Consider the following 144,179-nt stretch of genomic DNA (forward strand, 5'->3'; position numbering starts at 1 on the left):
TCGTCTTCCAAGGTCTCCCAGCCCCGACGAGGAGGAGAACTGTCTAGCGAATCCATGGGAGCAGCGATGAACTGCCTTCTCTTTGGGGGGAGGGGAACTGGAGAGGAGGAGATAAGAACGTAGTAACCGTAGGGCCTCATCCCTTCCAACTGTAGATCGTTCCTCAGCGAAGGGGTGAGGCTATTATTTACTACTAGTACTCCCTCCGATTCTTTTTACTCTGCGCATAAGAGCAAACCCGGATACCAAGGCAGGGGCTCGCTGCATGCTTTCTGGACGGAAATACCCCTGGTGCATGGACGGGAGGAGCTAGCAGCTATAAATGCCCCATGCAGCCCATTGGATGTCCGCCCGCGTTCTCCTCTCTCTGCATGCTGCATGGATGTCTCGCTCTCTCTCACATGACTGCATGCGGTGGTGCTGACCTATGAGAAGCTCGCATGGAGATAGCAATCTTCTCTCCAGAAGAGATTTTTTTGAAAGAAAGGGATTATGGAACGTTATGGGATTGCATTATACTGTAAATAATAGCACTAGTAAGAAATTTTTGGCACTAGGTAGTAGTTTTTGGCATGGATTAAGAAATTTTGTGTATGCTTTTGCCATTTTTTGTACACGCCAACTAGTGTCAAAAAACGTCTTACATTATGTGACGGAGGAGTACGTACTCGTACTGTAGCAGTACTAGTACTACTTTTCTCAACTAGTAGTGCGATGTACTGTACTTCTAGTCTAGTCTAGTATAGTGCACCAGTTTTGAACTCTTGAATCTCAGGGCCAAGGAGCTAGAGTTGGAAGTGGAGGGTACTACTGTTCTCTAGAACCATCACTGTACTATCAATGCAGGGGAAGTACACCTGCGTAGTGGCCTAGTGGGTACTCTCGGTGCTCTATTCAGCCGCTCCTCTCACGTAGCTGGCCTACTCAGCCGCTCCTCTCACGCACACACTAGCAGCCTGTTTATCAGCGACGGTTACTACGGGGGCAGAACATTTGAGTTATTTGATACAACAAGACTAGGCTTTTTGCTTCCATTTGTGGAGGTACAATGGATCTCGTCGAACTTTGTTAGTAGTTCCTTCTTTATGAATGAGATGAAGCAAAGCTTTTGCCTTTGTTTCAAAAAAAACACGTCAAGAGGAATTTCTTTTATAGTAGAGCCGATAATGGAGTGAAGTCCATGCGTGCATTGCCACAAGCTACAGATTAGTAGTACTTCCTCCGTCTAGGTGTGTAAGTCATCTTACGTTGTGCATCGCGACCAAGGCGGAGAGGAAAACGAGAAAACTTAATGTCTTTTTGCTAATTAATAGCATTGCATGCAATGAACTAACCACTGCATGTTATGTTTGGTAGTCTCAAGTCATTGAAAGCATGCACCTCCCACATATCTTATTGGTTGATATGCCACAAAACAAAAAACGAGAAGGGAGTTAATGTACGGTGCCTAAGTGTTTTGGGATTATTTGGTTTTCGTAAGGTGACTTAGGGGCCGTTTGGTTCCCAGCCACACCTTGCCACACTTTGCCACACCTAACTTTAGGCAAATTTGATCAAGTTATGTAGGTGTTTGGTTTTAGCCACACCTAAGGTAATGATTTTTTTATGAGAAGTGAACCCCACATGTCATAGACACAAAAAGTGTGGCAAGATTCTCTTAGGCAAGCCAAAGTGTGGCTAATAATTTGAGCAACTCAACTAAGGCAAGTGTGGCAAAAATCATGTGGCAATATATGGCAAAGATAGTCACAATCCAAACAACCCCTTACACACCTAGACGAAGGGAGTAGAGCACTTTACGTACAGAGCCATATTGCACAGTTCCCAATGCCCCGCCAGGCTTTTCTGGCTCCTCGGGCTTAATTGGGAGGCGCTAGTTTAAATATGCTACTAGCTGATGAGGAAGCTGCAAGCGAGGTGCGGCTAGGGCGAGCCACAGGATGCTGGGAAGGAAAACTCGTTCACGTGGCTAGGCTGTCCAGTGCACCCAGATTGTGGGGCCGCACGTCCGTTTGAGTTCAAAACTCAAACTACCCGTGTAAAATATTGGCTCGCAGCGAAGTGTAGTAGTACTATTTTTTTTAAAAGGCCTCCGTGCGTTCGGCCGGGATTGAACCCACAAAACGAGGTATACACTCCCGCGACAACTAGTAGTACTCGTTGGAGTACAACACAACCTAGAATCGCCTTTTGTCGCTAGTAGTACGTACATTTTTCCTTACAAGAAACCCCTATCATCTGCTGCTGGCTATAAGCCAGTGCCATGTCATCTACAGCCCATCTTATAGCCAACATGTACAATAATAGATCAAAAGAGTGTACTACTTTTTTATTATGTGGCCCACTTCTCATTCTCACAAAGGGCCTAGGAGCACATGCTAGAGTTGGCTCTTCACGAAGAGCCCGCTTACCTTCTCTCTCCTCTTCTCTTTCCTCCAACTAAGAAGAAATATACTAGTTTATTTCTTATAGCCCGCTGACTCAGCTCTATTGTACTTGCTCTAATAATGCAAGAAACCACTAAAATGCCAAGAAACTACTACCACTTGCATACGTGGCAGACTTAAGATAAGACTACCTTATCAACCATTGTACATGCTCTTACCAACAAAAATCCTCGAGTGACCTCCTACCTCCGGCCCGTCCACCTAGTCATCCTCGGCCATGGGACGCAGCTACCGCCGCCGGCAGAAGGCGAGGTCAAAACCGCCGGCGGTGCGGAGCCCATGTTGCGGCAGCCCGGATGCCAGCTCCGTCCGGCACTCGCGGCCGCTAGCTAGCCAAGATAGCTCCGTCCAGCTGCTTGTTTGCAAGGTTTGCTAGCTAGATTGGCACGGCAGCGCGGCGGCTTGCTCGCGCGTGCCACGCTAAGGCCAGTCATCTGGCTCGAGCGAAGGCCAGCGCGGCGGCTTGCTTGCTCGTGATTCATGCTCAGGCCAGCCTGCCAACCCGTGCGGAGGCCAGCACGGCGTCCGGCCCGTCTGGCGGAGCGGCGGCCAACTCGCTCATCACCGGCGCCACGGACGAACACGCATCAGTACTGTTTGAAGTAATGTTCAGGAAAAATAATGATTTGAGGGGGAATAACAGGATAGAAGGTCATATGTGGATCCCTCGTGTCAACGATCAAACAAAATGTGTTGGTTTAAGCTGCCTCGTCAGCACAGATGTGTGGGCCAACTCTGTCATAAATGGGTTTAAACGAACCTAATCGGTAGGAGTACTAGGTAGTTTTTGGCATGGATTAAGAAATTTTGGGTATGTTTTTGCTATTTTTTGTACAATAAATTCTTCCTAGGGCTGGTTGAAAGTGGTAGTTTTTTGTTAAATACTCTACATATTGTAAGTAGGAGTGAAAGTTAAGCTTTCGAAGCCAATAAGCAAGGCTAGTTACATAGTGCATATGTGTACATGATTGAAAGTAAATATCAACCATGAGTGACTAATATCTTGATGGAAAACTCGAAACTATGGAATACTAGAAAATAATGCATGGTTGGAAATACTAGCAATGTTCATGTCCGTTGCAACGAATCATAATTAGAATAATACTTATTCACAAACTTGGTACACAACACTCTAATTTTGATATACATATGTGAAGGAAATATGCCCTAGAGGCAATAATAAAGTTATTATTTATTTCGTTATTACATGATAAATGTTTATTATTCATGCTAGGGTTGTATTAACCGGAAACATAATACATGTGTGAATACATAGACAAACAGAGTGTCACTAGTATGCCTCTACTTGACTAGCTCGTTGATCAAAGATGGTTATGTTTCCTAACCATAGACATGAGTTGTCATTTGATTAACGGGATCACATCATTAAGTGAATGATCTGATTGACATGACCCATTCCATTAGCTTAGCACCCGATCGTTTAAGTATGTTGCTATTGCTTTCTTCATGACTTATACATGTTCCTATGACTATGAGATTATGCAACTCCTGTTTGCCGGGGGAACACTTTGTGTGCTACCAAACGTCACAACGTAACTGGGTGATTATAAAGGTGCTCTACAGGTGTCTCCAAAGGTACATGTTGGGTTGGCGTATTTCGAGATTAGGATTTGTCACTCCGATTGTCGGAGAGGTATCTCTGGGCCCTCTCGGTAATGCACATCACTTAAGCCTTGCAAGCATTGCAACTAATGAGTTAGTTGCGAGATGATGTATTACGGAACGAGTAAAGAGACTTGCCGGTAACGAGATTGAACTAGGTATTGGATACCGACGATCGAATCCCGGGCAAGTAACATACCGATGACAAAGGGAACAATGTATGTTGTTATGCGGTCTGACCGATAAAGATCTTCGTAGAATATGTAGGAGCCAATATGGGCATCCAGGTCCCGCTATTGGTTATTGACCGGAGACGTGTCTCGGTCATGTCTACATTGTTCTCGAACCATAGGGTCCGCACGCTTAAGGTTTCGATGACAGTTATATTATGAGTTTATGAGTTTTGATGTACCGAAGGAGTTCGGAGTCCCGAATGAGACCGGGGACATGACGAGGAGTCTCGAAATTGTCGAGACGTAAAGATCGATATATTGGACGACTATATTCGGACATCGGAAAGGTTCCGAGTGATTCGGGTATTTTTCAGAGTACAGGGTAGTTACGGGAGAAGCAATGGGCCTTGATGGGCTTTAGTGGGAAGAGGAGAAAGGGCCAAGGGGCTGCTGCGCCCCCCTCCCCTCTGGTCCGAATTGGACTAGGGAAAAGGGGGCTGGCCACCTTTCCTTCTCCTCCACTTCCTTCTCCCTTCCTCCCCTCTTGGTGGACTCCTACTAGGACTTGGAGTGCTAGTAGGACTCCGCATCCTGGCCGCACCAATTGCCTTGGCCGGCCTCCTCCTCCTCCATCCTTTATATACTGAGGCAAGGGGCACCCCATGAACACAAGTTGATCTTCGTGATCGTTCCTTAGCCGTGTGCGGTGCCCCCTCCACCATATTCCACCTCGATCATATCGTTGCAGTGCTTAGGCGAAGCCCTGCGTCGGTAGAACATCATCATCGTCACCACGCCGTCGTGCTGACGGAACTCATCCCCGAAGCTTTGCTGGATCGGAGCCCGGGGAGCATCATCGAGCTGTACGTGTGCTAAGAACTCGGAGGTGCCGGAGTAACGGTGCTTGGATTGGTCGGACCGGGAAGACGTACGACTACTTCCTCTATGGTGCGTCAACGCTTCCGCTTCGGTCTACAAGGGTATGTAGACAACACTCTCCCCTCTCGTTGCTATGCATCACCATGATCTTACGTGTGCGTAGGAAATTTTTGAAATTACTACGTTCCCCAACAATATGTCACTAGAGATATATTATGTTTCAATTATAATATATTCCTTGGGCTGTTTTGGTGAGGTCGGGGAGGGATGTAGTTGGTTTTAAGATACTAATTATGGGTTTTCTGCAAATTGGTAGACAAGTGGGATGTTGGTGAGAAAAGGCAACAACTTACCTCACAATCGTTAGATGTAGATCTAATGGTCAAAAATGACGGATGGCAGACACACTAGCATCACCAACTTAGTCTTATGTAGGAGTACTAGCAAGATCCGTGCATTGCACGGAACATCAAGATGCATTTTTTTATAAAACACTTGTTGTGATTGACCCTTGCGGGAGTAATCCCATGTGTAAAAACTAATGATATCTCGAGAAATATGAGATAAGGTGAAGAGGAGTGGGGTGTGGTGGTGGTTGGTGGTCGGGCTGACCGGAGGCATGGGGATTGACGACGCCGGCAGCGGCCACCAGGCCAGTTTGTTCCAGAGGCTTCCTTTCTTAATTGCTCGACAATGAGGTTTGTTGGAGATAAGGATGAACGAGGGAAGGCCTTGTATGCAAATGTGGAGAGGGATGCGGGTATCTTTTAGTTTAATTTCCATCCGTCAGATATAGATTGGACGGTCTATATTGCAAGATGGCACACGTACCATCATCACCAACTCGTTTTTTTATAAGAGAAGGAATATAAGTATGGAGATACAAACGTATTATCGATACTTGCTTCCGTAAACTAGCATCTACATTTTATTCAATGCCTCGGCATGTGGGGCCTTAGCACAATGACTTCTCGACTGTGTAAAACAAAGATTTTCCCGTCGCCGACAAGGAGGGGGTGACGGCGGCGCGTTTTTTCGCTTGCTCTAGTCCTAGTAGTCATACTAGGTGGTCTAAGCACGTGTAGATTTATTCTTTTTCACGTCTCGTGTTCGCCGTACTGCCATGATTGTTGATGAATAGACGGTAAGTTATTCACGGGGAAACCCTTGTTGAGCGTGTTTGCGAGAGAGAGAGAGAGAGAGAGACAATGTGCGTGTGTGATATGTTAGAGACAGAGGCAATGATAACAGATTCTTTGTGTCTATCTGTGTGGAGGATAGAGAGAGACATGTACATGGGGCTTTGTGTTGTGTAACGTGGAGACACATATACATAATTAGAGAGTGAGTGTGTGAGATACACATGCGGACATGAGGAGAGATGAGGATCCCGATATATGGGTGTTTGTGCGTGTCTGTGTGTGTTTGTGCACGCGTTTGTGTGTGAGAGGGAGAGAGTGTATGTGGAGTAGAGAGACCACTGATGATGTAAACCTAGTATAAGGGAAGGGGGAATGGTGTGACATGTGTAGTAGCGAGATAGCACGGGTGCGGGCGGGGGGCAGACTATTTGGAAGAGACATCGAGTGTGTGTGTGGGAGAGGGGTGTGAGAGCGAGAGAAAGAGAGAGATAGCGACGGGGAGAGAGAGAGAGAGGAAGAGAGGGGGCGAGAGGGGTCGTTTGTGTCCATAAATGGCGTATAGATAGGGAGACAATGTTGATGTTGTCTGAAATTGGCCTATGAACGGAGACGCGATGGAAGCGAGTCATCGTGTGTTGATAGGGACTTCATGAGAGATCTAGAATAGATGGTGTAGAGAACAATGTGCGAAATCAAGAACGATTATACATTAGGGAGCTATGCAAAGAGTCACGACATATATGTATACAGGGAAGGAGTTGGGGCGGGTCCGCATGTGGGAGAGATAGAAAGAGGAGAGTGGTGCACAAGGAGACAAAGTGTGCTTGTTTGCAGTGGGGGTGGTGTGTGAGGTGAGTGCGCGAGAACCACATAACTAGGGAGATAGACGTTTGGGGGCGACGTTTTGTGTGTATGAGAAATATACACTCTACATAGTGTGTGTGTTCTTGGGTAAGAGAGATAGCGGGAGACCTAGAGAGTGAGGGAAGAGATGTGTGCATGCCCGAGAGACAAAGTGATAGAGACCTATGTTGGGGTCCGGACTTTACAAGAGAGAGGGGTGTTAATGTGCTCGTGTGTTTGTGTTTGGGCGAGAGAACGACTTCTCTATGTGTGTGTGTGTGGTGGGGGGGGGGGGGTTGACTTAAGATAAAGAGTGAGGTGTCTATATTTGAGGGACATTAGCGTAATTGAGATATTGTGCACTCATGGTTGATCAATATGTTTCACAGTTTGTACTATGAGATAACGATACTTTTGAACATGCGTGATATACCTTGATGTACCAGAATTACAAACCTAAGATTGGAATTTTGGAATTCGACTCCATCATTAGCTTTTGTAATTCATTTAAACGGAGGTACATTTTTTAAGCCGGGATTTCGTGATTTAGAATTCATATATCAAACCTAGAGATATACACATACGGGCATGTACAAACTTTATAATCATCCACTTTATTCATACACATACACATTTTTGCTTTTGTCATCATATTTAGGATAAACACATTTGGAATTTCATTTGAATTGGACCGTATGATGGTATTTGCTTGTAGTAGCTCAATGATCCATATTTGAATTGAATGGACAATCTAAGTTTCGAGTTGGAGACATTGATTTTCAAAACTTGAACATTTTTTTGCGTGCAAAACAAACAAATTGTCGGCCAAGATATCATAGTCGGCTGTATGAGAGAAGAATACTTGTAATTTTAGGTGCCAAAAGCTTTCAAACTTCCCGCTCACATCGAAATATCACGCGCCCGAAAGTTTAGCCCTGCGATATTCCTGTTTTACCCCTACCACATGAACGGAAAAGGGCTGCTTTGGTAACTCCATTGTTTTCCCCTCTTTGCCCCCAACATTCTTCCCCAGAGCCCCTCCCCTTCCCCTCCCCGACCCCCCAACCACGGCAAGCTGCCGAATCTAGTCCTCCGCCGCAGCAGTGGACCTCACACCCTGCCGGATCTACCTTCCGCACCTTGGAACCCCCAACTGCCAACTCACCACTTCACCGGAGCCGCTTCAACGACTGGCTTGTCCACCGCTCCAGATCTGCTTAACCGGCGCCCTCGTCCACCACAGCGTAGGCCCTTCACTGACTCCCTCGTCCGCCCCTTCGCTGGCCCTTCATACAAGCCCTCGTCCGCCGCAACAGATCCGCCTCACCGAAAGCACTGTACAACGCGCCTGCCGAAGCCTTCATCCACTGCACCGGACCCGCTCCACGGACGCCATATTCAACTCCACTGGCCCTGCTTTACCGACGCCGCAGCCTCATCAGGTTATTTCGATTTGTACTCCTTCGGCTTTTCTCTTTATCGTGCAACTATTCACTTACCACAGATGAGCTTTCTTGTATGTCGACAGGCGCCGCAACCGTAGCACCGGAGCCACTTCAGCGACGGTGACAGCCGGCCCAAACTCAACCGCAACACGAGCACCATCGACGATCCTTAGCTATCAAGTATGATAATGATACCCATATGCCGCCGAGAATCAGGTACTATTATCCAACGGCCGGCGCCTACGTTCACTTTCCTAGCATAAGCATCGCACCTTTGAATTTCTTCAGGGCATCATTCAGTTTTTCATGAGACGCGTTATTCTGCTTGCACCTGTAGGGCCATACTTCGGCAGTGAACATGTTACATGTGCTAAATTACATACCAGTGCACATATAGTTAATATGCTTTAGTTTTGTTCTGATGCCACCTGTTGGTTCCATCAGACTGCTTAATTTTCTCTATGCTTAATTACACATCAGCAAACTAGCATGTTGTTCCGCTGCTTTTTGTTTGTTTTACCCTACATTTTTTGATGCTAGCTATTACATCACTGCTCCGAGCCTCTGTTCATTACTTGTTTGTGTGTTCTTGATCTTCCCAAGTTGCATGACTAATTTGATGCTTCTATTAATTATGGAGCTGCCAACCCCATCAAGCATAATATTTGTTCTTTGGGGGCTGGCACCTTGAACAAGCATAAAAATATAGGGAAGCAGATATATTGTCGTGTATGCACACACCCTTCTTTCATTAGTTTATATGAACCATTGATGATCAATTCAGACCAGTGCATGCGATTAAAATTAATTTTACCTAAATAGATGGTGCAGAATAAACTACAACAACTACATTTGCAACCACGGGATGCTGACAATATCTTCGAAGAACATTGCAACAGCAGCTAGGCTTCACAGCAACATATGGTAAGCCAGTGTGTTTTAGTACATGTGAAATGTAATGCGAGTGGGCTGCTTTCTTGGCTTGTACCCTCAACGTGTAATCCTACCGAATTACAAATAGTTCAGTTGTCTGCTTTGCTATATTTCTTGATTCGAATGCTTATTTGTTGTTACGCTATACCTGAGTTGGCCAATATGTCAGCAGTGCCTGTTGTACTATCATAAAGAAATGCATGCCTATTTCATTTGAGTCCTTAACTTTTCCTCTCAACTTCATCACAAGACTGTCTTCGTAGTTTATATGAGGCCACACTGTTAAGTGCTTTCTCAGATTATTTCAACTGCTTAGATGCCTTGGCAACTTAAATATAGCGGTTGTACACTCCCTTTCAACTAGGGATGTCAACTGGGTCCCGTTTAATCCTGATTAAAGTCCACTAGTGGTATGATAGTTCAAAAGAGTTTTTGTTTTTTGAGGAAAATGAACTAGGGAGGTAGCAAAAACTAACTAGATGGGACTGGCGGATGTCGTTTATTTGCCACTTACATCCCTAGTTTCATATTACTATTTTAATTTCTTTTTGGTTGATGCTGCTTCGAACCATTTAAATATAGTTTGCCATGCTCGGCAATAATTCGTCCGTCGTTTACCATGTAAGCTTACTGTCTGGATCATACGATAACTATCTCTTACTGATGTCCAGCAAAAACCTTTCAGGATGCCGTTCACACTAGGACACAATGTACAACCCCAGAATCTATTTGTGGAAGCAGTGCGCCATCCATGTTACCAGATGGTAGCAGTTCAGAGGCAACACTGTCGGAGAGCAGTCTGAGCACAGATATTATAGTGCTTGAGGCTCTACTAGAGGTAGAAAGAGATGGTGCGGCTGCCATGAATGAGGTAATCTTTATATTGAGGCTGGAAATTACGGAATTAGCGGCACACATTATGCAAGCAACCCAAGAATTGGAGGAAGTAAGAATGTTGCATTTGAAGATGGAGGGGGTCCTGCTGTTTCTGCTATCTGAAGCCCAAGGTAATCCCGGTTCTTCTTTAGATACCGGTTGAAATTGTCATTAGATTATTGTACTTGCATGTTGTGTCATGTCTCTGAATGGATTATGTTGCAAGACCCCCTATGTTGTCCATGTGTTGTAATGATCCGAATTTTTTAGGCGAGGTAATCCTCAGTACTTGTATGATTGACATAAGGTGAACTGTTTTTCGTGTGAGCATGTTGTATTGGATGAAATAACTGTTTGACTCAGAGTGTATCCAACCTACTGAATTCGAAGATCACGGCATTTCTAAATCATAATCATATATAAAGGTGGAATAAATCTTTGTTGTGTTTTTGAAGAAATAAATAACAAAACATATAATTATCTGTGGATATTCGTAATCGAATACAAATTGGATTTGAATTTAGTTTGCCAGGTCCCAGGGCAAACGTGAATGCTAATTCTCCCAAGTTTTGAACAAAGCGGCTAAACACCCACTATAATTTCTGGGCTGCCCGAAGCAAGTGTTTGCGAGATGGAAATTATTGTCTACCCCTGACACTTGACATCCTTTTCAACCGGATTTACACTGTTGTTGATAGGGGTAGACTAGTAACTTCAATCACACGTGACACGGCGGCCTCTGAGCCCATTCATACACGGTGGGCGGCAAACGTGGGCAGCAAAACACATTTGATTGAAGCTTGTCCGGAAGACATGTGGCTCTTCCTCCATTTCCCCATTCATACATGGTGGGCGGCAAAACAAACTCTCCTCGTCCGAAATTGATGTAGGCTAATATTTTAAATAGGGGCAGATGTGTAACTTCCATCAGACGTGACACAACCGCCCTACCTGTCATCCCCGTTCATACACCATGGGCGCCAACCGTGGGCGGCAAAACACCCTCTCCTCGCCCGAAATAGTTACCAGCAAATATTTGGGAGATGTGAGATTACTGTCCTATCCCCGAATGACGCGATGTCCGAAAATTTAAACGGGGGATAAGTTCGTAACTTTCCCCCATTTCAGAGAAGCGTGTCCCAAAGTTTGAGATCCCCCCCTCCCCTCCATTTCCCCATTCATACATTGTCGGCGGCACGACAACCTCCGCACTGTGGCCAGCCTCCTCCGTCCGCCACCCCATACTCCACCTTGCCGGAGCCGCTACCCCTACCCCGTCGTCCACTGCAAGAGATAGACGTCTCTCATCCATGGCGCTGGACCAGGATCCTTTCATCGCCTCCTCTCGCTTCATCGGCGCCGTCGTCCACCTTGTCATTGCCGCTCCTACGACCGCCTTGTCCACGGAAACATGATATATCCCCCGACCCGGCCGTCTGCCGTCTAAAGTCCTCTTCCCCGCCACCGACAGCCATCACACCCGCAGCACCCTCAACGTATCATCATAGGCCTACATGGCGTCGCAAGAGAGGTGGTACTCTTCCATATGTGCTTAAGTTATTGATCTCACCCGGAAAATAGATCGTAATTTGTTTACTGTACTTTTCTTGTCCGTACCAAATCGTAGTGGCTAATTGAAAGCAAACATTGGTTGCGAAGTAGCTTTGTCCGGTTTGCACCTTCAGATCCGCCATGGCATGGGCACTATACTCGTAAAGCTTATGGTTTCCCCCCTTTATATTCACTACCATCATCGTAGGTGCTTCGTGTCGTGCTAGCACTGCTCCTCAAGACCTCAACCCAAAGCTTACGTGTTGAAATACGAATCTGATATGATGCTCATATCACTAAAACAGAGAACGTTTAATTGGTCACCTAATGTTCCTATATTCGTTTCGAAGAGCATGTACGCCACCCACTGGTCCAGCTAGTTCCACTTTCCTGATTTTTCTCTTGATGCTAAGGGGTTTCCCCTTTTATCTATGTAACACCCCGGATATGATTTACCCATTATGTATTCCAACTCTTGTCGTTTTCGGCGTTAAGTTATTTTATTTTCTCGGGTTCCGGTTTTTGTCTCCGTGTGTTGTAGTTGTTTTCATGCATCTCATATCATGTCATCATGTGCATTGCATTTGCATACGTGTCCATCTCATGCATTCGAGCAGTTTCCCCGTTGTCCATTTTGCATTATGGCGCTTCGTTCTCCTCCGGTGGTCATTTCTACCTTTCTTTCGTGTGTGGGGGTTAAACATTTCCGGATTGGACCAAGAATTGCCAAGCGGCCTTGGTTTACTACCAGTAGACCGCCTATCAAGTTTCGTACCATTTGGACTTCGTTTGATACTCCAACGGTTAACCGAGGGACCGAAAATGCCTTGTGTGTGTTGCAGCCCAACACCCCTACAAGTTGGCCCAAAACCCACCAAAACCCTCTCCATCATCTAGAGCGTTCGATCATGATCGCGTGGCCGAAAACCGCACCTCATTTGGACTCTCCTAGCTCCTCCTATGCCTATATAAAGACCTCCTCCGAAAATCCGGATCTTCCCCCGTCCTAACCCTAAAAAAATCGCCTCCGCCGCCACTCGGACACGTCCGGATGAAGCCGGACGCGTCCGCCGCCGCCCACAACCAACCAGGGCGCGCCACGTGGTGCGGGCGCCCCACATCGCCGCCTTCCGCGCCACCGGCCCGCGAAGGCCCGAGGCCGGCCCTCCCCATCTCCGACCGGGCCCGAGGCCCCTCACGCCGTGCCGCTCCTCTGCCCCAGCTCCAGGCACCTCCGCTGCGCACCATCGTCGGCGGGCCGTCCCGCCACCTCGCTAGTGGTCGCCACCCCGCGCCGCCCCGGCCCGCCGCCGCCAACCTCGCTGCCCCTTCGCCTCGTCGCCGGTGGCCGCCACACCGCGCCGGCCGGGCCTCACTCCGGCGACGCCCCACCTCGCCGGGCCTCTCCATCTCCCTCCTCCCGGTCCTCTCCGGCGCCGACGATCTTCGTTTTCCGCGCCCTGCTACAGTGCGCCGATCCGGATCTTAGATATGGAAAACCCTAATCTCGGGGTTGACTTTTCCCTCTCCTCTCAGTATTTTTATGCAACTTCATCATGTCGTAACTCCTCATCCGTAGCTCCGTTTTGGGCATATAGCATATCAAAATGTTCGCCTTAGAGAGAACATCATTTCATTCCATTGCATCATTTTCATTTGAGTTCATCTTGATGCCCGAAATGCTGTTAGAAGAGTGCTACTTGAGATAATTGTCAGATCTGCTACTCCATTTGGATATTTGTCATTTTTGCCATGATTATTGTGTGCATGATATGCCCATGAGCTATACATATGTTTTGTTAAGGGTTTTGCCATCTTTCCAGAGGTGCAACCCATGTATTTTTGTGATGTGTGTGGTGACTAGCACAAACTCGCAAAGTGGTGCACTTGCTAATGCTGATTTCAGGGACTTAACATTTCCGCTAAGTCCTTGGTCTGTTTATCTCATGATGCCATATGTTCATGTTGTTTCCTAGTGATCTGTGCCTCTTTTGAGGATGATCAGTAAACATGTTTTGTTAATCTTGTTGTGCTCTATCCATCCATGTCTTTTTTTGCAATTATGGAGCACCCTAGCTTGAGTCAATCGAGCTCTACTTTTGCAACTTTGTGAATCTGGGTAGATTGTCTACTTGTTAGCGATTTTGCCGATGATGTTGTAGTGGATCCGTGCATGCTATGTTATTGTTCTTGCCATGTCTAGCTTGTATTTTGTGTATTCTTGATGGGTGTATGCTTGGATTATCATGACATGCTCTGTAGTGAGTGCATCGAGCTCGTAAACATGCCTACTTGATATCTGTTTCAGCATGCTCCGGTTTTCACTAAGTCTGAGAACTGATTATGTTTTTGCCATGTTCACATGCTTGCAAATGTATTTTCTGATCCCTTTTGGCTCAAGGTCACTAAGGGACTTTTGTTAAGATCTTTGAGTATCTCTATGCCATGCTTTACTTTGCCATGTTCAGGTCCTGTAGCATATAGTTTTGTTGCTCCAAAGAGTGCTATCTGATCTGAAATTCCAGACAAGTGTTAATTTCACCAAGTCTGAAATCTGTTTACCAAATGCATTTTTGCCATGCTTGTTTGAACCTGTTAATGGATGAATTGGTTGTAGCTCAGTGCTAGACTTTTGTTAAGCTTCATGAATGTGTTCCTGCCATGTATTTTGATGCCATGTTTGAGTGTTGTAGCATGTTCATCTCGTTGCATTTAGTTGACTACTTGCTGTAAATCGCAGACCGGTGCCATATTTGAATTGCTTGTCATTTCCAAATCGTAACTCAGATTCCGGCGTTCTTTATATCATTTTCAAGCGACTCATCTCATCTTTCCAGTGGCACACTTGGATTTCCAAGTTGAGGCCAGGTTCATTCATTCCCTGTCACATCTTGCATATGCATCCCGTATCGCATCCCGCATAGCATATCATCCTTGCATCATATTGTTTGAGCCTTGCACGTGGTTGATTGTGCCCTTGTTGCTTGTTTGTCTTGTTTGGGTAGAGCCGGGAGACGAGTTCGCTAACGAGGAGCCCGTTGAGTTTGCTTTCGAGGATCCAGTCAACTCTGACAACTGTGCAGGCAAGATGATCATACCCTTGAAATCACTACTATCTTTGCTTTGCTAGATGCTTGCTCTTTTGCTATGCCATGCTACGATGCCTACCACTTGCTTTCAAGCCTCCCAAATTTCCATGTCAAACCTCTAACCCACCATGTCCTAGCAAACCGTTGATTGGCTATGTTACCGCTTTGCTCAGCCCCTCTTATAGCGTTACTAGTTGCAGGTGAAGATTGGAGACCGTTCCTTGTTGGAACCCTATTTACTTGTTGGGATATCATTATATTGCCATGTTATCTTAATGCATCTATATACTTGGTAAAGGGTGGAAGGCTCGGCCTCTCGCCTAGTGTTTTGTTCCACTCTTGCCGCCCTAGTTTTCGTCATATCGGTGTTATGTTCCCAGATTTTGCGTTCCTTACGCGGTTGGGTTATAATGGGAACTCCTTGATAGTTCGCCTTGAATAAAGCTTTTCCAGCAATGCCCAACCTTGGTTTTACCATTTGCCACCTAGCCTCTTTTTCCCTTGGGTTTCCGGAGCCCGAGGGTCATCTTATTTAAACCCCCCGGGCCAGTTCTCCTCTAAGTGTTGGTCCACCTCGTCAGCCGCCGGTGGCTACCAGGGGCAACTCTGGGCTGGCCTACCGGAAGTTTGGACAATCTGAGTGTGCCTTGAGAACGAGATATGTGCAGCTCCTATCGGGATTTGTCGGCACATTCGGGCGGTGTTGCTGGATTTGTTTTAACTTGTCAAAGTATCTTGAAGAACCGAGGTACCGAGTCTGATCGGAACATCTCGGGAGAAGGTCTATTCCTTCATTGACCGTGAGAGCTTGTCATGGGCTAAGTTGGGACCCCCTGCAGAGATTGAACTTTCGAAAGTCGTGCCCGCGGTTATGGGCAGATGGGAATTTGTTAATGTCCGGTTGTAGATAACTTGAACCTTAACTTAATTAAAATGAATCAACTGTGTGAGTTACCGTGATGGCCTCTTCTCGGCGGAGTCTGGGAAGTGGACACGGTGTTGGAGTAATGCTTGCCGCAGGTTTGCCCTCTTTAGTTATGCGCTCGCGCTTTGCCTTCTCTTCTCGCTCTCTTTTGAGAACAGGATAGCCACCATATATGCTAGTCGCTTGCTGCAGCTCCACATATATATTACCTTGCCTTTCCTATAAGCTTAAATAGTCTTGATCGCGAGGGTGCGAGATTGCTGAGTCCCTGGGGCTCACAGATTACTATTACACCAGATGCAGGGCCTGATGATTTCGCTCCAGATGGCGTGCTCGAGCTCAAGTGGGAGTTCGACGAGGACTCTCAATGATACTATGTTTCTTTTCCTGATGATCAGTAGTGGTGCCCAGTCGGGGTGATCGGGACCGTGTCGCATGTTGGGTTATCTTTTATTTTGGCGCCATAGTCGGGCCATGAGTGTTTGAATGTTGCAATGCTATTTATGTACTTGATTGACGTGGCGAGTGTAAGCCAACTATGTATCTCCCCTTTATTATTTATATTACATGGGATGTTGTGAAGATTACCTTACTTGCGACATTGCTTTCAATGCGGTTATGCCTCTAAGTCGTGCCTCGACACGTGGGAGATATAGCCGCATTGAGGGTGTTACAAGTAGGTAATCAGAGCCATCCCGACCTTAGGAGACCCATTGCTTGATCGTTATTAGCGGCCGAGTTGTGTCTACAAATATGTTTTGAGTCATTTAGGAATTATATATCGGAGAGTTTAGGAATTCTTTTTACTTCCCAGTCTCCTCATCGCTCTGGTATGGCATCCTGACGTAGAGTTTTGACTCTTCTCTCCTCAAATTTCACTAAAAAAATTTAGGATCACGCGGGTATCTTGGAATCGTTCCGATGGTTTTATGACGAGAACATTGTCTTGGTGCCTCCTGTCAGGGGTTTTGTGGAAGTGTCCCGGGGAGTTGAACTCTGAGGTGTTGTCGTCATAATTTTATCGTTGCAGTTCTGGAATACCTGAGTTTAGTACACCGACATCGAAAATCTCTTTTATGCAGTTCGTTGGTGAGATAACCTCGACGCCACCCAGTACTGGGGCGGGAGTTCGGGAGTATCGCCATAACTTGTCTAACGGATGCTTTTCTAAGGTTGAGGTAGATGGTTTCCGAAGTTTTTCTCGGTTATGTGTTGAAGGATGGATACAGCTGGATGTAGGATTTCCTAGATTTGGGTGAGATATTATGCTCCCCTGTATCCCCAACACCTGATTGCATAACCGGAAAGGTTCGGGAGTTTCATAGGTGGGAGTTCTTGTAGCCCTAGTTCTTCTTCCACGGATAATTGGTTTGAGATTGGGATTTCTTACCGAGTATTCGTTCTTGATCCGTACCTTGTTGATTTATTTCTCTACCTAAATTCTGAGTGGCTTCTCAATTTATGGATATGTGACCATTTCAAGAGGAATGCATTCGTTCATTTTGTTCAGATGTCAAGACTTTATGTTGCAATTTTCATTCCGTTGGATTCAGCTTCATTTTATCTGTCAATGTGCTAACGGTGGTCAACCTCTTCAGGATGGCTCCCGCTAAGAGCACCAATCAGAATCAGAATCAAGATCCGCCACCACCTCCACCTCCTCCGGAGGCATGGCAAGCTGTGATGGCCGCAACCAATGCAAACACGCAGTTGATCATGCAAATTCTTCAAGAGCGCAATCAAGCGAATCAAGGCAACCAAGGCAACAATCAGAATCACTTTGCTACACTCAACCAGTTCCTTGCCAATGGGCCAAAGACTTTCAGCAATTGTGTTGAGGCAACTGATGCTGACGATTGGCTCGTGGATCTGTGCAAGCATTTCGAGTGCAGTAACGTCAGGCCTGAGGACTTTGTCAAGTTCGCTTCCTTCCAACTCAAAGACCAAGCTGCAGAATGGTTCCAGCAGTACAAGGATTCCAGAGGTGGACATGTGATTACCTGGGATGAATTCCGTCAAGATTTCAGAGCTCACCATATTCCTCAGAGCGTGGTTGAAAGTAAGCGTGAGGAATTCCGCAACCTGAAGCAAGGCTCTTTGTCCGTCTATGACTACAACAAGCTGTTCTAGAAGCTCGCCCGCTTTGCCAAGCAGGACGTCCCTGATGAGAAGAGCATGATATACCAGTACAGGGGTGGTCTCAGAGAAGAAATCCAGCTAGCTCTTGTTCTCTTTGAGCCCTTGAGGTATGATGAGTTCTACAACATGGCATTGAAGCAAGAGGCTGCTCAACTGAGGTGTGATGCTTCCAAGAAGCGAGTCCGAGATGTTACTCCGTCTTCCTCTACTCAAGTGGCCAAGCAGCAGAAGTATTGGCTTCCTCCTCCTCCGTTTTGTCAGCCGTATCAGAAGAGCAAAGGTGGCAGTGGATCTTCCCACTCACCCAACCATGGCTTTCAGAACAAGACTTCGTCTCAAGCTCCAAGATCGAGTGCTCCGTACCACCGTCCGCTTTCAGAGGTCACGTGCAACAAGTGCCAACATAAGGGTCACTATGCCAACAAATGCTTCAATCAGAGGCGCCTTCCTCCTCCTCCTCCTGTGAGATCGGCAAGTACAGCTGTGGTCAAGCATAACCCCAAGCACGCCAAGGTCAATTTGCTGAATGCAGCTCAGGCAGAGGACTCGCCAGATGTGATTATGGGTAACCTTCCTGTTAACGATATTCCTGCAAAAGTTCTTTTTGACACTGGTGCATCGTATTGTTTCATCTCGAAACCTTTTGCATCTGCGCATGAGTTGACTTCCCAAGTTATGCATAAACCGTTAGCAGTTGTATCTCCGGGTAAATGTTTGCTCGCTAACCACGAGATTCCGGATATTTCTATCATGATGGGTGATTTCAAGTTTCTGGCTTCTCCAATGGTTCTTGGTAATTCGGATATTGATCTTATTCTCGAAATGGATTGGCTTTCTAAGCACAAGGCTCAGCTTGATTGTGCAGCCAGGCAGATTCAATTGACTCATTCGTCTGAGGATGTTATTGTCTTTGCCGCTCGGGATAATACCATCCGTCTGTTTTCTCTCAATGAGAAGGGTGAACTGGATGCCATCTCTCAAATTCCAGTCGTTTGCGAATATCAAGATGTCTTTCCAAAAGAGCTTCCAGGAATGCCTCTGCACCGGCTAGTTGAATTCGTCATCGATCTTGAACCTGGCACGGAACCTGTTTGCAAACGTCCTTATAAGCTCGGACTTGAAGAGTTGAAGGAGCTGAAGAAGCAACTCGATATTCAAGAGAGAATGGGTCTCATCCGGCCTAGTTCTTCTCCATGGGATTGTGGTGTTCTTTTTGTGAAGAAGAAGGATGGAACGGACCGACTTTGTGTTGATTACCGTCCATTGAACAAGAAGACCATCAAGAACAAATACCCACTTCCCAACATCAATGAGCTGTTTGAACAACTCAAGGGTGCCCAAGTATTCTCCAAGCTTGATCTCCATATGGGCTATCATCAGATTCGAATCTGTGAACAAGATATTCCCAAGACGGCTTTCAGGACAAGCTATGGTTCATATGAATACACTGTCATGTCTTTTGGCCTCGTCAACGCTCCTCCGACTTTCTCTCGAATGATGAACTTCATCTTCAATGCCTACACCAATGACTTCGTTTTGGTCTATCTCGACGACATTCTGGTTTTCTTGAAGAACAAGGAAGATCATGCCAAGCACTTGCGTTTGGTGCTCGATAAGCTCAGGGAACATCAGTTCTACGCCAAGTTCTCCAAGTGCGAATTTTGGTTCGATGAGGTTCTTTATCTTGGTCATATCATCTCTGCCAAGGGCATTGCGGTGAATCCTGAGAAGGTGTCTGCAATTGTGAATTGGGAACCTCCTCAGAACGTGAAGCAACTCCGTAGCTTCCTCGGCCTAGCAAGCTATTGTAGAAGGTTCGTGGAGAACTTTTCTAAGATCACAAAGCCTCTCTCTAATCTTCTCCAGAAGCACGTCAAGTACGTTTGGTCTCCGGAGTGTGACATTGCTTTCAACACTTTAAAAGAGATCACTGCTCCAGTTCTGACTCCGCCTGATGAATCCAAACCGTATGAGGTCTTTTGTGATGCCTCTCTCCAAGGTCTTGGGGCAGTGTTGATGCAAGAGAAGAAAGTTGTTGCTTATACATCTCGCTAATTGAAGCCCAATGAAAAGAACTACCCCACTCATGATCTCGAGTTGGCGGCAGTTGTGCATGCTCTTTTGACTTGGAGACATCTCTTATTGGGAAGAAAAGTGGACATTTTCACTGGTCACAAGAGTCTCAAGTACATCTTCACTCAGCCTAATCTCAACCTCAGGCAGACTCGACGGGTCGAAATGATTCAAGAGTATAATCCAAGTATCGAGTATACTCCAGGCAAGGCCAATGTGATTGCTGACGCATTGAGTAGGAAGGCTTATTGCAACAGTCTGATTCTCAAGCCTTATCAACCCGAGCTTTGTGAAGCTTTCCGCAAACTTAATCTGCAAGTTGTTCCTCAAGGTTTCCTCGCCAACCTTCAAGTCTCTCCTACCTTGGAAGATCAGATTCGCCAAGTCCAGCTTCTTGATACTATGGTGAAGAAGGTGAAGATTGGGATTGCCAAGAGTCAACCCAAGTACAAGTGCTACCGCCTTGATGACAAGGATACTCTCTTCTTCGAGGATCGTATTGTCGTGCCCAAAGGTGACCTTCATAAAGTGATCATGAATGAGGCTCACAATTCTCTCCTCTCCATCCACCCTGGGAGTACGAAGATGTATGAGGACCTCAAGCAGGCTTATTGGTAGACTCGAATGAAGCACGAGATTGCTCAATTCGTGAATGAATGTGATGTCTGCAGAAGAGTGAAGGCAGAACACCAAAGGCCAGCTGGTCTCCTCCAACCTCTTGCCATTCCAGAATGGAAGTTTGATCACATTGAGATGGATTTCGTGACTGGGTTTCCAAAGTCCAAACGTGGCAATGATGCTATATTCGTTGTTATCGACAAACTCACTAAAGTGGCTCACTTTCTGCCTATCAAAGAGTCTATCACGGCAGCTCAATTGGCGGAACTCTATACCTCTCGAATTGTCTCTCTGCATGGTATTCCTCAGGTGATCTTTTCAGACCGTGGCAGCATCTTTACCTCCAAGTTTTGGGATTCTTTTCAGAAGGCCATGGGCACCAACATCCGCTTCAGCACAGCTTTCCACCCTTAGACTAGCGGTCAAGTCGAGCGTGTCAACCAAATTCTTGAAGATATGCTTAGGGCTTGTGTGATCTCCTTCGGCATGAAGTGGGCGGATTGTCTTCCATATGCTGAATTCTCCTACAACAACAGTTTTCAAGCAAGTTCAGGCAAGGCGCCATTTGAAATTCGGTATGGCAGGAAGTGTCGTACCCCTCTCAACTGGTCTGAAACCGATGAGCGCCAGCTTTTGGGTAATGACTTAATCACAGAGGCAGAGGAAATGTGCAAAGTCATTAGAGATAACCTCAAAGCAGCCCAATCGCGCCAGAAGAGCTACTATCATAGTAAGCACCGTGATCTGGCTTTCGAGATCGGAGATCATGTGTACCTCCGCGTCTCTCCTATGAAAGGTACTCGTCGCTTCGGTATCAAAGGGAAGCTTGCCCCTACATACGTGTGACCTTTCAAGATTGTCAGCAAGAGAGGCGACCTCGCCTATCAACTCGAGCTTCCTTCAAGCTTTGCAAATGTTCATGACGTGTTCCATGTCTCTCAGCTCCGAAAGTGCTTCAAGACTCCTGACCGCACCGTCAACTTCGAGGACATTGAGCTCCAAGAAGATCTCTCCTATCATGAGCACCCAGTTGCTATTCTTGAAGAGACTGAATGCAAGACTCACAACAAGTCGATCAAATTCCTCAAAGTCAAGTGGTCACACCATTCCGACCGCGAAGCTACCTGGGAACGCGAGGATCACCTCCGTTCTGAGTACCCGGTGTTCTTTCAGTCCTAGATCTCGGGACGAGATCCTTTCATAGTGGCGGAGTGTTGTAACACCCCGGATATGATTTACCCATTATGTATTCCAATCTTGCTGTTTCCGGCGTTAAGTTATTTTATTTTCTCGGGTTCGGGTTTTTGTCTCCGTATGTTGTAGTTGTTGTCATGCATCTCATATCATGTCATCATGTGCATTGCATTTGCATACGTGTCCATCTCATGCATTCGAGCAGTTTCCCCGTTGTCCGTTTTGCATTCCGGCGCTTCGTTCTCCTCTGATGGCCATTTCTACCTTTCTTTCGTTTGTGGGGGTTAAACATTTCCGGATTGGACTGAGACTTGCCAAGCGGCCTTGGTTTACTACTGGTAGACCGCCTGTCAAGTTTCGTACCATTTGGACTTCATTTGATACTCCAATAGTTAACCGAGGGACCGAAAAGGCCTCGTGTGTGTTGCAGCCCAACACCCCTCCAAGTTGGCCCAAAACACACCAAAACCCTCTCCATCATCTAGAGCGTTCGATCATGATCGCGTGGCCAAAAACTGAACCTCATTTGGACTCTCCTAGCTCCTCCTATGCCTATATAAAGACCTCCTCCGAAAATCCGGATCTCCCCCCGTCCTAACCCTAAAAAAATCGCCTCCGCCGCCACCCGGACACGTCCGGACGAAGCCGGACGCGTCCGCCGCCGCCCGCAACCAACCGGGGCGCGCCACATGGCGCGGGCGCCCCACATCGCCGCCTTCCGCGCCACCGGCCCGCGAAGGCCCGAGGCCGGCCCTCCCCATCTCCGACCGGGCCCGAGGCCCCTCGCGCCGTGCCGCTCCTCTGCCCCAGCTCCGGGCAACCGAGCCGCCGCACCTCCGCCGCGCGCCATCGCCGGCAGGCCATCCCACCACCTCGTCGGTGGTCACCACCCCGCGCCGCCCCGGCCCGCCGCCGCCAACCTTGCCGCCCCTTCGCCTCGTCGCCGGTGGCCGCCGCACCGCGCCGGCCGGGCCTCACTCCGGCGACGCCCCACCTCGCCGGGCCTCTCCATCTCCCTCCTCCCGGTCCTCTCCGGCGCCAACGATCTTCATTTTCTGCGCCCTGCTACAGTGCGCCGATCCGGATCTCAGATCTGGAAAACCCTAATCTCGGGGTTGACTTTTCCCTCTCCTCTCAGTATTTTTATGCAACTTCATTATGTCGTAACTCCTCATCCGTAGCTCTGTTTTAGGCATATAGCATATCAAAATGTTCGCCTCAGAGAGTACATCATTTCATTCCATTGCATCATTTTCATTTGAGTTCATCTTGATGCCCGAAATGCTGTTAGAAGAGTGCTACTTGAGATAATTGTCAGATCTGCTACTCCATTTGGATATTTGTCATTTTTGCCATGATTATTGTGTGCATGATATGCCCATGAGCTCTACATATGTTTTGTTAAGGGTTTTGCCATCTTTCCAGAGGTGCAATCCATGTATTTTTGTGATGTGTGTGGTGACTAGAACAAGCTCGCAAAGTGGTGCACTTGCTAATGCTGATTTCAGGGACTTAACATTTCCACTAAGTCCTTGGTCTGTTTATCTCATGATGCCATATGTTCATGTTGTTTCCTAGTGATGGTGCCTCTTTTGAGGATGATCAGTAAAGATGTTTTGTTAATCTTGTTGTGCTCTATCCATCCATTTCTTTGTTTGCAACTATGGAGCAACCTAGCTTGAGTCAATCGAGCTCTACTTTTGCAACTTTGTGAATCTGGGCAGATTGTCTACTTGTTAGCGATTTTGCCGATGATGTTGTAGTTGATCCGTGCATGCTATGTTATTGTTCTTGCCATGTCTAGCTTGTATTTTGTCTATTCTTGATGGGTGTATGCTTGGATTATCATGACATGCTCTGTAGTGAGTGCATCGAGCTCGTAAACATGCCTACTTGATATCTGTTTCAGCATGCTCCAGTTTTCACTAAGTCTGAGAACTGATTATGTTTTTGCCATGTTCACATGCTTGCAAATGTATTTTCTGATCCCTTTTGGCTCAAGGTCACTAACGGACTTTTGTTAAGCTCTTTGAGTAGCTCCATGCCATGCTTTACTTTGCCATGTTCAGGTCCTGTAGCATATAGTTTTGTTGCTACAAAGAGTGCTATCTGATCTGAAATTCCAGACAAGTGTTAATTTCACTAAGTCTGAAATCTGTTTACCAAATGCATTTTTGCCATGCTTGTTTGACCTGTTAATGGATGAATTGGCCGTAGCTCAGTGCTAGACTTTTGTTAAGCTTCATGAATGTATTCCTGCCATGTATTTTGATGCCATGTTTGGGTGCTGTAGCATGTTCATCTCGTTGCATTTAGTTGACTACTTGCTGTAAATCGCAGACCGGTGCCATATTTGAATTGCTTGTCATTTCCAAACCGTAACTCCGATTCCGGCGTTCTTTATATCGTTTTCAAGCGATTTCATCTCATCTTTCCAGTGGCACACTTGGATTTCCAAGTTGAGGCCAGGTTCATTCATTCCCTGTCACATCTTGCATATGCATCCCGCATCGCATCCCGCATAGCATACCATCCTTGCATCATATTGTTTGAGCCTTGCACGTGGTTGATTGTGCCCTTGTTGCTTGTTTGTCTTGTTTGGGTAGAGTCGGGAGATGAGTTCGCTAGCGAGGAGCCCGTTGAGTTTGCTTTCGAGGATCCAGTCAACTCTGACAACTGTGCAGGCAAGATGATCATACCCTTGAAATCACTACTATCTTTGCTTTGCTAGATGCTTGCTCTTTTGCTATGCCATGCTACGATGCCTACCACTTGCTTTCAAGCCTCCCAAATTGCCATTTCAAACCTCTAATCCACCATGTCCTAGCAAACCGTTGATTGGCTATGTTACCACTTTGCTCAGCCCCTTTTATAGCGTTACTAGTTGCAGGTGAAGATTGGAGATCGTTCCTTATTGGAACCCTATTTACTTGTTGGGATATCATTATATTGCCATGTTATCTTAATGCATCTATATACTTGGTAAAGGGTGGAAGGCTCGGCCTCTCGCCTAGTGTTTTGTTCCACTCTTGCCGCCCTAGTTTCTGTCATATCGGTGTTATGTTCCCAGATTTTGCGTTCCTTACGCGGTTGGGTTATAATGGGAACCCCTTGATAGTTCGCCTTGAATAAAGCTTTTCCAGCAATGCCCAACCTTGGTTTTACCATTTGCCACCTAGCCTCTTTTTCCCTTGGGTTTCCGGAGCCCGAGGGTCATCTTATTTACACCCCCCGGGCCAGTGCTCCTCTGAGTGTTTGTCCACCTCGTCAGCCGTCGGTGGCTACCAGGGGCAACTCTGGGCTGGCCTACCGGAAGTTTGGACAATCTGAGTGTGCCCTGAGAACGAGATATGTGCAGCTCCTATCGGGATTTGTCGGCACATTCGGGTGGTGTTGCTGGATTTGTTTTAACTTGTCGAAGTGTCTTGAAGAACCGAGGTACCGAGTCTGATCGGAACGTCTCGGGAGAAGGTCTATTCCTTCGTTGACCGTGAGAGATTGTCATGGGCTAAGTTGGGACCCCCTGCAGGGATTGAACTTTCGAAAGTCGTGCCCGCGGTTATGGGCAGATGGGAATTTGGTAATGTCCGGTTGTAGATAACTTGAACCTTAACTTAATTAAAATGAATCAACTGTGTGAGTTACCGTGATGGCCTCTTCTCGGCGGAGTCCGGGAAGTGGACACGGTGTTGGAGTAATGCTTGCCGCAGGTTTGCCCTCTTTAGTTATGCGCTCGTGCTTTGCCTTCTCTTCTCGCTCTCTTTTGCGAACAGGATAGCCACCATATATGCTAGTCGCTTGCTGCAGCTCCACATATATATTACCTTGCCTTTCCTATAAGCTTAAATAGTCTTGATCACGAGGGTGCGAGATTGCTGAGTCCCTGGGGCTCACAGATTACTATTACACCAGATGCAGGGCCTGATGATTCCGCTCCAGATGGCGCGCTCAAGCTCAAGTGGGAGTTCGACGAGGACTCTCAACGATACTATGTTTCTTTTCCTGATGATCAGTAGTGGTGCCCAGTCGGGGTGATCGGGACCATGTCGCATGTTGGGTTATCTTTTATTTTGGCGCCGTAGTCGGGCCATGAGTGTTTGAATGTTGCAATGCTATTTATGTACTTGATTGACGTGGCGAGTGTAAGCCAACTATGTATCTCCCCTTTATTATTTATATTACATGGGATGTTGTGAAGATTACCTTACTTGCGACATTGCTTTCAATGCGGTTATGCCTCTAAGTCGTGCCTCGACACGTGGGAGATATAGCTGCATCGAGGGCGTTACAATCTACTCCCTCTGTTCAGAATTACTTGTCTCGGAAATGGATGTATCTAGAACTAAAATACGTCTATATACATCCATTTCTGCGACAAGTAATTCCGAACGGAGGGAGTACTCTACTATGATCTGCGTAGGTGCTTTCTGTCGTACTAGCATTACTCCACCCTTCAAGCTAAACAACACAACACTCAGAATTCGAAAGCTTAGTTGTTCAAATATGATTGTGATATGATACTGAGTTAACTGACACATTTAATTGGTTAGCTAAAGGTCCCACTTGAGTTTCCAAATGCATGTCGCGACATATAGAGAGACAGCATAATTGCATTTCTTTGTCACTTGTTGACCGTACTTTCTTGTCCGCACCAAATCTTAGTTGATATTTCAAAGCAAACATCGGTTGCTAACTACCCTTTGCGCGGTTTGCAGCTTCAGATCTGCCATCCCACTGCCACGGTCAACATTGTACTCATCATGCTTATGTTTTCCCCATTTTATGATGACCACAATCAGCCTACATGGTTCGTGTCGTAATAGCACTGCTCCACCCATCGAGCTAAACAAGCTTAGTTGTACAAATTCATATATGATATTATTGTTGATATTAGTAAAACTGAGAGATGTTTAATTGGTTAGCTAAATGTTCCTACTTTAGTTTCGAAATGCATGTGAGCCACATATGGAGAGACCGGAAAGAATAGTATTTCTCTGTGCGCTCTGGTTCATCATGGGTGGCCAACCGACATTGTATTGAAAGACTTGTAATATCTTCAATCTTCTTGATCTTCTGCTCTTCTTTAAGATGATACTCTTCTCTTGCGGTCGACTGGTCAGGTTGAGTTGTTCTCCCTTAGTATATTTTGAATATGTCAGGTTAGGTCGACTTGTTCTTCTTTACTATATGTTGACGCTATCATCTGCGAAGTGTCATCACTTCTGGAGCTCTCATATTTTGAGTAGTAGGCCACATTATATTAATGCACACAACAAATTACAGCATGCATGGCATCTTTTAAAAGAATTGCAGAGATAGCACAAAGGGGTTTACAGGGAGCCAGTATTGGATTAGAATCACTTCTACATTACAAATAAAATCTCACTTGTTTTTATGTTTTCATGCATGTCAGATATTGAACATTATCAAAATGAATATGAGAATGGGCGCACGAGAGGAATATTGCGGAACGATCCACTGGCTAACAAACTTGGCATGGTGGAGGATGGCATATCTTATTCACCCATCAAGGTGCTTGCTCTATCTTTGCAAAGTTGTATTGGTCACACATGTTTTGCATCTGACCTCTTGCATTACTTCTACTTTGTTACACCATCTGCTTAGTTTAAGCATCATATATGAGTATATGCCATACCTATCCATTTTCTGTACCTATTCCATGTGTCGTCACACTATGTTTTTCCAGTCAAATGTTGTTCTTTCGTAATAGATGTCCAAAACGAAGAGGGTGAGTGAAGATCCTCAAGGAGTACAAACTAGGTATTTGGAAAAGGTAGTGATACCTGTTAAATCTGATAGATCAGCAGCCACAGAAAACACAGGCCCAACTGTACCACACTTTACCCCTACTCCAGTGGCCAAACCCCTATTAGAACTACTGGGAGACCAGCGTCAGGTACTGTCTATGATATCAATTCAAAATTTGAACTCCTAAATTGCTGCTTGTGCCTTACCTTCTCTCTTGTATGAAAACTAATTTCAGATGAATCTCCTTGCTCAAAGGATCATACGATCTCAAAACAATAATGGGCTCTGCATTGCTCTTGTCAGTACCTCTCTCCCTTTTGCCTTGTAATGTTGTACTTAATTAATTGCTATTTGATTATGTATCATCAGTCTGCACCTGAGCTTCATTATCCTCTGTTTCTTCCAATATTATTTGATCTATATTTACTCTTTGCAAAATGTAGAATAATGGCAACGCTTATAAAGAATTTTCTTTGGGGAAGTTATTGAATTATCCTTCCATCAACATGGAGAAGGGCTTTGTCCAGCCCGTGTTAACATGTAATGTAAGTTCATCCTTCTCAAGCCTTCAAACTTTGTTCTAGTATAGATTTGGATAGGCATCATTTCATCCACTGTTGTTTGCTTTGCTGTTTACATCTGATTGGATGTTTGCAACAACTACCCGTTTCAAATTGTAGTTGTAAAAACATGTTCCTTATGCAGAACAGATCCATTTATTTGCTTATATAATTGTGAAACCTGTTACGTGTCTCTTTGTTTCTCTTTCAGACTCGTATCTCTTACGCCAGGCAGAACTTTAGGGAAGATAGTGAGCCAAACCATCTTGAGGACAGCGAGATGACCCCAAGGTCCTGTCTTGATGAAGACAGTGAGTTGAAGCTACTCACCAGCAGGTGTGAGACAACCTCTGTGCAGTCGCTGCCTCAATCAGTTCAACTTCTTCAGTCTCAACTTAAACCGGAAAGGCTTGCTTCAGCTCATCTCCAACTTGAAGTCAAAGATGCAATGAAGATGTCAGAGGACTGACGTGCGCACCATCATGCCTTAAATCTAGTGTTGATGCATCTATCGTTGACACAACTAAGGTCTACTCTGCTTCTTCAGATGTTTGGGGAGCCCCGACCTGGCCAGGCCTAGTGCCTTCTGAAGTGCTCTCAGTTTTGTATTCTTTTGTCGGCGCATTTATTTGCACTGGTGGCGAACTTTGATGCCCAGTGGATGTAATATGTGTGATAGTCGTGATAGCCTAGCGTAAGTTGCTTTCTTATTTATTTCCTTGTTGTCTTGTTTATTTGTTTGCTTGTAGTCATTGCAGTTCTTTTTCCGCTGTTTGCTAGTGTCTACAATAACCTATTTTTTAATACTAGGCAACAATAACCATGGGCTAATATTTACTGTAGTGACACTGGGCCTCCTACGGGCCGTAGAAATAGTGGGCCTTCTACAGGCCGTAGAAATAGTGGGCCTTCTACGGGCCGAAGAAACAATGGGCCTTCTATGGGCCGTAGAAACAATGGGCCTTCTATGGGTCGTATCATCAATGGGCCTTATACGGGCAGTATGATCGATTGGCCAAACATGGGCCAATAACAGGCCGCATTATGGCCGTAAACGGGCTAGAGTTGGAATCGTCCGTTCATGGGCCGACCATAACGGGTCATCGTTAATAGGCTGTATTTGATGACGCTATGAAAACGGCCCAACATATTAACGGACCACAAACGGGCCGACTGTAACCACAGGCTGAATTTGGCCCACAAGCAAAAAATGACAGTAACGGGCCGTAAGTAAACGAATGCTGGAAATGAGCCCAAGAATAAATGGGCTCTGAGAAGGCCGAAAGATAACATGGGTTGTAAACGGCCCAACGGAATAACGGGCCGTTAATGGGTATAAAGTGATACACTGTTCATTACGGGCCAGTTTCACCACGGGCCGTTAATGGGTGTAAAGTGATACACTATTCATTACGGGCCAGTTTCACCACGGGCCGTTAATAAGCCAAGAGTTACATAGGGCCTCATATGGGCCGAAAGACGTCATGGGCTATACATGGGCCAGAAGTGAAAATGGGCTGGAATCATATTGGGTGGCCCAGATGACGCTGCTGGGCCTAATTCGGATAGGGCGTAACGGGCCTTGGGTTAGCGGGCTGTAAATGGGCTATATCCGAACAGGCCGTTAACAGGCTTTACATGGGCCAGCCCGCCACCATTTGACCAAGTCAAATAGGCCGGCCTTTTCACAGGAATGGGCCTCTGTTGGGCCGTGCCATGTGTCGACGTATCATAGGCGCCTTCTGTCCAATGAGTGGATGACATCTGTCCCAACGATGAGACGACACATGTTTCCTCCAGCCAATGATGATTTTACACGTGGAAAATCCCCATTGGTCGGGGCTGTTAACGGGTTATCAGATCCAAAACCCGACCCGATAGCTTAACGGCGTTCCATTACGGTGGAGGCCACGTGTCGGTCAACCTTGACGAAAGCACTTCTGTGACGCGGGATTTATCGTCATGGAAGTGGACACTTCCGTGATGATAATTTTGGTAATGTCATGGAACACTTCTACGATAGCACAGGTATGACTATCTTGATTCTGTCATAAAATCGTCATGGATGTACATGCATGACAAAAAACACGACCTACTGTGACAAACACGTATCATCACGAAAGTGTATTTTTTTGTAGTGTTGTCAACCCTCTATGTTGCTCTACCTCCGAGTATTACCCTCTAGTATCTCGATAATATCACCGAACCATGTTGCTTATTATGAGCCTTCAACACGTATTATTCCTCACCGATTCCAATGTTTCCTGGTTCCGAGTTGTTAGTCACTCGAGGACACCGATAACTAAATCGGGTCCACATCATGATTAAACAACTCTTAGTAATCTCCTTTACTCACGAGTTTGTACTCGAGCATGTCAATCCTAGCCTAGTCGACTATCATCATAGTGCTAATTTTTAACTATGCTACCTGGTCCTTATTCCTGGAGCATAATTTTTGACGATGAGCTAAGCTTACAATGATCTTCCTCATCATATCATTTTGCCTTGAACATCGAGCTTGGTTTCGAGTTTGTGTCGTACCCTTGGTTCCAATAACCTTTCGCTTCACCATTCCTTTGACTTGATGTCATCGTCGAATGATTACATCTTGAAACCTCTCGACTAATGTGTCGTGATCATCATCAGCATTCTGAGCTCTTGCAGGATATCAATTGAAATTATGTTGAGAAAGACTATCCTTGCCCTCGATGATTAGTGTTATCATCGACCACTTTATTGACTTCCCTACAACCCAAACTTATTCGTGTTTTGTGTTTTACCTTGAGTTCCTTGCTATCCAGCAACTGTTCGTTTTACCTTGGAGTATTACTGTCTTTTATGTCCAGAATTTGGCGAGAATTTCACCACCTCTTAAGAATTCTTGATATAGTAGTAATTCTCGCCATGTCCGTTCATATCTTGGTCCCCGTGTTGATTCGAACTGGGGTACCAACAAGTGAATAGTGTTGCTTGGAATCTGAACTTCTAGCAACTCTATTGCTTTATAGTTGATGGTCGATAGTTTGTTCTTAGACTATTGATTGTTGAACCACCATTCTAACGTTGATCATGCTACCTAAGCCCATCTTTTGTGTGCACCTTTCAATCAATGTTAATTATGTATGTTTTCCTTGAGCATACCTCATTATATCATTTGATGTGACAAATGGTATCTCCTTGTTCACATAATTGTGGAAATCCATCTTTTGGAAATCTCGATGAATTGTGGCTGAGTTCAACAGCCACCTCCTCATTATCTCCTTGGTTTAAGGATGTTTCGGAACTCGTTTCCATAGTTCATTTCCCAAGAATCTTATAATTTCATCTCATCAAATTGTGTCGCACCTTTTCTTCTTAGGCATCCTGAGTCTGAGGTATCCCGACACCAATCAGATCTGAATCTCGGTCAGATATGATGGTTGGAACATATTTCCTAGAGTTATAATATTGGTCATTATATGAGCCGGTAAGGTGATGCCATGCCTAGCACACCTAGCTGGAGGACCTATTGATATAAGTCTCCTTTTAGGCAAGGTTAGTCATGCTTCCGTGAGGAAATTGTAAGACTTAATCTATAAGTTGTTCCTGGTGGATCCTTTTTGTTTCCAAAGTCTGATCTTCACCTGTTGACCATGTCAATGCTACCTCGAAGCATGTCTATGGTACTCCGATTTTCAATAGGAACATTTGAAGCCCAATGCTAAATGTTTCCTGCTCAATTATCCAAACACCGTTGTATGGGTAATGTCATGAAAATTCTCTCCCCTACCTAAAGAGTTTTCTACATTATATCATGTCATGGATATTATGCTCTGCTTGTCCTTGGGAAGGATATAACCTTGAAATATGTGTTTAAACACATTTTCCTTTCCATTGTTCTGTTTAATTCTGATAATCATATCTTCCTTTCCATTGTTTGGTTTAACCTTTCTTGTGATCTATATGATCTAAGCAGTAATATTCTCTTGCTTTTGTAAACACCTCGGTGTACAATTCTGTCAGAAGGACCCTGTTACTTTTGTTGATGACATTCTGGTAACCACCGATGGACGAGAACTTTGCCTACTGGTCCGCCTCGTTCAACGAGCAGGAAAATGGTTCTCTTCATCCCTCGCCCTTGGTACCGATGTTGTTGCCGACCTAACCGACAGACTATCCTCTGACATGCCTGGCTTACATGATCGTACAAGATGTCACCGACCTTCCTACTTGTAACCACATGGTGGGCCCATAACCCACAGTTCCATAGGATCGAAACCTGACTCTCCTGTACATCCCTGTTTTGAAGTTATCCCTTGCGCTTCATTTCGTATGTAATTCATGAGCCACCTTCCTAGTGATCAATTCTGGTATCGGACACAATACTTATTCCCGTTGCTCTGAACCCCTTTCACACTCCGTTTCAGGCAATAAACGATTGCCTATCCGCTCGAAACTTCTTATTGCACCGTCTTACTTGCTCTCGATGTTTTCTTAAGTTTCAATTCGAGAGTTACTTTCCGCCACCTTCCCTTGTGTTATCTACCGACTAAGCAACCTTGTAGAGGTATGTTCTTCCGAAGTTACCCCTTAGCATTATCGTAAGTACGGTGGAGTTCTTGAAGAAAGGACGACAACCTCATCATGATGCATTGATGCATAGGAATGAAGACATCAGCACTATGGATCGACCACTTCGAGAAGAGCAACCAAGGCCGAGAAGATCCGTTAGCATTTCGTAACTAGACCTTCCCCCCTTCTCTACCTATTAAATCTCAGGACGAGATTTCTTGTAGTGGAGGAGAATTGTGACGCCCGGATAATCAAGCTACAGTAAATTCTGCTAATGATGCCACGTCACCTCTGTTACTGTCGCTAATCTCGCGTGTTAGTTCAAAACGATTCAAATTCATATTTGAATTTTTATCAAACATTAAAACAAAATGTTCGGTATGTGACTTAATTAAGTTTACTAAATTAGGTACAACCTATGTATTTTTACAAAACTAAAATGTTAGGTAAATAAAGAGAAAATAGAAAAAAGGAAAGTATAAAAAACAGAAAAACAAACTAACCAAAAATAAAAAGGAAAACACCCCCCCCCTCCTGGGCCACGGCCTAGCAGGCCACCAGGTCGGCCCAGTCGGCCACCAGGCCAGCCCACCCTGCTCTCCCTATAACCCCCACCTCAGTAACCCTAGCCCACTACCCCGCCACTTGCACCACTCCCCCATGATCCCTCCCACACTCTCTCTCGCACAACCCCCCCCCCCTCGATCTGGATCGGGAGGGGGCGCACGCCGCTCGTCCCCGACATTGCCCATTCGCCGGTGCCCCGATGCCCGTCGCCTCCCCGACCCCTGACCCCGAACCAGCGCTCCGCTACCTCGACGCGTCACCCTGGCCTCGCTGCTCCGTTTGTGGCTGCACCGTCGCGGGATCCCGCCGGACTACGTCGACGGTCGCCCACGGCACCCGCTTCCTCCCCGGCCTCCCCAAGCCATGCCGCCCCCGCTACCCGGCAACGCCGGTGAGGGCCTCGACCCGCTCTGCATAACCCCCTTCCCCTGTCCCCGCCACAGTCGCCCACGGCATGCCCCGCTGCGACCACGGACACCCCGCACCCGGCACTGTGACCACTCGCGCGTCGGCGTCCTGGCCTCACCTGCGCCCACCCACACGTGTCCCCGCCGGCTTCGCCCCGTGTCGTTCCTCCTCTAACTGCGCCCGCTCTCACTACGGCCACCGCACCGCCCCTCTCCCCATTGCGCCCCACACCAGAGCTGCCCTTCACTGGTGCCGCCTGCTCCTAGCCCCTCGCGTCACCTACCTCCGCCGTCCACCTCTACTCCAGCCGCATCCACCGCTCGCCCCGCGCGGTTGCTTCTTGCTTCGGCGCCGCCCCTCGCCTTCGCCCACGCGCACCACTACCTGCCGGCCCAGCCACCGCACGCCGGGGGTCGCGCCCTTCCCCCTGGCCGGAGTTCGCTCCCCTGGTGGCCGCGAGCGCCCGCTCGCACCCACACCCGACGCTCGATAGGCCGTGCCCGCTAGGCCTCCCCAGGCCAATGACAGTGCCCCCCCCCTAGAACGTTTACAAAAAATAAAATAAATAATAATTAATTAATTAATTAAAGAATTAATTAACTTAATTAATCCTAATTTAATTAACCTAATTAACTACTGTTAATTAACAGAACAGCCAATTACCAGTGGGCCCGCTGTCCAGTTTGACCAAGTCAAACTGCTGACTGGACTAGCCTAGTCACTAACCGGCGGGTCCCTCATGGACCTTTGACCAGTCAAAGCGGACCAGTTGACTGCTGACTTGGCAGTCAACTGGGTCCCACTGTCAGCCTCACAAGCCACTACTGTGTACACTTCTGTGTGCATTTAACAATTCCCCTTTTTATTTTGAATTAATTTAAATTCTAGAATATGATTAAAACTTTTAAAATTAATATAAAATAAACCGTAGCTCGGATGAAAAAACTTTGTACATGAAAGTTACTCAGAACGACAAGACGAATCTGGATACGCAGCCCATTCATTCGCACGCATCCCTAGCATAGCAAACACACAACTTTCCCCCTCTGTTTCATCTGTTCGAAAACGCGAAACCCTGGGGATATTTTCCTTGATGTTTCCCCCCTTCACCGGTATCACCTCATACCGCGTTAGGGCACCCCTAGCACCGCTACTTGTCATGTCATGCATTGCTATGCATCTGTTTACATTATATTCATTGTTTCTTCCCCCTCTTCTCTCCGATAGACTACGAGACTGACGCCACTGCTGGTGCCCCGATCGACTATGCTGTTGACGACCCCTCTTTCTTGCCAGAGCAACCAGGCAAGCCCCCCCCCCCTTGATCACCAGATATCGCCTACTCTTCTCTCTACTGCTTGCATTAGAGTAGTGTAACATGTTACTGCTTTCCGTTAATCCTATCCTGATGCATAGCCTGTCATTGTTGCTACAGTTATTGATACCTTACCTGCAATCCTAAATGCTTAGTATAGGATGCTAGTTTATCATCAGTGGCCCTACATTCTTGTCCGTCTGCCATGCTATACTATCGGGTCGTGATTACTCGGGAAGTGGTCACGGGTATATACTTATATACATATTATATGATACCTATGATGACTAAAGTCGGGTCGGCTCGTAGAGTACCCGCGAGTGATTCACGGATTGGGTCTGAAAGGACGTTTGTCCCGACGGCCCTCTGAGTGGATCTCTGTGGCGGAGCGACAGGGCAGGTTGAGACCGCCTAGGAGAGAGGTGGGCCTAGCCCTGGTCAGTGTCCGCGGTTATTTCATAATAACATGCTTAACGAGATCTGGGTATTTGATCTGAGTCTGGCCACTGGCCTATACACACTAACCAACTACGCGGGAACATTTATGGGCACTCGAGGTCATGGTATCAGCCGAAGCCTTCTTGATGTCAGCGACTGAGCGGCGCGCACCGGGTTGGACTGGAATGCCTGCTCTTGTATAAGGGAGGCTAGGTCTGCTCGTCGGCCGCGTACGCAACATGCAGGTGTGCAATGGGTGATGGGCCCAGACCCCTGCGCCATAGGATTTAGACCGGCGCGCTGACCTCTCTGTTGTGCATAGGTAGGGCTGCGACGTGTTGATCTTCCGAGGCCGGGTATGACCCAGGAAAGTGTGTCTGGCCAAAGGGGATCGAGCGTGTTGGGAAATGTGGTGCACCCTGCAGGGAAGTTTATCTATTCGAATAGCCGTGTCCCTCGGTAAAAGGACGACCCGGAGTTGTACCTTGACCTTATGACAACTAGAACCAGATACTTAATAAAATACACCCTTCCAAGTGCCAGATACAACTGGTGATCGCTCTCTCACAGGGCGACGAGGGGAGGATCACCGGGTAGGATTATGCTATGCGATGATACTTGGTGAACTTACTGTCTACTCTCTTCTACATGCTGCAAGATGGAGGTTGCCAGAAGAGTAGTCTTCGATAGGACTAGCTATCCCCCTCTTATTCTGGCATTCTGCAGTTCAGTCCACATATGCTACCCCCTTTCCATTTGATACCAAGGCATACATATGTAGTGTAGCTCCTTGCTTGCGAGTACTGTGGATGAGTACTCACGGTTGCCTTGCTTCCCCTTTTTCCCCTTTTTGTACTCTGTTGCTGCGACCAGACAATGGAGTCCAGGAGCCAGACGCCACTGTCGATGACGACTGCTACTACTCGGGAGGTGCCTACTACTACGTGCAGGCTGCTGACGACGACCAGGAGTAGTTTAGGAGGATCCCAGGCAGGAGGCCTGCGCCTCTTTCGATTTGTATCCCAGTTTGTGCTAGCCTTCTTAAGGCAAACTTGTTTAACTTATGTCTGTACTCAGATATTATTGCTTCCGCTGACTCTTGTGTATTCGAGCCCTTGAGGACCCTGGCTTGTAATATACAGCTTGTATTATTTTAATTTGTGTCTAGAGTTGTGTTGTGATATCTTCCCGTGAGTCCTTGATCTTGATCGTACACATTCGCGTGTATGATTAGTGTACGGTCAAATCGGGGGCGTCACAGAGGCTGTGGAGGCTCAGGTGGCCTCCGGAGGGTCGTCTCCATCTCCGCCAGGACCGTGTGATGCCTGGCCTCCTGACCTGCCAGGATGCTCCACAGATTGCACTGGAAGGCAGCAGCCGCGCTCGACAGGCCGAACGACATGCGAACGTAGCTGTGAGGCGGGCCCTCACACTGACCAGCACGTGAAGGCCAGAAGCGCTCCTGAGATGCGGCCCTGTTGAGCCCTGGGATGTCGATGCAGACGCGCAGCTCACCACCCTCGCCTGGGTGGGGAGCGGCGCCAGGTGGGCGGCGGTCGCCACATATTGATCTTGCTTCCTAAAGCTCCTGAGATGCCTTGATGATGAACTCCTGAGCGTTGGGCGCTCCTCGCCTGGTGTCCTCCTGAGGGAAACGCGCCGCGAAGCATGCCTCCACGTGGTGCCCGAGCGCCTCCCTCATTATGTTGGCCAGGTCTGAGGCCCTCTAGAAGAAAGCCCCCGAGCCCTGCCCGAGGAGGGCGCCGGGCACACCTCCCTATGCGAGGGAGGGAGGCGCCCCAGCCACTGGCGCGGATCCTGAAGTGGTGCCGCTGGAGGTGCCGCTCCCTTGAGGCCTAGCGCAGAGTAGCTGCTTCTTCTTTTTGGGGTTGGCCTCAGGAGGGTAATGCGCACCCGCACTTTCAGGGTCTTCGAGTGATGCAGTTTGGAAGGTGCGCTCGAGGGAGCACACCGCGTCTCTTTCTTCGCAAGGGACCGTGATGATTCCGCCGCTTCCCGGCATCTTGAGGACGTTGTAGCCATGGTGGGTGACTGCCATGAATTTGGCCAGTGCCGGGTATCCAAGGATGGTGTTGTATGGCAGGCGGACATGGGCAACATCGAAGTCGATGAGCTCGGAGCGGTGGTTGTCGCGCTGACCGAAGGTGACAAGGAGGCGAACTTTCCCTATCGGGTGGTGGAGCCGTCTGTCACTTCTGAGAAAGGCTTGGTGTGCTGGAGCTGATCGTATGGCACTTGGAGGCTGTCGAATGTTTTGACGGACAGGACACTGAGTCCTGCGACGCCGTCGATGAGGGTCTTGGTGACTTGGACATTGCTGATGACGGGTGAGCAGAGCATCGGGAGGACGCTAGCGGTTGCCGCGCACTTGAGCTGGTCCGCCGAGCTAAAGGTGATGGCGCACTTGGACCACCTGAGCGGGCGCGTAGCCTCGAGCTTGGGGAGGACTGCATTCACTTCTCGGGAGAACTGCTTGAAAATGCGCTGGGAGGCTGGGGCATGAGTGCCACCCAAGATGCAAGCGATGGAGCGCGGCTCCTGAAAGCCCCCGGCCCCTTCGTCATGTTGATGGTCGTCGTTCCTTCTTGGCGGCGGCAGCGGAGGGAGACCAGGGTTGCCCTGAGGGCGGTCCTCACGAGGCTGGTCCCTCCAGGCGCCCTCGCGAGGCTGGTCCTGCCAACGATCATCGTGAGGCTGGTCGCGCCACTCTTGGCGGGGCCCACAGTCGTCCCAACGTCCTCCACCGCGTCCACCTCCTCGGCCGTAGCCACGGTCGTTGCGCTCGGGACGTCGACCGAAGCATCCATCTCGAATGGCCCTGAGCTCTTGACAGTCGTTGGTGTTGTGCGTACGCACATTGTGAAAGGCGCAGAACATGCGGCTGCCCTTGGGTGACTCAGGAAGATCTCGGCCGCGCTTGGTGTCCGGCTCTGCTGCGAGCACGGCCACCCCTTTGTGCTTCACGTCCTTGACCTTGGCCTTCTTCTCCTCTAGATCCACAGCTGGAAGCTCGAGGAGGGAGAGACGCCCCTCCTCAGCCCATGCACACTTGGTTGCTATGTTGAATATCTCCAAGGTCGTGCACAGCTCCTCATGGATGGCGAGCTCCTCCTTCATCTTGACATCGTGGACGCCGCCAGAAAACATCGAGATGATGGCCTCGTCCGTCACCTTGGGGATCTTGATTCGCGCGATGTTGAAGCATTGGATGTATTTCTACAGGGTTTCTCCTGGTTGTTGCTTGATGCGGCGCAGGTCGCCCGTGACCGGGGGTCGGTTGCGAGTGCCCTGGAAGTTGGCGATGAAGCGGCTGCGCATCTCGTCCCAGGAGGAAATCGAGCCTGGGGGCAGGTTCAGGAGCCATGAGCAGGCACCGTCCTTGAGAGCCATGGGAAACCAGTTTGTCATGACTTTTTCGTCGCTGTTGGCTGCCTCGATGCTTAGCTCGTAGAGCTGCAAAAACTCAGCAGGGTCGGGGGTGCCGTCGTAGCGAGGGGGCAGATCCGGCTTGAATTTGCTCGGCCAGACGATGCTACGCAGCTCAGGAGTGAAGGCACGGCAACCCGCCGTGGCCACCGGGGCCCGTCATGGAGGTGGAGCTTGACCTTGATGTCCCTGTTCCGCCACGGCAAGTGGCGCATGGCCCTGCCGCAGCAAGCGATCCTGACGTGGTGGTGCTGGAAGCGGTGGAGCGTCTTCTTGAGGACGGGGAACCTCCTGGCAACTACTTTCTTCGTGCGTGGGCACATGGCGCGGAGGATCACGCCGCCGGGCCGCGCACCTTGGAGCGAGGATGCCGTCTTGACGCGGAAGAGGCTGAGGCGCTCCCTGAGCCGCGCGCCTCGGTGCGAGGGTGCCATCTTGGTGCTGAGGGGGTGGAGGCGCTCCGTGAGCCACATCGCCCGCAGCCAGGGCGGGTGAGGCAGCGAGAGGGATGGCGCCGGAGAGCCCCCTGCGGCGCTGACGAGCTCGATGATGCGGTCCAACCAGTCCTCATAGAGGTCGTCGACCGGGCGGTAGTGCAGGAGCTCGTGTGCCATGAGTAGCGCGGCCTGCGCGTCCGTGGGGGCGTGGCGAGTGTGCGATGATGAGACGGTCGGAGTCAGCGACGGGGTGGCGGTGCGACCATCTCACCGCACAGAGGGGTGCAGTGAAGAGGCTTGCTGCTCGTTTGCCACCGGGCCGGTGGCGGCGTTGGCGGCGGGTGACGGAGAACGGTGGGGAGGTCCGCCGACAGGGGCAGTCTGAGCGACACGGGTGGCGAGAGCGGCCCGGCGCTCAGCGCGGGCCTAGCGAGCGTCGGCCATGATCTTGGCGAAGCGGTGAAGTGCGGATCAACGATGGGGAAAGCTTCAGCGCCCCCTACCTGGCACGCCAAATGTCGGATTTTGGGTTTCGGCAAAACCCTTGAGGTTCGAACACTGGGGTGCGCACGAAGATCTCTTCCCCTCTCTAGCTCACACACTCTTCGATCTCACAGCCTAGCTCGACGAACCCGAAGAACACGAGACACAAGATTTATACTGGTTCGGACCACCATTGTGGTGTAATACCCTACTCCAGTGTGGTGTGGTGGATTGCCTCTTGGGCTGAGGATGCATAGTTACAAGGGAAGAACAGCCTCGCGAGGAGAGGTGTTCTTGTGCTGGTGTGCTTGTGTGGTTTGGGATGGTCTGGGTCTCAATCCGTCGCCTCCCTTGGTGGTGGCTAGTCCTATTTATAGAGGCCCTGGTCCTCTTCCCAAATATTGAGCGGGAAGGGATCCCACAATGGCCAAATTCAAAGGGAGACAACTAGTACAAGCTATCCTGACAAAAGTGGTCTTCGCCTGCCAAAGGCTCTAGCGTGACGCCATCTTGGGCTCCATGATGACCTCTGTTTTGCCGTCCTGCTGGTCTTGGTCTTGTTGCGCCGATATGCAAACCTTTGCCTGATGCCTCGGGACTCCTCGACTTCGCTTGCCCCTTTAGCACCAAATAGGAAACGAGGACACTGCACGCTGGCGCCCGCCTGGTTCTAGTCGTCACGACTTGCGTCACAGGAACCTCGCGAGGTGCCCCTCGCCTTGATCTCTCCACCCCTCGCGAGCCAGCCTGGTGAGGCCGCTCCTGAGGAGGCCTTGCATCGTTTGCCTCGCGAGGTCTAGCCCCTCATGAGGGTCTTGAATGTTTGCTGGTGAAGATGGGTCGTACAGGGCCACTGGTGGAGCCATGCTGTGGCCCGCAGGCAGGCAAGTCTGGGGACCCCCATTCACAAAACACCGATAGTCACCTCAAGTATCCGCAGGTATGATTATACGATATGCATCACACAATCTCAGATTCATCTATTCAACCAACACAAAGAACTTCAAGGAGTGCCCCAAAGTTTCTATTGAAGAGTCAAGACAAAAACGTGTGCCAACCCCTATGTATAGATTCCCAAGGTCACGGAACCCACAAGTTGATCGCCAAAACATACATCAAGTGAATCAATAGAATACCCCATTTTCACCACAGGTATCCCACGCAAGACATACATCAAGTGTTCTCAAATCCTTGAAGACTCAATCTGATAAGATAACTTCAAAGGGAAAACTCAATCCATTACAAGAAGGTAGAGGCGGAGAAACATCATAAGATCCAACTATAATAGCAAAGCTCGCGATACATCAAGATCGTGCCAAATCAAGAACACGAGAGAGGGAGAGAGAGAGAGATCACACATAGCTACTGGTACATACCCTCAGCCCCGAGGGTGAACTACTCCCTCCTCGTCATGGAGAGCGTCGGGATGATGAAGACAACCACCGATGATGATTCCTCCCTTCAGCAGGGTGCCGGAACAGGGTCCCGATTTGTTTTTGGTGGCTACAGAGGCTTGCGGCGGCGAAACTCCGGATCTAGTTTATTTTCTGGAGGTTTGGGGATTTATAGGAGAGGTTGGCGTCAAGAACAAGTCAGGGGGGCCCCACAGAGAGTCCATGAGGCATAGGGGTATGCCCCAGGGGGGTGGGGGCGCCCTCCACCCTCGTGGGGCCCATGAGACTCTCCTTCTATAACTTTTCGTTCCAGTATTTTTTACATTTTCCAAAAAAATCTCCGTTGATTTTCAGCGCATTCCGAGAACTTTTATTTCTGCACAAAAACAACACTACGGTAGTTCTGCTGAAAACAACGTCAGTCCGGGTTAGTTCTAACCAAATCATACCAAAATCATGTAAAAATATTATAAACATGGCATGAATACATCGAAAATTATAGATACGTTGGAGACATATCAACATCCCCAAGCTTAATTCATGCTCGTCCTCGAGTAGGTAAATGATAAAAACAGAATTTTTAATGTGGAATGCTACCGAACATATTTATCAGTGTAATCTCTCTTTATTGTGGAAAGAATATTCAGATCCATAAGAATGAAAACAAAAGTTTAATATTGACATAAAAACAGTAATACTTCAAGCATACGAACAAAGCAATCATGTCTTCTCAAAATAACATGGCCAAAGAAAGCTATCCCTACAAAATCATATAATCTGGCTATGCTCTATCTTCATCACACAAAATATTTAAATCATGCACAACCCCGATGACAAGCCAAGCAATTGTTTCATACTTTTGATGTTCTCAAACTTTTTCAACTTTCACGCAATACATGAGCGTGAGCCATGGACATGGCACTATAGGTGGAATAGAATGGTGGTTGTGGAGAAGACAAAAGGAGAAGATAGTCTCACATCAACTAGGCATATCAACGGGCTATGGAGATGCCCGTCAATAGATATCAATGTGAGTGAGTAGGGATTGCCATGCAACGGATGAACTAGAGCTATAAGTATATGAAAGCTCAAAAAGAATCTAAGTGGGTGTGCATCCAACTTGCTTGCTCATGAAGACCTAGGGCATTTGAGGAAGCCCATCATTGGAATATACAAGCCAAGTTCTATAATGAAAAATTCCCACTAGTATATGAAAGTGACAACATAGGAGACTCTCTATCATGAAGATCATGGTGCTACTTTCAAGCACAAGTGTGGAAAAAGGATAGTAGCATTGTCCCTTCTCTTTTTTCTGTTTTTTTTGTTTGGCTTCTTTGGCCTCTTTTTTTTATTTCCTCACACGGGACAATGCTCTAATAATGATAATCATCACACTTCTATTTATTTACACCTCAAGGATTACAACTTGATACTCAGAACAAAATATGACTCTATATGAATGCTTCCGGCGGTGTACCGGGATGTGCAATGAATCAAGAATGACATGTATGAAAAAATTATGAAAGGTGGCTTTGCCATAAATACGATGTCAACTGCATGATCATGCAAAGCAATATGACAATGATGAAGTGTGTCATAATAAATGGAACGGCGGAAAGTTGCATGGCAATATATCTCGGAATGACTATGGAAATGCCATAATAGGTAGGTATGGTGGCTGTTTTGAGGAAGGTAATGGTGGGTTTTATGGTACCGGTGAAAGTTGCGCGGCACAAGAGAGGCTAGCAATGGTGGAAGGGTGAGAGTGTGTATAATCCATGGACTCAACATTAGTCATAGAGAACTCACATACTTATTACAAAAATCTATTAGTCATCGAAACAAAGTACTACGCACAAGCTCCTAGGGGGATAGATTGGTAGGAAAAGACCATCGCTCATCCCCGACTGCCACTCATAAGGAAGACAATCAATAAATAAATCATGCTCCGACTTCATCACATAATGGTTCACCATACATGCATGCTACGGGAATCACAAAGTTTAACACAAGCATCTCTCAAATTCACAAGTACTCTACTAGCATGACACTAATATCACCATCCTCATATCTCAAAATAATCATAAGGAATCAAACTTCTCATAGTATTCAATGCACTTTATATGAAAGTTTTTATTATATCCCCCTTGGATGCCTATCATATTAGGACTAATTTTATAACTCAGGCAAATTACCATGCTGTTCTAAAGACTCTCAAAAAAATATAAGTGAAGCATGAGAGTTCATCTATTTCTTCAAAATAAAACCACCGTTGTGCTCTAAAAAGATATAAGTGAAGCACCAGAGCAAACGACAAACTACTCCAAAAGATATAAGTGAAGATCAATGAGTAGTAGAATAATTGTGCAACTATGTGAAGACTCTCTAACATTTAAGAATTTCAGATCTTGGTATTTTATTCAAACAGCAAGCAAAACAAAAGAAAATAAAATGACGCTCCAAGCAAAACACATATCATGTGGTGAATAAAAATATAGCTCCAAGTAAGGTTACCGATGAACGGAGACGAAAGAGGGGATGCCTTCTGGGGCATCCCCAAACTTAGGCTCTTGGTTGTCCTTGAATATTACCTTGGGGTGCCTTGGGCATCCCCAAGCTTAGGCTCTTGCCACTCCTTATTCCATATTCCATCGAATCTTTACCCAAAACTTGAAAACTTCACAACACAAAACTCAACGGAAAACTTGTAAGCTCCGTTAGTATAAGGACATAAAATCACCACTTTTAGTATTGTTGTGAACTCATTCTTTATTTATATTGTGTAATATCTACTGTATTCCAACTTCTCTATGGTTCATACCCTTCGATACTACTCATAGATTCATCAAAATAAGCAAACAACACATAGAAAACAGAATCTGTCAAAAACAGAACAGTCTGTAGTAATCTGTAGCTCTCGAATTCTTCTGTAACTCCAAAAATTCTGAAAAATTAGGACAACCTAAGAAATTGGTTTATTAACCTTGTGCAAAAATAATCAGTATTTTATCCTGCTTATGATAAAAATGAGAATTGTTTTCCTGAGCGTAAAAGTTTCTGTTTTTTAGTAAGATCAAATCAACTATCACCATAAACCATCCCAAAGGTCTTACTTGGCACTTTTTTGAAACAAAAGCTATAAAACATGATTACTACAGTAGCTTAATCATGTGAACACACAAAAACAGTAGGGTTAAATGTTGGGTTGCCTCCCAACAAGCGCTTTTCTTTAATGCCTTTTTAGCTAGGCATGATGATTTCAATGATGCTCACATAAAAGATAGCAATTGAAACATAATGGGAGCATCATGAATAATATGACTAGCATATATAAGTCTAACACACTTCCTATGCATAGGGATTTTGTGAGCAAATAGTTTATGGGAGCAAGAATCAACTAGCATAGGAAGGTAAAGCAAGCAAAACTTCAAGATTTTCAACACATAGAGAGGAAACTTGATATTATTGCAACTCCTACAAGCATATATTCCTCCCTCATAATAATTTTCAGTAGCATCATGAATGATTCAACAATATAATCATCAAATAAAGCATTCTCTTCATGATTCATAAGCATAGACATTTTACTACTCTCCACATAAGCAAAATTCTTCTCATTCATAGTAGTGGGAGCAAACTCAACAAAATAACTATCATGTGAGGCATAATCCAATTGAAAATTAAAATCATGATGACAAGTTTCATGGTTATCATTATTCTTTATAGCATACATGTCATCACAATAATCATCATATATAGCAACTTTGTTCTCATAATCAATTGGAACCTCTTCCGAAATAGTGGATTCATCACTAAATAAAGTCATGACCTCTCTGAAACCACTTTCATCAACATAATCATCGTAAATAGGAGGCATGCTATCATCATAATAAATTTGCTCATCAAAACTTGGGGGACTAAAAATATCTTCTTCATCAAACATAGCATCCCCAAGCTTGTAGCTTTGCATATCATTAGCATCATGGATATTCAAAGAATTCATACTAACAACATTGCAATCATGCTCATCATTCAAATATTTAGTGCCAAACATTTTAATGCATTCTTCTTCTAACACTTGAGCACAATTTTCCTTTCCATCATTTTCACGAAAGATATTAAAAAGATGAAGCATATGAGGCAACCTCAATTCCATTTTTTTGTAGTTTTCTTTTATAGACTAAACTAGTGATAAAACAAGAAACTAAAAGATTTGATTGCAAGATCTAAAGATATACCTTCAAGCACTAACCTCCCCGGCAATGGCGCCAGAAAAGAGCTTGATGTCTACGACACAACCTTCTTCTTGTAGACGTTGTTGGGCCTCCAAGTGCAGAGGTTTGTAGGACAGTAGCAAATTTCCCTCAAGTGGATGGCCTAAGGTTTAAATCCGTGGGAGGCATAGGATGAAGATGATCTCTCTCAAACAACCCTGCAACCAAATAGCAAAGAGTCTCTTGTGTCCCCAACACACCCAATACAATGTTAAATTGTATAGGTGCACTAGTTCGGCGAAGAGATGGTGATACAAGTGCAATATGGATGGTAGATATAGGTTTTTGTAATCTGAAAATATAAAAACAGCAAGGTAACTAATGATAAAAGTGAGCACAAACGGTATTGCAATGCTTTGAAACAAGGCCTGGGGTTCATACTTTCACAAGTGCAAGTTTTCTCAACAAGGATAACATAATTAGATCATATAACTATCCCTTAATATGCAACAAAGAGTCACTCCAAAGTCACTAATAGCGGAGAACAAATGAAGAGATTATTGTAGGGTACGAAACCACCTCAAAGTTATTCTTTCCGATCAATCTTTTGGGCTATTCCTACAAGTGTCACAAACTGTTGGGTTTCGTAGTAATTTCAAAAAAATTCCTACGCACACGCAAGATCATGTGATGCATAGCAACGAGAGGAGAGTGTTGTCTACGTACCCAACGCAGACCGACTGCGGAAGCGATGACACGACGTAGAAGAAGTAGTCGTACGTCTTCACAATCCAACCGATCAAGCACCGAAACTACGGCACCTCCGAGTTCGAGCACACGTTCAGCTCGATGACGATCCCCGGACTCCGATCCAGCAAAGTGTCGGGGAAGAGTTTCGTCAGCACGACGGCGTGGTGACGATCTTGATGAACTACAGCAGCAGGGCTTCACCTAAACTCCGCTACAGTATTATCGAGGAATATGGTGGCAGGGGGCACCGCACACGGCTAAGGAATCGATCACGTGGATCAACTTGTGTCAACTTGTGTGTTTAGAGGTGCCCCTGCCTCAGTATATAAAGGAGCCAAGGGGGGAGGGTGCGCCGGCCAGGAGGAGGAGGCGCAGGAGGAGTCCTACTCCTACCGGGAGTAGGACTCCCCTCCAATCCTATTCCAACTAGGATTCCCAAGGGGGAAAGAGGGAGAGGGGTGGCCGGCCACCTCTCCTAGTCCTAATAGGACTAGGGGAAGGGGGGAGGCGCGCAGCCCCCTTGGGCTGCCCCTTTCTCTTTTCCACTAAGGCCCATGAAGGCCCATATGGCTCCCGGGGGTTTCCGGTAACCTCCCGGTAACCCGGTAAAATCCCGATTTCACCCGGAACACTTCCGATGTCCAAACATAGGCTTCCAATATATCAATCTTTATGTCTCGACCATTTCGAGACTCCTCGTCATGTCCGTGATCACATCCGGGACTCCGAACAACCTTCGGTACATCAAAATGCATAAACTCATAATATAACTGTCATCGTAACCTTAAGCGTGCGGACCCTACGGGTTCGAGAACAATGTAGACATGACCGAGACACGTCTCCGGTCAATAACCAATAGCGGGACCTGGATGCCCATATTGGCTCCTACATATTCTACGAAGATCTTTATCGGTCAGACCGCATAACAACATACGTTGTTCCCTTTGTCATCGGTATGTTACTTGCCCGAGATTCGATCGTCGGTATCCAATACCTAGTTCAATCTCGTTACCGGCAAGTCTCTTTACTCGTTCCGTAATACATCATCTCACAACTAACATATTAGTTGTAATGCTTGCAAGGCTTATGTGATGTGTATTACCGAGAGGGCCCAGAGATACCTCTCCGACAATCGGAGTGACAAATCCTAATCTCGAAATACGCCAACCCAACATCGACCATTGGAGACACCTGTAGTACTCCTTTATAATCACCCAGTTACGTTGTGACGTTTGGTAGTACCCAAAGTGTTCCTCCGGTAAACGGGAGTTGCATAATCTCATAGTCATAGGAACATGTATAAGTCATGAAGAAAGCAATAGCAACATACTAAACGATCGGGTGCTAAGCTAATGGAATGGGTCATGTCAATCAGATCATTCTACTAATGATGTGACCTCGTTAATCAAATAACAACTCTTTGTTCATGGTTAGGAAACATAACCATCTTTGATTAACGAGCTAGTCAAGTAGAGGCATACTAGTGACACTATGTTTGTCTATGTATTCACACATGTATTATGTTTCCGGTAAATACAATTCTAGCATGAATAATAAACATTTATCATGATTATAAGGAAATAAATAATAACTTTATTATTGCCTCTAGGGCATATTTCCTTCAGTCTCCCACTTGCACTAGAGTCAATAATCTAGTTCACATCGCCATGTGATTTAACAGCAATAGTTCACATCATCATGTGATTAATACCCATAGTTCACATCGATATGTGATCAACACCCAAAGGGTTTACTAGATTCAATAATCTAGTTCACATCATTTATGTGATTAACACCCAAAGAGTACTAAGGTGTGATCATGTTTTGCTTGTGAGATAATTTAGTCAACGGTTCTGTCACATTCAGATCCGTAAGTATTTTGCGAATTTCTATGTCAACAATGCTCTGCATGGAGCTACTCTAGCTTATTGCTCCCACTTTCAATATGTATCTAGATCGAGACTTAGAGTCATCCAGATCTGTGTCAAAACTTGCATCGACGTAACTTTTTACGACGAACCTTTTGTTACCTCCATAATCGAGAAATATTTCCTTATTTCACTAAGGATAATTTTGACCAATGTCCAGTGATCTACTCTTAGATCACTATTGTACTCCCTTGCCAAATACAGAGCAAGGTATACAATAGGTCTGGTACAAAGCATAGAATACTTTATAGAACCTATGACTGAGGCATAGGGAATGACTTTTCATTCTTTTTCTATTTTCTGCTGTGGTCGGGATTTGAGTCTTACTCAACTTAACACCTTGCAACACAGGCAAGAACTCCTTCTTTGACTGTTCCATTTTGAACTATTTCAAAAATTTATCAAGGTATGTATTCATTGAAAAAATCTTATCAAGCATCTTCATCTATCTATATAGATCTTGATGCTCAATGTGTAAGCAGCTTCACCAAGGTCTTTCTTTGAAAAACTTTTATTCAAGTATCCCTTTATGCTATCCAGAAATTCTATATCATTTCCAATCAGTAATATGTCATCCACATATAATATCAGAAATGCTACAGAGCTCCCACTCACTTTCTTGTAAATACAGACTTCTCCGAAAGTCTGTATAAAACCAAATGCTTTGATCACACTATCAAAACGTTTATTCCAACTCCGAGAGGCTTGCACCAGTCCATAAATGGATCGCTGGAGCTTGCACACTTTGTTAGCTCCCTTTGGATCGACAAAACCTTCTGGTTGCATCATATACAACTCTTCTTCCAGGAATCCATTCAGGAATGCAGTTTTGACATCCATTTGCCAAATTTCATAATCATAAAATGCGGCAATTGCTAACATGATTCGGACGGACTTAAGCATCGCTACGGGTGAGAAGGTCTCATCGTAGTCAATTCCTTGAACTTGTCGAAAACCTTTTGCGACAAGTCGAGCTTTGTAGACAGTAACATTACCATCAGCGTCAGTCTTCTTCTTAAAGATCCATTTATTCTCAATTGCTTGCCGATCATCGGGCAAGTCAACCAAAGTCCATACTTTGTTCTCATACATGGATCCCATCTCAGATTTCATGGCTTCAAGCCACTTTGCGGAATCTGGGCTCACCATCGCTTCCTCATAGTTCATAGGTTTATCATGGTCTAGTAACATGACTTCCAGAACATGATTACCGTACCACTCTGGTGTGGATCTTACTCTGGAAGACCTACGAGGTTTGGTAGTAACTTGATCTGATGTTTGATGATCATCATCATTAACTTCCTCACTAACTGGTGTAGGTGTCACAGAAACAGTTTTTCTGGGATGTACTACTTTCCAATAAGGGAGCAGGTACAGTTACCTCGTCAAGTTCTACTTTCCTCCCACTCACTTCTTTCAAGAGAAACTCCTTCTCCAGAAAAACTCCGAATTTAGCAACAAAAGTCTTGCCTTCGGATTTGTGATAGAAGGTGTACCCAACAGTTTCCTTTGGGTATCCTATGAAGACGCACTTCTCCGATTTGAGTTTGAGCTTATCAGGTTGAAACCTTTTCACATAAGCATTGCAACCTCAAACTTTAAGAAACGACAGCTTAGGTTTCTTGCCAAACCATAGTTCATACGGTGTCGTCTCAACGGATTTAGATGGTGCCCTTTTAACGTGAATGCAGCTGTCTCTAATGCATAACCCCAAAACGATAGTGGTAAAGAGATATCATAGATCGCACCATATCAAATAAAGTGCGGTTACGACGTTCGGACACACCATAACGATGTGGTGTTCCAGGTGGCGTGAGCTGTGAAACTATTCCACATTGTTTTAATTGAAGACCAAACTCGTAACTCAAATATTTGTCTCCGCGATCAGATCGCAGAAACTTTATTTTCTTGTTACGATGATTTTTCCACTTCACTCTGAAATTCTTTGAACCTTTCAACTATTTCAGACTTATGTTTCATCAAGTAGATATCCCCATATCTGCTCAAATCATCTGTGAAGGTCAGAAAATAATGATACCTGCTGCAAGCCTTAATATTCACCGGACCACATACATCAGTATGTATGATCTCCAATAAATCTGTTGCTTACTTCATTGTTCCGGAGAACGGCGTTTTAGTCATCTTGCCTAAAAGGCATGGTTCGCAAGCATCAAGTGATTCATAATCAAGTGATTCCAAAATCCCATCAGCATGGAGTTTCTTCATGCGCTTTACACCAATATGACCTAAACGGCAGTGCTACAAACAAGTTGCACTTATCATTATTAACTTTGCATCTTTTGATTTCAATATTATGATTATGTGTATCACTACGATCGAGATCCAACGAACTATTTTCATTGGGTGTGTAACCATATAAGGTTTCATTCATGTAAACAGAACAACAATTTATTCTCTTACTTAAATGAATAACCGTATTACAATAAACATGATCAAATCATATTCATGCTCAACGCAAACACCAAATAACACTTATTCAGGTTCAACACTAATCCCGAAAGTATAGGGAGTGTGCGACGATGATCATATCAATCTTGGAACCACTTCCAACACACATCGTCACTTCACCCTTAACTAGTCTCTGTTTATTTTGCAACTCCCGTTTCGAGTTACTAATCTTAGCAACTGAACTAGTATCAAATACTGAGGGGTTGCTATAAACACTAGTACAGTACACATCAATAACATGTATATCAAATATACTTATGTTCACTTTGCCATCCTTCTTCTCCGCCAATCACTTGGGGTAGATCCGCTTCCAGTGACCAGTCCCTTTGCAGTAGAAGCACTTAGTCTCAGGCTTAGGACCAGACTTGGGCTTCTTCACTTGAGCAGCAACTTGCTTGCTGTTCTTCTTGAAGCTCCCCTTCTTCCCTCTGCCCTTTTCTTGAAACTAGTGGTCTTGTCTACCATCAACACTTGATGTTTTTCTCGATTTCTACCTTCGTCAATTTCCGCATTACGAAGAGCTTGGGAATCGTTTTCGTTATCCCTTGCATATCATAGTTCATCACGAAGTTCTACTAACTTGGTGATGGTGACTAGAGAATTCTGTCAATCACTATCTTATCTGGAAGATTAACTCCCACTTGATTCAAGCGATTGTAGTACTCAGACAATCTGGGCACATGCTCACTAGTTGAGCGATTCTCCTCCATCTTTTAGCTATAGAACTTGTTGGAGACTTCATATCTCTCAATTCGGGCATTTGCTTGAAATATTAACTTCAACTCCTGAAACATCTCATATGCTCCATGACGTTCAAAACGTCTTTGAAGTCCCGATTCTAAGCCGTTAAGCATGGTGCACATAACTATCAAGTAGTCATCATATTGAGCTAGCCAAACGTTCATAACGTTTGTATCTGCTCCTGCAATAGGTCTGTCACCTAGCGGTGCATTAAGGACATAATTCTTCTGTGCAGCAATGAGGATAAACCTCGGATCGCGGATCAAATCCGCATCATTGCTACTAACATTTTTCAACACAATTTTCTCTAGGAACATATCAAAATAAACATATGAAAGCAACAACGCGAGCTATTGATCTACAACATAGATATGCTAATACTACCAGGACTAAGTTCATGATAAATTAAAGTTCAATTAATCATATTACTTAAGAACTCCCACTTAGATAGATATCCCTCTAATCTTCTAAGTGATCACGTGATCCAAATCAACTAAACCATAACCGATCATCACGTGAGATGGAGTAGTTTTCAATGGTGAACATCGTTATGTTGATCATATCTACTATATGATTCACGCTCGACCTTTCGGTCTCCGTGTTCCGAGGCCATATCTGCATATGCTAGGCTCGTCAAGTTTAACCTGAGTATTCTGCGTGCGCAACTGTTTTGCACCCGTTGTATTTGAACGTAGAGCCTATCACACCCGACCATCACGTGGTGTCTCAGCACGAAGAACTTTTGCAACGGTGCATACTCAGGGAGAACACTTCTTGATAATTCAGTGAGAGATCATCTTATAATGCTACCGTCAATCAAAGCAAGATAAGATGCATAAAAAGATAAACATCACATGCAATCAATATAAGTGATATGATATGGCCATCATCATCTTGTGCTTGTGATCTCCATCTCCGAAGCACCGTCATGATCACCATCGTCACCGGCGCGACACCTTGATCTCCATCGTAGCATCGTTGTCGTCTCACCAATCTTATGCTTCCACGACTATCACTACCGTTTAGTAATAAAGTAAAGCATTACATCGCGATTGCATTGCATACAATAAAGCGACAACCATATGGCTCCTGCCAGTTGCCGATAACTTGGTTACAAAACATGATCATCTCATACAATAAAATTCAGCATCATGCCTTGACCATATCACATCACAACATGCCCTGCAAAAACAAGTTAGACGTCCTCTACTTTGTTGTTGCATGTTTTACGTGGCTGCTACGGGCTTAAGTAAGAACCAATCTCACCTACGCATCAAAACCACAACGATAGTTTGTCAAATAGACTCCGTTTTAACCTTCGCAAGGACCGGGCGTAGCCATACTTGGTTCAACTAAAGTTGGAGAGACAGTCGCCCGCAAGCCATCTCTATGCAAAGCACGTCGAGGGAACCGGTCTCGCGTAAGCGTACGCGTAAGGTTGGTCCGGGTCGTCTCGTCCAACAATACCGCCGAAACAAAGTATGACATGCTGGTAGGCAGTATGACTTGTATCGTCCACAACTCACTTGTGTTCTACTCGTGCATATAACATCAACATAAGTAACCTAGGCTCGGATGCCACTGTTGGGTTTCGTAGTAATTTCAAAAAAATTCCTACGCACACGCAAGATCATGTGATGCATAGCAACGAGAGGAGAGTGTTGTCTACGTACCCAACGCAGACCGACTGCGGAAGCGATGACACGACGTAGAAGAAGTAGTCGTACGTCTTCACAATCCAACCGATCAAGCACCGAAACTACGGCACCTCCGAGTTCGAGCACACGTTCAGCTCGATGACGATCCCCGGACTCCGATCCAGCAAAGTGTCGGGGAAGAGTTTCATCAGCACGACGGCGTGGTGACGATCTTGATGAACTACAGCAGCAGGGCTTCGCCTAAACTCCGCTACAGTATTATCGAGGAATATGGTGGCAGGGGGCACCGCACACGGCTAAGGAATCGATCACGTGGATCAACTTGTGTCAACTTGTGTGTTTAGAGGTGCCCCTGCCTCAGTATATAAAGGAGCCAAGGGGGGAGGGTGCGCCGGCCAGGAGGAGGAGGCGCAGGAGGAGTCCTACTCCTACCGGGAGTAGGACTCCCCTCCAATCCTATTCCAACTAGGATTCCCAAGGGGGAAAGAGGGAGAGGGGTGGCCGGCCACCTCTCCTAGTCCTAATAGGACTAGGGGAAGGGGGGAGGCGCGCAGCCCCCTTGGGCTGCCCCTTTCTCTTTTCCACTAAGGCCCATGAAGGCCCATATGGCTCCCGGGGGTTTCCGGTAACCTCCCGGTAACCCGGTAAAATCCCGATTTCACCCGGAACACTTCCGATGTCCAAACATAGGCTTCCAATATATCAATCTTTATGTCTCGACCATTTCGAGACTCCTCGTCATGTCCGTGATCACATCCGGGACTCCGAACAACCTTCGGTACATCAAAATGCATAAACTCATAATATAACTGTCATCGTAACCTTAAGCGTGCGGACCCTACGGGTTCGAGAACAATGTAGACATGACCGAGACACGTCTCCGGTCAATAACCAATAGCGGGACCTGGATGCCCATATTGGCTCCTACATATTCTACGAAGATCTTTATCGGTCAGACCGCATAACAACATACGTTGTTCCCTTTGTCATCGGTATGTTACTTGCCCGAGATTCGATCGTCGGTATCCAATACCTAGTTCAATCTCGTTACCGGCAAGTCTCTTTACTCGTTCCGTAATACATCATCTCACAACTAACATATTAGTTGTAATGCTTGCAAGGCTTATGTGATGTGTATTACCGAGAGGGCCCAGAGATACCTCTCCGACAATCGGAGTGACAAATCCTAATCTCGAAATACGCCAACCCAACATCGACCATTGGAGACACCTGTAGTACTCCTTTATAATCACCCAGTTACGTTGTGACGTTTGGTAGTACCCAAAGTGTTCCTCCGGTAAACGGGAGTTGCATAATCTCATAGTCATAGGAACATGTATAAGTCATGAAGAAAGCAATAGCAACATACTAAACGATCGGGTGCTAAGCTAATGGAATGGGTCATGTCAATCAGATCATTCTACTAATGATGTGACCTCGTTAATCAAATAACAACTCTTTGTTCATGGTTAGGAAACATAACCATCTTTGATTAACGAGCTAGTCAAGTAGAGGCATACTAGTGACACTATGTTTGTCTATGTATTCACACATGTATTATGTTTCCGGTAAATACAATTCTAGCATGAATAATAAACATTTATCATGATTATAAGGAAATAAATAATAACTTTATTATTGCCTCTAGGGCATATTTCCTTCACAAACAGCCCTAGAGTTCATAGTAAAATAACACCTTAAGACACAAATCAACCAAAACCCTAATGTCACCTAGATACTCCAATGTCACCTCAAGTATCCGCGGGTATGATTATACGATGTGCATCACACAATCTTAGATTCATCTATTCAACCAACACAAAGAACTTCAAGGAGTGCCCCAAAGTTTCTACCGGAGAGTTAAGAAAAAATGTGTGCCAACCCCTATGCATAGATTCCCAAGGTCACGGAACCCGCAAGTTGATCACCAAAACATACATCAAGTGAATCAATAGAATACCCCATTGTCACCACAGGTATCCCACGCAAGATATACATCAAGTGTTCTCAAATCCTTAAAGACTCAATCCGATAAGATAACTTCAAAGGGAAAACTCAATCCATTACAAGAAGGTAGAGGGGGAGAAACATCATAAGACCCAACTATAATAGAAAAGCTCGCGATACATCAAAATCGTGCCAAATCATGAACACGAGAGAGAGAGATCAAACACATAGCTACTGGTACATACCCTCAGCCCCGAGGGTGAACTACTCCCTCCTCGTCATGGAGAGCGCCGAGATGATGAAGATGGCCACTGGTGATGATTCCTCCCTCCGGCAGGGTGCCGGAACAGGGTCCCGATTTGTTTTTGGTGGCTACAGAGGCTTGCGGCGGTGGAACTCCCGATCTAGATTATTTTCTGGAGGTTTGGGGATTTATAGGAGAGGTTGGCGTTGAGAACAAGTTAGGGGCCCCACGGAGAGTCCATGAGGCCCGGGGGGTGGGGGCGCCCTCCACCCTCGTGGGGCCCACGGGACTCCCCTCCGAGAACTTTTCGTTCTGGTATTTTTTATATTTTCCAAAAAAATCTCTGTTGATTTTCAGCGCATTCCGAGAACTTTTATTTCTGCACAAAAACAACACCACGGTAGTTCGGCTGAAAACAGCGTCAGTCCGGGTTAGTTCTAACCAAATCATACCAAAATCATGTAAGAATATTATAAACATGGCATGGATACATAAAAAATTCTAGATACATTGGAGACGTATCAGGCACTATCTCCAGTTCATCGATATAATGTAGGCATCTATTCCGTAAATAGTCATACGTGCTGAAAGAACTTGCATGACACCTTTTGTCCTACCCTCCCGTGGCAACGTGGTCCTATTGGAAACTAAGGGATATTAAGGCCTCCTTTTAATAGAGAACCGGAACAAAGCATTAACACATGGTGAATACATGAACTTCTCAAACTACGGTCATCACCGGGAGTGGTCCCGACTATTGTCACTCCGGGGTTGCCGGATCATAACACGTAGTAGGTGACTATAACTTGCAAGATCGAATCTAGAACATTGATATAATGGTGATAACATAAACGGTTCAGATCTGAAATCATGGCATCCGGGCCCAAAGTGACAAGCATTAAGCATGGCAAAGTCATAGCAACATCAATCTTAGAACATAGTGGATACTAGGTATCAGGCCCTAACAAAACTAACTCGATTACATGGTGAATCTCATCCAACTCCTCACCGACCTGCGAGCCTATGGAGGAATTACTCACTCTCGGTGGGGAGCATCATGGAATTAGCGATGGAGAAGGGTTGGTGATGACGAAGAACGAAGATCCCCCTCTCCGGAGCCCCAAACGGACTCCAGATTTGGCTTCCCGATGAAGAACAGGAGGTGACGGCGGCTCCGTCTCGTGGATTGCGATAATTCTTTCTCCCTAATTTTTTTTCTAGAAAAATAGGATTTTATAGCGTCGGTTTCACGGTCTGCGGGGCCAGCAGGTGGAGACAACCCACCTGGGCGTGCCAGGCCCACCCAGGTGCCCCCCTCTGGTGGATCTTGACTCCAGAAATTCTTGTTTATTGTATAAAAAATCCTCGCAATGTTTCGTTCCGTTTCGAGGACTTTCATTTCTGCACAAAAACAACACCATGGTAGTTCTGCTGAAAACAACGTTAGTCCGGGGTTAGTTTCATTCAAATCATGCAAATTAGAGTCCAAAGCAAGAGGAAAAGCATTAGGAAAAGTAGATATGTTGGAGATGTATCACCATCCGTTTCCAACCTTTGTTCCAGATCTGTGCCAATCCGAGGCTATCAGTGGTCGTGGCCCTAGCGGATTTGGTAACATAGGTTTCCATCGTTCCTTCGGGCCGGTCGAGCTTCTTCTCTAGGAAGATCTTGTCGCATGTATTGTTGTCCACACTCCTTCCCTTGAGGAGGATTCGACTAGATGGTGCTAGAGACCAACGACCAGTTCTCATCCTGATCACTCTACCATGCGATCTTGTTTGTACCAGGACCAGATGAGCTATCCCTCCTCTGGGACATTAAATTGCCTCTGAAGATTAGGATCTTCCTTTGGCAACTGGTTCGAGAGCGACTTCCGTCTGGGACAAAGTTTTGCACAAGCACAATGGCCCATCCGACAGGTTGTGTCCCTTGTGCCTCACCCCGGAGGACTCGAATCATATATTCTTTACGTTCCCTCCTGCTAGGTTCCTCTAGTCTTGTCTACATGAGACTGTAGGTGGGAGTTGGACTCACAACAATCTCCCGGACATGTACGCAGAAGCTCGTAGTTTTTTGTCGGTTGCGCGCCCGGCCGTTTGGATAGCAATCGGGACGCTCCTTTGGACGCTCTGGAACGCTCGCAATAAGTTGGTGATTGAGCGCATAATCCCTTCTCGTGTAACTGATGCTCTTTTCCAATGTCTGGCTTTCTACAGCTTTGGAGGCCGCTTAGCAAGCGGCGCGACCACGACGCCATCGACTCGACCATCGTCGGCTTACGCTCCACCGCCGCCAGACTCTCTCCGCCATGTGCGCCTCCACCCCCACTCCTCCTCCGACGCCGGACTAGTCGCTTGGTTTTTTCCTTTCGCTTTTGGGGATTGTATTGTTGTTCCCCAGAAAGACCTATGTTTTTATGACGTTGGATTTCGTGATTGTGACTGTACACTTTGGCCAGTGCTTTATAATATAAAGCACGGGGGGGGGGGCTTTTTCGTCAGTAGAAGATAGGCAACTACGTGCATGTGACGTCAATCTTCTCTTATGTTTTTATTTTACATATGTATAATACGGCCACACTTGATTTTTTAACTGGAAAGAAAAACGACTAATGAAGGTCCGTAGGGGTATGGTGCCAGTAAACGCCAATCCAGTCAGGGCCTAAGTAGAGTAAGGGCATTTCTAACCGATCCCCTATAATCGGTTAGTGGATTATATTTAGCTTTTTACTTCATTAATCGCTACCCGATTCCCAATCCGGCCTAACGGAGTAAAAATTTACCCCTTTCCTTAGTATTTTCCCTATTTTTACTTCCTCTTTGCTTCGTCAAGTAAAACGGCGCGAGTCTCCTCTGCTGCCTCTCCCTCCCCTCCCGCGCGGCATCTTCGCCCCCGTCGCCCCTCCTACCCCTCCCTCTCCCCGCCGGCACCGGCCAGCCGTCGGGGAAGATTTGTAGGCCTCCGCCGATGTCCTCCTACACCTCCTCGTCCCGCCACCGCCAAAACTTGAGGGGATCTGCGTCTGTTGTCGCCGCCGCCGGATTTGGCGTTTCCGGCCACTGGCGGCCGCGCCTTGCCATGGATTTGTTCGGAAGCGGCCCACACAACCCCGACAAAGCCTCCTCGCCGCATGCAGGTACCGGCTCTTCCGCTAGCCACTCTAATCGCTCCCGCCGTCGGTTCTCCCGAGCTCGGCGCTCGCGTAGTGGCTCATCGGCTTGCAGCTGCTGGTCATACAATGCGACGACTGCACACGGCAAGTGGTGCACTGAGTTTCTACCATACCGAAACATCCCGGATGGGTGTTCTTCAAATGCACAATCGATGGGGTATGTGCTTGTTTTGATTCAGACTTTCACCGGATTCGGTTTAATTTCGATACCTCATTGATGCCCATCTATGTGTGTAGGATGATGGATGCTTGTTTTGGTATTGGGAAGAAGAATACATCGATCTATTGGTAGCACGAAAATTAGTGTCCGTGCACTCGTTGCTAGAATTGAGGCTAAACATGAGACTAGATGTGAGATTAGAGAAAAAAATAGAGGGGAAGCAACGTCTACTTCTTTAGAATCAAAAAAAAAAGAATGGAGTATGCAAGATCAAGAATCCGCATATCAATGTATGCCTTTGTTTTTCCCACACCTTATGTGGTGCTCCTCTCATTTTCTCATGTACACCTCTGTTATTTCTCTCCTACCTATCAATGAATAATATGCAAGTTTTGCATATTCGCGAAAAAAAATCGAGAATCCGCAGATCAATAATGAAGGCATCGAGAAAATATTAACCCGACTAGTGAGAGCAGTTATGGAAGTTGGATATTTTCTAAAATATCTAATTATGGTTTTTGTTTTCTTTAATCTTACTCTTCTAGCAAAGAATTGAGGAATTATTATGTAATTCAATGTCGTTAAATGAAATAAAGAAGCAAAGAAATGTGTTTCGATGGCCAAAATTGAAATGCAAATGATTTTTTTTACTTCGCTAGGTTTAGAGGACCGACTAGGTCCGACCATAACTTGATGGAGTATTTACTATCAATACTCCACTAAGACTAGTCCCAATGGGAAGTAACTTAGACTAGTAACATTACATTTTACTAGGCTATGTTACTACCTCCACAGTGGGTAGTAACATATGTGTTGTTATGTTATGGTTCATTTATTAGCCTATAGACTCATATTGTCTTGTTATGTGTGATGTTACAGTAACTAGCTAAGTTACCACCATCACCTTTTTCATCATTAAATATGTGCCACATAAGCAAAATTATCTTGAAAAGTGTGATGTTACTCTCACTGTGGCCAGCCTAAGCCTTTTACTCCGTTAATGTTTAAGGATCGGTTAGAGTTGGCCCAAGTATACAACAACATAATAGCCCTGTAATTAAGCAGACGCTAATCCCGTCGATCTTCTCCTAGCTAGTACTTGCAAAGACGTTAATTAAAGTAATTCATCAGTTGACTGATGCAGATAATGTATACGTGTGTAGAATTATTATTCATTCGATGGTGACGGCGCACTCGGTGCCCTGCACGACGACGGCCCTGAGCTGCGACGGCGCCGCGACGGCGACGCACTCGGCGGCGAGGGCACACTCGCCGGACACCCAGGCCGCCACCTTCCACCGGAGCCGCCCCTCTATGCGCAGCCTCAGCAACGCCGGTGACCGTCCATCGGCTGCTTCCTCCGCGGTCGCCTCCGCCGCCGAGGAGAGGGAGGCGGAGAGCACGGCTTCGCCCTGGGCCTGCTGGAACGGCGGGAGGGGCCCGGCGGTGGCGAGCTGGAAGCCCGCGTAGGAGGCGCGCGCCCGGAGGCCGTCGTAGAGCGCGGCGGCTCGCGCGTTGGGGTTGTGCGCCATGAGGGCCGCGTCGAGGCGCACGAGGCCGCCTCCGGTGCTTGCGTTGGAGGAGGTTGCGGTGGCGGCCAGCAGCGTGAAGCGCGGAGCTGAGGGGCGGAGGGTGAGCCAGAGGATGATACACAGTGCCAGCAGCGACGCCGCGCCCGACGCCGCCGCGATCAGCAGCCGTCGCTGGCGCCAGCCACCGGAGTGGTGGTGGTGGTGGTGGTGGTGGCGGCGCTTGGTGGCGCAGTCCCGCGGGGAGTGGTCGGGGTCATCGGTGATGAGGGACATGGAGAGATCAGAGATGGAGTGCCCAGCAAGCTGACTAGCCGAGCTGCCCAGCAAGCTAGCTAGTAGCGCAAGAGAACAGAGCACAAGAGTGGGGAGGGTCTGTCCGAGGGCCTGAGATTTAAGGTGTGTGAGTGGGGTAGTACAATCAGTGAAGTCTCAATCATCATATTAGGTTTTAATGTTTTTCTCTGGTTAGTTGTAGTAGTTGATATACTACTCCCTCCGTTTTGAATTATTTGTCGCAAGTATGGATGTATCTAGATGTATTTTAATTTTATATACATCCATTTCTACGACGAGTAATTTGAAACGGAGGAAGTACTAGTAAAGACATCTTTTCAGTTACATGCTAGTTATTATGATGAAGTATGGTGTATGCATGGTTTCTTGCTTTGCTTCGTGCTTCGTCAACCATCATGCTTTTCTCTCCTCTATTTTCCTTTTATCAAGACACAAGAGAAGAAAGGCACCAACCCTCTGCCTGCCTGCCTGCCTGCCCTGATGGAGATTGTGGAAGATGGCTGGCTAGGCTACATGAACCACATCACATCACAAGATGCTAAAGCCGCAATGGAAGATGCGTGTGTATATGCACGGTTGGTGAACTAGCCAGCAGCTAAGATCACACAAGCGCTCCTTCGCTTCAAGCTAGATTGCAATCATCATATTCCCTCCGTTCTTAAATATAAGTCATTTTAAAGATTTTAATAAAGATTATATACGAATGTATATAGATATATTTTAAAGTGTAGATTCACTTATTTTGCTTCATATATAGTTTACATTGAAATTTCTAAAATGACTTATATTTAGGAATGAAGGGAGCACAAGCTAGGATTGAAAGGAGGAACCAAGGAAAGCAGCCTTTCTATTTCATCCCGCTTTTTCACAAAGTAGGGAGCTAAGCTAAGCTAGCTATGTGTGTGATGGATCGAGTAGGAGGTGGGGGTGGAGATTCTTGTTGTTTGGGTGTGAAGCGTGAGTGAATTGCCATCAGCGGGTAAAGGTAACCCACATACCAAAGTGGATTCTGGAACATTCAAATCCACTACCTCACTCATCCTCCAGCAACCCCATATTGCTCCTCGCAGTAATCAATCGCCATAGGAACTTTGATACATAGTTTATTCTAACAACCTGGAGTACCAAATCGACATGCACATGTTAAAATTGTCGAATATTTACCTCAAGAAACAAAAATTGTCGAATATTTTGTACAAGAGGCTATGGTTGAACTTAAAGTTGGACATGTAGACAGATAAGTTGTGTTTGAATAGGACGTATGTAACCCATGCCTCCTATATAATGTGTGGGTAGACGAGAGTGGATGTTCTGGACGCAGCGGCATCTGAACGCTGCAATCCAACCACACACTTTTATCACGGTGATCTACGCATATGCATTGTTGGTCCAGCATTTAGTCAAGATACAATAGAAAATACAGGGCCAGGGCGTACGGGATGCCTGTCTTGGCAGACGAGGATGGTCCACAAAAGATATAAAGGTGAGTGATGGTGCACAAAAAGGCGTCTCTCTCTGCCACACTACAAGGGTGGCGTGTATCTTATGTGCATGCGGCGTGCCTGCACATCCGCCCCCACACACCAATTCTGACTTGAGACACAGATACAATGTCCCGAATGGAGCTTGTTCCGGCGAATGGAGAGGAGGCGGCAGCCGCCATGGCTGACGCGTGAGTGAATCCCTGCTTCGTCTTCTCCCAGCCTGCTCTCGTTCTTTTTTCATGGTGTTCGGATGTCAGATTGGTTCCCTGCTGTTCGCTGCTAAGGGAGCTGGATTGCTTACCGGCAGAGCTGGGAATCTACCCCTCGTCCCCGAGCACGAAGTGATTCAAGTTGTTTGAGCGGCGGCGGTCCTTCTCCGGGCGACGCCGTGTTCAGGAAATGGCCGGATCCAATCACCGGCGTTCATGCACCCACCTGCACGGTCTCCGAGAATGCGTACTGGTCTCCTACACCCAAAAGTTGCATGGTCCGTGATCCTGCGCGTTCGAGCCAAAAGTCGCATGATACAGTGCCTTATGTCAGAACGTGCTGTCAGCTTTCAGCTTAATATACGTTGCAAACAGAATTCCAATGCCCCACTATACTCTAACTAGCACTATCCTGGTGTGAATCGCGAAGGGCCGTGCGCCGTGGATGCCGCGGGTTCAGATGTCTGCACTTCTCGTGGGTAGACACACAACATAACGTGCGCAACATAATAGTACATGTACGCAAGGGAGCCGGCGGCATTTGGCGGGGCCCGAACAAACGGTGTGCAATATTGTAGCGGTATCAACGGGAAGGAGTGTCCGCAGTCATCCCTGGGACGTAGTCAATGTATGGTGAACCTCATTAACGAGTCTCGGTGTTGTGCCTCTTGTATGATTGTTTGTCCTTAAATAATCAACTACGCCCCTCAGATTTTTAACAAGTAGTATCATTAGCGAGTTTTGATGTTTGGTGGTCGCGATGTGTTTACCTAGAGGAGAAAAGCTTGATATGGATCTGTGTTTGTTTGTAGAGAAGATGTCGCCGTGAGGCAGCATGTATGGCTGACGGGACAATATGAAAGTCAGTGAATACGGGAATCAATCAAGAGAGCACAACAAGAAGAAGACGGCAATGGTGTATTCTGGTCGAGTCACCTAGAGTTATTCATACTCAGAGAACCTAGTTTCAACATTTCAGAACTACGGAGCCAATCTCAGTTGAAACATTCTTTGTTTGCTTCAGCTCTTCCGAGTATGAGATTTTTCGTTAGCACTTTTCATCCCTCTCGTTTGCTTCTTTGTGAGTCACAGTATAAATTTGGTACCTTTTTTTTCACTGGAACTTTCGAGCTATGACTCAGTCTTTCTTTGTGGATCCTTTTTTAGAAATGATATGTCTATTTTGGTACTACCAAGAAATTGGTTTACCCGGTACTTCTGAGCCGTTCTATTTTCACATGAAAACAACTACATTTTTTCATTCGGAACCACCATTTATCTTTCTATCAATACTTCCGAGTATTGTATTATGTCTAGTTTCTAAATTTAGCTTGTCCGTTTAAATTTATTTGATCTGTCTCGGTAGTTCCGTAAGTTTTCTTCCGGTACTTCTAAGTTAGTTACTTTTTCGAGTAATAGTTAGATTTTGGATCCTCTATAATATTTTCACATACCCTTTCGTGGCTACATCCATCATATCGATTTCACAGACCCCAAGTCACACACCTCCCTTCGCTCCACTCCATTCCATCCATCCACCACATAGAGTAAGATAGATCCAATTCAAGGATAGAAGAAGAGAAGTGTTCCCATGTCACTTCTTTGATTCTATGAAGGGTGTGAAACAAACCCGTTCATCTACACGCGATTGCAGAATGACTTTGGCAATCTCCTCACCGTCTTCGGACTCTACCGCCCATGAAAGGAAGTCGGTGACTCCTGACGACAGCAAGTACCCCAGCTCAAAGAGGTGCTGGAGATGTGTTTCAATGGCGGTGGAAGCCATACACTTCCCCTTCATGTCAGAGACAACCTTCAACTTCCATTTGCCGCCGGCGACGCCCTTGTCGTGGATAACCTTCTTGCCCATGTCACCGCCCTTGGCCGGATGTATCTTGGTCAATTTCAAGGCCATTGGATGACGGTGGAGGAGAGTGCACGTGAAGGAGAGCATGGAGCAAGGAGAGCGAGAAGGTTTGGGCAAAGTAGGAAATGAAGGCTGAGCTCTCGGGGTTGAGAGATGGAGAAGGAGGAGAGAAGCAAATGCTCAAGCGTCGTGACCTTGCTTGGTAGTTTTCCCCTTATAAACCCCTATGAATTGAAAAACAACAACAATAACACCGTGCCGCACGACATCATAAACTACCTCATATCTCACTAACGCACACATAATGCACACAAGGGTCAAGGTGTGCCATCCAGTCACGTCATCATGGTTGACAAGGCATGGCCTTAATGGGCCCCGCACCCCTTCGCGCATGTCACGTGACCGACGATCAACACGATCGAGATGATCTGGCTCGACCAGCTAGACCGAAGACTAGTATGTCTATTCCAAAGGGCCCGGGCTCAAAACTTTGAAAGATTTCGCATGTACTTCGCGGGAAGCCAGTTTCTCGGGAGAACTTTCCTCTGTAGTTCGGCGTCTATACCAACAATTCAGGATTAGATACGACCGCCACCCATATCGGTAGGTAGGATTCCAAGAGCATACCGACTAAAGAAATTGGCCATAATACACAACCCATTCTCTCAACCGGATTGATGATGTAGATTCACTCTGAGGGAACCTTGGGAATTGTTTATGATCTTGGCAAGCTTGTAGAAGTCCGTGCCTCATATCAACTTTGCCCAAGATGTGGCCAAGTTCGAAGACCGATTCAAGGGCTAGTCATGGTGTTACCACCCAGGGGTGCTGTTGGAAATATGCCCTAGAGGCAATAATAAAAGCATTATTATTATATTTCCTTGTTCATGATAATTGTCTTTATTCATGCTATAATTGTGTTATCCTGAAATCGTAATACATGTGTGAATAACAGACACCAACATGTCCCTAGTAAGCCTCTAGTTGACTAGCTCGTTGATCAACAGATAGTCATGGTTTCCTGACTATGGACATTGGATGTCATTGATAACGAGATCACATCATTAGGAGAATAATGTGATGGACAAGACCCAAACCTAAACATAGCACAAGATCGTATAGTTCGTTTGCTAGAGTTTTTCCAATGTCAAGTATCCTTTCCTTAGACCATGAGTGTAATTCCCGGATACCGTAGGAGTGCTTTGGGTATACCAAACGTCACAACATAACTGGGTGACTATAAAGGTAGACTACGGGTATCTCTGAAAGTATCTGTTGGGTTGACACGGATCAAGACTGGGATTTGTCACTCCGTATGACGGACAGGTATCACTGGGCCCACTCGGTAATGCATCATCATAATGAGCTCAAAGTGTTCAAGTGTCTGGTCACGGGATCATGCATTGCGGTACGAGTAAAGTGACTTGCCGGCAACGAGATTGAACGAGGTATTGGGATACCGACGATCGAATCTCGGGCAAGTAACATACCGATTGACAAAGGGAATTGCATACGGGGTTGCTTGAATCCTCGACATCGTGGTTCATCCGATGAGATCATCGTGGAGCATGTGGGAGCCAACATGGGTATCCAGATCCCGCTGTTGGTTATTGACCGGAGAGTCGTCTCGGTCATGTCTACATGTCTCCCGAACCCGTAGGGTCTACACACTTAAGGTTCGGTGACGCTAGGGTTGTAGGGATATGTATATGCAGTAACCCGAATGTTGTTCGGAGTCCCGGATGAGATCCCGGACGTCACGAGGAGTTCCGGAATGGTCCGGAGGTAAAGAATTATATATAGGAAGTGCTATTTCGGCCATCGGGACAAGTTTCGGGGTCATCGGTATTGTACCGGGACCACCGGAAGGGTCCCGGGGGTCCACCGGGTGGGGCCACCTGTCCCGGGGGGCCACATGGGCTGTAGGGGGTGCGCCTTGGCCTACATGGGCCAAGGGCACCAGCCCCAAGAGGCCCATGTGCCTAGGGTTTCAAGGAGGAAGAGTCCTAGGAGGGGAAGGCACCTCCTAGGTGCCTTGGGGAGGAGGGATTTGTTGGAAATATGCCCTAGAGGCAATAATAAAAGTATTATTATATTTCAATGTTCATGATAAATGTCTTTTATTCATGCTATAACTGTATTATCCGGAAATCGTAATACACGTGTGAATACTTAGACCACAATATGTCCCTGGTGAGCCTCTAGTTGACCAGCTCGTTGTGATCAACAGATAGTCATTGTTTCCTGACTATGGACATTGGATGTCGTTGATAACGGGATCACATCATTAGGAGAATGATGTGATGGACAAGACCCATTCTTAAGCATAGCATAAAAGATCGTGTAGTTCGTTTTGCTAGAGCTTTGCAAGTGTCAAGTATCTCTTCCTTCGACCATGAGATCGTGTAACTCCCGGATACCGTAAGAGTGCCTTGGGTGTATCAAACGTCACAACGTAACTGGGTGACTATAAAGGTGCATTACAGGTATCTCCAAAAGTAGCTGTTGGGTTGACACGGATCGAGACTGGGATTTGTCACTCCGTATGACGGAGAGGTATCTCTGGGCCCACTCGGTAATGCATCATCATAATGAGCTCAATGTGACCAAGGTGTTGGACACGGGATCATGCATTACGGTACGAGTAAAGTGACTTGCCGGTAACGAGACTGAACAAGGTATTGGGATACCGACGATCGAGTCTCGGGCAAGTAACGTACCGATTGACAAAGGGAATTGCATACAGGGTTTGATCGAATCCTCGACATAGTGGTTCATCCGATGACAACATCGAGGAGCATGTGGGAGCCATCATGGGTATCCAGATCCTGCTGTTGGTTATTGACTGAGAGCGTCTCGGTCATGTCTGCATGTCTCCCGAACCCGTAGGGTCTACACACTTAAGGTTCGGTGACGCTAGGGTTATTAGGAAGACTAGTATGTGACTACCGAATGTTGTTCAGAGTCCCGGATGGGATCCTGGACGTCACGAGGAGATCCGGAATGGTCCGGAGGTAAAGATTTATATATGGGAAGTTGTCAAACGGACACCGGGAAGTTTCGGGGTCATACCGGTATTGTACCGGGGCCACCGGAAGGGTTCCGGGGGTCCACCGGGAGGGGCAACCCCTCCCGGGGGGCCACATGGGCTGCGTGGGGCAGGGAGCCAGCCCCTGGTGGGCTGGCCGCACCCCCCTCCCTTGGGCCCATGCGCCTAGGGTTGAGGGGGAACCCTAGAGGGGGCGCCCCCCTTGACTTGGGGGGCAAGCCACCCTCTCCCCTCCCCCTAGGCCGCCGCACCCCCCCCCCTAGATGGGTTCTAGGGGGCTGGCCCCCTTCTCCCTTCCCCCTATAAATAGAGGGGTGAGGGGAGGGCAGCCGCACCACCCTCCAAGGTGCAGCCCTCCCCTCCCCAACACCTCTCCTCCTCTGTTGTGCGCTTGGCGAAGCCCTGTCGGAGTACTGCCTCTCCACCATCACCACGCCGTCGTGCTGCCGGTGGAGCTGTCTTCCTCAACCTCTCCTTCCCCCTTGCTGGATCAAGAAGGAGGAGACGTCTCCCGTCCCGTACGTGTGTTGAACGCGGAGGTGCTGTCCGTTCAGCACTTGGTCATCGGTGATTCGAATCACGTCGAGTACGACTACATCATCACCTTGCAAGCTTCCGCACGCGATCTACAAGTGGTATGTAGATGCAAACTCTCTCCCTTGAGTCGTTGCTTAGATGAACTCATAGATGGATCTTGGTGAAACCGTAGGAAAAATTTTAATTTTCTGCAACGTTCCCCAACAGTGGCATCATGAGCTAGGTCTATGCGTAGTTCTCTTTGCACGAGTAGAACACAATTTTGTTGTGGGCGTGGATTTTGTCATCTTACTTGCCTCTACTAGTCTTTTCTTGCTCAACGGTATTGTGGGATGAAGCGGCCCGGACCAACCTTACACGTACGCTTACGTGAGACCGGTTCCACCGACTGACATGCACTAGTTGCATAAGGTGGCTGGCGGGTGTCTGTCTCTCCCACCTTAGTTGGAGCGGAATCGATGAACAGGGCCCTTATGAAGGGTAAATAGAAGTTGACAAAATCACGTTGTGGTAATTCGTAGGTAAGAAAACGTTCTTGCTAGAACCCAATTGCAGCCACGTAAAAGATGCAACAACAATTAGAGGACGTCTAACTTGTTTTTGCAGCGATTGATCATGTGATGTGATATGGCCAGAAGTTGTGATGAATGATGAATTGTGATGTATGAGATCATGTTCTTTGTAATAGGATTCACGACTTGCATGTCGATGAGTATGACAACCGGCAGGAGCCATAGGAGTTGTCATTATTTTTTGTATGACCTGCGTGTCATTGAATAACGCCATGTAAACTACTTTACTTTATTGCTAAACGTTAGTCATAGAAGTAGAAGTAGTCGTTGGCGTGACAACTTCATGAAGACATGATGATGGAGATCATGATGATGGAGATCATGGTGTCAAGCCGGTGACAAGATGATCATGGAGCCCCGAAGATGAAGATCAATGGAGCTATATGATATTGGCCATATCATGTCACAACTATATAATTGCATGTGATGTTTATTATGTATTATGCATCTTGTTTACTTAGGACGACGGTAGTAAATAAGATGATCCCTTATAAAATTTCAAGAAGTGTTCTCCCCTAACTGTGCACCGTTGCTACAGTTCGTCGCTTCTAAGCACCACGTGATGATCGGGTGTGATGGATTCTTACGTTCACATACAACGGGTGTAAGACAGTTTTACACAGCGAAAACACTTAGGGTTAACTTGACGAGCCTAGCATGTGCAGACATGGCCTCGGAACACGGAGACCGAAAGGTCGAACACGAGTCGTATGGAAGATACGATCAACATGAGAATGTTCACCGACGATGACTAGTCCGTCTCACGTGATGATCGGACACGGCCTAGTCGACTCGGATCGTGTAACACTTAGATGACTAGAGGGATGTCTAATCTAAGTGGGAGTTCATAATTTGATTAGAACTTTATTATCATGAACTTAGTCTAAAAACCTTTGCAAATATGTCTTGTAGATCAATGGCCAACGCTAATGTCAACATGAACTTCAACGCGTTCCTAGAGAAAACCAAGCTGAAAGATGATGGCAGCAACTATACGGACTGGGTCCGGAACCTGAGGATCATCCTCATAGCTGCCAGGAAACAATATGTCCTAGAAGGACCGCTAGGTGACGCTCCCGTCCCAGAGAACCAAGACATTATGAATGCTTGGCAGTCTCGTGCTGATGATTACTCCCTCGTTCAGTGCGGCATGCTTTACAGCTTAGAACCGGGGCTCCAAAAGCGTTTTGAGCACCATGGAGCATATGAGATGTTCGAAGAGCTGAAACTAGTTTTTCAAGCTCATGCCCGGGTCGAGAGATATGATGTCTCCGACAAGTTCTACAGTTGTAAGATGGAGGAAAACAGTTCTGTCAGTGAGCACATCCTGAAGATGTCTGGGTTGCACAACCGCATGACCCAGCTGAACATTAACCTCCCAGATGAGGCGGTCATTGACAGAATCCTCCAGTCGCTCCCACCAAGCTACAAGAGCTTTGTGATGAACTACAACATGCAGGGGATGGAAAAGACCATTCCTGAAGTGTTCTCGATGCTGAAGTCAGCAGAGGCTGAAATCAAGAAAGAACATCAAGTGTTGATGGTCAATAAGACCACTAAGTTCAAGAAGGGCAAGGGTAAGAAGAACTTCAAGAAGGACGGCAAAGATGTTGCCGCGCCTGGTAAGCCAGTTACCGGGAAGAAGTCAAAGAATGGACCCCAAGCCTGAGACTGAGTGCTTTTATTGCAAGGGGAAGGGTCACTGGAAGCGGAACTGCCCCAAATACTTAGCGGATAAGAAGGCCGGCAACACCAAAGGTATATTTGATATACATGTGATTGATGTGTACCTTACCAGTACTCGTAGTAACTCCTGGGTATTTGATACCGGTGCCGTTGCTCATATTTGTAACTCACAGCAGGAGCTGCGGAATAAACGGAGACTGGCAAAGGACGAGGTGACGATGCGCGTCGGGAATGGTTCCAGAGTCGATGTGATCGCCGTCGGCACGCTGCCTCTACATTTACCTACAGGATTAGTTTTGAACCTTAATAATTGTTATTTAGTGCCAAGTTTGAGCATGAACATTGTATCTGGATCTCGTTTAATACGAGATGGCTACTCATTTAAGTCTGAGAATAATGGTTGTTCGATTTATATGAGAGATATGTTTTATGGTCATGCTCCGATGGTCAATGGTTTATTCTTAATGAATCTCGAGCGTAATATTACACATGTTCATAGTGTAGATGCCAAAAGATTTAAAGTTGATAACGATAGTCCCACATACTTGTGGCACTGCCGCCTTGGTCACATTGGTGTCAAGCGCATGAAGAAGCTCCATGCCGATGGACTTTTAGAGTCTCTTGATTATGAATCGTTTGACACGTGCGAACCATGCCTCTTGGGCAAAATGACCAAGACTCCGTTCTCCAGAACAATGGAGCGAGCAACCAACTTGTTGGAAATCATACATACCGATGTGTGCGGTCCAATGAGCGTTGAGGCTCGCGGAGGATATCGTTATGTTCTCACTCTCACAGATGACTTGAGTAGATATGGGTATGTCTACGTAATGAAACACAAGTCTAAGACCTTTGAAAAGATCAAGGAATTTCAAAATGAGGTAGAGAATCAACGTGACCGAAAGATAAAATTCTTACGATCAGATCATGGAGGAGAATACTTAAGTCACGAATTTGGTACACACTTAAGGAAATGTGGAATCGTTTCACAGCTCACGCCGCCTGGAACACCTCAGCGAAACGGTGTGTCCGAACGTCGTAATCGCACTCTATTGGATATGGTGCGGTCTATGATGTCTCTTACCGATTTACCGCTATCATTTTGGGGATACGCTCTAGAGACAGCTACATTCACTTTAAATAGGGCACCGTCTAAATCCGTTGAGACGACACCGTATGAATTATGATTTGGAAAGAAACCTAAGCTGTCGTTTCTAAAAGTTTGGGGATGCGATGCTTATGTCAAGAAACTTCAACCTGAAAAGCTCGAACCCAAGTCGGAAAAATGCGTATTCATAGGATACCCTAAGGAAACTGTCGGGTATACCTTCTACTTAAGATCCAAAGGCAAGATCTTTGTTGCCAAGAACGGATGCTTTCTGGAAAAAGAGTTTCTCTCGAAAGAAGTAAGTGGGAGGAAAGTAGAACTCGATGAAGTACTACCTCTTGAGCAGGAAAGTGGCGCAGCGCAGGAAACCGTTCCTGTGATGCCCACACCAACTGAAGAGGAAAACAATGATGATGATCAAGGTACTTCGGATCAAGTTACTGCTGAACTTCGTAGGTCCACTAGGACACGTTCCGCACCAGAGTGGTACGGCAACCCTGTCCTGGAAATCATGTTGTTAGACAACAATGAACCTTCGAACTATGAAGAAGCGATGGCGGGCCCGGATTCCAACAAATGGTTTGAAGCCATGAAATCCAAGATAGAATCCATGTATGAAAACAAAGTATGGACTTTGACAGACTTGCCCGATGATCGGCGAGCAATAGAAAACAAATGGATCTTTAAGAAGAAGACGGACGCGGATGGTAATGTTACCATCTATAAGGCTCGACTTGTCGCTAAGGGTTATCGACAAGTTCAAGGGATTGACTACGACGAGACTTTCTCTCCCGTAGCGAAGCTGAAGTCCGTCCGAATCATGTTAGCAATTGCCGCATACTATGATTATGAGATATGGCAAATGGACGTCAAAACGGCATTCCTTAACGGGCATCTTAAGGAAGAACTGTATATGATGCAGCCGGAAGGTTTTGTCGATCCTCGGAACGCTAACAAAGTATGCAAGCTCCAGCGATCCATTTATGGACTGGTGCAAGCATCTCGGAGTTGGAACATTCGCTTTGATGAGATGATCAAAGCGTTTGGGTTTATGCAGACTTATGGAGAAGCCTGCGTTTACAAGAAAGTGAGTGGGAGCTCTGTAGCATTTCTCATATTATATGTAGATGACATACTCTTGATGGGAAATAATATAGAATTTCTGGACAGCATTAAGGCCTACTTGAATAAGTGTTTTTCAATGAAGGACCTTGGAGAAGCTGCTTATATATTAGGCATCAAGATCTATAGAGATAGATCGAGACGCCTCATAGGTCTTTCACAAAGCACATACCTTGATAAGATTTTGAAGAGGTTCAAAATGGATCAGTCCAAGAAGGGGTTCTTGCCTATGTTACAAGGTGTGAGATTGAGCTCGGCTCAGTTACCGACCACGGCAAAAGATAAAGAAGAGATGAGTGTCATCCCCTATGCTTCAGCCATAGGATCTATTATGTATGCCATGTTGTGTACCAGACCCGATGTAAACCTTGCCGTAAGTTTGGTAGCAAGATACCAGAGTAATCCCGGCAAGGAACACTGGACAGCGGTCAAGAATATCTTGAAGTACCTGAAAAGGACGAAGGACATGTTTCTCGTTTATGGAGGAGACGAAGAGCTCGTCGTAAAGGGTTACGTCGACGCTAGCTTCGACTCAGATCTGGATGACTCTAAGTCACAAACCGGATACGTGTATATGTTGAATGGTGGAGCAGTAAGCTGGTGCAGCTGCAAGCAGAGCGTCGTGGCGGGATCTACGTGTGCAGCGGAGTACATGGCAGCCTCGGAGGCAGCGCATGAAGCGATTTGGGTGAAGGAGTTCATCACCGACCTAGGAGTCATACCCAATGCGTCGGGGCCGATCAAACTCTTCTATGACAACATTGGAGCTATTGCCCTCGCCAAGGAGCCCAGGTTTCACAAGAAGACCAGGCACATCAAGCGTCGTTTCAACTCCATCCGTGAAAATGTTCAAGATGGAAACATAGAGATTTGCAAAGTGCACACGGATCTGAATGTCGCAGATCCGCTGACTAAACCTCTCTCGCGTGCAAAACATGATCAACACCAGAACTCTATGGGTGTTCGATTCATCACAATGTAACTAGATTGGTGACTCTAGTGCAAGTGGGAGACTGTTGGAAATATGCCCTATAGGCAATAATAAAAGTATTATTATATTTCAATGTTCATGATAAATGTCTTTTATTCATGCTATAACTGTATTATCTGGAAATCGTAATACACGTGTGAATACTTAGACCACAATATGTCCCTGGTGAGCCTCTAGTTGACCAGCTCGTTGTGATCAACAGATAGTCATTGTTTCCTGACTATGGACATTGGATGTCGTTGATAACGGGATCACATCATTAGGAGAATGATGTGATGGACAAGACCCATTCTTAAGCATAGCATAAAAGATCGTGTAGTTCGTTTTGCTAGAGCTTTGCCAGTGTCAAGTATCTCTTCCTTCGACCATGAGATCGTGTAACTCCCGGATACCGTAAGAGTGCCTTGGGTGTATCAAACGTCACAACGTAACTGGGTGACTATAAAGGTGCATTACAGGTATCTCCGAAAGTAGCTGTTGGGTTGACACGGATCGAGACTGGGATTTGTCACTCCGTATGACGGAGAGGTATCTCTGGGCCCACTCGGTAATGCATCATCATAATGAGCTCAATGTGACCAAGGTGTTGGACACGGGATCATGCATTACGGTACGAGTAAAGTGACTTGCCGGTAACGAGACTGAACAAGGTATTGGGATACCGACGATCGAGTCTCGGGCAAGTAACGTACCGATTGACAAAGGGAATTGCATACAGGGTTTGATCGAATCCTCGACATAGTGGTTCATCCGATGACAACATCGAGGAGCATGTGGGAGCCATCATGGGTATCCAGATCCCGCTGTTGGTTATTGACTGAGAGCGTCTCGGTCATGTCTGCATGTCTCCCGAACCCGTAGGGTCTACACACTTAAGGTTCGGTGACGCTAGGGTTATTAGGAAGACTAGTATGTGACTACCGAATGTTGTTCGGAGTCCCGGATGGGATCCTGGACGTCACGAGGAGATCCGGAATGGTCCGGAGGTAAAGATTTATATATGGGAAGTTGTCAAACGGACACCGGGAAGTTTCGGGGTCATACCGGTATTGTACCGGGGCCACCGGAAGGGTTCCGGGGGTCCACCGGGAGGGGCCACCCCTCCCGGGGGGGCACATGGGCTGCGTGGGGCAGGGAGCCAGCCCCTGGTGGGCTGGCCGCACCCCCTCCCTTGGGCCCATGCGCCTAGGGTTGAGGGGGAACCCTAGAGGGGGCGCCCCCCTTGACTTGGGGGGCAAGCCACCCTCTCCCCTCCCCCCTAGGCCGCCGCACCCCCCCCCCCCTAGATTGGTTCTAGGGGGCCGGCCCCCTTCTCCCTTCCCCCTATAAATAGAGGGGTGAGGGGAGGGCAGCCGCACCACCCTCCAAGGTGCAGCCCTCCCCTCCCCAACACCTCTCCTCCTCCGTTGTGCGCTTGGCGAAGCCCTGTCGGAGTACTGCCTCTCCACCATCACCACGCCGTCGTGCTGCCGGTGGAGCTGTCTTCCTCAACCTCTCCTTCCCCCTTGCTGGATCAAGAAGGAGGAGACGTCTCCCGTCCCGTACGTGTGTTGAACGCGGAGGTGCTGTCCGTTCAGCACTTGGTCATCGGTGATTCGAATCACGTCGAGTACGACTACATCATCACCTTGCAAGCTTCTGCACGCGATCTACAAGTGGTATGTAGATGCAAACTCTCTCCCTTGACTCGTTGCTTAGATGAACTCATAGATGGATCTTGGTGAAACCGTAGGAAAAATTTTAATTTTCTGCAACGTTCCCCAACAGGATTCCTCCCCTTGGCCGCACCCCCCTAGGAGATTAGATCTCCTAGGGCCGGCGCCCCCCCTTGGCCCTCCTATATATAGTTGGGGAGATGGAGGACTTCTTACCTTGATCTTTTGGTGCCTCCCTCTCCCTCTCCAACACCTCCTCCTCCTCCATAGTGCTCGGCGAAGCCCTGCCGAAGTACTGCAGCTCCATCACCACCACGCCGTCGTGCTGCTGCTGGAGCCATCTCCCTCAACCTCTCCTTCCCCCTTGCTGGATCAAGAAGAAGGAGACGTGGTTGTTCCGTACGTGTGTTGAACACGGAGGTGCCGTCCGTTCGGTGCTATGATCTTCGGTGATTCGAATCACGTTGAGTACGACTCCCTCATCCCCGTTCTTTGAACGCTTCCGCTCGCGATCTACAAGGTACGTAGATGCATCTAATAACTCGTTGCTAGATGAACTCCTAGATGGATCTTGGTGAAACCGTAGGAAATTTTTTGTTTTCTGCAACGTTCCCCAACAGTGGCATCATGAGCTAGGTCTATGCGTAGTTCTTCTTGCGCGAGTAGAACACAATTTGTTGTGGGCGTAGATGTTGTCAACTTTCTTGCCGCTACTAGTCTTATCTTGCTTCAACGGTATTGTGGGATGAAGCGGCCCGGACCGACCTTACACGTACGCTTACGTGAGACCGGTTCCACCGACTAACATGCACAAGTTGCATAAGGTGGCTGGCGGGTGTCTATCTCTCCCACTTTAGTTGGAGCGGATTCGATGAAAAGGGTCCTTATGAAGGGTAAATAGAAGTTGACAAATCACGTTGTGGCTTTCACGTAGGTAAGAAAACGTTCTTGCTAGAACCCTAATTCAGCCACGTAAAACTTGCAACAACAATTAGAGGACGTCTAACTTGTTTTTGCAGCAAGTGCTTTGTGATATGATATGGCCAAAGTTGTGATGAATGATGAATGATATATATGTGATGTATGAGATGTTCATGCTACTGTAATAGGAATCACGACTTGCATGTCCATGAGTATGACAACCGGCAGGAGCCATAGGAGTTGTCTTTATTTTTTGTATGACCTGCGTGTCATTGAGAAACGCCATGTAAATTACTTTACTTTATTGCTAAACACGTTAGCCATAGTAGTAGAAGTAATAGTTGGCGAGCAACTTCATGGAGACACAATGATGGAGATCATGATGATGGAGATCATGGTGTCAAGCCGGTGACAAGATAATCATGGAGCCCCAAGATGGAGATCAAAGGAGCTATGTGATATTGGCCATATCATGTCACTATTATTATTTGATTGCATGTGATGTTTATCATGTTTTTGCATCTTGTTTACTTAGAATGACGGTAGTAAATAAGATGATCCCTCATAATAATTTCAAGAAGTGTTCCCCCTAACTGTGCACCGTTGCGACAGTTCGTTCGTTTCTAAGCATCATGTGATGATCGGGTGTGATAGATTCCAACGTTCGCATACAACGGGTGTAAGACAGATTTACACATGCAAACACTTAGGTTGACTTGACGAGCCTAGCATGTACAGACATGGCCTCGGAACACAGAAGACTGAAAGGTCGAGCATGAGTCGTATAGAAGATACGATCAACATGAAGATGTTCACCGATGTTGACTAGTCCGTCTCACGTGATGATCGGACACGGCCTAGTTGACTCGGGTCATGTTATACTTAGATGACTAGAAGAGGGATGTCTATCTAAGTGGGAGTTCATTGAATAATTTGATTAGATGAACTTAATTATCATGAACTTAGTCTAAAATATTTACAATATGTCTTGTAGATCAAATGGCCAACGTAGTCCTCAACTTCAACGCGTTCCTAGAGAAAACCAAGCTGAAAGACGATGGCAGCAACTACACGGACTGGGTCCGGAACCTGAGGATCATCCTCATAGCTGCCAAGAAAGATTATGTCCTACAAGCACCGCTGGGTGACGCACCTGTTCTCCCTGCAGAACAAGACGTTATGAACGCTTGGCAGGCACGTACCGATGACTACTCCCTCGTTCAGTGCGGCATACTTTACAGCTTAGAGCCGGGGCTCCAAAAGCGTTTTGAGAGACATGGAGCATATGAGATGTTCGAAGAGCTGAAAATGGTTTTTCAAGATCATGCCCGGGTCGAGAGATATGAAGTCTCCGACAAATTCTTCAGCTGTAAGATGGAGGAAAATAGTTCTGTTAGTGAGCACATACTCACTATGTCTGGGTTACATAACCGCTTGACTCAGCTGGGAGTTAATCTCCCGGATGACGCGGTCATTGACAGAATCCTCCAGTCGCTTCCACCAAGCTACAAGAGCTTTGTAATGAACTTCAATATGCAGGGGATGGAAAAGACCATTCCTGAAGTATTTGCTTTGCTGAAATCAGCAGAGGTAGAAGTCAAGAAGGAACATCAAGTGTTGATGGTGAATAAAACCACTAAGTTCAAGAAGGGCAAGGGTAAAAAGAACTTCAAGAAGGACAGCAAGGGAGTTGCCGCGCCCGGCAAACAAGCTGCCGGGAAGAAGCCAAAGAATGGACCCAAGCCCGAGACTGAGTGCTTTTATTGCAAGGAAAATGGTCACTGGAAGCGGAACTGCCCCAAATACTTAGCGGACAAGAAGGCCGGCAAAACAAAAGGTATATGTGATATACATGTAATTGATGTGTACCTTACCAGTACTCGTAGTAGCTCCTGGGTATTTGATACCGGTGCAGTTGCTCACATTTGTAACTCAAAGCAGGAGCTGCGGAATAAGCGGAGACTGGTAAAGGACGAGGTGACGATGCGCGTCGGGAATGGTTCCAAGGTCAATGTGATCACGGTCGGCACGCTACCTCTACATTTACCTACGGGATTAGTTTTAAACCTCAATAATTGTTATTTAGTGCCAGCTTTGAGCATGAACATTGTATCGGGATCTCGTTTAATTCGAGATGGCTACTCATTTAAATCCGAGAATAATGGTTGTTCTATTTATATGAGAGATATGTTTTATGGTCATGCTCCGATGGTGAATGGTTTATTCTTCCTCGAACGTAATGCTACACATGTTCATAGTGTGAAAACCAAAAGATGTAAGGTTGATAACGATAGTCCCACATACTTGTGGCACTGCCGCCTTGGTCACATAGGTGTCAAACGCATGAAGAAGCTCCATGCAGATGGACTTTTAGAGTCTCTTGATTATGAATCATTTGACACGTGCGAACCATGCCTCATGGGTAAAATGACCAAGACTCCGTTCTCAGAAACAATGGAGCGAGCAACCAACTTATTGGAAATCATACATACTGATGTGTGCGGTCCAATGAGTGTTGAGGCTCGGTGTGGCTATCGTTATGTTCTCACCCTCATTGATGACTTGAGTAGATATGGGTATATCTACTTAATGAAACACAAGTCTGAAACCTTTGAAAAGTTCAAGGAATTTCAGAGTGAGGTTGAGAATCAACGTGACAGGAAAATCAAGTTTCTACGATCAGATCGTGGAGGAGAATACTTGAGTCAGGAATTTGGCACACACTTAAGAAAATGTGGAATAGTTTCACAACTCACGCCGCCTGGAACACCTCAGCGTAATGGTGTGTCTGAACGTCGTAATCGCACTCTATTAAGATATGGTGCGATCTATGATGTCTCTTACCGATTTACCGCTATCTTTTTGGGGCTATGCTTTAGAGACTGCCGCATTCACTTTAAATAGGGCTCCGTCGAAATCCGTTGAGACGACACCGTATGAATTATGGTTTGGGAAGAAACCTAAGCTGTCGTTTCTAAAAGTTTGGGGATGCGATGCTTATGTCAAGAAACTTCAACCTGAAAAGCTCGAACCCAAGTCGGAAAAATGCGTCTTCATAGGATACCCTAAAGAAACTATTGGGTATACCTTCTACCTCAGATCCGAAGGCAAGATCTTTGTTGCCAAGAATGGATCCTTTCTAGAGAAAGAGTTTCTCTCGAAAGAAGTAAGTGGGAGGAAAGTAGAACTTGATGAAGTATTACCTCTTGAACCGGAAAATGGCGCAACTCAAGAAAATGTTCCTGAGGTGCCTGCACCGACTAGAGAGGAAGTTAATGATAATGATCAAGATACTTCTGATCAAGCTCCTACTGAAATTCGAAGGTCCACAAGGACACGTTCCGCACCAGAGTGGTACGGCAACCCTGTCTTAGAAATCATGTTGTTAGACAACAGTGAACCTTTGAACTATGAAGAAGCGATGGCGGGCCCGGATTCCGACAAATGGCTAGAAGCCATGAAATCCGAGATAGGATCCATGTATGAAAACGAAGTATGGACTTTGACTGACTTTCCCGTAGAGCGGCGAGCCATAGAAAATAAATGGATCTTTAAGAAGAAGACAGACGCGGATGGTAATGTGACCATCTATAAAGCTCGGCTTGTCGCTAAGGGTTATCGACAAGTTCAAGGGGTTGACTACGATGAGACTTTCTCACCGGTAGCGAAGCTAAAGTCAGTCCAAATCATGTTAGCAATTGTCGCATTCTATGATTATGAAATATGGCAAATGGACGTCAAAACGGCATTCCTTAATGGTTTCCTTAAGGAAGAATTGTATATGATGCAGCCGGAAGGTTTTGTCAATCCTAAGAATGCTAACAAGGTGTGCAAGCTCCAACGCTCGATTTATGGGCTGGTGCAAGCATCTCGGAGTTGGAACATTCGCTTTGATGAGATGATCAAAGCGTTTGGGTTTACGCAGACTTATGGAGAAGCCTGCGTTTACAAGAAAGTGAGTGGGAGCTCTGTAGCATTTCTCATATTATATGTAGATGACATACTTTTAATGGGAAATGATATAGAACTCTTGGACAGCATAAAGGCCTACTTGAATAAAAGTTTTTCAATGAAGGACCTTGGAGAAGCTGCTTATATATTAGGAATCAAGATCTATAAAGATAGATCGAGACGCCTCATAGGTCTTTCACAAAGCACATACCTTGATAAGATATTGAAGAAGTTCAATATGGATCAGTCTAAGAAGGGGTTCTTGCCTGTGCTGCAAGGTGTGAAATTGAGCTCAGCTCAATGTCCGACCACGGCAGAAGATATAGAAGAGATGAGTGTCATCCCCTATGCCTCAGCCATAGGTTCTATTATGTATGCCATGCTGTGTACCAGACCTGATGTAAATCTTGCCGTAATTTTGGTAGGAAGGTACCAAAGTAATCCCGGCAAGGAACACTGGACAGCGGTCAAGAATATCCTGAAGTACCTGAAAAGGACTAAGGAAATGTTTCTCGTTTATGGAGGTGACGAAGAGCTCGTCGTAAAGGGTTACGTCGACGCTAGCTTCGACACAGATCTGGATGACTCTAAGTCTCAAACCGGATACGTGTATATTTTGAATGGTGGGGCAGTAAGCTGGTGCAGTTGCAAGCAGAGCGTCGTGGCGGGATCTACATGTGAAGCGGAGTACATGGCAGCCTCGGAGGCAGCACATGAAGCAATTTGGGTGAAGGAGTTCATCACCGACCTAGGAGTCATACCCAATGCGTCGGGGCCAATCAAACTCTTCTGTGACAACACTGGAGCTATTGCACTTGCCAAGGAGCCCAGGTTTCACAAGAAGACAAGGCACATCAAGCGTCGCTTCAACTCCATTCGTGAAAATATTCAAGATGGAGACATAGATATTTGTAAAGTACATACGGCCCTGAATGTAGTAGATCCGTTGACTAAACCTCTCCCTAGAGAAAAACATGATCAACACCAGAATTCCATGGGTGTTCGATTCATCATAATGTAACTAGATTATTGACTCTAGTGCAAGTGGGAGACTGTTGGAAATATGCCCTAGAGGCAATAATAAAAGCATTATTATTATATTTCCTTGTTCATGATAATTGTCTTTATTCATGCTATAATTGTGTTATCCGGAAATCGTAATACATGTTTGAATAACAGACACCAACATGTCCCTAGTAAGCCTCTAGTTGACTAGCTCATTGATCAACAGATAGTCATGGTTTCCTGACTATGGACATTGGATGTCATTGATAACGAGATCACATCATTAGGAGAATAATGTGATGGACAAGACCCAATCCTAAACATAGCACAAGATCGTATAGTTCGTTTGCTAGAGTTTTTCCAATGTCAAGTATCCTTTCCTTAGACCATGAGATCGTGTAACTCCCGGATACCGTAGGAGTGCTTTGGGTATACCAAACGTCACAACGTAACTGGGTGACTATAAAGGTAGACTACGGGTATCTCTGAAAGTATCTGTTGGGTTGACACGGATCAAGACTGGGATTTGTCACTCCGTATGACGGAGAGGTATCACTGGGCCCACTCGGTAATGCATCATCATAATGAGCTCAAAGTGACCAAGTGTCTGGTCACGGGATCATGCATTGCGGTACGAGTAAAGTGACTTGCCGGCAACGAGATTGAACGAGGTATTGGGATACCGACGATCGAATCTCGGGCAAGTAACATACCGATTGACAAAGGGAATTGCATACGGGGTTGCTTGAATCCTCGACGTCGTGGTTCATCCGATGAGATCATCGTGGAGCATGTGGGAGCCAACATGGGTATCCAGATCCCGCTGTTGGTTATTGACTAGAGAGTCGTCTCGGTCATGTCTACATGTCTCCCGAACCTGTAGGCTCTACACACTTAAGGTTCGGTGACGCTAGGGTTGTAGGGATATGTATATGCAGTAACCTGAATGTTTCGGAGTCCCGGATGAGATCCCGGATGTCACGAGGAGTTCCGGAATGGTCCGGAGGTAAAGAATTATATATAGGAAGTGCTATTTCGGCCATCGGGACAAGTTTCGGGGTCATCGGTATTGTACCGGGACCACCGGAAGGGTCCCGGGGGTCCATCGGGTGGGGCCACCTGTCCCGGGGGGCCACATGGGCTGTAGGGGGTGCGCCTTGGCCTACATGGGTCAAGGGCACCAGCCCCAAGAGGCCCATGCGCCTAGGGTTTCAAGGAGGAAGAGTCCTACGAGGGGAAGGCACCTCCTAGGTGCCTTGGGGAGGAGGGATTCCTCCCCTTGGCCGCACCCCCCCTAGGAGATTAGATCTCCTAGGGCCGGCGCCCCCCCCCCCTTGGCCCTCCTATATATAGTGGGGGAGATGGAGGACTTCTTACCTTGATCTTTTGGTGCCTCCCTCTCCCTCTCCAACACCTCCTCCTCCTCCATAGTGCTTGGCGAAGCCCTGCCGGAGTACTGCAGCTCCATCACCACCACGCCGTCATGCTGCTGCTGGAGCCATCTCCCTCAACCTCTCCTTCCCCCTTGCTGGATCAATAAGAAGGAGACGTGGCTGTTCCGTACGTGTGTTGAACGCGGAGGTGCCGTCCGTTCGGTGCTAGGATCTTCGGTGATTCGAATCACGTTGAGTACGACTCCCTCATCCCCATTCTTTGAATGCTTCCGCTCGCGATCTACAAGGCATCTAATCACTCATTGCTAGATGAACTCCTAGATGGATCTTGATGAAACCGTAGGAAAATTTTTGTTTTCTGCAACGTTCCCCAACAGGTGCCCCATCTTACCATAAGCCAGTCCAAGTAGGCCAGCCTGGGGGCCCTTAGGTCGGTTGTGACCTAGGCTAAAGAACTCGGCCCATGGGCCCTACAACAAGATGGACCCGGAGGATTTGGAGTACAAGACAAGGTGGCCGACGTCCTGGAGGATTCCTCCAGCCAACTAGGATCATGTAACCCTATACCTCAAACCCATATAAGTCGGGGCTATAGGTTAGTCAACAAGAGACATAACCTAGAGTTGCTACTCAATCCCTTGATAATTTAACTCCTATACACAAGCAAAGTAGGGTTTTATCTCCTCCGCGAGGGCCTGAACCCGGGTAAATCCTTCCATGTTTCCCATGCGATCTAATCGCCTGGCCTAAGGGCATCTCCAGCCGTTGGCCCCCCCAGGACGCATAAAAATCGAGTCGACAATACAATCGGCGCTGGGGGCGGTTTTGCGCCCAGTCGTCGCCCCCAGCTCGCCCCCAGGCGCCGAAATTGGCCCACTTTGCAGCCCAATTTCGGCGAATAAACGGTCCATATGGGCGAGAATAGGCACATATTCGGCGTGGTTTCACCGTGTCTCGGCGTTCAATTATCAACACAATTATTTCTTATCACATATTTCATCACAGAAAAATCAAATACTTCAAAAAATAGTACAACAACAAATAGTTCAATACAAATTATATAGTTCAACAAATAAAAACTCGTATTTCATCACACGGCGTCCCCCTTGAGCCTCCATAGGTGCTCAATCAGATCTTTCTGCAGTTGATGATGCAGCTGTGGGTCTCAGATCTCCTGACGCATACTGAGATAGGCAGTCCAAGTTGTCGGTAGCTGGTGATCAACTTCGGCTAGAGGACCCTGCCTTAGTATGGTTCAGTGTCAAACATCGGGTCTTCTTGCTCGCTCTCGATGATCATGTTGTGCAAGATGACATAGCAAGTCATGATCTCCCACATTTGATCTTTCGACCAGGTCTGAGCGGGGTATCAAACAACAGCGAATCGAGATTGGAGCACACCAAATGCCCGCTCGACATCCTTCCGGCAAGCCTCCTGAACTTTCGCAAACCAGGCGTTCTTGCCTCCTGGCACAGGGTTTGAGATCGTCTTCACAAATGTCGACCATCTCGGATAGATACCATCTGCTAGGTAGTACCCCTTGTTGTATTGGTGCCCATTGATCTCGAAGTTCACCGGAGGAGAATGACCCTCAACGAGCTTGGCAAAAACAGGAGAGCACTGCAGCACGTTGATGTCATTGTGAGTTCCTGGCATACCAAAGGAGTGCCAAATCCAGAGGTCCTGTGTGGCTACCGCCTCAAGCACCACACTGCAACCGCCTTTGGCGCCTTTGTACATCCCCTGCCAACCAAATGGGCAATTCTTTCATTTCCAATGCATGCAGTCGATGCTTCCAAGCATCCCAAGAAATCCTCTTGCTGCATTCTGGGCTAGGATCCGAGCAGTGTCTTCCGCATTGGGTGTTCTCAAGTATTGTGGCCCAAACACTGCCAGCACTGCCCGACAGAATTGTAGAAACACTCTATGCTGGTGACTCGACCATGCGCCCATAGTCGTCGAGTGAATCATTGGGAGCTCCATATGCAAGCATCCTCATCGTTGTCGTGCACTTCTGGATGGAGGTGAATCCAGGAGCGCCAGTGCAATCCATCTTGCACTTGAAGTAGTTGTCGAACTCTTGGATGGAATTCACAATCCTGAGGAAGAGCTTTCGGCTCATCCGATAATGGCGCCGAAATGTTCTCTCGCCATGAAATGGAGCATCGGCGAAGTAGTTGGAGTAGAGCATGCAGTAGCCTTGGAGACGATGCCGGTTCTTTGCTTTCACCCGCCCCGGCGCCGAGCCACCTCGCCGCGGCTTTTCATTGCTCGCCAGCAGCTGGGCGAGGGCGGCGAGCACCATCAGATGCTCTTCTTCCTGGACGTCGGCCGCGGCTTCCTCCTCCAGCAGCGCGGCGAGCTCTTCCTCGTCATCCGAGTCCATCGCCGAGACAGGCAAAACGCCGAACACCTTGCGCTCGGTGGGCGTGCACCCGCCGTTAAACCGCGCCTCCGCGGCCGGAAACGGCGGTCGGAAACGCCCAGCTGCTGTGGGAGGGGCTGCCGCGGCGAAGCGCTGCTATTTCCCGGCGGGGAATGGCTATCTAGCGGAGTAGGGCGGCGGCCGTCGCCGGGATATAGCTAGTGGTGGCCGAGGGCGCGGGGGGTGCGAGGCGAGTCGGGGGAAGAAAACCTTGACTTTTTCCCTGTCGGTGTGGGTCAGGCGTGCTTTTCCCTAGCGCCGGAGCCCAGAACTGCTCCCCAGCGCGCCGAGTTCGGCCTGTGACCGCCGGGCGGAAAAAAGGTCCGAGCCGGCGATTTTCGGCGTCCTGGGGGTGCGACTGTGCCGTTTTTTCGGCGCCGGCGCCGAAAAAGTGACCTGGGGGGGCCTGTTGGGGACGCGGCTGGAGATGCCCTAAAATACCCTATCGAACAATTTGCCGGAAAAATACTCCGATAACAACCCAGAAACCAACAGAATCAATCCAGCGGGGTTAGTTGGATAGAACCATCTCATGTGTGATCGTTCGGCACAACGTCTAGCTAATGATTTTAGCTACCGATGTCTCAGTGAGGGTAGGCATGCAAAAACTCTACGCTGGATAGCTACCTGACTAAACATCCGCCTCCAATTTTGAGCTTATGATGTTTCAGATAAAGTAGCCAAACATTTCGGCGACTTTCCGGACAGTTCGACTTGCACATGAAATGTTTATTTTCACTATTTCTTTTCGCACCAAAGTATAAGGTTTGGTTAGGCTTATTTTGATTTGGACTTTTTTGGGTATGAATGGAATGGAATGATTATTTTGAGCTAAGCAAATATTTCGCGAAACCCTTTGATCCTCTCTTAGTAATGAGGATCCCTATAACTCAAGAATAAAGTGAAAAGCTTGGCTTCTCGTCGTTGTTGCACATTTCTTGAGTCATAATCATTTTGGGGGTCTATGATCCACACACGAATTACCATAGGGACTAAAACATGTGTATTAACTTAGCAAACATCATTAGTCTCCTATAAATATATTGTCATCAATATCAAAATATGATTAAGGGCGTGAGTGCACTTTAAATTGTGCCAACTATCTGCACCATGGAAAAAAATTACAGCGTCCATCTATGCTTGCACTTGCAACTCAATCTCTTTATTTTCATGCAAGTTATCTCATTTTTGGTGCTATACTTGTCATGCTTGCTTGAATTGAAATATGATCAACTAGCCTCCCTTGCTCTAAAATTGTGAAACCTAAAACTAGGTAGATTTTTTGTGATAGGTCTATCGACCGTCCCTGTAAACCATATCCATGATCTCCCACACTTGTGCAAGTAGTTTATTTCCACCGCTTTGCTCTTTGTACACTTGCATGTGTTGAAAGTCTTAGGGAATGGCTAGTTAAACTTAAAATTACCAAGAACTTAAAGTTGGGAAAAAGTTCCTCAAGGTTGTGGTTGTAGTCTATTCACCCTCATCCCTTCTAGACATACTAAATGATCCTACAACCAGGCCTTGTATAATCTCGTGATTCTTCACAACTTGAAGGCTCTCAAGAGACTCATAACCATCTAGGAGGTGCACACTTCAAGAGTAACGAGCAAAGTAAATTCATTTTGATATTTCCTTAGAAGATATTAATCAACTCTCTCATGAAACCATGGGATCTCTCTCACACAAATATAGGTTTGACACAAAGAGAGATGGAGCGCAAAGAAGATGTTCAAGCAAAGGAGGAGCTTGTCCATCAAACTCTCAAAGTTCTACTCCCAAATATATTCACTAAGGCTCTCAAGGTTTGTTCCAAAATATGGAGTGTGGGGGTCTATTCATAGAGAAAGCAAAAATCAAACAGTCACACAGGAAAATGAAACTAGCCCGTAAGTCTCAATAGTTCTCCACAGTATTGTCAGACAAATTCAAATGTGAATGGTCTGGCGGGAAGACAAACATTCCCCGAAGTGTGTGGTACTTGGACGTACTGGGTTTTATAGTAAGCATATCAAAGATCCGAATACATAGAGGTACTAGAAACAAAAAGGTCAAAAATACCAGGCACAAGGGAGCTTGTTCCTGTGATACCAGGCATAACAAAAAGGTCAAAGATACCAGGCATAAAGATTCTCGGAGGTTCTGGGGGTCAACAAAGCAAGCCCCGAAATGAAATCAGTGCATAAACGGCTAAGTCACGACTCGAGGATAACATATAGAATGTGCTTAGGAGTACCAGACTTATATTGAGAACGAGGGCCGTAGCAAACCGAGAAGTGCTCGGAAATATCAAAAATGTTAGCCTCGGAGGTATCGAAGCTAACAAAAATGATCTTGGCTGAACCAAAGCTTGGTGGCATCGGAGAAAAATCTCGTTCCGAAGCAAACATAGAGAAGTAGGTTCACTGAAGACCATCACTCATTCCAGTCAGTAGTACCAGGTAGGAATAGTTGGGGATTTAGTGGAGTGCAAGATTTAGTGGAAGGAGTGGAATAGTGGAAATTTAATTTTGGTAGGAAATTCTCAAAAGTATCAGGAGTGCTGGATTTAGTGGAAGGGGTGGGCTAGTTGGGGATTTGATTTTGGATACTGAGATAGTGTTCATTCATAATTAATTTGCAACTAAACGACTAAACATTCTTATATTTCTTTACAGAGGGAGTATAAAGTTAATATTCCGTTCTTCAGATTCAGGCTCAGTCGTTTTTTGTTTTGTTTTGGGTCAAAATTTGGGGTTTCATCACAGAAGCAAAAAATAGTCCATAATAAAATCTGAAAAAATAAATGAAAACTCTTATCGTCCCGTCGCAATAGGCCAAGCCGTCCATCCCAACAAATCCCTGCCTCGTTATCTTCCACTCTCTCGTCCCTTAGATCGGTTTTCTTTGGGAAACCAGATAAGACCAAACGAAAAATCTGTTTGTTTGGGCTCGGTCATTGGTTTGGACAGAGACAGAGTTCTGTTCTCTCATTGGCAAACACGGATTTCCCAAAAACCCAAAGTACAATCACTGAAGCACACACATACGCACGTTTACATGCACAGGACTACATGCAAATTCTTCCTCTTTTATTCTGCCACCCTTGTTTTATTGCAATCCGATGCCTACGAAGGCTCTATACTACTATTACAAGAACATGATCCGGGGGGCCACGAAGCACTGTCATGTTACACACCCAATAGAGATTCCCTGGCATGTTCGTTTCTTGCACATTTGTCAGATCTCACTGAAGGAACTGATAGTCCGGAAGCCATGATTCGCAGGAAGCGGTGCGTTCCCCGGGCGAATGGAGATTATTACCTCGAAACCTGAAGATATACAATAAAAATCAAAGTTTACTCCTAATAGATAAGATATTTCAACATATACAATAAAATCGACGTTTACTCCTTAATGAATACTCCTTCTGTTCACTATTATAAGACGTTTTTGGATATTTCAATTTGGACTACATACGGATTGAAACGAGTGAACAAACACACTAAGTGCGCCTATATACATCTGATTTAGAAAAAAGTTATAACATCTTATAATAGTGAACGGAGGAAGTGCTATCTTAGCCAGTGAGTGCGCACACACGCCAGGAAAGTGTGGACACTCCAGAAGACAAAACTATGATTTGTCCACAAATATCCTAGTATTGCGGAGTGGAACTAGCCTAGACATACCTGCACTCTTTGCGGCAACGGCTTCTTGCAACACATCTGTGATGAATAAGATTTGAGACGGATTGTCCACCCCAAGTGATTGCGAGATCTCAAAATAACTCCTTGCTTCTCTTTTGTTTCTGTGTACGAGTGAGAGAGAATCGTAATTCCATATTCACTTTTGAAAGGACAAATAGAACAAGAAATCGAAAGCTTACCCGGTTGTGGTGTCGAAAAAACCACACAGAAATTGCCGCAGATCACCATAAGATGTATGTCCAAATAGTAGCTTCTGTGCCTCTCTACTGCCACTTGAGTATATGTAAACCTGTTGGAAAGCATATATAATCTTTTATCAAGTGATTGGACACTTACACAGGAATACATACACAAGACAAAATATACTTGAAACTACAATCCTAGCTCTATTTTAGCTAACTTTCACATTCTAAGATCACGTCACATGACTAAACTAACATATAGTTATTACTACATGTATCACTATTTCATCTTCACTCCTTTTTACTTTATTCTCTTTTAAGTATAACAGAGCTCGGTACATCTACCATGTTCAACTAATACAAATATAGATTCTTCTGTTCTATTAGAAAACCATTTCCCTGTGCTTCTCCATGCTTCACTACATTTAGGTGGACTTTTGACAACCTAACAGCTGAAAAAAAAATGATTTCTCAGTATGGTGAAGGACTGAGGATTCCGTAGCATCATTCTGCTTTATTCAAACTGATATTGCTTACATGCATCAGTCCTTCTGCGCATGAAAGTACAACAGACAAACCGTGGAGCAAATGTTTGATGACCATCTCAATGGTTGGGCACGTAGCGAAAGTACACTATTTTTCTGTGAATGATTTACAGAGTTCTGGCATGGCCATTGTTCTTGATACTTTAGCTCAGGAGTCAACTTTCTGACCTAAATCACTCAGTTATGAAGTATGAAAAATAAACACATCCGATGACAATCCAGTTTTATGCCTCAAAAGCCTAGTTCACATTTCAGAAGAGTTTGACCAAATGGATACATACCTTCATACCCTGAGATTGCCAGTTCTTCAGTGCCTCGGGAACATCCTCAAAAACAACTCCTTTCAGTTCTTTCCTTTCAAACCCAGTCCTCCATATATGTCCCTGGAATTAGCCAATAGAAGATAACTCCATCAAATGAAAAGATATATGTTTCCAGCACTGGAATGGAATATGAAAGGTACCTGAAGTTGTTTCAATGATGTAATCTTCCGGTCTGCTTTGATCATTGCTTCAACATTAGCGACTAAAGAACTGATAACCTCTTCTTTGCCAGCATCATCCGGTGCAACTGGAGTAGCCCCAACAACTCCAATTTTCAGGTCTTCTTCGACCTGAATAATTGGTCACTAGTCTGTTAGAACTCGAGTAAAACAAACTAATTTGTGCAAGGAAATCAAATATTATATGCTAGTACTATCAAGTTTGATTTTTGGATGCTCCAAGAGCTAGCTTCACAGGACATCGTTAAATTCCTTTACCATAACTTACTTGGATGCGTAAAAGTTTGATGTCTTCTTTGGTTTCCTCGGAATCGTATGTAGAAGTCAGATGCTTCCGCACATTATCACGGGCATAAGGAAACATAACATCAGTCACAAATGATATTGGTGTTGTTGTTCCTTCGATGTCAAGTACAACACAATGCTGCAATGAACAGTGTGAGTACAGGTATTCAAGAAAAACATCAAACAGTTGGGTTGCCCGGACACAGCAACCACAAACCAGTTAAGGAAACACACAAGTAATAATATACTGTATAAGTTGCAAGGATGTTACTTATTGCAGAAGTTGTCCCATGTATTTTTTCAAGTGATTGAATTAATTTAAATTATGTAATTTGAGTTAAGTCCAGATACTGGAAACAAAATTGATAGGGATGTGCTATGGATTCTGCATTTTTATGTGATTGTTCCCAGATATTTTGGAGTTCAATTCATGTTTTTCTCAACCATTCGCGTTTTGCAGGACCCAGAAACTTCTTTTTTTGTTTTGTTTTGCAAAATAGAGCCCCCGTGGCATTGTCCAATGCGCTAGCGAGCTGGTGAGATCCGGGTAGGACCTGCGATGAATCACTATTTGCACCATTGGGACTCAGGTGTGCATTTTCATACTATTAGGACACACTTTGAATACTTTTAGGCCTCCAGTGGATTTTACTCTTGAAGAAATCTGACAAAGATGATACAGTCACATGTCAAAGAAAGAGAACTATGAGACTGGGCTGTAGCTTGGGCTAGATGATGGCTGGTTGCTTGAGTGGTTCAGGTTGGAGGACAAAAGAACTAGTTGGGAAAAATACGAACTGACTCCAAAAATTCTTGATAAAATTCATACAAGCCAGAAGTAATGTGCAGAACCCAAATAAATATCTCCAGGGCATTATTCAGATTGGAAATATTCCAATATATGGATTCAACTAAAATTACATAATTCAAATTAAGTCAAACACTTTGAATTTGTTCAATAATATATATGGGACTATTTTGCAGTAAGTAGCATCCTGCAACTGAAAAATAAAAAATCAGAGAAAAACAGGATTTACAACCGCTGTTGTCCATGATACAATGATCTACGAGTACTACAAAAGGAGTGAATTCACAAATTAATGGGAAAAAAGAACTGACCTTTGATGATTTGGCTGTATGACATCCATTAGGAACCCCAAGACTTGCAACACTACGCAATCTTTTGGCACTGTTTATTGGACCATGCTCAGGAGTTGTCCAGTCAATCCCTAACTGATACATCTTCATGGCAGCATCAAGAAGATAATGATAGCATTCAGCCTGAAAAGCAAGGCCATAGAAAGTACTGAATATCTGCCCTCGCATAAATTCCAGGAAGCATAAGAATCATTCCTCAACACAGCACACTAAAACTATGTCACATGACTCATAAAAAAGAGGAATAAACTATCCCTCTGCTACTATAGAGGGCTACACTGGAGAATTTATTTGAGTTCTGCATATGTATAATCTAGATTGGATAAAACATATTGTTGACTAAATTTCAGAAAGTTTGGATGCAAATCATTAAATGACCTTTAAAAGTAAGAGAAGGGTAGCGTGTGGACATAGATCATAGATCTAAGAAATTATACCAAACGAACTGATAACTTAAAAAAAGACGAAGAGACAATGAGAGGAGATGAATAAGCACCCACACCTGATACCTGATACAGAAACCTAAGTCATGGAAATAAAGCATACCTGTGTCTTGGCATTGATCCAGGAGTCACCCCACACATAAATTCCATGGTTCCGTACCAGGACAGCAGTTGCCTTAGGGTATGCTGCAATCTGTAATAACTTAATGTCAAGTGCTGCTAGATCCAACCATGTTTCTTATAGACTAATCTCGTTGTAACTAATATTTTTTGCTATCCATGATACAAAGGAATAACCGTGCCCTTTAATCAGCTTGATTATAGGGTAGTGACTAAATGATCAGATGAATGAGATGATGCTATTGATTATTTTGCTGCCTACAACATTGCCTGATCCCAATCCTGGAACCATCTTATTTATCAGTACAATTCAAGAGAACAATAAAACTAAATACTAATAGAAGGTTGTATTTGCACCCATAGACTGGATATCAAGGAATCTGAAATGATGGAAACTTGAAACAAAGGACACTAGTAGCATACCGCTTCAGCTAGAGAGTCTGTGAGCTCATACTCATAAGGAGTATTTTCAATTATGGGAATCACCAATTCATCGGTGTACCCATGACCTTTGATTCCTTTAATCATCTCCATATGTGTCATCTGCAGTAAGATCAGCAGATCAGTATATGGTCACAAATACAGCAAGTCATTTAGTATCAGATAGCAATGGACTTAATTAAGCCGAGAGCTTTGTAAAACAGGATCAACTATCACTGTAAGTCGTGCGTCACACACGAATAATATTTCGAAAAGTCTTTGCTATTTGTGTTACAGTTACCTATTAGTACGGCACATGTCAGTGGTATCTTGAGAGCTCTGTTACTATAGTTTTGTCCTGAATCTTGCTGTTAACCTCGTTGACTAAAACAATGGGTATGGGGTTGAGACACTACAACAATTTGAAGAAATCCGCAAGTGACTGCATCTCAAGGTTCTTTGATGGGCATAAAGAAATTATCTGGAGGATCCCTTAATCCAATTAAAGGAGAATTATACATGCCACTCCACGAAAGAAATATATTGCAGAGTTGCCCAAAATGAGCACTAAAGACTTCTCGAGAAATCTCCTAGGCAATGATCAGTAGCTGGTCTGAGAGGATGATCAGCCACACTGGGAATGAGAAGACTCCTGCGGGAATTAGCAGTGGCGGAACTTCATATAGCAACCTACGTGTTGTGTGTACCATGCAACATGTAGAGTACGGTATTTTATATTTTTTTAATTTCAAATATGTCAGCATGGCAAGTATTCTTCACTATTCCTAATTGACTTTCAAGGCACATATATTGGATAATTATATGGCATATGTAGTCACGTTTATTATCTACATTCTACATGCAGGACAAAACATATCGCACACACCCCACCATAAGAGTTGTGAATCAATAATGTATCAACCATACACATTTCTAAATGTCATAAACTTCATGGTGTGCACAACTTAGGGGGTCTGTATAAAGAGCATCTCTAGCAGACCCCATAAAATGCCCCGACCCGCAAAATAACCGCCAAAATACGGGTCCACGCGAAAAATGCTGCCCGATCAGACCCCGGAAACGCGTCGGAGCCGTAAAAAATTTTGCGGGGCGTGGCAGAAGTCCCACCCCAACCCGCGAAAACGCGGGTTCTCCCCCTCGCCCCGTCGATGCCCTGCATATAGCGGTAGCGGTTGGCCGAGGGGGGGGGGGGATTTCAGCCCACACTTTTCCCCACCCACCACCGCCGGGCCGCCGCCTACGATTCCAGCCATACCAGCCGTCGGGATCACGCCGGCAGGCCGCCACACGCCCGAGATTCGCCCAAGATTGTCCTCCACCACTTCCTCCTACCTCGGCCGGCCGGATAGTTGCAGATCGGCGGCTGTTTGTCGCGGCCGCCGGATTTGGCGTTTCCGGCCACCGGTGGCTGCGCCAAGCCATGGATTGGTCGGGGAGCACCCCGCACAGCCCCAGCAAAGCCCCAGCGCCGCATGCAGGTACTGGTTCGTCCTCTAGCAGCCGTCGTCGGTTTGCCGGCAAGTACTCGGCCGGCCGTCGCCCGGGCTCGGAGCTCGCGCAGCGGCTCGCCGATGCAGCTCATACAGTGCGACGACTGCACGCAGACATTGCTGCGACTAACATCTAGCACGCCGAAACACCCCAGATGGGTATTCTTCAAATGCGAAAACGACGGGGTATGCTCTTGTTTTCATTCGGCTTTGTCAACCTATTCGGTTCAATTTCGATAGCCTATTGAGATGGTCATGTGTGTAGGAAGATGGATGCTCATTCTGGTTTTGGGAAGAAGAATACATCGATTTATTGATAGAAAGAAACTTAATAGATGTTCGTGCACTCGGTGGTAGAATTGAGGCTAATGATGCGGCTGCATGTGCAATTAGAGAAGAAACTAGAAGGGAAGCAACGTCTACTTCTTTAGAATCAAAGAAGAATGAAGAATACAAGATCAAGATCCGCAGATCAACAATGAATGCATGGAACCAGGCGTCAAGCCTGGTAAGCTATCTCAAAAAACAATGAATGCATGGAGAAGATGTTGATCCAACTAGTGAGAGCAGTTATGGAAGTTGGATATCTTCTAAAATGCCTGATTCTGGTTCTTGTTTTCTTTGGTCTTGCTATTCTAGCAAAGATTTGGTGAATTATTATGTATCCAATGCCCTTGAAGAAAATAAAGAAGCAAAGAAATGTGTTTTCATGCCCGAAATTGAAATGCAAATTACTGATTTACGGGCCGGCGCGGGCGGCGGCCAAGCAGACCCCACAAAGCGGACCCGTAAAAAAGGATTCTGCAAACTGTATACGCATTTTGCTGGTCGGCATTATACAGGGTCTGCTAGAGATGCTCTAAGATCACAGTCTGTATCACTGATCCAAATAGTGGAAGCATATCTGTATGACACTGGTAGACCAAATCTACATATAGAGAAATTTTGCAACTCTATGTGCTAGTGTTCATGATTTTCTGGCGTGATGTTTTTGCATGACACAAGAGGAACGTAGGGAAAAAAACAGAACTCCAGATTACTGAATCACTATGCTAACCAGCAGCACAGCACATGCTAATAACTCTTGAAAGTGTATACGATGGAGATGAAAATATGGAAAGTATAAATGATTATCCTTTCACAATTAATCAGAATCAGAAGGTGTCCATAATGTGGTTTTCACTTTTATTGTCAGCATTGTATTGCATGAGGATCCCGAATGATGATATATGTGATAGAGTTGGGGTAGCACCGATTGAATAGAAGCTTGTCCAACATCGTCTGAGATGGTTTGGGCATACACAGCGCAGGCCTCCAGAAGCTCCAGTGCATAGCAGACGGTTAAAGTGTGCTGATAATGTCAAGAGAGGTCAGGGTAGACCAAACTTGACATGGGAGGAGTCCATAAAGAGAGATCTGAAGGACTGGAATATCACCATAGAACTAGCCATGGACAGGGGTGCGTGGAAGTTAGCTATCCACATGCCAGAACCACGAGTTGGTTTCGAGATCTTATGGGTTTCAGCTCTAACCTACCCCAACTTGTTTGTTGTTGTTGTTTGTATTGCATGAGGATAAGGAATTCCCGATCTCAGCATTAATTCAGACATGATGTGCTTAATTCTTGAACTTGCATTAGTATAAGCACTACAGGAAAATATTATGCAAATACAAATGAGACTTTGTGAATTAGCTAAATTCCATGGGAAATATAAAAAAGACTATGAGGATTCACCCTGAACTCCTTTGCACCAGGATTGAGCATTGTGGCCATGCAAGTCTCCATGCCATGGCTATGAATCACAGCTCCAGCTCCTCGCATTAGATAAGACTGCAAAAACATCAAGGAAATTAGACCACATGTAAAGGAATCTCAAACAATAGAACAAATAAAACAAAGGAAACATGACAACCTTCATGAACAGAGGTGCACAGTCTGAACACTTTGGATGCTTGTGTGGCCATGGCTTTGCTACTGGTGCAGATATCACCTTGCCCTCTGCTGACATCACGTACATGTCCTCTGCTGCCATCCTCTCCTTCTGCACGCCTACACCAGATAAACAACTCATGTTATCAGCTTGTCACTGATAGTACAAGCAGAGTATCTAATACAAAATCATGTTTTCTTTTGGATTACAACACTACATATCATTCCTATGGTCAAATCAATATATAACACAACAAACTATTGTATTTACGTTTTTTATAAGCATATCAAAGATGATATTTTGAAGAAAAAAGATCAGTTGACAGCTTTTGGCGGCGACTTTTTTTAGGCATATAGTGCTTAAGGTAGTTCAAAAGCTGTCCTTTTAAAGATATTTTGTTGTTGTCGTCAAGACAATAGGGATCAGGTGTATCTCTTAACCCATAGTTACGACAGAAATTAAGCAAGTAGGGGGGAGGGGGGTGTACGACGACCTTACAACGAAGGCCGCCATACACTCGACAAAATAACACTTCAATGTTTAACCGAGCACGGCCTAGTCATATGTCACAAAAGCACCGAGGGAGGCTTGATTGTTGACTAGGGCCATACGGGACTTTCCAAGGTCTCCAAACTTCCCTTCCTTGACGTCGGTCCAAGTCGTTCGGGACTCTGATTTTTAGCTATTCCCACAACATACTTAATAATCATAAGTACTCCCTCCGTCCGGTAATGCTTGTCAGAAAAATGGATAAAAATGGATGTATTTAAACTAAAATACGTCTAGATACATCCATTTCTCCGACAAGTATTTCCGGATGGAGGGAGTATCTTCAGAGTGCAGCCATGCAAAAGAATCGCCATTAGAGCATGCGTCTAAGAATGATAATATGCATTCGAAACTGTGAATTATATGTCCGTACATGGAACATAATTTAGCTTCATGAAAATTAGAGCAGCGCTTCTATGCTTTCCCGCTGTGTTTTTTACACAAATTCCAGAGCACTAGTGCTTAGTTATAGCTGAGGGCAAATTAGAAACAGTTGTTCCACGTTAGACAGTTAGAACCTGCTTTCAAGCCCATGTTATGGGCTTGGGACTTGGGAGCAGCGGTGGTGTACCTGGCCAGTGGCGTTGTGGCATCAATGACAACCATTACAATCACAGCCATATGTTACCCCCAATCTGCTACTATCAGTGGAGTAATGCGCGAGCTGGATCTGGACAGCACAAACATGATCTGACCAAGGTTTCGTCGCGTAGTTGTGCAAGCAGCAGTTGACATCACTCAGCTCGTCAGTCACTGGCAATGCAAACCCTAGTAGGCAGCCTCTCAGCAAGTGAGGATGCTGCTACTGAAACGGCAACAACAACGGTGAGATTTAATTACGAAGCCCTAGGGGGGCATGTAGTTACGCACTGATGCATTCTTTCGTCTCATGTACATCCGTCTGGCAACGAATGCAACCCAAGGTGAGGTGTTATTATCGTTAGTCAGGTCGTTGCTGTGGAATGTGCAGTCGTAATAGATATTGACTAATACCGAAACTACCATTCCTTAAATAAAACCGGTGAGATTAGTCCCTTTAACCCCCAACCTTTAGTTTCCTTTAAAGTTTGTGCCAATAATTTACTAGAGGGCATAGAAGCATTCCTCTCAAAATTATCATTGGCATAGGCCTTTTTACTCAAATGCTTGATTCTAGTGCAAAGTAATCAAGTTATTAATGACTAGACGAAACCTTATGTGTGAATTATAGAAGATCCCCTTTAAGACCATACAATTCCATCAAATTGAGTTTGACGGTGTATGTGATAGCATCTACTATACCAAGAATATCAACGAACCCCATTCCTGCAATTGCTCAGGATACCCTCTTTTAGCTATCAGGTCTATTTCTTAGTTCAAGATCCCTCTTAATAGCTGGAATAAAAGAATTAGTAGATCTGTTCACACAGCATCGCTCCGTCAAGCTTTCATTTGCATTAGAAAAAAAGAACGTCACAATGGTACGAAAGCTACAGTCACTGTAGGTGGTGCGATCAAAAAGTGCAAAACCCAACTCCAACTAACACCCTAAAAGGAAAAAAAACATAAAATTGACCTTCTCAAATACTAATGCAATTTGTCCTATCAAATAGCAACCTAACCTTCCAAATGCCAAAGTCCAGCCAAGCTGATCAGCTATGTTATGTAGTTGACTTGCCTTGCACAAGAGCTATAACGTCAACTATGTCTAACAGGCTCGAGTACCACCAATCTCATCATTAAACTACACACGCTAGCGGATAATTCTACAAATCAGTTTTCAGTCAGCCATTTCACCAATGTGGGCAATCATTGCAAGCTAGTAGCTGGGCAAACAATTAAGTGACGATAAGAAAGAAGATCGGTGGAAGGATCGCACGCCCACACTCGTCAAAAGTGCAATTCATCCAGCAAGCGCAACCTCGATTGAAAGGCCCCTTGCCGACAGGAGATTCGCAACCCAGTTTGACAATTCATCGAACAGGTACGGCGAGAGGGACGCGGAGCCGGGCGAGCGGAAGCAGGGAACAGAAGAGGGGAGCGCATGAGTTAGTTACCGGACGGGGACATGACGATGAGCTGCTGCGCGAGGGGCACGGTGGGGTCGTTGGCCTTGACGGTGATGCTGCCGCCGGTGCCGGTGACCCACCCCTGCAGGTAGAAGTGGCGGCAGAGCTCCGCCACCAGCTCCCGCGCCTCCCTCACAGCGTCGCCCGCCAGGTACGCCTCCGAGGCCATCGCCTCCGCCGCCGCAGACTCTGCGCCACCGGTCGACATGGCTCCCGTGTCGCTCCCTTCTCCTCCTCCTCTGGAGAGTGGGGACGATGGACTCGAGTGGTGTGTGCGCTGTGACGGAGTGTTTGGTCTTACTTATGCTCCGATAATCGGCGGCTCGATTAGTGCCTTCTGTTACTCTGATTAGCAAGAAACTGGGGTTTTTATTTACCTATTTTTTTATTCTATATCGACGAGATGCGTTTCTGGTGGTTCACGGACGGGAATAATCGGGGAGGGGAATAAACGCTTTCTTGTCATCGCTACTCTGATTTTTCGCACACCCACTTCGCGGTTGGGTTCGTCGCGGAAGGGGCTAGCATGTCAGTGGGTAAAACTTGGCAGGTAAGGAAAATCCCGTAAATTTGGACGGGACGGTCCTGGGAACTTAAATCAGCTTCGGAAATCGGACCGGGGCTCGTGGCAGGTGAGGTCGGGCGGCATATTTCGTGATGGTCACCAAACTTTTTTTTCTTTTATTTTAATATTAATATAGGGTATCTTCAAAGCCGACCCCAAACCATCCACAACCGTCCGAACCGCACTAATTTCGCCTAGTGCTCGATCACGCAAATCCAATGCCGGCCCTCATTGCCGCGGCCACTGCGAGATGTTGAACTACCAAGCCACGTCCTCTTCATTGCTACCTCAGACTGCCTTTGTCCACGAGAACGGTACTCTCATCCGCCCTCATGCCCTTGGTCGACAAGATCGCCAAGAAGCTTCCCACTTGGCGAGCATCATTGCTATCCCGAGGCGAGCGGCTAGCGCTTGTTCGACACGTCCTATGTGTCATGCATGTTCACTTGTTACTCGTCATGGCCCTCAGCTCCCCCCCCCCAAATCCACAAGTTGATCAGGCGCATCATCCGCGATTTCCTGTGGCACGGGTGCAAGGAGGCGCGCGGGAACTACTCAATGAGTTGGGCTTGGTGTGCCGGCCCTTGGAGCTGGGCGACCTCGGCATATGCGATATCCAGCAGACCGGGATCGCCCTGCGTGTGCGGTGGATGTGGTTGCAGGCCACCGACCCGCAACGGCCATGGAGACACCTCCCCCTCCCTCTGACCCTGAGGTCAAGCAGATTTTCCACTCTGAGGCTGCTTGGACTTTGGGCGACGGCCAGACTTGCAGGTTTCAGACGGATCCATGGCTTGATGGTTCCTCATTTGAAAAACTTGCTCCGGACCTTGTCGATAAAGTGCCCCGCCTGTGACGGAATCGCCGTCTAGCCTATGATGTCATCCCCCAGCAGGCTTGGATCCTAGACATCGCCGAGTTGTCGTTATGATCGCTGAGTTACTGATGACGTTTGAGCAACCCCAAAGTCCATCGTACGATAGAAGGACTAAGATACTCTCATGGTCCGAGGAACTAAAAACACATGCTAACACTCCGTGTTATAACAATTGATTTCAGACGATATTATGTCATAGTATAACATTGGGTCGATTCAATATGATCGTTCTTCTAACGTCATACTCTCATTGTTGTTTTAGGACTATCGTTACACTTAACAATATCCTAAAATCCGGAAACATGACCACTAACAACACTTGAGCCAGTCTTAGAGGCAAGACCGGGAACATATATTATACCTTTATCATTTCACACGTGCATACGATTTTTTCACTGAATCACATATTCCAGAATCACAGCAGTTATAGCATGAAATATAAACTCTTAATTACGAAAATGGAAATATAATAATACAATATTATTGCCTCTAGGGCATATTTTCAATAGTCTCCCACTTGAACTAGAGTCAATAATTGTGACGCCCCGAGACCGATGCGCCAGGTGTCTCCCAGTTATTCGTCGTCTTTATCATATTTTTCGCTTGCGTGTTGCATTTTATCATGTCATCATGTGCATTGCATCATCATATTTTCAAAACTTGCATTCGTCCGGGTTCCCCCAGTTCTTTCCGTTGTCCGTTCTGAGCCCAGACACACTTGCACGCGCCCGCGGCACGTCTGAAATATTATTTTATTAGTGGCCGGAAAATGTTCTCGGAATGGGTTGAAAGTTGGCGTGTAGTGTTGTTGTGTTGTCAGTAGACCGCCTGCCAAGTTTCATCACATTCGGAGTCTGTTTGTTGCCCCAACGGTTAAATAGAGCGGCAATAGTAGCCGGTCTTTTCGTCGGACGTTTTCGGTCTCCGAAACCGTGCCGGGTTGTATCTCTCCACTCTCCTCTCAGCCTAACCCTCCTACACAGCCCACAAACCCCACCTAGTTTCCCCCTCCGCCCGGTGCCGTTCGATTACGATCGTAGGGTCCAGAAACGGAGCAAAACCCCTAACCCTAGCCCCCTTTCTATATATAGACGCCTCCCCTGCCATTTTTGACCTCCTACCTACCCCTCCTCAATTTCCGCGCCGCCCCAATCATCAGCCGCCGTCGCCTTCCTCGTTTTCAGCGCCGGCCCGCTCCCCCGCCACCACTAGTCGCCGCCAGGACCACCCAGCGCCGCCGCCACGTCAGCAGCATCGTCGCGCGCAGCCAACCACACCCCGCCACTTGTCCTCCTCGCGCCCCACTTCACAGCGGCCCGCGGAGCCCGCGCGAGGCCCGCCCGAGCCCATCCAGGGCCCGAGCGTCCCGAGCCACCGCCCACGTCCGAGGCTCTCCCGCTTGATCCCGATCTGGATCGGGAGAGCACCCTGTCGTCTTCCGTCCGCCGCCGCGCCTCCCACTGTTCCCCCACTCCGGCGAGCCCCATCGCCGGTGACCAGAAGCCCAGGTCCTCTCTGGCCTCCCTATATCTCCTCCCTCTTAACTTGTTTGGGTTCCCTTCTCTCTAACCTTCTCCCTCTTTCTGCCATGGAAGCACCGCCATGGGCGCCCGAAGCATGCACTTCCACCACCGACGCCGCCAAGCTCCTCGACCACCAAAATGGACTCCCCACATTCAGATCTGGCCGTCCTCGTCTGGATCCGCTTATTCCCAGCCGTCCCGAGCCTCATCTAGGGGTGGGCATAAAAACCGAGAACCGAAGACCGGAGCCGAAAAAACCAAAACCGAAGCCGAAAAAACCGAGCACGGAGAATTCGGTTGTTAGCTCGGTTGGCAAATGGCAGAAACCGAATATAGCTCGGCGAATTCGGTTGTTGGAGTTTGTTAACCGAATCCCCGAACTGACTGAAATACTATTGTGCCATACTAAAGACCGTACAAAGCCCAATAGCCCATCCATGTGAGACAGACCATCCAACACCACCACACGAAGCCTTTTCCTAGTTAAAAAAACGAAGCCTTTTCCTACCCTTTTATCATCCACGTGCAGGCACAGTAGCTGCAGCTTATCCTAATGCGCTCCAGAGTTGAGCCACATCACGCAACGCCGCCGTTGCGGATTTGCCTAGCTCCAGGCTGCGGCCGGCCGGCTCCAACGAGTAGCTCCCATACGGCAGCGCGCGCAGCGCCCATAGCTCCCACGCGGCGGCGACTGGCGGCGCCAGGTGGCCTAGCTTCCATAGGCCTTCGTCCAGCGGCGCCCATGTTGGCTCTCTTCGGTTATACCGACGACCGAACCAAATCGTCGGTGGACCGAACTCTCGGTTATTGGTTTCTCAGAATATCGATCGGTCAGTAAAATCTGTAAACCGAATTCCAAAATTAACCGAGGTACCGAACCGATCGGTTCGGTGTAACCGAATGCCCAGTCCTACCTCATCGGAGTTCCAACACGCCGCCGCAGCCATCCCGTGCGCTGCCTCTATTCACGTGCAGCGAGCGCACGCGTTGACTGCGTTGTGTCTGCGAGTGACCGCCAGTGGGCCTCCCAGATCCAGCCGGCCCAGCGCCTCCCTTGCCGGCCTCTCTTCCACCGAACGGGCCAAGGCCCATGGTGAGAAAACCCCCCAGCGCCCCTTTGTTTTTTTCTCCTGTTGGGCCTGCTCCAGTGTTAGTTTCGGTCTGCGTAGGTTTTTTCCCAGATCTGCGAATTTATCTATTATCTAGTGTATTACAGTTTTGCAGAAAAACCCTTAGACATCATGCATTTAATAACTCATGAACCGTGCATCGCATTAAAATATGTTATACATGTAAAATGCTTAGAATTTTGTGTAGATTAATAATTTGCAACTTTCATCCATGTTTAAAATGTTGTTTGTTAAATTTTGCTCTAATGCCATGCTAAAATGCTTTAATTCATAACTAAATAACCGTAGCTCCGGTTTTAATAAACTTTATATGTAAATGGGGTAGAAAAAATGCCTAGTTTAACATGGTGGGAGTACTTTGCATGTTTAACAACTCTAAAGTATGGTTTAGGGAAGAACAGTACCAAACCTAAAATATTCACATGAGGATTTTTCCGGACTTGTTGCTTGTTGTTCCGGCCTCATTTAAACTTGCCTAGATAGGTATTTTTCATATGCTTTCACCTCTTGCCATGTTAATCAACATTTAATGTTGTTGGGTACACAAACAAGATCGAACTAAATAACTTGAATGTGGTTTTCCCTCAATATGCAACTCGTTGCATATTGAGCTCCACTTAACTTATAGTTTTGCTTGTGCACTTTGCCATGCCATGTTTCATTAAACCGGACATGCATCATACTTGGTTGTGCATCATGCCATGTTCATGTGATGGTTGTTTACTATGTTGTTTGCTTCTTTCCGGTGTTGCTTCTTCGGGTTAGTTCCGATAACGTCGCGTTTGTGAGGATCCGTTCAACTACGTCCGTTTGTCTTCTTCATGGACTCGTTCTTCTTCCTTGCGGGATCTCAGGCAAGATGACCATACCCTCGAAATCACTTCTATCTTTGCTTGCTAGTTGCTCGCTCTATTGCTATGCCGCGTGACCTACCACTTGCTATATCATGCCTCCCATATTGCCATGTCAAGCCTCTAACCCATCTTTCCAAGCAAACCGTTGTTTGGCTATGTTACCGCTTTTGCTCAGCCCCTCTTATAGTGTTGCTAGTTGCAGGTGAAGTTGAAGTTTGTTCCATGTTGGAACATGGATATTGTTGGGATATCATTACTATATCTTATTTACTTTAATGCATCTATATACTTGGTAAAGGGTGGAAGGCTCGGTCTTATGCCTGGTGTTTTGTTCCACTCTTGCCGCCCTAGTTTCCTTCATACCGGTATTATGTTCCTTGATTTTGCATTCCTTACACGGTTGGGTGTTATGGGGACTCCTTGACAGTTTGCTTTGAATAAAACTCCTCCAGCAAGGCCCAACCTTGGTTTTACCATTTGCCTCACCACCACCTACTTTTCCCTTGGGAGTCATGCTCCTAAGGGTCATCTTTATTTTAACACCCCCGGGCCAGTGCTTCTCTAAGTGTTGGTCCGAACCGAGCCGCCTGCGGGGCCACCTCAGGGAAACTCGAGGGCTGGTTTTACTCGTAGCCTGTCTCATCCGGTGTTGCCCTGAGAACGAGATACGTGTGACTCCTATCAAAATTGTCGGCACATCGGGTGGCTTTGCTGGTCTTGTTTTACCATTGTCAAAATGTCTTGTAACTAGGATTCTGAGTCTGATCGGGTCTTCCTAGGAGAAGGAATATCCTTCGTTGACCGTGAGAGCTTGTGATGGGCTAAGTTGGGACACCCCTGCAGGGTTTGAACTTTCGAAAGCCGTGCCCGCGGTTATGGGCAGATGGGAATTTGTTAATGTCCAGTTGTAGAAAACTTGACACTTAACTTAACTAAAATGAATCAACCGCGTGTGTAGCCGTGATGGTCTCTTTTCGGCGGAGTCCGGCAAGTGAACACGATTCTTGTGTTATGCTTGAACGTAAGTAGTTTCAGGATCACTTCTTGATCACTTCTAGTTCACGACCATGCTTTGCTTCTCTTCTCGCTCTTATTTGCGTATGTTAGCCACCAGATATGCTTAGTGCTTGCTGTAGCTCCACCTCATTACCCTTTCCTACCCATAAGCTTAAATAGTCTTAATCTTGCGGGTGTGAGATTGCTGAGTCCTCGTGGCTCACAGATACTTCCAAACAGTTGCAGGTGCCGATGATACTAGTGCAGATGATGCAACCGAGCTCAAGTGGGAGCTCGATGAAGACCGTGTTTGTTGTTGTGTTTTGTTTCCTGTTGATCAGTAGTGGAGCCCAGTCGGGACGATCGGGGATCTAGCATTTGGGGTTGTCTTCTTTTATTTTGGTTCCGTAGTCGGACCTTGATTGTATTCTGGATGTTGTATGTTTAACTTGTATTTGTGTGAAGTGGCGATTGTAAGCCAACTCTTTATCCCTTTCTTATTCAATATATGGGATTGTGTGAAGATTACCCCTCTTGCGACAAACCTACCATGCGGCTATGCCTCTAAGTCATGCCCCGACACGTGGGAGATATAGTCGCATCGTGGGTGTTACAAGTTGGTATAAGAGCCTTCCCCGACTTAGGAGCCCCCTAATTGATCGAATCGCTGACGTTGTTGAGTCTAGAACAAAATGTTTTGAGTCTTAGGATTATATATATCAGAGAGTAGGATTATAATCTAGTTTACATAGTCTCTCTAACACCTGTGGCCTCTAGGGCTATCAATAATATAATAATACAATATTATTGCATCTAGGGCTATCAAAAATATTAATTTTCATTTTAAGGAAGCTAGAGAGAAAATATTACTAAATATACATGCTTTATAGAGCTTCGTAATAGTGCTGACGAGAGTGCCAGATTGTTCAAGGAAAAGGTTAAGATGTGGCACAATCGTAAGATACTAAAATGGACTTTCACTGCTAGGGACAAGGTCCTCTTATTTAAATCCCATCTCAGGTTGTTTCCAGGAAAGCTTGGGTCCCGTTGGGAAGGACCCTACGAGATAGAAGAGGTATATAACTCCAGAGCTGTTAAGCTAAAAGGAGGAAATGATGGACCTTGGATCATGAAGGGGCAACGCTCGAAGCTTTACCTCACAGATGAACAAAAGGAAGACTGAGAAGTAGAAGAGGTAAATTTTCTCACCATTGAGCAAGCCGAAGCCCTTCGGAAGGAGAGAGTGGTATGAAATAATACCTCGAAAAACTGATGTAAATATAAGTTTAGGTGTCTAGATTTTGTTTTCTTAGTCCTGTTAAAACACATATATGAAGAGATGGAATTTTCATCTTTAGTTGGGAGCTTTGTCACTAACCTTTCAGGGGGGTAAAAAAATTTAAGGGAGAAGTTGATGCTGCAACCAACAGGAAAAAGGACGGCATTTAATTGGCGCTTTTTCTCTGGCCCGTGACTCCGTGAGGGGCATTTTTTTAAAAGACTACTAGACGTTTGCCTCCCTCTGGCGCATGGAAAATGAGGAGTGTCATTAACCCTAAGCAAGAAAGTTGATGTTGTGGGCCCTACAGTACTTCGCCAAGTTGGAAAATGAAAGTGCAACTAATCCCCTGGTGGTTTTGGTAATTCATAACAACATATACCTCATTGAACTAATATCCATTCATGATAAATATTTCAGGATGTTCAATGATTGGCATGGCATGAAATAGAGATGTAGACCCCTCAAAATGCTAAGGACAAGGATTGGCAAAAGCTCAAGACTCTACATCTTTGTTTAAGTGATCCAAGATCACATTGAGTCCATAGGAAAGCGAATACTATTAAAAGGGGATGAGGTGTTGCGTAATGATCTTGTTGCTCAAGTGCTTAGTGATATTACTCTAAAACCCTCAACCACTCTCTCTATCCAAATATATCCAAAACCTAATTTCCAACTCGGCCCCACCGATATTTCCCATCTGGAGCCACCAAGTTCATCTTGACATAGCCACTTCCAAACCCTAACAATTCAATCTTACCAATACGGATCTCAGTCTCACCGAGATGGCCTTGCCAGCGCTCTGTGACTTGTTGCATTCACTTTGGTCCCACCAAGATGTTGCAATCGGTCCCACCGAGTTGGCTTGATTGATTCTCTATTGCTCATTGCATTCACTTCAGTCCTACCGAGATGATGCGATCGGCGCCACCGAGATGAAGTTTGCCCTAAGTCCGAGCACATCGGTCCCACTGAGTTGTTCCAGTCGGTCCCATCGAGATTCCTAACATTCATGTTTTTGTATAGATCGGTGCCACCGAGTTCTCCAATCGGTGCCACCGAGATGGGTCAAAAGTTTGTAATAGTTGGATTTTGTGTGGAGGCTATATATACCCCTCCACCCCCTTCTTCTCAAAAAAGAGAGCCATCAGAACGTGCCTACACTTCCACCATTCATTTTCTGAGAGAGAACCACCTACTCATGTGTTGAGATCAAGAGATTCCATTCCTACCATTTGAACCTTGATTTCTATCCTTCCCTAAGTTGTCCACTCAAATCCTTCTTCCACCATAGCCAAAATCTGTGTGAGAGAGTTGAGTGTTGGGAAGACTATCATTTGAAGCACAAGAGCAAGGAGTTCATCATCAACACATTATCTATTACCTTTTGGAGAGTCGTGTCTCCTAGATTGGTTAGGTGTCGCTTGGAAGCCTCCGACATGATGTGGAGTTGAACCAAGAAGTTTGTAAGGGCAAGGAGATCGCCTACTTCGTGAAGATCTACACAAGTGAGGCAAGTCCTTCATGGGTGATGGCCATGGTGGGATAGACAAGGTTGCTTCTATTGGGGAACGTAGTAATTTCAAAAAAATTCCTACGCACACGCAAGATCATGGTGATGCATAGCAACAAGAGGGGAGAGTGTCGTCCACGTACCCTCGTAGACTGTTAAGCGGAAGCTTATGACAACGCGGTTGATGTAGTCGTACGTCTTCACGATCGACCGATCCTCAATACCGAACGTACGGCACCTCTGCGTTCAGCGCACGTTCAGCTCGGTGACGTCCCGCGAACTCACGATCCAGTAGAGCTCGGAGGAGAGTTTCGTTAGCACGACGGCGTGGTGACAATGTTGATGAAGCTACTGTCACAGGGCTTCGCCTAAGCACCGATACAGTATGACCAAGGTGGATTATGGTGGAGGGGGCACCGCACACGGCTAGGAGAGATCAATGATCAACTTGTGTGTTCTAGGGTGCCCCCTGCCCCCGTATATAAAGGAGCAAGGGGGAGGCCGGCCGGCCCTGTAGGGCGCTCCAGGAGGAGGAGTCCTCCTCCTAGTAGGAGTAGGACTCCCCTCTTTCCTACTCCTACTAGGAGGGGAAAGGAAGGGGGAGAAGGAGAAGGAAAGGCCCCCCTTCCTAGTCCAATTCGGACCAGAGGGGGAGGGGGCGTGCGGCCTGCACTGGCCGGCCCCTCTCTCTCTCCACTAGGGTCCAACAAGGTCCATTAACCCCAGGGGGGTTCTGGTAACCCCTCCGGCACTCCGGTAAAATCCCGATTTCACCCGGAACTCTTCCGATGTCCAAATGTAGGCTTCCAATATATCAATCTTTATGTCTCGACCATTTCGAGACTCCTAGTCATGTCCGTTTTCATATCCGGGACTCTGAACTACCTTCGGTACATCAAAACATATAAACTCATAATACCAATCGTCATAGAACTTTAAGCGTGCGAACCCGACGTGTTCGAGAACTATGTAGACATGATCGAGACACGTCTCCGGTCAATAACCAATTGCGGAACCTGGATTCTCATATTGGTTCCTGTTGGGGAACGTAGCAGAAATTCAAAATTTTCCTACGTATCACCAAGATCTATCTATGGAGAAACCAGCAACAAGTAGAAAGGGGAGGAGAGTGCATCTACATACCCTTGTAGATCGCTAAGCGGAAGCGTTCAAGTGAACGGGGTTGATGGAGTCGTACTCGTCGTGATTCAGATCACCGATGATCCTAGTGCCGAACGGACGGCACCTCCGCGTTCAACACACGTACAGCTCGACGATGTCTCCCACGCCTTGATCCAGCAAGGAGAGAGGGAGAGGTTGAGGAAGACTCCATCCAGCAGCAGCACAACGGCGTGGTGGTGATGGAGGAGCGTGGCAATCCTGCAGGGCTTCGCCAAGCACCTACGGGAGAGGAGGAGGTGTCACGGGAGGGAGGGAGGCGCCAAGGGCTCAGGTATGGATGCCCTCCCTCCCCTCCACTATATATAGGGGCAGGGGAGAGGGGGGAGGCGCAGCCTTGCCCCTTCCTCCAAGGAAGGGGTGCGGCTAAGGAGGGGGGAGGAGTCCATCCTCCCCAAGGCACCTCGGAGGTGCCTTCCCCCTTTAGGACTCTCCCCTTTTTCTATATCTTGGCGCATGGGCCTCTAGGGGCTGGTGCCCTTGGCCCATGTAGGCCAAGGCGCACCCCCTACAGCCCATGTGGCCCCCGGGGCAGGTGGCCCCACCCGGTGGGCCCCCGGGACCCTTCCGGTGGTCCCGGTACAATACCGATGACCCCGAAACTTGTCCCGATGGCCGAAACAGGACTTCCTATATATAAATCTTTACCTTCCGGACCATTCCGGAACTCCTCGTGACGTCCGGGATCTCATCCGGGACTCTGAACAACATTCGGTAACCACATACAAACTTCCTTTATAACCCTAGCGTCATCGAACCTTAAGTGTGTAGACCCTACGGGTTCGGGAGACATGTAGTCATGACCGAGATGTTCTCCGGTCAATAACCAACAGCGGGATCTGGATACCCATGTTGGCTCCCACATGTTCCACGATGATCTCATCGGATGAACCACGATGTCAAGGACTCAATCAATCCCGTATACAATTCCCTTTGTCTAGCGGTATGGTACTTGCCCGAGATTCGATCGTCGGTATACCGATACCTTGTTCAATCTCGTTACCGGCAAGTCTCTTTACTCGTTCCGTAACACATCATCCCGTGATCAACCCCTTGGTCACATTGTGCACATTATGATGATGTCCTACCGAGTGGGCCCAGAGATACCTCTCCGTTTACACGGAGTGACAAAATCCCAATCTCGATTCGTGCCAACCCAACAGACACTTTCAAAGATACCCGTAGTGTACCTTTATAGCCACCCAGTTACGTTGTGACGTTTGGCACACCCAAAGCACTCCTACGGTATCCGGGAGTTGCACAATCTCATGGTCTAAGGAAATGATACTTGACATTAGAAAAGCTTTAGCATACGAACTACATGATCTTGTGCTAGGCTTAGGATTGGGTCTTGTCCATCACATCATTCTCCTAATGATGTGATCCCGTTATCAACGACATCCAATGTCCATGGTCAGGAAACCGTAACCATCTATTGATTAACGAGCTAGTCAACTAGAGGCTTACTAGGGACATGGTGTTGTCTATGTATCCACACATGTATCTGAGTTTCCTATCAATACAATTCTAGCATGGATAATAAACGATTATCATGAACAAGGAAATATAATAATAATCAATTTATTATTGCCTCTAGGGCATATTTCCAACAGTCTCCCACTTGCACTAGAGTCAATAATCTAGTTCACATCGATATGTGATTAACACTCACAGGTCACATCGCCATGTGACTAATACCCAAGAGTTTTAGGTTTGATCATGTTGCTTGTGAGAGAGGTTTTAGTCAACGGGTCTGAACCTTTCAGATCCGTGTGTGCTTTACAAATCTCTATGTCACCTCCTAGATGTAGCTACCACGTTCTATTTGGAGCTATTCGAAATAACTGTTCTACTTGGAGCTATTCTAAATTGTTGCTCCATTATACATATCCGGTATCTCTACTCAGAGTTATCCGGATAGGTGTCAAGCTTGCATCGACATAACCCTTTACGACGAACTCTTTTACCACCTCCATAATCGAGAAAATTCCTTAGTCCACTAGTTACTAAGGATAACTTTGACCGCTGTCCCGTGATCCATTCTTGGATCACTCTTGTACCCCTTGACTGACTCATGGTATAGCACACTTCAGGTGCGGTACACAGCATAGCATACTGTAGAGCCTATGTCTTAAGCATAGGGGACGACCTTCGTTCCTTTCTCTCTATTCTGCCATGGTCGAGCTTTAAGTCTTAACTTCATACCTTACAACTCAGGCAAGAACTCCTTCTTTGACTGATCCATCTTGAACACCTTCAAGATCACGTCAAGGCATGTGCTCATTTGAAAGTACTATTAAGCGTTTTGATCTATCCTTATAGATCTTGATGCTCAATGTTCAAGTAGCTTAATCCAGGTTTTCCATTGAAAAATACTTTCCAAATAACCCTTTATGCTTTCCAGAAATTCTACGTCATTTCTGATCATTAATATGTCAACAACATATACTCATCAGAAATTCTATAGTGCTCCCACTCACTTCTTTGGAAATACAAGTTTCTCATAAACTTTGTATACACCCAAAATCTTTGATCATCATCAAAGCATACATTCCAACTCCGAGATGCTCACTCCAGTCCTCAGAAGGATTGCTGGAGCTTTGCATACTTATTAGCATATTTCAGGATAGACAAAACCTTCCGGTTGTATCACATACAACCTTTCCTCAAGAATCGTCGAGGAAACAATGTTTTGACATCCTATCTGCAAGATTTCATAAATAATGCAGTAATTGCTAATATAATTCCAACAGACTCTTAGCATCGCTACGAGTGAGAAAGTCTCATCGTAGTCAACTCCTTGAACTTGTCGAAAAACATCTTAACGACAAGTCGAGCTTTCTCAATGGTGACACTTACCATCATTGTCTGTCTTCCTTTCAAAATCCATCTGCACTCAACAGCCTTACGACCATCGAGTTGTTCTGCCAAAGTCTACACTTTGTTTTCATACATGGATCCTATCTCGGATTTTATGGCTTCTAACCATTTATCGGAATTTGGGCCCACCATCGCTTCTCCATAGCTCGTAGGTTCATTGTTGTCTAGCAACATGACCTTCAAGACAGGATTACTGTACCACTCTGAAGTAGTACGTATCCTTGTCACCCTACGAGGTTCGGTAGTGACTTGATCCGAAACTTCATGATCACTATCATAAGCTTCCACTTCAATTGGTGTAGGTGCCACAGGAATAACTTCCTGTGCCCTGCTACACACTCGTTGAAGTGACGGTTCAATAACCTCATCAAGTCTCCACCATCCTCCCACTCAATTCTTTTGAGAGAAACTTTTCCTCGAGAAAGGACCTGATTCTAGAAACAATCCCTTATTGCTTTCGAATCTGAGACAGGAGGTATACCCAACTGTTTTGGGTTTCCTATGAAGATGCATTTTATCCGCTTTGGGTTCGAGCTTATCAACCTGAAACTTTTTCATATAAGCGTCGCAGCCCCAAACTTTTAAGAAACGACAACTTAGGTTTCTCTAAACCATAATTCATACGGTGTCATCTCATCGGAATTACGTGGCGCCCTATTTAAAGTGAATGTGGTTGTCTCTAATGCCTAACCCATGAACAATAGTGGTAATTCGATAAGAGACATCATGGTACGCACCATATCCAATAGGGTGCAACTATGATGTTCGGACACACCATCACTATGGTGTTCCAGGCGGTATTAATTATGAAACAATTTCCACAATGTCTTAATTGTGTGCCAAAACTCGTAACTCAGATATTCATCTCTATGATCATATCATAGATATTTTATCCTCTTGTCACGACGATCTTTCAACTTCACCCTGAAATTACTTGAACCTTTCAATAATTCAGACTCATGATTCATCAAGCAAATGTACTCAACATCCACTCAAATTATCTGTGAAGTAAGAACATAACGATATTCACTGCATGCCTCAGCACTCATTGGACTGCACACATCAAAATGTGTTACTTCCAACAAGTTGCTATCTTGTTCCATCTTACTGAAAAACGAGGCTTTTCAGTCATCTTGCCCATGTGGTATGATTTGCATGTCCCAAGTGATTCAAAATCAAGTGAGTCAAAACGGTCCATTTGCATGGAGTTTCTTCATGCATATACACCAATAGACATGGTTCGCATGTCTCAAACTTTTTCAAAAACGAGTGAGCCCAAAGATCCATCAATATGGAGCTTCTTCATGCGTTTTATACCGATATGACTTACGTGGCAGTGCCACAAGTAGGTGGTACTATCATTACTATCTTTTGGCATGAACATGTGTATCACTACGATCGAGATTTAATAAACCATTCATTTTCAATACTAATCTTGATGGTAGAGGGAGCGTGCGATGTTTGATCACATCAAACTTGGAAACACTTCCAACACATATCGTCAGCTCACCTTTAGCTAGTCTCCGTTTATTCCGTAGCCTTTTGTTTCGAGTTACTAACACTTAGCAACCGAACCGGTATCTAATACCCTGGTGCTACTAGGAGTACTAGCAAAGTACACATTAACACAATGTATATCCAATATACTTCTATCGACCTTGCCAGCCTTCTTATCTACCAAGTATCTAGGGTAATTCTGCTCTAGTGGTTGTTCCCCTTATTACAGAAGCACTTAGTCTCGGGTTTGGGTTTTACCTTGGGTTTCTTCACTAGAGCAGCAGCTGATTTGCCGTTTCATGAAGTATCCCTTCTTGCCCTTGCCCTTCTTGAAACTAGTGGTTTCACCAACCATCAACAATTGATGCTCCTTCTTGATTTCTACTTTCGCGGTGTCAAACATCGCGAATACCTCAAGGATCATCATATCTATCCCTGATATGTTATAGTTCATCACGAAGCTCTAACAGCTTGGTGGCAATGACTTTGGAGAACCATCACTGTCTTATCTGGAAGATCAACTCCCACTCGATTCAAATGATTGTTGTACTCAGACAATCTGAGCACAAGCTCAACAATTGAGCTTTTCTCCTTAGTTTGCAGGTTAAGAAAGTCATCGGAGGTCTTATACCTCTTGACATGGGCACGAGCCTGAAATCCCAATTTCAGCCCTCAAAACATCTCATATGTTTCGCGATGTTTCAAAAACGTCTTTGGTGCCTCAACTCTAAACCGTTTAACTGAACTATCACGTAGTTATCAAAACGTGTATGTCAGATGTTCGCAACAACCACAGACAACGTTCGAGGTTCAGCACACTGAGCGGTGCATTAAGGACATAAGCCTTCTATGAAGCAATGAGGACAATCCTCAGTTTACGGACCTAGTCCGCATAATTGCTACTATCAACTTTCAACTAATTTTTCTCTAGGAACATATCTAAACAGTAGAACTATAGCGTGAGCTACGACATAATTTGCAAAAACCTTTTGACTATGTTCAGGATAATTAAGTTCATCTTATGAACTCCCACTCAGATAGACATCCCTCTAGTCATCTAAGTGATTACATGATCCGAGTCAAACTAGGCCGTGTCCGATCATCACGTGAGACGGACTAGTCATCATCGGTGAACATCTTCATGTTGATCGTATCTTCTATACGACTCATGTTCGACCTTTCGGTCTCCGTGTTCCGAGGCCATGTCTGTACATGCTAGGCTCGTCAAGTTAACCCTAAGTGTTTCGCGTGTGTTCCGAGGCCATGTCTGTACATGCTAGGCTCGTCAACACCCGTTGTATTTGAACGTCTGAATAAAACACCCGATCATCACGTGATGTTTTGAAACAGCGAACTGTCGCAACGGTGCACAGTTAGGGGAGAACACTTCTTGAAATTGTTGTAAGGGATCATCTTATTTACTACCGTCGTTCTAAGCAAATAAGATGTATAAACATGATAAACATCACATGCAATCAAATAGTGACATGATATGGCCATCATCACTTTGCTCCTTTTGATCTCCATCTTCGGGGCTCCATGATCATCATCGTCACCGGCATGACACCATGATCTCCATCATCATGATCTCCATCATCGTGTCTTCATGAAGTTGCCTCGCCAACTATTACTTCTACTACTATGGCTAACGGTTAGCAATAAAGTAAAGTAATTACATGACGTTTAAGTTGACACGCAGGTCACAAATAAATAAAGACAACTCCTATGGCTCCTGCCGGTTGTCATACTCATCGACATGCAAGTCGTGATTCCTATTACAAGAACATGATCAATCTCATACATCACATATATCATTCATCACATCCTTTTGGCCATATCACATCACATAGCATACCCTGCAAAAACAAGTTAGACGTCCTCTAATTGTTGTTTGCATGTTTTACGTGGCTGCTATGGGTTTCTAGCAAGAACGTTTCTTACCTACGCATGAACCACAACGTGATATGCCAATTGCTATTTACCCTTCATAAGGACCCTTTTCATCGAATCCGATCCGACTAAAGTGGGAGAGACAGACACCCGCCAGCCACCTTATGCAACTAGTGCATGTTTGTCGGTGGAACCGGTCTCACGTAAGCGTACGTGTAAGGTTGGTCCGGGCCGCTTCATCCCACGATGCCGCCGAATCAAGATAAGACTAGTAACGGCAAGCATATTGAACAATATCGACGCCCACAACTACTTTGTGTTCTACTCGTGCAAAGAATCTACGCAATAGACCTAGCTCATGATGCCACTGTTGGGGAACGTAGCAGAAATTCAAAATTTTCCTACGTATCACCAAGATCTATCTATGGAGAGACCAGCAACGAGTAGAAAGGAGAGTGCATCTACATACCCTTGTAGATCGCTAAGCGGAAGCGTTCAAGTGAACGGGGTTGATGGAGTCGTACTCGTCGTGATTCAGATCACCGATGATCCTAGTGCCGAACGGACGGCACCTCCGCGTTCAACACACGTACAGCTCGACGATGTCTCCCACGCCTTGATCCAGCAAGGAGAGAGGGAGAGGTTGAGGAAGACTCCATCCAGCAGCAGCACAACGGCGTGGTGGTGATGGAGGAGCGTGGCAATCCTGCAGGGCTTCGCCAAGCACCTACGGGAGAGGAGGAGGTGTCACGGGAGGGAGGGAGGCGCCAAGGGCTCAGGTATGGATGCCCTCCCTCCCCTCCACTATATATAGGGGCAGGGGAGAGGGGGGAGGCGCAGCCTTGCCCCTTCCTCCAAGGAAGGGGTGCGGCTAAGGAGGGGGGAGGAGTCCATCCTCCCCAAGGCACCTCGGAGGTGCCTTCCCCCTTTAGGACTCTCCCCTTTTTCCTATATCTTGGCGCATGGGCCTCTAGGGGCTGGTGCCCTTGGCCCATGTAGGCCAAGGCGCACCCCCTACAGCCCATGTGGCCCCCCGGGGCAGGTGGCCCCACCCGGTGGGCCCCCGGGACCCTTCCGGTGGTCCCGGTACAATACCGATGACCCCGAAACTTGTCCCGATGGCCGAAACAGGACTTCCTATATATAAATCTTTACCTCCGGACCATTCCGGAACTCCTCGTGACGTCCGGGATCTCATCCGGGACTCCGAACAACATTCGGTAACCACATACAAACTTCCTTTATAACCCTAGCGTCATCGAACCTTAAGTGTGTAGACCCTACGGGTTCGGGAGACATGTAGTCATGACCGAGATGTTCTCCGGTCAATAACCAACAGCGGGATCTGGATACCCATGTTGGCTCCCACATGTTCCACGATGATCTCATCGGATGAACCACGATGTCAAGGACTCAATCAATCCCGTATACAATTCCCTTTGTCTAGCGGTATGGTACTTGCCCGAGATTCGATCGTCGGTATACCGATACCTTGTTCAATCTCGTTACCGGCAAGTCTCTTTACTCGTTCCGTAACACATCATCCCGTGATCAACCCCTTGGTCACATTGTGCACATTATGATGATGTCCTACCGAGTGGGCCCAGAGATACCTCTCCGTTTACACGGAGTGACAAAATCCCAATCTCGATTCGTGCCAACCCAACAGACACTTTCAGAGATACCCGTAGTGTACCTTTATAGCCACCCAGTTACGTTGTGACGTTTGGCACACCCAAAGCACTCCTACGGTATCCGGGAGTTGCACAATCTCATGGTCTAAGGAAATGATACTTGACATTAGAAAAGCTTTAGCATACGAACTACATGATCTTGTGCTAGGCTTAGGATTGGGTCTTGTCCATCACATCATTCTCCTAATGATGTGATCCCGTTATCAACGACATCCAAAGTCCATGGTCAGGAAACCGTAACCATCTATTGATTAACGAGCTAGTCAACTAGAGGCTTACTAGGGACATGGTGTTGTCTATGTATCCACACATGTATCTGAGTTTCCTATCAATACAATTCTAGCATGGATAATAAATGATTATCATGAACAAGGAAATATAATAATAATCAATTTATTATTGCCTCTAGGGCATATTTCCAACAGTTCCTACATATTCTACGAAGATCTTTATCAGTCGAACCGCATAACAACATATGTTGTTCCCTTTGTCATCGGTATGTTACTTGCCCGAGATTTGATTGTCGGTATCTCAATACCTAGCTCAATCTTGTTACCGGCAAGTCTCTTTACTCGTTCTGCAATGCATCATCCCGCAACTAGCTCATTATTTTCATTGCTTGCAAGGCTTATAGTGATGTGCATTACCGAGAGGGCCCAGAGATACCTCTCCGACAATCGGAGTGACAAATCCTATTCTTGATCTATGCCAACTCAACAAGTACCATCGGAGACACCTGTAGAGCACCTTTATAATCACTCAGTTACGTTGTGATGTTTGGTAGCACACAAAGTGTTCCTCCGGTAATCGGGAGTTGCATAATCTCATAGTCATAGGAACATGTATAAGTCATGAAGAAAGCAATAGCAGTAAACTAAAACGATCAAGTGCTAAGCTAACAAAATGGGTCAAGTCAATCACATCATTATACTAATGATGTGATCCCGTTAATCAAATGACAACTTATGTCTATGGTTAGGAAACTCATCTTTGATCAACGAGCTAGTCAAGTAGAGGCATACTAGTGACACTATGTTTGTCTATGTATTCACACATGTATTATGTTTCCGGTTAATACAATTCTAGCATGAATAATAAAAATTTATCATGATATGAGGAAATAAATAATAGCTTTATTATTGCTTCTAGGGCATATTTCCTTCATCTTCTTCCTGGACCCTTTGTGGGTGGAGCCCTCCATGGACTCGCGCAGCTGTTACCCTTCGTGGGTTATAGTCTCCATCAATGTGGACGTACGATAGCACCACCTATCGGAACCACGCCAAAAATCTTCGTGTCTCCATTGAATTTGCCATCTCCAAACCCATTCCTTTACCTTCATATGCAATGCTTTACATTCCACTGCTACACTCTTAGAATTGCTTGTGTAGGTTGATTGCTTGACTTGTGCTAATTGCTAAAATCTACCCACAACTAAAATTTGGAAAAGGTTAGATTTTTTATTTGGTCAAGTAGTCTAATCACCCCCTCTAGACATACTTTTGATCCTACAAGTGGTATCAGAGCTTTGGTCTCCATTTGCCTTGATTTCTGTAGCTTTGGTGATCATAGCCTTAGTTTCACAACCTAGGAGAGTATGGAGTCTAGCGAGGGAAATTACCACCGTAGAGGTCCTTACTTTGATGGTACAAATTTTGCTAGTTGGAGGCATAAGATAAAAATACATATTCTTGGTCATAACCCCGCCATTTGGGCTATCGTGCGCATTCGCTTGCAAGGTGATTTCTTCGAGGATGGAAAAGAACATGATCGTGAAGCAACAACAGAAGAAATGAAGATGTTGCAATAAAATGCTCAAGCTTGTGATATTCTCTTCAATGGATTATAACCCAAAGAATTCAACAAAATCAGCCGCCTTGAGAATGCAAAGGAAATTTGGGATACTTTGGTTAATATGCATGAAGGTACCGAGTCCGTCAGGGAATCCAAGTTGGATGTGCTTCAAAGTCAACTTGACAAGTTCAAGATGAAGGATGGCGAAGGAGTCGCTGAAATGTACTCTATGCTTGCTCTCATCACAAATGAGATTGCTGGCTTGGGAAGTGAAGAGATGACCGACAAATTCATCATCAAGAAGATCCTACGAACCTTGGATGGAAATACGACACCGTGTGCACTTTGATCCAAATTATACCCAATTACAAAGATCTCAATCCCACGGAAGTCATTGGTAGAATTGTTGCTCATGAGATGTCACTCAAGGATAAGGAAGAGCTCCACAACAAGTCAAGTAGTGCTTAGAAAGTTTCAAGTGATGCTCCTACAACATCAAGCGAAAAACAAGTCTCTAATGAAGAATTGAGCTTAATGGTGAAAAGCTTCAACAAGTTCTACAAAAATAGAAGCAACGAGAAAAGCTCCAAGTCAAGGTCCTACAATGACAAAAGATCTTCTAGTCGTGATCGTAATTTCTACAATTGTGGAAGACCCAGACACTTCTCCAATGAGTGTATGACTCCCTACAAGAAAAGATAAGACTCATCGAAGAGGAGGAGTAGAATAGATGGCTCACCTCCAAAAGAGAGAAGGAGTAGAGATGATCGTTGTGAACGAAGACCCTCTCATAGAAGCAAGGATTCGGAAAGGAAGGACAAGTAATCAAATAGCTACACAATACGAAGACATCAAGCTCACATTGGTGAATGGGTTTCAAGTTCTGACTCTAACAACTACTCCGAAAGAAGCTATCACTCTGACTCCGACTATACTCAAGATGACAGTGTTGCCGGTCTTGCACTTGTGTCATTCAACTCCTATGACATATTTGACTCACCAAATGAAGGAATTGGAAGATGCTTCATGGCTAAAGGCCCTAAGGTATCACACCCCGAGTATGCTGATTTCAATAGTGATGAAGATGATTTGCTAATGATGATTTACTTGTTGACAACCCTAGTGATGAAAACTATGATGAACTTGCTAGTAATCATGCTAATCAAGATGAAACGAATGACAATAATAAGAAGGAGATTGAGCGTCTAACTAAAGAACTAAACACTCTTAAGTTAGCTCATGAAACAACTCTAGAGGATCATAGAGAGCTCCTAAGGACTCATGAGAAGCTACACTTGGCATTGATCCCACTGGAGGTGTGGGTCAGATGAGGCCATCGATATATCATCAGGCTCTTCGACACGCTGGGTTTGTAGCGCCCGCCATGCCTTCTCCTGGGCGGGCTGCCGTGAAGGGGACTGCATCGTGGGGGTAGTCCTCTCCGCGTGGCTGCCATCGTGAGCTGCGGGTGTCGCGATGGTTCTGCGTGCTGCTGCTTGTTGGCTTCAGCAAATCCAATGAGGCTCTGGATGGTGGCTCTCCACCATCCATCTTCTCTGCCATCGGGGGAAAGTTCAGTAGCAGCTGAGCCTCGCCATTGCTTCGGCCATCGTCCCTGGCATGGTGTGGGAGGCGGAGCGCGACGCCACTCAACTCCTGGTCAAACCAGAAGGAGCGTCATTGTGTTCCCGCTACCTTGTACCAATCATAAGGGTGGTCTGGCGCGGCTGAGGTTGGCCTTGGTGGTCAAGCTCTTGGTCAGCTGGGCCTTTACCATGCGGATGTGATCGTGGCAGATCGATGGCTCCGCTCGGGGTCTTGTCACGCTTGCCCTGCGTGGGACGGAGTGTGTGTCTTGACATCGCCTCCCTGGTCGGCACGGCCAGGGGATCCTGGCTTGCGCTCAAACAGGCGTCGCCACTGCGGTGGTCGCGACCATTGGTGGGGCGAGGAGGCAGAGGCTGAGTGTCCCCTTGACCCGCACTGGGATGTCCATGCCCGCCAAAAGGTTGGGGGAGCCGGGCCACTCCTACGGCCCCAGTTCCCGCTCTGGCCGCGGTGGGTGTGTTGGCTGCACCATTCGTGGTGCCTGCCCTGCCCGTCGCGGCTACGATGTCCACGACGCCCTCAGCTACAGGCGAGGAGGCCTTTGAAGCAGAAGGATGCGCCGCACGCCACTTTTCTTCTTAGGAGCCATTGATGATGTAGAAGGTGATGAAGATCGATGAGATGGCTACTACTTCAAATTCACACAAGCAACACACCCCTACCTGGCACGCCAAATATGTCATGGGGGAAGCATGATCACCTATGGGGCAGGGTTTCCCCTTTGTGGTTCGGTAAGGGGGTGGTCACATTGTACAAAGACCAGAAACAACAGGGTAGCACGGCGATGGACAACTCTCTTTTACCCAAGTTCGTCCCGCTTTGCAGCGTAAAACCCTACCCTTGCTATTGTCGATTGATCTGGAGGAACACAAAGACGTGGTGAACTCAAGCTCGGCAAGTGTGTCTCGGGGAGAGCAGTCGCACGTGTACAAGTGTTAAGGGATCAAATGTTCGAACCCCTTGCTAGGTGGCCTCGGGCCTCCTTTTATAGCTAAAGTGGCGACCATAGTGGCAAAATAGTCATTACAGCATGATTAGATAGCTAACAGTACTATCATACCTAACTCTGGCAGTTAGGACAAAAGTGCATTAAATGCACTATTAGGTGTCATGCTGAGATTGAAGCCCGGCAAGCCTGCCGCACCGCTTATCCATCTGCCTCTTATTAGTGTGACACGCCATCACGACAGGTGTCAATAAAGTTAATCTCTTTTCCAGGAGGTTGCCACGTACCCGACAGGATCACCTAGCCACTTGGGAGCTCGACACCGCACTGATTAGTGATTGGCGTATGATGAGGTGGAGCGGTGGCGTCTTGGTGGAGGCTTGCCGGTACGGAGCCTGCTGGGCTCTGTCTTGTGGTCTTGACGGCCCCGGGATGCTTGTTGGGTCGATCCGTACTTGGTCACAGGCGCAGCCTCGACCCTGATGGGCTCACCTGCCCGGCGAGGGAGGCCTTCTCAAGTGATTTTCTGATCACCTTAGCCTTCTTAATGCAATCCTTGATCTCACGAAGAGCGGTTTCTCTGGCTCATCTTCAGTCATGTCTTGGTACTTGATACGTCTCCTACGTATCTACTTTTCCAAACACTTTTGCCCTTGTTTTGGACTCTAACTTGCATGATTTGAATGGAACTAACCCGAACTGACGCCGTTTTCACCAGAATTACCATGGTGTTATTTATGTGCAGAAACAAACGTTCTCGGAATGACCTGAAACTTCACGGAGCAACTTTTTGGAAAATATAAAAATACCTGCAAAAGATGAAGGCCAGGGGGCCCACCACCTCTCCATGAGGGTGGGGGGCGCGCCCCCCTACCTCGTGGGCCCCCTGGTGCCTCTCCGACTCCAACTCCAACTCTATATATTGTGTTTCGGGGAGAAAAAAATCAGAGAGAAGAATTCATCGCGTTTTACGATACCGAGCCGCCGCCAAGCCCTAAAACCTCTCGGGAGAGCTGATCTGGAGTCCGTTCGGGGCTCCGGAGAGGGGAATCCGTCGCCATCGTCATCATCAACCATCCTCCATCACCAATTTCATGATGCTCACCGCCGTGCGTGAGTAATTCCATCGTAGGCTTGCTGGACGGTGATGGGTTGGATGGGATCTATCATGTAATCGAGTTAGTTTTGTTAGGGTTTGATCCCTAGTATCCACTATGTTCTGAGATTGATGTTGCTATGACTTTGCTATGCTTAATGCTTGTCACTAGGGCCCGAGTGCCATGATTTCAGATCTGAACCTATTATGTTTTCATCAATATATGAGTGTTCTTGATCCTATCTTGCAAGTCTATAGTCACCTATTATGTGTTATGATCCGTTAACCCCGAAGTGACAATAATCGGGATACTTACCGGTGATGACCGTAGTTTGAGGAGTTCATGTATTCACTATGTGTTAATGCTTTGTTCCGGTACTCTATTAAAAGGAGGCCTTAATATCCCTTAGTTTCCGTAAGGACCCCGCTGCCACGGGAGGGTAGGACAAAAGATGTCATGCAAGTTCTTTTCCATAAGCACGTATGACTATATTCGGAATACATGCCTACATTATATCAATGAACTGGAGCTAGTTCTGTGTCACCCTAGGTTATGACTGTTACATGATGAACCGCATCCGGCATAATTCTCCATCACCGATCCATTGCCTACGAGCTTTCCACATATTGTTCTTCGCTTATTTACTTTCCCGTTGTTATTGCTATCATCACTACAAAATACCAAAAACATTACTTTCACTACGGTTACCTTTTGTTACCGTTACCACTACTATCATATTACTTTGCTACTAAATACTTTGCTGCAGATATTAAGTTTCCAGGTGTGGTTGAATTGACAACTCAGCTGCTAATACTTGAGAGTATTCTTTGGCTCCCCTTGTGTCGAATCAATAAATTTGGGTTGAATACTTTACCCTCGAAAACTGTTGCGATCCCCTATACTTGTGAGTTATCTAGACTATTTTCTGGCGCCATTGCCGGGGAGCATAACTCTATTCTTTGAGTCACTTGGGATTTATATCTGCTTATCATTATGAAGAACTTGAAAGATCCAAGAACCAAGATTTATCCCTCAACTACGAGGGGAGGTAAGGAACTGCCATCTAGCTCTGCACTTGATTCACCTTCTGTTTTGAGTAAGCTTGTGACACCTACACCTGCTTCTGCTATTCGTTCTGATATGTCGCATGTTATTGATGATGCCACTTCTGCTATGCATGATACTTATGATGAAACTACTTCTATGCCTAATACTAGTGTGCCACTTAGTGATTTTCTTGATGAACAAATTGCTAGAGCTAGAGAGATTGAAAATATTGAATCTGATAATACTGATGAAAGTGATGATGAAGAATCACTTGTTATTCCTGAGGGTTATGTTTTTGATCAAGAAGCTTCTTTAGCTATTTTAGCTTTCAAAGATAGAAACGAACATAAGAGGTTATTAGCTAAATGGAATAAGCAATGTCTAAATGCTAGAATGAAACCTGACCCTGCTTTTGCTACTTCACCTATCTGTGTTACTGATAAGGATTATGAATTCTCTGTTGATCCTGATATAATTACTTTGGTTCAATCTGATCCTTTTCATGGTTATGAATCTAAAATTGTTGTGGCACATCTCACTAAATTAAATGATATAGCCACCCTGTTCACTAAAGATGAGAGAACTCGTTACTTTTATATCCTTAAAATATTCCCATTCTCATTAAGGGGTGACGCTAAGACATGGTTTAATTCTCTTGATCCTGGTTGTGTGCGTAGTCCCCAGGATATGATTTATTACTTCTCTGCTAAATATTTCCCTGCTCATAAGAAACAAGCTGCTTTAAGGGATATATATAATTTTGTGCAAATTGAAGAAGAGAGTCTCCCACAAGCTTGGGGGAGGCTTCTCCAATTACTTAATGCTTTGCCTGATCATCCTCTTAAGAAAAATGAAATACTTGATATCTTTTATAATGGACTAACCGATGCTCCAGAGATTACCTGGATAGTTGTGCTGGTTCTGTTTTCAGGGAAAGAACACCGGATGAAGCTGAAATTCTATTGAATAATATGTTGACAAATGAAAATAATTGGACACCTCCGGAGCCAATTCCTGAGCCTATTCCTAAACCAACTCCGAAGAAGAGGGGTATTCTATTTCTCAGTCCTGAAGATATGCAAGAGGCAAAGAAATCTATGAAAGAAAAAGGTATTAAAGCTGAAGATGTTAAGAATTTACCTCCTATTGAAGAAATACATGGTCTTAATTTACCGCCTGTTGAAGAAACATATGATCTTAATCCATTACCTATTGAAGAAATCATGGTCTTGATAACCCGACACAGGTAGTAAAGGTAAATTCTCTCTATAGATATGATAAAGCTGAAATCCCATTTACTAAGTTTGCTAGCCCATGCTTAGATGAGTTTGATAAATTTATGGCTAAGCAAGAAGATTTTAATGCTTATTTTGGTAGACAATTGAAATACAATTCAAATATGCTTGAACACTTGGGTGATTATATGGCTAATGTCAAAGGTGAACTTAAACTTATTAGTAAACATGCTTCTATGGTTACCACTCAAGTAGAACAAGTACTTAAAGTTCAAAATGATTTGCTCAATGAATTGAATAGTAAGAATAATGATAATGCTGTTAGAGTGGCTACTAGAACTGGTAGAATGACTCAGGAACCTTTGTATCCTGAAGGCCACCCTAAGAGAATTGAGCAAGATTCTCAGAGAAATAATATAGATGCACCTAGTCCTTCTAAAAGGAATAAAAAGAAAAACGATAGGACTTTGCATGCTTCTAGTGAACCTGTTATTGAACCACCTGAGAATCCAAATGACATTTCTATTTCTGATGCTGAAACAAAATCTGGTAATGAACCTGAAACTAGTAATAATGTTAATGATAATGTTCATGATGATGCTCAACCTAGTAATGATAATGATGTAGAAATTGAACCTGATGTTGATCTTGATAACCGACAATCAAAGAATCAATGTTATGATAAGAAAGACTTTGTTGCTAGGAAACATGGAAAGGAAGGAGAGCCTTGGGTTCAGAAACCCATGCCTTTTCCTCCCAAACCATCCAAGAAAAAGGATGATGAGGATTTTGAGCGCTTTGCTGAAATGATTAGACCTATCTTTTTGCGTATGCAATTAACTGATATGCTCAAAACAAATCCTTATGCTAAGTACATGAAAGATATTATTACAAATAAAAGAAAGATACCGGAAGCTGAAATTTCCACCATGCTTGCTAATTATACTTTTAAGGGTGGAATACCAAAGAAACTTGGAGATCCAGGAGTACCCACTATACCATGCTCCATTAAAAGAAACTATGTTAAAACTGCTTTATGTGATCTTGGAGCCGGTGTTAGTGTTATGCCTCTCTCTTTATATCGTAGACTTGATTTGAATAAGTTGACACCTACTGAAATATCTTTGCAAATGGCTGATAAATCAACTGCTATACCTGTCGGTATTTGTGAGGATGTGCCTGTTGTAGTTGCAAACGTTACTATTTTAACGGACTTTGTTATTCTTGATATTCCCGAGGACGATAGTATGTCTATTATTCTTGGAAGACCCTTTTTGAATACTGCAGGGGCTGTTATTGATTGCACTAAAGGCAATGTCACTTTTCATGTTAATGGTAATGAGCATACGGTACACTTTCCGAGGAAACAACCTCAAGTCCACAGTATCAATTCTATTGGAAAAATTCCATCGATTATATTTGGAGGTTTTGAATTTCCTCTTCCTACTGTCAAGAAGAAATATGATATTCTTATTATTGGGGATGTGCATATCCCCGTTGAGGTAACATAGTGTTATTCAAAATTTCTCCGGTTCCATGTTATTCGGAATGAGTTCGTTAACAAGACTTGATCAACCTTGTTAGTGGATTCCTTTTGATGATCATGAGATGGATGAAACTAGAAGGCACAACCTTCTGTACCCCACTTTTACTTTCTGTTATTTATATTAAATAAAATAAAAATAAATATTTTTCTGTCTGTTATCTGATTATCCGTGCAATATAAAAATACCCCGAAAATAAAAGTTCTCCAAATGCCCTGAAATTTAAATATGATTTTTTCTGCAATATTTGAGAATATTTGGCACTGAGAACACAACAGGAGGGTCAACCACCTGCCCACGAGGGTGGAGGGCGTGCCCTACCACCTGGGCGCGCCCCCTGTCTCGTGGGCCCACGGTGGCCCTCCTCCACTTATCCTTTCACCCACACACTCCTTCTTCCTCCCTCAAACATGAATATCCAGCTCAATCACGAGTTCTAGCTCATCTTGCTGTCATTTTCGATCTCCTTGCTCAAAGCACCTCTCACAAAACTGCTTGGGGAGATTGTTCCTTGGTATGTGACTCCTCCATTAGTTCAATTAGTTTTTGTTCTAGTGCTTTATTCATTGCAAATCTTTGCTGCTTAGGTGACCCTGTTCTTGAGTTTGCATGTCAAATTTATATGGTCAAAAGTAGTTTTGATGCATGATATAGGCCCTAGGCACTTGTAGGAGTAGTTGCTATCAATATTATTGAATTTGGTTTACTTTTATTTTGAAGTTACTAAAAATTTCAGAATTTTTCAGAAAATGATGAGGAGACTTTTGAGGGGTTCATCGAGACAAAGCTCGAAGGAAAAGGCACCAAAGACTAAGTATAATCTGCCTCGCACTGTGGAGGTTCGGGCGTGTGAATGGCCTTCCGATGATTTCTTGAGAGCAGCCGGGATTTATGAAGATTTTCATGAATTGGCTAAGAATGCAGGCCTCGCCGCTTTCCTCCATGACCAATGCGATCAGTATCTCTTACTCACAAATACCTTTGTGCAAAACTTTCATTTCCATTCTAGGAGCTCACCACCTACGGTGGAGTTTCATTTATATGATGAGCATACGGAGATGCCACTTTATGATTTTTGTCGGGTTTGCTTAGTCCCTTTTGAGGGCAAGATAGAGGAACCACATCGCGATGATGTGGAGGGGTTTATTGATACTATCACTGTAGGGGAAACAAGGAAGGTTTCCGATGCATGAATCACTAGCATATGTTTTCCCGTTTTACGTTATTTTCCATTATTTGCTAGTCGTTGTTTAATTGGTCGCGGAAACTGTGGAAACCTTAGTATCCCTGATATTATTTTGCTCCACGGTTTATACGGTGATAACTCTGTTAGTATGGGCGGTATTATTGCCAAACGGTTAAGTCTGAACCGTACCAAGGGCCCCATCTTTGGAGGCATCTATGCTTCACGCCTAGCTGCACATTTTAACATACCCATTAGGCATTATGAGAAGGAAGAAAAGGTGTTGCCTCGTGTTTATCTAGATTATAAAAGTATGGTGGTGCATGATTTTATTGTTAAGAATAGGGAAGGAGAGCTTAAATACCAATTGTTCTTTAATAAACATCATCCCGAGACTATTACCCTGCCTGCTCCTTCTTTGTTTGTTTTATCTGTAGGCCAGTACCTTGTTCCGTTAAAGGCTATTCACGCCTATCGGAACCCTGCAACAGCCATTGAGCCAGAGCCGGAACCACAAGTTGATCCTCCACGGCAGTCTAACTATCAGTGGGATCCGAAGATGATTGTCAGCCAGTGGCAATCGGAGCCTTCCTCTTCTTCATCTCAGTACGACCCCGACTACTATTATGGATATCCACCAGACCAGCCGTGGCCATAGACCAACTTAGGCCAAAAGCCTAAGCTTGGGGGAGTACGTATTTCCCACCGACATTACATTTATGTTCACACACTCATTGCTAGATGTCGGTGCTCATACTTTTTCATTGTATCATCCATGCTAGTTTATTTCCTTTTTATGCTTTCTTCTTGTGTGTTTAATAAACCTTAAGAAAAAAAATTAGTTGTAGCTTTTAGTTAGTTTAATTTCCATGCTTGTAGTAGTGATTAAAAAGAAAACCCAAAAATATTTCCTGTTCTTCTTTTGCTTGTTGGGAGCTTTCCCGTGTAAATAGTTTTATTTCTTTTCTTTTCTTTGGGGGTCGATAGGAGAAGACCATAATTAAATTGTTGAAGTGGCTCTTATATGCATACTTGTTGATCTGACAAAAGAGCCCATATTGCCTGTCTTCTCCTGTTTATTGAATGCTTGCAGATTCCAGCTTAGTCCAATGCACGTGCACTATTATTATTATTCACATCATTCGGTCGTGCAAGTGAAAGGCAATTATGACGATATATGATGGACTGACTGAGATGAGAAAAGCTGGTATGAACTCGACCTCTTTTGTTTTTGTAAATATGATTAGTTCATCGTTCCTGATTCAGCCTATTATGAATAAACATGTTTGCAATGACAACTAGAGATCATAGTTTCTTGTGCCATGCTTGATTAGCTATGAGTTATAATGGTTTACCTTGCGTGCCAACATGCTATTGAAATGGTTATGATGTGGTATGATAGGGTGGTATCCTCCTCTGAATGATTTAAGTGACTTGACTTGGCGCATGTTGACGCATGTAGTTGAAACAAAATCAGCATAGCCTTCACGATATTTATGTTCATGGTGGATTATATCCTACTCATGCTTGCATTCGGTGTTGATTAATTTTAATGCATGTTCATGACTGTTGTCGCTCTCTAGCTGGTCGCTTCCCAGTCTTTTGCTAGCCTTCACCTGTACTAAGCGGGAATACTGCTTGTGCATCCAAATCCCTTAAACCCCAAAGTTATTCCACATGAGTCCACTATACCTACCTATATACGGTATCTACCTGCCGTTCCAAGTAAATTTGTATGTGCCAAACTCTAAACCTTCAAATAAATATCCTGTTTTGTATGCTCGAATAGCTCATGTATCAACTAGGGCTGTTTGTATCTTCCATGTTAGGCGGGTTATTCTCAAGAGGAGTGGACTCCGCTCCTCACTCACGAGATAAATGACTGGTCACCGGGATGCCCAGTCCCATGCTTTATGCAAACTAAATCAAAATAATTGCAAACAAAACTCCCCCTGGGACTCTTGTTAGTTGGAGGCACTCGTTGTTTCGAGCAAGCCATGGATTGATGCTTGTTGGTGGAAGGGGGAGTATAAACTTTACCATTCTGTTTGGGAACCGCCTATAATGCGTGTAGCATGGAAGATATCGCCATCTCTTGGTTGTTATGTTGACAATGAAAGTATACCGCTCAAAATATTATTCACCTTTGTTTCAAAACTGAGCTCTAGCACCTCTACAAATCCCTGCTTCCCTCTGCGAAGGGCCTATCTATTTACTTTTATGCTGAGTCATCATCCTCTTATTAAAAAGCACCAGTTGGAGAGCACCACTGTCATTTGCATTCATTACTGTTAGTTTACATTGAGTATGACTTGACTGGATCTCTTTTACCATGAATTATAATGTCTAGTCAGTCCTTGGTCTTTAAAGGTGCCCTGCATTTATGTTTTGCGGTCTCAAAAAGGGCTAGCGAGATACCACCTTGTTATATCATATTATGATTGTTTTGAGAAAGTGTTGTCATCCGAGATTTATTATTATTGCTCGCTAGTTAATTATGCTATTGATATGAGTAAACTTGAGAGCTAGGCGTTATTGCGAATGTGGTTAGTTATAATCTTTGCTGAAAACTTAAATGTTGGCTTTACATATTTACAACAACAAGAGCAAACAGAGTTTGTAAAAGTTTTTCTTTATCACTTTCAGTTTGTCAACTGAATTGCTTGAGGACAAGCAAAGGTTTAAGCTTGGGGGAGTTGATACGTCTCCGACGTATCTACTTTTCCAAACACTTTTGCCCTTGTTCTGGAATCTAACTTGCATGATTTGAATGGAACTAACCCGGACTGACGCTGTTTTCAGCAGAATTACCATGGTGTTATTTATGTGCAGAAAGAAACGTTCTCGAAATGACCTGAGGCTTCACGGAGCAACTTTTTGGAAAATATAAAAAATACCTGCAAAAGATGAAGGCAATGGGGCCCACCACCTCTCCACGAGGGTGGGGGGCGCGCCCCCTACCTCGTGGGCCCCCTGGTGCCTCTCCGACTCCAACTCCAACTCTATATATTGTGTTTTGGGGAGAAAAAAATCAGAGAGAAGAATTCATCGCGTTTTACGATACGGAGCCGCCGCCAAGCCCTAAAACCTCTCGGGAGGGCTGATCTGGAGTCCGTTCGGGGCTCCGGAGAGGGGAATCCGTTGCCATCATCATCATCAACCATCCTGCATCACCAATTTCATGATGCTCACCGCCGTGCGTGAGTAATTCCATCGTAGGCTTGCTGGACGGTGATGGGTTGGATGGGATCTATCATGTAATCGAGTTAGTTTTGTTAGGGTTTGATCCCTAGTATCCACTATGTTCTGAGATTGATGTTGCTATGACATTGCTATGCTTAATGCTTGTCACTAGGGCCCGAGTGCCATGATTTCAGATCTGAACCTATTATGTTTTCATCAATATAAGTGTGTTCTTGATCCTATCTTGCAAGTCTATAGTCACCTATTATGTGTTATGATCCGTTAACCCCGAAGTGACAATAATCGAGATACTTACTAGTGATGACCGTAGTTTGAGGAGTTCATGTATTCACTATGTGTTAATGCTTTGTTCCGGTACCCTATAAAAAGGAGGCCTTAATATCCCTTAGTTTTCGTAAGGACCCCGCTGCCATGGGAGGGTAGGACAAAAGATGTCATGCAAGTTCTTTTCCATAAGCACGTATGACTATATTCGGAATACGTGCCTACATTATATCAATGATCTGGAGCTAGTTCTGTGTCACCCTAGGTTATGACTGTTACATGATGAACCGCATCCGGCATAATTCTCTATCACTGATCCATTGCCTACGAGCTTTCCACATATTGTTCTTCGCTTATTTACTTTCCCGTTGCTATTGCTATCATCACTACAAAATACCAAAACATTACTTTCACTAATGTTACCTTTTGTTACCGTTACCACTACTATCATATTACTTTGCTACTAAATACTTTGCTGCAGATATTAAGTTTCCAGGTGTGGTTGAATTGACAACTCAGCTGCTAATACTTAAGAGTATTCTTTGGCTCCCCTTGTGTCGAATCAATAAATTTGGGTTGAATACTTTACCCCCGAAAACTATTGCGATCCCCTATACTTGGGGGTTATCAGTACTTCATGTATATGTGGTCGTACGCTGCTGCATGAGTCAGGTCAGCAAACACACATGTTTGTTGCACCGAGAAAAAGCTTGTGGAAGCTTGGCCTCAAGGAGGAGTCGTGTCCGGAGAAGAAGGACCTTGACGAGAAGGTCGAGGTGGTGGAGATCAAAGAGGAAGAATAAGCACAAGAAGGAGATCATGATACAACTCCAGATGAGTATCCTCCTAATCTCTATCAATTCAATATCCATGGATCTATTCCATTATTTCCTATGGGGCCTCCTCAAGCCGAGTGGGGAAAGGAGCCGCCGACCCCATAGGAGATGAATGAAAGGATCAAGGAATTGTAGAAAGTTTCAAAGGCTTGTGTTAATGTGATCGGGGATGGAATTGATTGCTATTGTCTAATGAGTAAAGACTTGGAAGCAAGGGTAGATGGTCTTCTTCATAAGGTCGGGCTTATGATTGAAGCTCTTAACAACAACACTGCACATCTTGAGTTCTTAACCGATGTTGTAGATGATCGGCAAGGCATGATCAAGGGGATGAAGAAGACACTCAAAAGCATCTGCGCTGCCTTCCAAGATTCCCAAGAGTGAGCATATAATGCTTAGTGCCTAGATCTCCTAGCTTGATTGTAAGCTTGCGGGAGATTCACGTGCACATTGTATCTTTACTTTTATGCATTTCCCTTCCGCAAGCCGAGATTAAGACTTATTTTCAATAAGGTTGAACTATCATTTTTCTCATGAATATGGGATGATCCTTTCCAATGAGTTTACGCATATCTTGATGCATGAGACCACTATTGCTAAATTCAGAACGTACTTGATGACTTTTGTGATCTAAATAGTAGCCCATGATTACTTTCATAATGATTATAAGTCCTCCAAACTGCAGTTGTTAAATTTTTGAAAGAAGATGAAATAACTACATATGCTAGTTCATTGAAGGTTTCACCTCATAAGAGGGCAAGCAAAGAAGTTAATCCTCCTAAAAATTTAAAAGTGATTTCAAAAAATAAGTCTTGCCGAGATTCATGTTTGGCTTACATATCATAAAAAAAGATGAGATGAGCCTATAGCATGTCTCAATGACAGGAGACTTAATTATGTGAAAAATATAAAGTTCCTAGAAGAATAAGAAGAAAATAATAACTGCTTACACGGTTGAAATAGCGATGAACTAGGATATGAAGTTGTTACCTGTTCGCAATAAAATTGAGCAACAAAATGTGGATGTCTACATGATCCTTATCATGGTGAATATGAGCTACCATTTATTGCAAATCCCTCATATGAAATCATTCCTTTAGAATAGTGATGGACTCATGCTTCTACATATCTGTAACTCATAAACACAAGGCTGGCCTTGTTTTTACAAGCCACGATACTTGCTCGGGGACGATTAAGACTTAATCTTGGGGGAGTTAATGAGTCCAATTTAGGTGATGTTTTTACTAACTATTTTGTGCCCACAAAGTAGGCTTTGTGGAATTTTACTGCGTCCGCTGATACGTCTCCAACGTATCTATAATTTTTGATTGTTCCATGCTATTATATTATCTGTTTTGGATGTTAATGGGCTTTATTTTACACTTTTATATTATTTTTTGGACTAACCTATTAACCGGGGGCCCAGCCCAAATTGCTGTTGTTTTTTCTGCCTATTTTAGTGTTTCACAAAAAAGGAATATCAAACGGAGCCCAAACGGAATGAAACTTTCGGGAGCATTATTTTTGGAACAAACGTGATCCAGGGGACTTGGAGTGGACGTCAAGAAACAATTGAGGAGGCCACGAGGCAGGGGGGCGTGCCCACCCCCTGGGTGCGCCCTCCACCTTCATGGGCCCCTCGTTGCTCCACCAACCTACTTCTTCCTCCTATATATATCCATATACCCCCCCAAACATCCAGGAGCACCACGAAACCCTATTTCCACTGCCGCAACCTTCTGTACCCAAGAGATCCCATCTTGAGGCCTTTTCTGGAGCTCCACCGGAGGGGGCATTGATCACGGAGGGCCTCTACATCAACTCCATGGCCCCTCCGATGATGTGTGGAGTAGTTTACTTCAGACCTTCGGGTCCATAGCTAGTAGCTAGATGGCTTCTTCTCTCTCTTTGGATCTCAACACAAAGTTCTCCTCGATTCTCTTGGAGATCTATTCGATGTAATCTTCTTTTGCGGTGTGTTTGTCAAGATCCGATGAATTGTGGGTTTATGATCAAGTTTATCTATGAAAAATATTTGAATCTTCTCTGAATTCCTTTATGTATGATTGGTTTATCTTTGCAAGTCTCTTCGAATTATAAGTTTGGTTTGGCCTACTAGATTGATCTTTCTTGCAATGGGAGAAGTGCTTAGCTTTGGGTTCAATCTTGCGGTGCTCGATCCCAGTGACAGAAAGGGAAACAACACGTATTGTATTGTTGCCATTGAGGATAAAAAGATGGGGTTTATATCATATTGCACGAGTTTATCCCTCTACATCATGTCATCTTGCTTAAGGCGTTACTCTGTTCTTATGAACTTAATACTCTAGATGCATGCTGGATAGCGGTCGATGTGTGGAGTAATAGTAGTAGATGCAGGCAGGAGTCGGTCTACTTGTGTTGAAGTTTGTGATTCCCGTAGCATGCACGTATGGTGAACCATTATGTGATGAAGTCAGAGCATGATTTATTTATTTATTGCCTTCCTTATGAGTGGCGGTCGGGGACGAGCGATGGTCTTTTCCTACCAATCTATCCCCCTAGGAGCATGCGCATAGTACTTTTTTTCGATAACTAATAGATTTTTGCAATAAGTATGTGAGTTCTTTATGACTAATGTTGAGTCCATGGATTATACGCACCCTCACCCTTCCACCATTGCTAGCCTCTCTAGTACCGCGCAACTTTCGTCGGTATCATACACCCACCATATACCTTCCTCAAAACAGCCACCATACCTACCTATCATGGCATTTCCATAGCCATTCCAAGATATATTGCCATGCAACTTTCCACCGTTCCGTTTGTTATGACACGCTTCATCATTGTCACATTGCCATGCATGATCATGTAGTTGACATCGTATTTGTGGCAAAGCCACCGTTCATAATTTTTTTCATACATCTCACTCTTGATTCATTGCATATCCTGGTACACCACTGGAGGCATTCACATAGAGTCTTATTTTGTTCTAAGTATTGAGTTGTAATTCTTGAGTTGTAAGTAAGAAAGAAGTGTGATGATCATCATTATTAGAGCATTGTCCCCGTGAGGAAAGGATGATGCATGATTCCCCCACAAGTCGGGATGAGACTCCGGACAAAAAAAAGAGTCCAAAAGAAAAAAAAAGAAGGCCCAAATAAAAAAATGAGAGAAAAAGAGAGAAGGGACAATGTTACTATCCTTTTTCCACACTTGTGCTTCAAAGTAGCACCATGATCTTCAAGATAGTCTCCTATGTTGTCACTTTCATAAACTAGTGGGAATTTTGTATTATAGAACTTGGCTTGTATATTCCAATGATGGGCTTCCTCAAATTGCCCTAGGTCTTCGTGAGCAAGCAAGTTGGATGCACACCCACTTAGTTTCTTTTGTTGAGCTTTCATACACTTATAGCTCTAGTGCATCCGTTGCATGGCTATCCCTACTCACTCACATTGATATCTATTAATGGGCATCTCCATAGCCCTTTTGATACACCTAGTTGATGTGAGACTATCTTCTCCTTTTTGTCTTCTCCACAACCACCATTCTATTCCACCATAGTGCTATATCCATGGCTCACGCTCATATATTGCGTGAAGATTGAAAACTTTGAGAACATCAAAAGTATGAAACAATTGCTTGGCTTGTCATCAGGGTTGTGCATGATTTAATATTTTGCGTGATGAAGATAGAGCATAGCCAGACCATATGATTTTGTAGGGATAACTTTCTTTGGCCATGTTATTTTGAGAAGACATGATTGCTTAGTTAGTATGCTTGAAGTATTATTATTATTATTTCTATGTCAATATTAAACTTTTATCTTGAATCTTTCGGATCTAAACATTCATGCCACAATAAAGAAATATTACATTGAGAAATATGTTAGGAAGCATTCCACATCAAAAATTCTGTTTTTATCATTTACCTAGTCGAGGACGAGCAGGAATTAAGTTTGGGGATGCTTGATGCGTCTCCAACATATCTATAATTTTTTATTGTTCCATGCTATTATATTATCTGCTTTGGATGTTAATGGTCTTTATTTTACACTTCTAAATTATTTTTGGGACTAACCTATTAATCGAAGGCCCAGCCCAAATTGCTATTTTTTTTGCCTATTTTAGTGTTTCGCAAAAAAGGAATATCAAACGGAGTCCAAACGCAATGAAACTTTCGGGTGCGTTATTTTTGGAACAAACGTGATCCAGGGGACTTGGAGTGGACGTCAAGAAACGATCGAGGAGGCCACGAGGCAGGGGGGCGCCCTCCACCCTCGTGGGCCCCTTGTTGCTCCACCGATCTACTTCTTCCTCCTATATATATATCCACATACTCCGCAAACATCCAAGAGCACCACGAAACCCTATTTCCGCCGCCGCAACCTTCTGTACCCAAGAGATCCCATCTTGGGGCCTTTTCCGGAGCTCCGCCGGAGGGGGCATTGATCACGGAGGGCCTCTACATCAACTCCATGGCCCCTCCGATGATGTGTGAGTAGTTTACTTCAGACCTTCGGGTCCATAGCTAGTATCTAGATGGCTTATTCTCTTTCTTTGGATCTCATACAAAGTTCTCCTCAATTCTCTTGGAGATCTATTTGATGTAATCTTCTTTTGCGGTGTGTTTGTCAAGATCCGATGAATTGTAGGTTTATGATCAAGTTTATCCATGAACAATATTTGAATCTTCTCTGAATTCTTTTATGTATGATTGGTTTATCTTTGCAAGTCTCTTCGAATTATCAGTTTGGTTTGGCCTACTAGATTGATCTTTCTTGCAATGGGAGAAGTGCTTAGCTTTGGGTTCAATCTTGCGGTGCTCGATCCCAGTGACAGAAAGGGAAACGACACGTATTGTATTGTTGCCATTGAGGATAAAAAGATGGGGTTTATATCATATTGCACGAGTTTATCCCTCTACATCATGTCATCTTGCTTAAGGCATTACTCTGTTCTTATGAACTTAATACTCTAGATGCATGCTGGATAGCGGTCGATGTGTGGAGTAATTGTTAGGAAATGTAGTAATTTCAAAAATTCTCCTACGCACACACATGATCATGGTGATGCATAGCAACCAGAGGGGAGAGTGTTGTCCACATACCCTCATAAACCGTTAAGCGGAAGCATTATGTCAACACGGTTGATGTAATCGTACGTCTTAACGATCGACCGATCCTCAGTACCGAACGTACAGCACCTCCGCGTTCAGCACACGTTCAGCTCGGTGACGTCCCACGAACTCACGATCCAGTAGAGCTCGGGGAAGAGTTTTGTCAGCACGACGGCGTGGTGATGATGTTGATGAAGTTACCGCAGCAGGGCTTCGCCTAAACACCGCTACAGTATGACCGAGGTGGATTATGGTGGAGGGGGGCACCGCACATGGCTGGGAGAGATCTTTGAGATCAACTTGTGTGTCTAGAGGTGCCCCCTGCCCCTGTATATAATTGAGCAAGGGGAAGGCCGGCCAGCCCTTGTTGGCTCGCCTAGGAGGAGGAATCCTCCTCCTAGTAGGAGTAGGATTCCTCCCTTTCCTACTCCTACTAGGAGGGGAAAGGCAGGGAGAGAAAGAGAAGGAAAGGGGGCGCCGCCCCCCTTCTCCTAGTCCAATTCGGACAGGGGGAAGGGGCGCACTGCCTGCCCTAGGCCGGCCCCTCTCTCTTTCCCTTATGGCCCAACAAGGCCCATTAGCCCCCGGGAGGTTCCGGTAACCCCTCCGGTACTCCGGTAAAATCCCGATTTCACTCGGAACTATTCCGATGTCCAAATGTAGGCTTCCAATATATCAATCTTTATGTATCGACTATTTCGAGACTCCTCGTCATGTCCGTGATCACATCCGGGACTCCGAACTACCTTTGGTACATCAAAACATATAAACTCATAAAATCAACCGTCACAGAACTTTAAGCGTGCAGACCCTACGGGTTCGAGAACTATGTAGACATGACCGAGACACATCTCCAGTTAATAACCAATAGCGGAACCTGGATGCTCATATTGGTTCCTACACATTCTATGAAGATCTTTATCGGTCAAACCACACAACACTATACGTTGTTCTCTTTGTCATCGGTATGTTACTTGCCCGAGATTCGATCGTCGGTATCCAATACCTAGTTCAATCTCGTTACTGGCAAGTCTCTTTACTTGTTCCATAATACATCATCCCGTAACTAACTCATTATTTATCATGCTTGCAAGGCCTATAGTGATGTGTATTACCGAGAGGGCCCAGAGATACCACTCCGACAATGACAAATCCTAATCTTGATCTATGACAACTCAACAAGTACCATCGGAGACACCTGTAAAGCACCCTTATAATCACCCAGTTATGTTGTGACGTTTGGTAGCACACAAAGTGTTCCTCCGGTATTCGGGAGTTGCATAATCTCATAGCCATAAGAACATGTATAAGTCATGAAGAAAGCAATAGCAATAAACAGACGATCAAGTGCTAAGCTAACGGAATGGGTCAAGTCAATCACATCATTCTCTAATGATGTGATCCCGTTAATCAAATGACAACTCATGTCTATGGTTAGGGAACATAACCATCATTGATTCAACGAGCTAGTCAAGCAGAGGCATACTAGTGACACTATGTTTGTCTATGTATTCACACATGTATTATGTTTCCGGTTAATACAATTCTAGCATGAATAATAAACATTTATCATGAAATAAGGAAATAAATTATAACTTTATTATTGCCTCTAGGGCATATTTCCTTCAGTCTCCCACTTGCACTAGAGTCAATAATCTAGTTCACATCGCCATGTGATTTAATACCAATAGTTCACATCACCATTTGATTAACAACCCATAGTTCACATCGTCATGTGGCCAACACCCAAAGGGTTTACTAGAGTCATAATCTAGTTCACATCGTTATGTGATTAACACCCAAAGAGTACTAAGGTGTGATCATGTTTTGCTTGTGAGAGAAGTTTAGTCTACGGGTCTGCCACATTCAGATCTGTATGTATTTTGCAAAGTTTATGTCAACAATGCCTTGCACGGAGCTACTCTAGCTAATTGCTCCCACTTTCAAAATGTATCCAGATTGAGACTTATAGTCATCTGGATCAGTGTCAAAATTTGTATCGATGTGACCCTTTATGATGAAACTTTTGTCACCTCCATAATCGAGAAACATATCCTTATTCTACTAAGGATAATTTTGACCGCTGTCCAGTGATCTACTCCTAGATCACTATTGTAGTCCCTTGCTAAACATAGTGTAGGGTATACAATAGATTTGGTACACAACATGGCATAATTTATAGAAACTATGGCCGAGGCATAGGGAATGACTTTCATTCTCTTTCTATCTTCTGCCGTGGTCGGGCTTTGAGTCTTACTCAATTTCACACCTTGTAACACAGGTAAGAACTCTTTCTTTGACTGTTCCATTTTGAACTACTTCAAAATCTTGTCAAGGTATGTACTCATTGAAAAAACTTATCAAGCGTCTTGATCTATCTCTATAGATCTTGATGCTCAATATGTAAGTAGCTTCTTTATTTGAAAAACTCCTTTCAAATACTCCTTTATGCTTTCCATAAAATTCTACATTATTTCCGATCAACAATATGTCATTCACATATATTTATCAGAAATGATGTAGTGCTCCCACTCACTTTCTTGTAAATACAGGCTTCACCACAAGTTTGTATAAAACTATATGCTTTGATCAACTCATCAAAGCGTACATTCCAACTCTAAGATGCTTGCACCAGTCCATAGATGGATCGCTGGAGCTTGCACATTTTGTTAGCACCTTTAGGATCGACAAAACCTTCTGGTTGCATCATATACAACTCTTCTTTAAGAAATCCATTAAGGAATGTAGTTTTGATATCCATTTGCCAGATTTCATAAAATGTGGCAATTTGCTAACATGATTCGGACAGACTTAAGCATCGCTATGAGTGAGAAAATCTCATCGTAGTCAACACCTTGAACTTTGTCAAAACCTTTTTCGGCAAGTCTAGCTTTGTAGATAGTAACACTACTATTAGCGTCCGTCTTCCTCTTGAAGATCCATTTATTTTATATGTCTTGTCGATCATCGGGCAAGTCAACCAAAGTCCACACTTTGTTCTCATACATGGATCCCATCTCAGATTTCATGGCCTCAAACCATTTCGCGGAATCTGGGCTCATCATCGCTTCCTCATAGTTCGTAGGTTCGTCATGGTCAATTAACATGACCTCCAGAACAGGATTACCTTACCACTCTGGTGCAGATCTCACTCTGGTTGACCTACGAGGTTCGGTAGTAACTTGATCTGAAGTTACATGATCATCATCATTAGCTTCCTCACTAATTAGTGTAGGAGTCACAGAAACAGATTTCTGTGATGAACTACTTTCCAATAAGGGAGCATGTACAGTTACCTCATCAAGTTCTACTTTCCTCCCACTCACTTCTTTCGAGAGAAACTCCTTCTCTAGAAAGGATCCATTCTCAGCAACAAATATCTTGCCTTTAGATCTGTTGTAGAAGGTGTACCCAACAGTTACTTTTGGGTATCCTATGAAGACGCACTTCTCCGACTTGGGTTTGAGCTTATCAAGATGAAACTTTTTCACATAAGCATCGCAACCCCAAACTTTAAGAAATGATAGCTTAGGTTTCTTGCTAAACCACAGTTCATACGGTGCTGTCTCAACGGATTTAGATGGTGCCCTTTTTAACGTGAATGCAGTTGTCTCTAATGCATAACCCCAAAACAATAGTGGTAAATCGGTAAGAGACATCATAGATTGTACCATATCTAATAAAGTATGGTTATGTTGTTCGGACACACCATTACGCTGTGGTGTTCCAGGTGGCATGAGTTGCGAAACTATTTTGCATTGTTTCAAATGAAGACCAAACTCGTAACTCAAATATTCTCCTCCACGATCAGATCGTAGAAACTTTATTTTCTTGTTATGGCGATTTTCCACTTAACTCTAAAATTATATGAACTTCTCAAATGTTTCAGACTTATGTTTCATCAAGTAGATATACACATATCTGCTCAAATCATCTGTGAAGGTCAGAAAACAATGATACCCGCCGTGAGTCTCAACACTCATTGGACTGCATACATCGGTATGTATTGTTCCCAATAAGTTAGTGGCTCGCTCCATGGTTCCGGAGAACGGAGTCTTAGTCATCTTGCCCATGAGGCATGGTTCGCAAGCATCAAAATGATTCATAATCAAGTGATTCCAAAAGCCCATCAGCATGGAGTTTCTTCATGCGCTTTACACCAATATGACCTAAACGGCAGTGCCACAAATAAGTTGCACTATCATTATTAACTTTGCATCTTTTGGCTTCAATATTATGAATATGTGTATCACTACGATCGAGATCCAACGAACCATTTTCATTGGGTGTATAACCATATAAGGTTTTATTCATGTAAACAGACAACAATTATTCTCTAACTTAAATGAATAACCATATTGCAATAAACATGATCAAATCATATTAATGCTCAATGCAAACACCAAATAACATTTATTTAGGTTTAACACTAATCCCGAAAGTATAGGGAGTGTGCGATGATGATCATATCAATATTGGAACCACTTCCAACACACATCGTCACTTCACCCTTAACTAGTCTCTGTTCATTCTGCAACTCCCGTTTCGAGTTATTACTCTTAGCACCTGAACCAGTATCAAATACTGATGGGTTGCTATAAACACTAGTAAAGTACACATCAATAACATGTATATCAAATATAGCATTTGTTCACTTTGCCATCCTTCTTATCTGCCAAATACTTGGAGTAGTTCCGCTTCCAGTGACCAGTCCCTTTGCAGTATAAGCACTTAGTCTCAGGCTTAGGTCCAGACTTGGGCTTCTTCACTTGAGCAACAACTTGCTTACCGTTCTTCTTGAAGTTCCCTTTCTTTCCCTTTGCCCTTTTCTTGAAACTAGTGGTCTTGTTAATCATCAAAACTTGATGCTCTTTCTTGATTTCTACCTTCATCGATTTCATCATCATGAAAAGCTCGGGAATCGTTTTCGTCATCCCTTGCATACTATAGTTCATCACAAAGTTCTACTAACTTGGTGATGGTGACTAGAGAATTCTGTCAATCACTATTTTATCTGGAAGATTAACTCCCACTTGATTCAAGCGATTGTAGTACCCAGACAATCTGAGCACATGCTCACTACTTGAGCTATTCTCCTCCATCTTTTAGCTATAGAACTTGTTGGAGACTTCATATCTCTCAACTCGGGTATTTGCTTGAAATATTAACTTCAACTCCTGGAACATCTCATATGATCCATGACGTTCAAAACGTCTTTGAAGTTCCAATTATAAGTTGTTAAGCATGGTGCACTAAACTATCAAGTAGTTATCATATTGAGCTAGCCGAACGTTCATAACATCTGCATCTGCTCCTGCAATAGGTCTGTCACCTAGCGGTGCATCAAAGACATAATTCTTCTGTGCAGCAATGATGATAATCCTCAGATCATGGATCCAATCCGCATCATTGCTACTAACATCTTTCAACTTAGTTTTCTCTAGGAACATATCAAAAATAAAACAGAGGAGCTAAACGCGAGCTATTGATCTACAGCATAGATATGCTAATACTACCAGGACTAAGTTCATGATAAATTAAAGTTCAATTAATCATATTACTTAAGAACTCCCACTTAGATAGACATCCATCTAATCATCTAAGTGATCACGTGATCCAAATCAACTAAACCATAACCGATCATCACGTGAACTGGAGTAGTTTTCAATGTTGAACATCACTATGTTGATCATATCTACTATATGATTCATGCTTGACCTTTCGGTCTCAGTGTTCCGAGGCCATATCTGCATATGCTAGGCTTGTCAAGTTTAACCCGAGTATTCTGCTTGTGCAAAACTGGCTTGCACCCGTTGTAGATGGACGTAGAGCTTATCACACCCGATCATCACGTGGTGTATCGGCACGACAAACTTTGGCAACGGTGCATACTCAGGGAGAACACTTTTATCTTGAAATTTAGTGAGAGATCATCTTATAATGCTACTGTTAATCAAAGCAAAATAAGATGCATAAAAGATAAACATCACATGCAATCAATATAAGTGATATGATATGGCCATCATCATCTTGTGCTTGTGATCCCCATCTCCGAAGCACCATCATGATCACCATCGTCACCGGCGCGACACCTTGATATTCATCGTAGCATCGTTGTCGTCTCGCCAACTATTGCTTCTATGACTATCGCTACCGTTGAGTGATAAAGTAAAGCAATTATAGGGCGATTGCATTGCATACAATAAAGCGACAACCATATGGCTCCTACCAGTTGCCGATAACTCCATTACAAAACATGATCATCTCATAGAATAAATATAGCATCATGTCTTGACCATATCACATCACAACATGCCCTGCAAAAACAAGTTAGACGTCCTCTACTTTGTTGTTGCAAGTTTTACGTGGCTGCTACGGGCTGAGCAAGAACCGCTCTTACCCGCATCAAAACCACAATGATAGTTCGTCAAGTTAGTGCTGTTTTAACCTTCTCAAGGACTGGGCGTAGCCACACTCGGTTCAACTAAAGTTGGAGAAACTGACACCCGCCAGCTACCTGTGTGCAAAGCACGTCGGTAGAACCAGTCTCGCATAAGCGTACGCGTAATGTCGGTCCGGGCCGCTTCATCCAACAATACCACCGAACCAAAGTATGACATGCTGGTAAGCAGTATGACTTGTATCGCCCACAACTCACTTGTGTTCTACTCGTGCATATAACATCTACGCATAAAACCAGGCTCTGATGCCACTGTTAGGAAACATAGTAATTTCAAAAATTCTCCTACGCACACACAGGATCGTGGTGATGCATAGCAACGAGAGGGGAGAGTGTTGTCCATGTACCCTCGTAGACCGTTAAGCGGAAGCGTTATGACAATGCGGTTGATGTAGTCGTACGACTTCATGGTCGACCGATCCTCAGTACCGAACGTACGGCACCTCCGTGTTCAGCACACGTTCAGCTCGGTGACGTCCCACGAACTCACGATCCAGTAGAGCTCGGGGAAGAGTTTCGTTACCACGACGACGTGGTGACGATGTTGATGAAGTTACCGCAGCAGGGCTTTGCCTAAACACCGCTATAGTATGACCGAGGTGGATTATGGTGGAGGGGGGCACCGCACACGGCTGGGAGAGATCTTTGCGATCAACTTGTGTGTGTAGAGGTGCCCCTGCCCCTGTATATGAAGGAGCAAGGGGAAGTCCGGCCGGCCCTTGTTGGCTCGCCTAGGTGGAGGAATCCTCCTCCTAGTAGGAGTAGGATTCCTCCCTTTCCCACTCCTACTAGGAAGGGGAAAGGGAGGGAGAGAAAGAGAAGGAAAGGGGGGCGCCGCCCCCCTTCTCCTAGTCCAATTCGGACAGGGGAAGGGAGCGTGCTGCCTGCCCTAGGCTGGCCCCTCTCTCTCTACCTTATGGCCCAACAAGTCCCATTAGCCCCCGGGGGGTTCCGGTAAAATCCTGATTTCACCCGAAACTATTCCGATGTCCAAATGTAGGCTTCCAATATATCAATCTTTATGTCTCGACTATTTCAAGACTCCTCGTCATGTCCGTGATCACATCCAAGACTCCGAACTACCATTCGTACATCAAAACATATAAACTCATAAAACCGATCGTCATAGAACTTTAAGCGTGCGGACCCTATGGGTTCGAGAACTATGTAGACATGACCGAGACACGTCTCTAGTTAATAACCAATAGTGGAACCTGGATGCTCATATTGGTTCCTACACATTCTACGAAGATCTTTATCGGTCAAACCGCACAACACTATTCGCTGTTCTCTTTGTCATGGGTATGTTACTTGCCCGAGATTCAATCGTCGGTATCCAATACCAAGTTCAATCTCGTTACGGGCAAGTCTCTTTACTCATTCCGTAATACATCATCCCGTAATTAATTCATTAGTTATCATGCTTGCAAGGCTTATAGTGATGTGTATTACCGAGAGGGCCCAGAGATACCTCTCCGACAATCGGAGTGGCAAATCCTAATCTTGATATATGCCAACTCAACAAGTACCATCGGAGACACCTGTAGGGCACCTTTATAATCACCCAGTTACGTTTTTACGTTTGGTAGCATACAAAGTGTTCCTCCGGTATTCGGGAGTTGCATAATCTCATAGTCATAAGAACATGTATAAGTCATGAAGAAAGCAATAGCAATAAACAAATGATCAAGTGCTAAGCTAACGGAATGGGTCAAGTCAATCACATCATTCTCTAATGATGTGATTCTGTTAATCAAATGATAACTCATGTCTATGGTTAGGAAACATAACCATCATTGATTCAATGAGCTAGTCAAGTAGAGGCATACTAGTGACACTATGTTTGTCTATGTATTCACACATGTATTATGTTTCTGGTTAAAACAATTCTAGCATGAATAATAAACATTTATCATGAAATAAGGAAATAAATAATAACTTTATTATTGCCTCTAGGGCATATTTCCTTCAGTAATAGTAGTAGATGTAGGCAGGAGTCGGTCTACCTGTCACGGACGTGTTGCCTATATACATGATCATGCCTAGATATTCTCATAATTATTCGCTTTTCTATCAATTGCTCGACAATAATTTGTTCACCCACCGTAATACTTATGCTATCCTAAGAGAAGCCACTAGTGAAACCTATGGCCCCCGGGTCTATTCTCCATCATACAAGTTTCCAATCTATTTTATT

The 144,179-nt window shown here is 45.4% G+C and overlaps 2 protein-coding genes across 2 annotated transcripts; both read right to left on the reverse strand.

Moving 5' to 3' along the window:
* Window positions 1-59,522: 59,522 nt before the first annotated feature.
* On the reverse strand, window positions 59,523-60,517 carry LOC123106723 (NDR1/HIN1-like protein 26). Its single transcript, XM_044528812.1, has one exon. It carries the CDS (start codon window positions 60,405-60,407, stop codon window positions 59,775-59,777), a length of 633 nt encoding a protein of 210 aa, XP_044384747.1. The 5' UTR covers window positions 60,408-60,517; the 3' UTR covers window positions 59,523-59,774.
* A 26,937-nt stretch (window positions 60,518-87,454) lies between these two features.
* LOC123102660 (probable bifunctional methylthioribulose-1-phosphate dehydratase/enolase-phosphatase E1) lies at window positions 87,455-98,105 on the reverse strand. The gene is made up of 12 exons (XM_044524080.1): window positions 97,776-98,105; window positions 95,173-95,309; window positions 94,995-95,090; window positions 91,752-91,871; window positions 91,312-91,401; window positions 90,727-90,888; window positions 89,591-89,746; window positions 89,284-89,433; window positions 89,102-89,203; window positions 88,273-88,382; window positions 88,076-88,194; window positions 87,455-87,715 (listed from the first exon to the last, which is right to left on the reverse strand). The coding sequence occupies exons 1-12, from the start codon at window positions 97,993-97,995 to the stop codon at window positions 87,624-87,626; spliced, it is 1,554 nt and encodes a 517-aa protein (XP_044380015.1). The 5' UTR covers window positions 97,996-98,105; the 3' UTR covers window positions 87,455-87,623.
* Between the last annotated feature and the right edge of the window lie 46,074 nt (window positions 98,106-144,179).

This window comes from Triticum aestivum, chromosome 5A (genome assembly GCF_018294505.1).
Source record: "Triticum aestivum cultivar Chinese Spring chromosome 5A, IWGSC CS RefSeq v2.1, whole genome shotgun sequence".
Taxonomy (NCBI): Eukaryota; Viridiplantae; Streptophyta; class Magnoliopsida; order Poales; family Poaceae; genus Triticum; species Triticum aestivum.

What these genes read in the sequence shown, in the direction of transcription:
- LOC123106723 (XM_044528812.1), bottom strand. Translation starts at nt 60,407, where the DNA reads ATGTCCCTCATCACCGATGACCCCGACCACTCCCCGCGGGACTGCGCC.
- LOC123102660 (XM_044524080.1), bottom strand. Translation starts at nt 97,995, where the DNA reads ATGTCGACCGGTGGCGCAGAGTCTGCGGCGGCGGAGGCGATGGCCTCG. An exon ending in GTGCACCTCTGTTCATGAAG is followed by an intron (nt 95,091 to 95,172) that starts GTTGTCATGTTT and finishes ATGTTTTTGCAG; the next exon opens with TCTTATCTAATGCGAGGAGC. An exon ending in TCAAACTTTTACGCATCCAA is followed by an intron (nt 89,434 to 89,590) that starts GTAAGTTATGGT and finishes CCAATTATTCAG; the next exon opens with GTCGAAGAAGACCTGAAAAT.